The sequence below is a fragment of the Dermacentor variabilis genome, chromosome 11 (assembly GCF_050947875.1).
Source record: "Dermacentor variabilis isolate Ectoservices chromosome 11, ASM5094787v1, whole genome shotgun sequence".
Classification (NCBI taxonomy): Eukaryota; Metazoa; Arthropoda; class Arachnida; order Ixodida; family Ixodidae; genus Dermacentor; species Dermacentor variabilis.
In genome coordinates this window covers 74,151,220-74,273,115 of record NC_134578.1, presented here as the reverse complement: position 1 = coordinate 74,273,115, position 121,896 = coordinate 74,151,220, and the positions used below count along the sequence as shown (strand labels likewise).

General features: G+C 45.1%; 1 protein-coding gene and 1 long non-coding RNA gene across 2 annotated transcripts; both read right to left on the bottom strand.

Annotated features, from left to right (window-relative positions):
- Positions 1-2,916: 2,916 nt before the first annotated feature.
- LOC142564512 (uncharacterized) lies at positions 2,917-55,669 on the bottom strand. The gene is made up of 5 exons (XM_075675531.1): positions 55,572-55,669; positions 35,396-35,448; positions 28,666-28,741; positions 13,976-14,033; positions 2,917-3,049 (listed from the first exon to the last, which is right to left on the bottom strand). Exons 1-5 carry the CDS (start codon positions 55,652-55,654, stop codon positions 2,966-2,968), a joined length of 354 nt encoding a protein of 117 aa, XP_075531646.1. The 5' UTR covers positions 55,655-55,669; the 3' UTR covers positions 2,917-2,965.
- Positions 55,670-95,241: 39,572 nt separating this feature from the next.
- Positions 95,242-116,541, bottom strand: LOC142564513 (uncharacterized). Its single transcript, XR_012824580.1, has 3 exons — positions 116,384-116,541; positions 102,584-102,659; positions 95,242-95,294 (listed from the first exon to the last, which is right to left on the bottom strand). It is a non-coding gene; the product is annotated as an uncharacterized LOC142564513 (long non-coding RNA).
- Positions 116,542-121,896: the final 5,355 nt, after the last annotated feature.

Genomic DNA, 121,896 nt, shown 5'->3' with positions numbered 1-121,896 from the left:
CATCTATACCCGTAGCACACGTCACTGTAGTCACACCCATATGCTTATTGCCAGCATATGTTTTAAGCACTTATACAGCGGGCAGGTTTAGGCCGGAATACAATCACGATAGATATACTTAAGGATATTCATCTAATGATCGCTCAGTACTGTCACGTGGTACTGACGGTGAATAACACAGGGCCAAATTAGTGAATGACGAAACTAAACTTATTTGGTGAGCTTGTGCCCACCAAAGCAAGTTCCAATCAAAGCACGGCGAATGCAGCGAACATGGTTGGCGATCGTCGAAATCTGATCAATATGGCCAGTTCGTTGGCTTTTATACATGAGCGATCGAAGGTTCAAGAGTAATCGCTGATGCCTGCTTGTCTTTCAGAAAGTTCTACACAAATCGCATCGCACATGTAGTCAGATTACAAATGCTTGGGTGACAAAAGACAGCAGAAATAACCATCGATGGTGCTCAGGAAACTTCCTCATACATGCGGGTGTGTCCCACGCTGAGCGCTTACATTTGTTGGACAGTGAAGGGCGGTCACCCGAAAAAGATAAACAAGTACAATTGTCAATGCTCCCCTGTCAAAAGCACCGATGCTACAAACCTAAGAGGAGAGCGAAAAAATAAAAGGACACATATTAAACAGTAATCAAACAAACACACCGTGCAAAGTAACACAGTACTAAAGAAATGAAGGTCCACAGTTCAGCTGTGCAAATTTCCAAAGTACATTAGCGCTGGTAGAACGGCTTAAGTCGCACAACATGGAATATCTCAGATCGTGAGCGGCGCCGCTGCGATAGTGACATGCCGTTTAGCCTGACCTCATAGTCAAGTGAACCAGTGCGCCGAATGATCTTGTAGGGTCAGAAATAGTAGCGTCCTCGGTGGCTTGTCAGAGTGCAAACCCAAACATGGTACCTGGGCTCGTATTCGACGTATCGTCGGCGAACATTGTATTGCCGGCTATCGGTCCTCTGCTTAGTGTTGATGCGCAGGCGGGCAAGCTGTCGGGCTTCTTTGGCGTGCTGGAGATAGGCGGCGACGTTGAGATTCTCTTCGTGAGTGACGTGCGGCAACGTGGCATCGAAAGTCGTCGTCGCGTTCTTTCCGTAACCCAGCTTGAACGGCGTCATTTTAATTGTTTCTTGCACTTCCATGTTACAAGTGAAGGTTACGTACGGCAAGGCCACATCCCACGTCTTGTGCTCGACGTCGAAGCACATTGGTATGATGTCGCCAAGGGCGCTCCGTAAAACCTCCGCTCCGCTTCAGGCGCTCCGTAAAACAACTCGTCTGCGGTTGGTAGGCAGTTGTCCTCGCCTGGCTTCTCTGGCTGTATAACAGGATGGCTTTGGTGAGCTCTGCTGTAAAAACCGTTCCTATATCGGTGATGAGGGCTTATGGGGCACGATGTTGAAGCAGGATGTACTCGACGAAGAATTTCAACACTACGGCTGCGCTACCTGTTGCCAGAGCTTTTGTTTCAGCGAAGCGGGTGACGTAGTCCGTCGCCACGTCGATTCACTTATTTCCGGATGTTGACGTCGGAAATGGTTTCCACAAGTCAATCACGACTTGCTGAAAGGGTCGGCAAGGACGCTCTCTCACCTGTAGTAATCTCGCTGCGGTAAGTTTGCGATCGCAGAATCCCCAGCAGTCCTTTTCGTTACAAATATCTATAACACCAAATTTCTGCAAATCAACCCTTGGGACACAATATTACGGAATGACAAGTTTACTTAACAACCATTCCTCTCGTGCTTTTGTGAATTCTGCCCCTGGTTACGTATTCTACTGGCGATGATTGTACCTATAGATGTCTTCTTGGCATGCATGTTTTTATCCGCGCCATTTCACATCTACCTGTTTATAAGAAGCATACGTACACTTCATAATTGATTTCAGCTTTCAGAGTAGTCTCTCTAGGAAATCTTTATGCTAAGAATGCTCAGGTGATGAATCTATGAAAAACTTCCTATGCTAAAGAAAGGCAACATAGATTTCTTCCTCAGCTGTGGTCTGGGCAGCAGCACTTTTTGAGCGGGCAAAGCCATGTGATTGGAACATTTTCCGAGCGTTTAGGTGGTCGTTGTGACCGGGCGCGGAAGTGTGCTTACCCCTGTTTTATCTTTATGTAACAAAGTGGAATCCCTTATTTACCTAGCACTGCTGCCTACCACAATTGGTAAAATGAGAGTCAGCTGTCTGCCGCTGCTTCGTGAGCTCTCGTCTGGTTGGACAAAGGGTGGCCAGAGAGCTCGAAATATTTATAACGTGACCTTCGAATTGAGAGCCGCCATAGGTAGCCGAGCACCAGACCAAGGAAGATCTCGACTTCTCAACCTTTTATTTTTTACTAGATGTAAGACTATTTCTGCTACGTTGAGGCTACGCTTCTTGCTTAGATGTAGACCCTTGCTGAAAAGTATGCGGACCGCAGGGTTGCTAAAGAACCATAATTGCTTCGTAATTAGCATGCATAAGCGGAAAGGGATAAGTGCAATATAAAATTCGTAATGGCAAGTTTGGGTTGCAGCCTTTACCATAAAATCCCATTAGTCACAGAGCAGAAAATGAGTTTTAACCCGCAATCCCTGCTCCGTGTACTTTTGCTCACGGGTGTACACGCACATATAGTCTAAGCGTTAGTGGCACACACCCCTTTCGGGGGATTGACCATGAACTCGACAATTCAAAATAGGATGGAAAAAAGGAAATATCAGATAATTTCAAGAAAATGTGAGATTTGTAGAGAGAATAGATTCAACGGCGGCTTTTGTTCCATTGTATTATGAATTGTTACCTTTGTCATTTTCAACCACCGGATACAACTATTTAACGTTTTCTGTGGCAAATTTTGTTAGTTAACTCATTTTTGTTAGGCTCTCAACCAGTAAAACACTGCAACAATCTTTACAGCAAAGTTTATTTGGCCCCTAAACTTTACAGTTTGCATGACCATCAATAACAAGTGTACCGTCCAAAGAGGCGTTGAAAGAGTCCAGGGCACTGACAGGGCCTTGGACAAGATGCCCTTCTGCAGTCCTGAAAAACAGAATACAGATTGGTGCCGCAAGTCAATCAATCACACAATCAATAATTTATTTACCCCTTCAGAGAGCACAGGGAATGGTCAGAAAAAGCACTAGTGAGCTTGACTAAGCTTGCCAGCCTATGACAGTTCAGCAGCAAACAGTGTCGGTGTAAATAACCTGCGTACATAAATCTACGCGTAGAAACATGCATTAAGGTTGTGTACAATCATCGAAAAAAGTGAAAAGCGACGAAAAACAATACATCAAAAACAATTTTAGTATTTGAGATTCCGGATATGGTCTCCGCACAAAGAAAGCATGAAGCTCAGACCTGTACCATGATGTCATAACTGTTTCGTGTTGAAACATTTAATACGAAGAGTGGGAGTAATTTATGTAATTTATAGCTTGGGAGTCAGTTGTTATTTATGTCCGCAAACAGTCTATGAATAGAAAGTTGAAGAAACTTGGGTGTGCGTTATAAAACTGAGCTCTCTTTCACTACTCTCTCTCTCCACCTTTGTTTCATTGTTCTCTGTTGCAGAGTCGTCGTACTGGAAAAGGGTCACAAAAGCTGTGGCTCTATAAACCATTTCCAATGCCGGTCACTGAAGGGCAATCAAAGTCTCTTAGACTAATAGCGCGATTCCCTACTCACTAGTTTGCAGACCCTTTTTTTCTTTAACCTACTAGAAGTAGAGGCAAAGTAAAGTAAAGCACTATGCGAACAAGGATCTGATATATATGGTGAAAGAGAGATGTATCAAAAAGGAAGTCCAGACATGTTCATTAGCTTGCGCTTCTTACGCACTAAACACATGGCATAGAGTTTCAATTTAAAGTAAGATGGTTGTCCTTGCACCTTTTCTATCATAGTCAAAAATCGGGATTGGCCTAGAAGGTGTAATACCAAGAAGAATAACCTATCATATGGAGGGACTCTGGTTAACTATTTGAACTATGAACTATTTGGTTATGAAAGCGAAAGCGGTAGTTCCTCCTGTGTTTCCTTCGTGGCAGGTGACGCATTCACACGCTGTACAACATTACGCTGCCTTCGGGATTTCAGGCAAGCCGCAGCGAGACATCTTGTGGCCTTTCAGTGCTCGAGCAAGTGTATACAAGCCGCCATGCCTTACACATCGTCCTGGTCGTCATACCATCATCGTAGATGTGGAGCTATCGTTGTTTTCAGTGGAATCACTGTTGCACCAGAGGTACGCTTGCTCGCATTACCACATATCAAGCGGCAGGTAATCCCATTTTGCGCAAATCCTAGCGCTAATACATACAGAGAGCGATGTACATGCAGAATTCTTCGCATACAATGTATTATTTGCTTCGTTGTGTCAAAGGATACATTTCAGCGCAGTTCGGCCATTGTTTACCCATGTTGCTACCGGGTCTTTATCTTTTATTCCAAATTGTCAAACTGTTTAATGTAATCAGTGATCCATCGGAAGAGGAATTTCGTCGTATTGTTTTTGTATGCGCAGTGGAAAACTTCCTAACAAACTGCACTTCGGCACCTAGTCCTCTGCCGAAAGAAATTTGACCGAACAGCTGCGTTAGAGTACTTCCCTGAAAGGTGACGGTAAAGTTCACTGCGCAACATTAAAGTAACTTGCTTTCATGACAGGTAAAAGGGGCTTAAAACAAATTTATACAATGCAGCAATATCCACTGAAGGCTATACACAATGACATGTGTATCTGTCAACAATAGGTAATTTGCTGGCTACCCTTGCACCCATGTGTACTTCCTCTACAATGTATTCAATAAGCGCAGAGCTAAAACACATAGAGAAAGCTAGTGCGCGAACACAAAAATGACCGTGACAGTGAGATCCACCTGCATGCTCATTGTACAGCTGGATTCGCGAAAGTATAATGATACATTTTTGTATCAATTCATATAGGGATGTTACCAATTATTTTGGCATAAAATAGGTCACCTGCGCTGTGATAACTTTTCCTTATTTTGAAGGAATACTGCAAAAATAATCATTCTCGGAAATATTTCAAAGGATTCTTACGAAAAACCGAGGCGGTGTCGATGCCGTAATAAAAGTAATGAAACTAAAAACAGTAGCTTCTTTTTTTCGCTAGCAGTGCATGAAATGTGACAGGGAAGAGCCAGCATATGAACAGATTGTAGGAATAATCACTGAACCTCGACATCTGCTTGGAAACGTAAAAATAGGGTGTCTTGTCCGCAACGCCCGCTAAACATTTGAGGAGACATATTACGGCAATGCGCGACAATCCTGCTTTTACTGAAATACCTACGTTTACAACGTACCCACCGCGAATTCAGGAGAGGGTAAACCAAAGCACATAATCGCGAACACCTCTTTTGCCTCGTTCCGCCTTCACTAGCCTGAATTTTTTTCACTTGAACACTGACATGGTCGGATGCGCTGAGAAGAAATTGAGGTCGAAGCCTCGTGTATGCACTGTCGTATATTGTAACTTGTCTTCTTGTTTCATTTTCGAAAAATGTCACGCTACCGGTGTTTATGTTACCATCACGGATTTATGCTATTGGATTCGGAAGGTTTAAAAAAAATTCAACTTTTTTTCAGCGGTTGTTAGGTTGACATTTTACTCTAATAACATCCCTATTAACCCTTCTAGTAACCTTGATGTATATATTTCCCCTGGACCCCACTAGACTACTTAGAAAAGTTTGAAGAGATGGGTTACACCGCGTTATCCTAGATAATACGGTGTTCCAAAGTTCACTCGATAGTTAGAGCGCCAATTCTGGCTACCGTGAAACACACTTTAGCGGAAATTTGGCTACATTGTAGCCTCTGTTTATCGTCGCCCGCTAAACCAAAATGGCAACACTGTTTACGAGCAGTTGCTCCGCAATTGCTTGGGAGCAATTCTGGGTGGGTGTGTGATTTGGCTATTGAACTTGAACGCATCAGGACAAGGTGTAGGTATAAAAAAAAGCAACAGAACCCCTCCCCAAGGGCTTTTACAAATCTGAATAATAGGGCCATTTTGCCACTTATTAACTGCAGATCTATTTTACTGAAACACACTCCTCAAGCGTCTTTGCACATTGTTCAGAAAGTGGAATTTATTCAGACTCCTTCGTTCTTGCGTTCTGTATTTTTTGAAATTTCGTGGATAAAAACTCGGTGGTAATATAACGAAGAAAAACGAGCAAGAAATGTGATGTTTTGTTGTCTGGCACGAAATGTTGCAAAACACATCGGTGTTTAGATGTCCGCTAGCCCAAGGTTCGGAATTATTACGGTACGTTTAACAACCAATTAAGAAAAGCATTCGCTTACTTTTGGACAAAAACTTTAATTATACAAACGAAATAACCCATAGAAACGCGCAATGGTAAATAGACCTACTCGCAAATTATATGACAAAGTAATTTCTACATATCCTCGTTGTCAGACAATAATTTTAAGTTAAAAGGAACCATAATAACAGAAACAACAAACAGAGGGAGGTATGTCGACCCCGTATTTACTTTGTAATGAGCACTTTTTTAAATAAGCAAATAAGCGCAAGAAGCTCTGCACTAAGGCATGCTTCGAAGGATTCAAAGTACGTGTGATGATTGCCGTAATATGGCAAGCTATTGTTGACACACGCTATCTAAATTAATAGAAGCATTTCCCTGTTCATCCTATACCTATTCGGCAACTCGTCCTTGTATGATCTCGTCTGTTTCTTTTACTGGTTGTCTATACACGCTTTTGCTACAAAATAAGTAGTATATGAAGTAGACTAATCGGCAACTTTTCCTTGACCTTTGCAGGTTTGCAAAAGTACGCGTGCTCTCAACCTCACAGCTAGTGCTCGGAACGCAGAATATAATTATTCGGAACATTTATTTCATTATTAATTTATTATCCTCAACTTTCAAAATAAATACTACACTTACATGTGTTACATATTTGCATATATATTCTTTATGTTAATAGTATATATATATATTTTCTATTTGATTTCATATAGGAAAGGCTAGTGACATCGCAACCGAGGTCAGCTGCCACATCACAACTGCGGCAGCTTCCGCAACAGTAATATTTATAGGATAACGTGTCCGCGAAGTGCCATGTGCTTTGCATTGCTATCAAGAGAGCATTGTCAATAATTATCTTATTCGGATGCTTCTTTTAAGCATGTTCTTCAATGAACTTTGTGCTGTTCTGTAGGTTGTGGGCATTATTGCAAGGATGGCATTTTCGCTTCACTTTCCTGAGCGCTTGTAGTCTCTGCCTTAGGGGGTATGAGTCATTGCATTGTTTTGCTCGCTTACGGGAGCATGCGTCATTGATGATGACATTTTTGGACATGTTGTTATTTATGTCTCTATGTTCTATGCGTGATTTTGAAAATGTAGGAACTGGTCGCCGTACTTACGCCACGCAGAGGATGCAGCTCTGTGCGGCTAAGCGTCACTGCAAGTGCACGTCAGAGCGGTGATGCGTGAACACGCGCTCTAGCCTCGCCGTGTTACGTGTTGCTGACAGGCTTTGTTCTGCACGGACAGTTGGCAAATCCAAAATGCGCCCTCTGTAGCGCTCTATATGAAGCTCAATACGAAGAACTTCACGGCTATGCAGGAACGACTGGAAGTGACCGCGTGCTGGCGCGCGTTCCTTGTATATGCAAATCGCTATTCATCGCGAGGTGCTGCAGGCATTGCGCACGCGTGATCAGACGTTAAGTTTCGCATAGTTCTAATGCTTTCGCACGCAGCCGAAGGTGTGCACACTATAATAGGCTCACGCTACCTGATTGATGTCAGCTATTGGCGAATACCAGCCGTGTACGGGAGCCTGAATATGTGAAGTAGGGCCACCCGGAAAACATATTCTGACATTAAGAAACGGAGCGTTCCAGAAAAACGTGACTTCGCGCTCCGATTGTGTGCCACAGGGGCCGCCAATGAACGCTAATTATAGGTGAGCTGTACAAGAGTAGCGTATGCTATCCTCGGAATGCGTTTACATGCGGAGCTGTTCTGAGTCGAGACATCGCCGTCTGGTGTCATGTAGCGGGGGGGCAACGCCACCTAGAAAAATAATATAAGGCCTCCGCACGCCGGTGTGACGTCACGCAAGTCGGATGGGCCGGACAGTCGACGCCGTCGGCGTCTCAGCGCCCAGGTTCGTTCCGCTTGCAGGGTGTCTCCTTGCGCGTCGTGGATGCTATGGCTTCGGAAAATTTGTGCTGTCCTTAAAGTGACAACAACGTATAAATGCATATGCTTCGGTTCCAAAGCAAGACACGTTTAGCTGATGCAAAAAATAAGGGGGAGCCACCGGTTTACCGCAGCCAACATCACCATAGAAAGGAACATTCTTTCATACCTTCCTTAGATTACTTGACTGGCGACATTGTTTTTTGCGTGTATCGCAACATGACCTGCCTTATTGTCCTTGTGTTGTTTGGTCGGGACTAAGACAAGCAAACTGCATTCTGCTTAGTCACTTTAACCTTAGACGGAAAGAAAGAAAGAGGGAAACTGCATATTGAAGACACATAATATACTTTATTCACAAATGATAAGAACTGCATTCAGAAACAAAAATTTAAATCTTCCATATAAAATTACCATTCTCACTCTTGCATTGCGTAAAACAGTCCTCGCTAGACACACGAATATCGAGGTTCATTTTATTGTGAAAGTGTTATCATTATAGGGTCATGCAGAACTACTTGTCAAATAGAATAAGCTTCCGTCTTTGTTGTACCATTTATTGAATTTCTTTTATTTCCACCCGCCTTATTTGCAGGCCATTTTGGTCTTAATAAAATGCTGAGATAATGGTGAAAAGTAAGTCAAAAACGAGAGGCCTACTATCAGTCCTGAAGGAAAACATGCAATTAATGGATTGCGGTAGCATGGAGAGTTCCAATCATAAACAGGTAGCACAATACACTCGAACGATAACATTTGAATTGGGCAAACTGCACGGTTTAAATTTTGTTTATGTAGGCAAATAAATCCTAGCTACGCCACAGACTTCTTTTTACAAGGGTTCTGTCAACGCAAACATACGTAGATCTTCAACAAAATAGAGCTTCATGAATAACAAATAAATAATGAGAAACATATCTCGGGCCTTCAAGGTGTGCAATTTTCGATCGTTCTTGACGTTTCGTAATTTGTCATTTCCTGTGCGGCACAAGTTGTTCAGCAGTGTATTCGCTGCAGCACTTACAAATGTCCCATTACCTCCTGTGCAGGATGATCAAAATCACACACATCTGCATCCTCAAAGTAATGAAGGGTAGCGAACACAAGGCCGACAAGAGTATCTTTCTGCTTAGGAAGGCTGAAAAATCGTACGGCATATTCTGGTGTCCTGAGCTTGTCCAATATAATTTCAGTAAAGAGTACAGCATTACCTGCAACTGCTCGTGGAAACTTCGGGCCACCCCTCATCATCTTCGTGATTAATGCATTGTCAGGATCATCTAGATCGACGTCTTGCATCACAAGACTTTCGCCGCAAGATGCGCATGTCAACTTTTCTTAGTGCTGCATGGGGACAAGAGCCGACAACATAGGTGAGTGCCGGTAGCCTTGACGTTTTTTTCTCAATGTCAGAGTCGGTCACAGTGGCATGAAACTGGCCGTTTCCTGAATTTACACTTGTCTCCAACGTGCTCGCGCTCGGTAATAGTGGCAAGTCCAAATCTGGCAGGCCCAGAACCTCCTGCAAACGCAATTGGTTTTCAGATTCATATATCTGCCTTACAGATAAGTGGTAATTGGCACCAGATAACTGCTGGTACTTTCCAAAGCGATCCTCCAAGCTATCAGTTTGAAATTTGCCGAGAAGAAGATACTCGAAATGAAGTTCTTAGAGTTCTCTTGGACCTTGCAACTGATCTCGCAACCGCTGTCCTTTTCTTGGCGTCTTGACGTTAACAATGTTCCACCAAGTCAAAATGGTGTCGACATATTGAGATGTTTCATTTGCATGCTGGAACGTTGCGACCCTGAGAGCAGCAGCAGTAAGGGAGTTTAAAATTTTAAGGCCAGTTTAACGTTCTGCTGTTCCATGTCGTTATATGTGCTATGGGCTCAGTGCCTTCAAAGTGAGCCTTGGTGCTAGCTTGAAGAGCTCATGCTTTTCAGCTTCATGGAACTGGCATAATAGCTTAAAAGTTGCTGTGAGTATCTTTGGGTCAGCCTCATGACTCTTCGGTTGAGGAAAGTACATGCATTTGCCAATGTTTCTTTGATTCAGCCAGCTATTTCCTATACACTTTAGTATGTGAACTGGGTCCACCACGATAAACAGGGGTCGTGATCGGTCAGCAGGATGCTGATAAACAATGCTGACGCTTGCCGTCTTAGCGAACTAGGACACAGCTTTTCTGTTTATGGAGTTATTGTCCGAGATCACTGCGATTATTCTAAAACCAGATGCCTCTAGATGAAGAACAATATTCCCAAGGAAGTCGTGCAGCGCCTTAGCATCGATTTGTGCCATAGGAGGAATGTGTACAACATCCTTGTTTGAAGAAAGCAGGCTCTGTATCATAAATACGGGGGCAGTTTTTGCTGCACTCAATGAAATTACTGCAGCACTAGTCATAAAGCCAGCCTTGTAATAAAAAAATGATTGAAGGTGAACCTCATCAATCATTAAGGTTACAGTCTTTTCATGCTCTATATGTGTGTCACAATACGCTTTGCATAGGAAAGAAAGCTACGTTCTTGCTGCTCCGTTTCAGGGCTTACATCGTACGATGAACACAGTGTTCTGGTCGTATCAGGATGCGGCATCTTAAGCTTCATCGAACTTCTCGGGAATCTGTATGCATGAGGTGAAATTGTGAACAAAAGCCTAGCAAAAACCAATAAATCGGGGGGATATCGGCCAGCATTATTCAAAACAAGATCAACTGGGCTATTCAAGAATATAAGCACTCAAAAATGTCATTCTTGCAGCTCGCATGTGAAATGGGTTCCACTAACTTCCTCTAGCAGTGTCGAAACCAATATCAGTAGATGACGGGCCTTTTCAGAATGCTCAGTGCTGATATCCTTATGTGTCTGTTCGACCATGTGTAACAGACTTTTCAAATCACTCAAGTCGCACAGCTTTTCAGGAACTAACACATCACCACACTTTCGCACACCCATTTCACGAAAAAGTACTTCGACGCGCAGGTCTGTGGACACGATCACCAAAGTACGGACTGCAGGAGCAGATTGAAGTGACAAGTCCAAAAAGAAAACCTTGGAGCCCTTGTTCAGAACTGTCCAGAAGTCCGAACTCTGAAAGCTTGGCAAGGCGTTCAGCAAGTCCGCAAAGCTACCAACCACATTTTTGGCGTCCTCTCCTGCTTGGGTTTGCTGAGAAAGTATTATTGCTTTTAGAAAAGATGGGCTTCCAAGCGCGCTCTTTTCGCACCCGGCGCTTCTCGAACGCACGCTTGCGGACGCGATAAATAGGCAAGGCAATTCGGAAACTAGCTCGGAACAGCAGTTTTCTTCAGAAGAATGTTTTTCGTGGCAACTTCGAGCACTTTTCCTGTCTTGACGTCCGTTTAACATGTCGTCTTCAAGTAATCCGATGGCAAGAAATGTTTTTCACCGAGCTGAAATAAAAAAAAACCGTTACAGGTATGAAGCTCGATGAAAATGTGGAAATTACAAGCCCGTCGACAGGTGCAGAGACCCATCTATCGTGCACGCCTGCACAGATGCATTGCGCACTATGCCGACGAAACCTATTCGTCTGGGAACCCAGAATAACAACAGAGAGTAGAAATGCTCACCACTGTGTACTTCGTTGGCGAGAAATCCTTCCGAGGAACAGCTCTCGTCCATTCTACCCGAGTGGCTCGGTCAGATGGCAACTTGTGCACTCGGACACTTTGTCCTCCGACATAATTGGATTTGCAGTTTGGTGCGCAAAACTGCCAGGCATCGTTGCACTTCCGTGTACGACGAACCGTGCACAGTTGAAGAAAAGCAATCGCGCTTACAGTGCAGCATGCGCCACCAAAGCCACCAAGAAAAAGCTCCACACGTTGGTGCTCTAGCGTTGCAGTCACGGAGAAAATTTGTTTTCAGAACGGGCGCCGCGTCGTAAAAACGCAGCGCTCCCCCCATCCGTCGCTACCATCCGACTCTCGTGACGTATTTACAAGGAGAGGAGTTGATGTGGCGGCCTTATATTTTTTTCTAGGTAACTTCGGGGGAGGGGGCGGGGGGGGGGGGTGCAGGATCCGGAGCTCACCACCAGAGGGCACGCGGAGGCTAATAGAGGTAAGTCAGAGATGCTGAAATAATCTCATGGGTCGCGGCAATGGAAAAGAAACCTGCCATGAGTAACTACTTAAGAGGAAACAACGAAATCAGGAACGAAAAAATTTATAACTCAAAGAGGAGCTCACTACTTCTCGAAGCGAAATTGGGATGCCTTAGAACACGCACCTATAAATCGAGATATAAGATGGAAGAAGAAGCATGTGTTTGCTGCGGTAAAGCTAGGGAAACGATGGAGCATGTTTTATTCGAATGTGAAGACATCTGCTCAGCGGTTCTTTTAGGCACCATTGGCGTCCATGAAGCCCTTAGGTTCAATGAGAGCAGGGGAAAAGTAAACATGTCAGCAATAGAGATTAGGAAGGGGCGATTGGGAGATTGGTGGAATAAAAGTGGGGAAACGAGAAAAAACAGACACGTACAGAAGCAAAGTTCGCAATAGGGGGTTAGAAAATTTGGTTGTGGGAACTCATAGTGTTTTGTTTCTTTTTTTTCCTTTTAATCTAGGTAGGATATTACTCAGTATAATAGCAAGAGCTTAGTGGCACGACTCACCGCCCCGTTCTAAAGGGGACGCTCATAACATCGATCCATCTATTCCGGTGCCCCACACGGATGGTAGCAGGCCAATAAGACAGCCCGTTTGGAGGGGGAAGAGCGGATCAGTCAGAGCGCGCACGGTGGTAGGGTTGCGGAGAGGGGTATAGGAGCTGGTGTATTGCCGGCTCGCTCCCTAGCGCTCCATGGATTGCGCTCGCCGCGAGCGGCAGCGGGAGTTCGCATGACAGCTGCAGCACCAACGTCGCGCAGATCGCAAGCTTGGAGAGCGGGAAGCAAGAGCAAACCACTAGCGGAGGAAAGCCGCTACCGCCGAGGATGGAGAACAGGAAGCGCAAGCCATGCGCGGGTGGAGGCCAGCCAACTCCCCAGTTCAAGAGAAGGCAAGCGCCAGTAGAGGTAAGCTAACCCCCAACGTCGAGAATGGGAGGCAGAGCAAAGATGTCGAATGAGAGAGATTATTCGACCATGAGTGTGGCCGCATTTCAATGTGTGTGATACACTGCGGTTTGATCACAACCTAACGTAACTCACAAGCTTGCGCAATCCGAAACCGATTCTCAAATCTTGCAAAACGTCGCCAATGAGACAAAAGACTTTCACTAAAGTCACGCTATACACGAGTTCAAACTTGAGAAAATGACCACCGGCTTCGCTATTTTGACAGCTTTCACAGTGCGTGGAACTGGCTTTACTTTTTTTTCCTAGCTCAAGGGGGGAGTGCTTCAGGACTTTCAATATTTTGTTCTTCTTATGTGACCAGCCACGTGTGCATTAGCAATATCTTCGTATTCGGCTCCGTAATTTTACCATGTACGTAACATAGTTCGCATCTTTCTTACTTTTATGCAATTCTTAGTTGCCTACTGGTACAACCAACATTATTATTGCTTATTTTAAGTACGTCTAACAATTACTGCAAATTAGAGTGGTTGATACTATAAAATTCACATTAAACGAAAACGTATAGCAGAAGTACAAGAACTACAAATAATTCGGTGCACTATTGTATTGTCTGACGAAAATATTTGTACAGAAGCCTTTCGAAAGTAAGCGCACTGCCCAAGAAAATTTATGGCACTGCACATTCACTTTGTGTACTTACATGTCGCCAGCAGTCACTCCTGTACCATCGTGATCCCGAAGATGCATTCACAGCTGGGCTTTGTGGCAGGCCCGGAGAACAGAAAATGACAGAGTTAACAGCAGTCAAAGGTTTATATGAAGCAACAACAACTTGAAGTACGTGCATGAACCCAATTAAGCCGCTTATATCCCACGATACAATACTATGACAGATTTGTTTTCCCTTGCCACATACGAGGCATTTTCGAGGAAGTTTCTCCTAATATTGTGATGGAGTTCAGTGTTCATCCCTTTGCCTTACCTTTCTCCAATGTAAGAAAATGAATAGTAACATATGGCCCCCGCCGGTGGTAGCGCAGTCTCGGCGCTTAGACAAAGGAAATGTTGTCAGAGAAATAGGGCTTCAAAGAGGCGATGTGCGTGATATCGCAAGGTGGTACGGACGTTGACATGCTACCGTCCACCGGGATGATCGCACATGTGACTGGACAGAGCAGGCAGAAAACCGTAGAAAGGCTAGAGTAGCAAAACGGAAGCTAAGAAGTTAGAGCCAGGTGGCGGGATGGCGTCCAAACAAGGACGTAAGAGCCTGGAGAGAAGTGAATGGGTTTGTGGAGGCTGTCATAGCGGGGCTTTTGGGATATCTGCGAGAAAGAGAGATGTTCCCGTGTATCTGACGAGCTACTTGAGCCAGAGTGCCAACATCGCGCACGTACTCTGCAGGAAAGTAGATACCTGCTGGCAAGACAATCTCAAAAGGCAGCGTTGGGTGGCGGCGAAACAAGGGGCAGAAAGCAGAAAATGTTGTGATGTCGTGGTGGGTGGAATTGTACGCAAATGTCACAAACGACAAAGGGCTGTCCCATTCACGTTAATCTGTGGAAATTTACGTAGAGAGCATCGTTGTCAGCGTGCGACTATCAATTTAGTAAGCCTATTGGTTTGTAGACGACAGGCTACGGTCATCTTGCGACGCATGCAACAGAACGTAGGTTGTTGTCAACGACTTTCAAAAGAAATGAATGACCGGGATCAGTCAGAAACTGTCGTGGCACGCCTTGGTGGGTATTGACATCGTGAAGCAGAAAGTTGGCTACCTCAGCGGCACAGCTTGTTAGCTATGCTCGTATGATGGCACACCATGTGGTGTATTCAGTGACCATGGCAATCCTGTAGTTCCCCGTCAAAGTCGGGCATTGTCCAACCAAATCCAGACCCACGTGGTAGAACGGAACAGTTAGGATCTCGATAGGTTGAAGAAGACCGGCGGGCAACAAGGACGGGGCCTTCTGGCACTCATCATCATCATCAGCCTGGTTACGTCCACTGCAGGGCAAAGGCCTCTTCCATACTTCTCCAACTACCCCGGTCATGTACTAAATGTGGCCATGTTATCCCTGCAAGCTTCTTAATCTCATCCGCCCACCTAACACTCTGCCGTCCTCTGCTACGCTTCCCTTCCCTTGGAATCCATTCCGTAACTCTTAATGACCATCGGTTATCTTCCCTCCTCATTACGTGTCCTGCCCATGCCCCCCCCCCCCATTTCTCTTTCTTGATTTCAACTAAGCTATCATTAACCCGCGTTTGTTCACTCACCCAATCTGCTCTTTTCCTATTCCTGAACGTTACACCTACCATTCTTCTTTCCATAGCTCGTTGCGTCGTCCACAATTTAAGTAGAACCCTTTTCGTAAGCCTCCAGGTTTCTGCCCCGTACGTGAGTACTGGTGAGACACAGCTGTTATAAACTTTTCTCTTGAGGGATAATGGCAACCTGCTGTTCATGATCTGAGAATGTCTACCAAACCCACCCCAGCCCATTCTTATTCTTCTGATTATTTCAGTCTCATGATCCGGATCCGCTGTCTCTACCTGTCCTAAGTAGATGTATTCCCTTAACACTTCCACTGCCTCACTACCTATCCTAAACTGCTGTTCTCTTCCGAGACTGTCGAACATTACTTTAGTTTTCTGCAGACTAATTTTTAAACCCACCCTTCGGCTTTGCCTCTCCAGGTCAGTGAGCATGAATTGCAGTTTGTCCCCTGAGTTACTAAGCAAGGCAATATCATCAGCGAGTCGCAAGTAGATAAGAGGTTATTCTCCATAACCTCTTATCCCCAATTCTTCCCAATCCAGGTATATAAATACCTCCTGTAAACACGCTGTGAATAGCATTGGAGAGATCGTATCTCCCTGCCTGACGCCCTTACTTATTTGGATTTTGTTGCTTTCTTTATGGAGGACTACGGTGGCCGTGGAGCCGCTATAGATATCTTTCCGTATTTTTACATACGGCTCGTCTACACCATGATTCCACAATGCCTTCATGGCTGCTGAGGTTTCGATTGAATCGAACGCTTTCTCGTAATCAATGAAAACGATATATAAAGGTTGGTTATATTCCGCACATTTTTTATCACCTGATGGATAGTGTGAATATGGTCTATTGTTGTGTAGCCTTTACGGAATCCTGCCTGGTCCTTTGGTTGACGGAAGTCTAAGGTGTTCCTGATTCTATTTGTAATTACCTTAGTAAATACTCTGTAGGCAATGGACAGTAAGCTGATCAGACTATTATTTTTCAAGTCTTTGGCGTCCCCTTTCTTATGATATAGGATAATGTTAGCGTTTTTACAAGATTCCTGTACGCTCGAAGTCATGAGGCATTGCGTATACAGGGCGGCCAGTTTCTCTAGAACAATCTGCCCACCATCCTTCAACAAATCTGCTGTCACCTGATCCTCCCCAGCTGCCTTCTCCCTTTGCATAGCTCCCAAGGCTTTCTTTACTTCTTCCGGCGTTATCTGTGGGATTTCGAATTCCTCTAGACTATCCCCTCTTCCATTATTGTCGTTGCTGTAACTGGTACTGTATAAATCTCTATGGAGCTCCTCAGCCGCTTGAACTATCTCGTCCATGTTAGTAATGATATTGCCGGCTTTGTCTCTTAACGCATACATCTGATTCTTGCCAATTTTTTGTTCTTCTTCACTGTTTTTAGGCTTCTTCCGTTCCTGAGAGCATGTTCAATTCTATCCATATGATACTTATGCTTGCGGCACTAGCAGGACTCATAAGCAGGAACATCCTGACATACAGAATGGTCCAAGCGCGTGTATGGGACACTGCGACATGTCCAGCGGTTGGGGCATCGTGTAGCTATTCGACCACAGTGGAACGAAGAGATCTAGGAAGTGCAAGAAGAAAGGCTGAGCTAGTTTTGTGATGGTAGGGAATAATGTCACAGAGCTTAAGCAGGTGGAGAGATGGGTCTGAGTGGTGAGACAATAGTTGGTGGAATATGGAGGGGAAGCCTGCATCATTCAGCTGTGCCTTCTGCATATCGCTAATGTCATGGATGGCGAGGGCGCACCTGACGGCATAATGGGCTGCAGAGTGGTGAGGATCCACAGGATGACGGGAGAAGCAGTAGGCATCCAGGTGCATGCGGCCAGACTTGTAATTTACATCACAGGTATACTCCTGAAGCTTCAATGCCCAGCGAACAATTCGTCCAGTGGATCATTTACGGAAAAAACAAGCAGCATACTACATGGTGATCTGCCATGACCAAAAACATGCGGCCAAACAAGTATGGATGCAATTTGGAACCACCCAAAATAAAGCGAGACATTCCCGTTGAGTGATAGAAAACTTGAGCTCTGAAGGATAGAGGAGATGAGTGGATTAAGCGATGATCCGATCTTAACCGTCTAGCTTCTGTTCGAAGACAGCGCCCATGCCGTGTCCCCTGGTGTCGGTACGAACTATAGTGACCGTGGGCGGGTGAAAATGGGCATAAATGGGTGGGTTGATAAGTAATGGATGAGTGTGCGAATGCCGCCAGCTTGTTCAGGACCCCCCAAAAATCATATATGTTTCTTCAGGAGTGTGGTTTTAAGGACGGTCCATATCGGCTTGTTCCTGGCGAAAGCGCCGAAATTAGGAACATAGGCTTACGATGCTCCCGAAGTGTTTGGCTGAACGTGGTGCTGGAAAATTTTTACCCCCAAAATTTTGTCGGAATCAGCCTGTACGCCATGAGCACTGACAAGGTTGTTTAGCACAATTTCACGAAGGCCAAAATAGCATATTCTTACGGTGGTAAAAGAGGGCAAGGTTGTCGACGGTGAAGACGACGAAGTGGCAAGAGCCTTTGAGTATTCTCGGCTGCTGTTTATACAAATAGATCATGTAAATAGTTTTATACCTGTGACATATTGGTGGACGGGCCGGGTACGCGTCATCGCCATGTATCTCTGAAAGCGGACGTCTCACGAAAGCCTGGAACCATGCTTCCAGTGAAAGGCAACGCGTCTACAGCTGTAATGCCGACTGCGCATACCCAGTATGTTGCTCTACTTCAGCCACAAGGCCACGGAAAGTTCACCGGCCTCGATGTTGTTGACGTAGAAGAATGGTTGTAGATGTATGAGTACGTCAGCAAGGTGAGCAGGAGGGATCTGACCAAAATGCTCACCAATGCCGTGTTTTACCTCGATGGAACGCCGCGAACGTGGTATTACACGCACGAATAAGAGCTAACAAGCTGGGACTTGTTGTCAGACGTTTTTGGTAATCCGACCAGTCGACAATTAGCCGCCAAGCAACCACTCGCGACGCGTGCCCAAATTGCTACCGAGTCTTATGTCTCCTAAATTCAGGACGTCCTAGCCCTTTGTCATAAAATCTACACGTCCATGTCAGAGGTTGACAAGGTCTGACACATTATCTAAGGCATCGCGGGGGATGCATTCAATCTTCTGGTCTTTAGAAACTTATCGACTGTCGGCGCCATCGTGAAGGAATGCCGCCGTTTCGAGCAGGGGAAGAGTAGCCGCATATACAATCAGTTTACATGGCTTCCAAATACTGCAGCGACCTCTTGCTGTACCGACCCCACCACTCTAGCTCGCCACCACGAGTGTGAACGCGACCCGAATTGTACGCCACGAACTCGAGGCAGCGTATCCTGCCTCGCCTCAACAGACGTCTTGGAATAACACTGCTGAGACAAAATCGCTGATCCAGTGTGTGGTTCGCCAGAAAATCGCTAATATGGGTCTCCCAGCGCCTGCACCTTGAGCCGCCCTGACACCCGCCCTGCTCCTATGCCTCGGTCCTATCGCAGTCCACCGCAGTGTCCGTTATCCCTACACTACCACGAATCCATCGAGCTGGCGTACACCTGACGACAAGCCGATCTTTTTCTGCTGCGGCCGAATCGGTCACGTTTCCCCTCACTGCCGAAGCTGTTGGCCATCAGCTGCTCGAAAGACCTTCCGGAATTCAAGTTCGCCCCGAAGTTCTTTGCCCCGTCGGTTCGACGACTCCTCCGTCGCCCCTACCTCGACTGGCCGCTATGCTCTGTCGCCCTCGCCTCAAAGTCGCCAGTTACGTCAAACCCAGTTTCACCACTCGCCGTCGCCGACCTACACAGGAGCGTCCCAGCAGGAAAACTATGCGATGCGGCACCTCAATATGGTGCTGCAATGTCGGATTCGACGCAAAATCCTCCTTTGACGCTGTTTACGAGACATGATCATTTTGATGTCCAAGTTCATGGCACACCCGTCACAGCACTCATAGATACCGGAGCACACATATCGATTATGAGGAGCCGCCTACGCCGCCATTTCAAAAAATTATTACACCTGCCTTTATTCCGTTCGTACGAATCGCCGACGGTAGCACGGTGACCGCGGTCGGAAAGTGCAGTGCACGTGTGAGCATTTCCGGCCACCATACTGTCGTCCTTTTCACTGTGCTTGACCAATGCCCCATGACCTCATACTAGGCGTAGACCTTCCTTTCCGCCCATTCAGTGCTCATCGATTGTTCCTCAAATACTGTTCTTTTTAACCTGCCTCGGCTGAACGTTCCTCCGACACCCCATGAAATTCGCCTGAGACCGACTCATTTTGTGCGCGTTCCACCACAGGCCCTGATATACATCGAAATGTCGCCTTCTGCAACACTTTCGATGGTGATTACATCTCCACTCCAATAACTGTCATCGTTCTCACCGACAACGTTACTGTCCCGTACACAATAGTGAGGGTCACGGACAATCACACGTATCTCCTTGTGGTGAATTTGGGGCTTCCTAAACAAATTCTGCGTAAGGATATCACCCTGGCTACAATCACTCCTTTGGAAGTTAGTTGCATTGAGGCTTTTGCCGTCGAGGCTGCCTGTGAGCCTTTCCGGTCTGCCAAATGTACTGACATTAGGAAAATGATCACCCCGAATCTCACTCCTGCGGAGACTGAACAGCTCTGCAGTCTACTGCTTCTCTACAAGGACATATTCGACCTGAACAATCAACCCTTAGGCCAGACGTAACTTGTCAAACATCGTTACATACAAGCGATAATCCACCCATCCATCGGCGACCCTACCGAGTTTCAGCTTCGGAGCGTCATGTCATCAAAACGGAAGTAGACAAGATGCTAGCGAAAGACGTAATTGAGCCATGGTCAAGTCCCTGGGCGTCCCCTGTCCTGCTGGTCAAAAAGGTTGGTACATGGAGATTCTGCGTCGATTACCGCCACTTCAACCGCATAACAAAGAAAGACGTCAACCCACTACCTCGTATCAATGACGTGCTCAATTGCCTATACGGGGCACAGTATTTTTCGTCAATCGCGGTCCGGATATTGGCAAATCGCTGTCGATGATCTAGATCGTGAAAAGACCGCCGCTATAACGCCTGATGGTCTTTACAAATTCAAAGTTATGCCTTCTGGGCTATACAACGCTCCGGCTACGTTTGAGCGTATGGTGTACTCATTACTCCGAGTATTCAAGTGGTAGACTTATCTCTGCCACGTAGATGATGTTATTGTGTTCTCGCCCTTACACAGCACACATATTCAGCGCCTTTCAGCTGTACTTCTTGTTTTTCGTAAGGCCGATCTACAGCTGAACTCCAAGAAATGTAACTTTGGCCACCGTGAAATTACTGTTCTTGCACATGTCAATGCGACTGACATCCGACCGGACCCAGAGAAAATTCACGTCGTGAAAGAGTTTCTTGTTTCACGGTCCGCAAAATACTTGTGAAGTTTCGTGGGCCTTTGCTCTTACTTGAGCCACTTTGTTAAAGATTTTGCCAGCATAGCACGCCCTCTCACAGATCTCCTGAAGAAAAGTGTAACGTTTTCGAGGGGATCCTCTCAGGCCACCGCATTTTCTCGCCTTACCACCATTCTCACCACCCCACCGATTCTAGGACACTTCGCTCCTTCAGCCGCTACAAAGGGGAGCGCCGATGCCAGTGGTCACGGAATCGGTGCCGTCTTGGCACAAGTTCAACATCGCCATGATGGTGTCATCGCGTACGCTAGCCGTCTTTTTTCGCCTGCGCAGCGGAAGTACTCTTTTACCGAGCGCGAATGTTTGGCCGTTGTGTTGGCAGCGGCGAAATTTCAGCCCTATCTATACAGCACCGACACGCTTAGGGCCCATGTTCGTCCTATTTCAAGGATTCAATCAAGCTTTTTGCCTGTCTGCCAGAACGACGACCACAGGCATCCTTCTCCAACGAGGTCAGCAAGCATCGTGCCTCCCTACCATCGGGGTTCACACTATCAGCACGTTCACCCTCAGCTTTGTAGTGTTTAAAACAACCTCAAGTGCGTCTTACGGTTCCAGGGATAAGAAAGAAGAACGACCTGCCTACCTTGGCCTTGAAGCAAGCAGCTCTGGATTGTTTGCACACTTTCTACTTTGACCGAGTCCACATATATAAGGATGGCTCTTCCACCCAGACCAGCTCCACCGGGGCAGTGGTTATACCATCACGATCACTAAGCATCCGATACAAAATTTCTCACTTGACAACATCGACCTGTTCGGAGCTTGTTGCCCTCCGAGGTGCCGTTGATTATATTAACAACCAACCGGCTAATCAGTGGGCAATATTCTGTGATTCAAAGGCGGACTTGCAATGTCTTCTGTCATCTCTTCGTCGCGGGTCCTGTGAACAACTCGTATTTGAGATACGAGCAATGCACCATCACATGATTGCGAAAGGGCACGACGTCGTGTTTCAGTGGCTGCCTGGCCATTGCGGTATCTCCGGCAACGACCTCGCTGACGAAGCTGCTAAGAAAGCACACGATGGAGCAACCCTTGTTTCTATACCTTTATCGCGTACTGACGCAGCCCAACACTTAGGCAAGCTAGCGCACCGTATGACATTGGAGAAGTGGCACACACCTGATTTCACTCAACATCGATTGTATTCCCTCGATCCATCTATGCAACTGCGGCTGTTACCAGGGCTTCCGCGTAATGAGGAAACAATGCTGTGCCGCTTACGCTTGGGCGTCGCCTTCACGAATGCATATACGTTTTTAATTGGAATGGCTGATAGCACCGAGTGCGATGCCTGCGGTGTCGAAGAAACTATAGACCATCTACTGTGCTACTGCCCATCATTTGAAAATGAAAGACAAGATCTCTGCACAGATCTCAACCAGTTAGATAGAAAACCGTTCATCTTGAACAAGATCTTGGGACCATGGCCTCGCATATCGCAGCTACAAAAGGCCACAAAAGCGCTGCTGCGATATTTGAAGGATACAGGACTGAGTCAGCGTCTGTGATCCGGACTGAGTGACTGAACGACATCCCCGGTGGACTTTCTCTTCTTTCTTTAATCTTTCCGTCCCCGTTTCCCTTTCCCCAGTGTAGGGTAGCCAACCGGGCTCAGTCCTGGTTAACCTCCGTACCTTTCATTTATCATTTGCTCTCTCTCTCTCTCTCTATCTATTGAAATGAACCACCACGAACTCTGTTGGCTTTCGTCGTTAAAATATCCTACAGGGAGGCTTGGACAATGGGCTTTGCGGCTGCAAGCGTATTCCTATTCGGCGGTGCATAGGTCTGGTCGCCTACACAGGGACGCTGACTGCTTGTCCTGTTACCCTTTACATACGCCCACCAACGCCGGCATGGACGCTTCCGAAAGTGTTCTTTCCGTTTCCCAGCTTTTGGACATGGCCAACAAGCAACGCCATGACGCTACTTTGAGGATCCTCATTGACCGAGTAGAATCGGCTCCTACTGATTCATCATTATGGTGGTTCGTCCTCAACGACGGGATATTGTACCGACGCAGTTTTCATCCTTATGGTCCTCCCTTTCTCCTTGTCGTTCCTCAACACCTCCGCTCAACCGTGCTTCAGGAGCTTCACGACGCCCCAACTTCCGGACACCTTGGGTTTGCTCGCACTTACGACCGCGTGCGCCGCCGCTTCTACTGGTCCGGCCTCGCACGCTCCGTACGGCATTATTTAGCTGCTTGTAAGCCTTGTCAACATCGCAAAAAGGCAACAACGCTTGCTGCCACGTACTTACAGCTGATCGACATTCCACCTGAGCTGTTCTTTCGCGTGGGTTTGGATCTCGTTGGCCCTTTCGCCGAGTCTAGCTCCGGCAACAGGTGGATCGCTGTCGCTACTGATTACGCTATGGGCTATGTCATCACTCGGGCACTTCCCACGAGCTGCGCAACCGACGTCGCAGATTTCCTCCTACGGGATATCATTTTAGTACATGGCGCCCCTCGACAGCTCTTTACTGACCGGGACCGCACTTTCCTCTCCCATGTCATCGCCGATATCCTACGCTCATGTTCTACCAAGCACAAACTGGCCACCTCCTATCATCCCCAGTCCAGCCGCCTTACTGAGCGACTTAATCTAACCATTACTGTCATGCTATCAACATACGCCTCCCCCGACCACAAGGACTGGGATGTGGCTCTCCCTTATGTCACGTTCGCCTATAATTTATCACGCCACGATACTGCTGGATATTCCCCCTTTCACATTTCGGTCGTGAACCTGTATTACAATTGCACAATTCAGTCCACTTGATACAGGATTGGAGGACCGAGTATGCCCGCGACGCCATCGCCCACGCTAACCGTGCGCGCCAGCTTGCCCGTGCTCGTCTGTTGGCATTGTATGAATTTTATCGGCACAATTACAATCACCGCCATCGTGACAAATATTTTTCATCGGGCTATCTCGTGCTACTTTGGTCCCCTTGCCGCCGAGCGGGGCTCTCCCAGGGGCTCCTTCCGTGCTACAAAGCCCCTCACCGTGTTCTACGTCAAGTCACCAATGTCACTTACGAGATAATCCCCGTGACCTCCGTCGTGCCACCCAGTTCCACGTGACCTGACGCCGTACATGTCCCTCGGCTTAAGCCTTACTATGCGCTTACCGACGGCCCCGTTTGAAGCACCGAGATGGTGCTTTTTCTGCCAGGGGTCCTGTTATGGAGCGAAAAGTGGACAAGGTTGCCGATGGTGAAGACGACGAAGTGGCAACAGCCTCTGGGAATTCTCGGTTGCTGTTTATATACTCATCGTGTAAGTACATCGTGTAAACAGTTTTGTAGCTGTGACAATATTGATGGGTTTAGCTGTTGGCCTGCTCACCGATAAACATCAAGATCTATCGACAAGCGTGTAAGGTGACTCGGAAATGACAGAGAAAAAAGATGACGTCACCTAGACAAAAAAGCTTTTTGAACCATTTGTAGCCACGAAAGAGAGAGTCCATCATGCTTTCAAACGTTGGTAGCGACGTAATTTGGCTTTGCACCATCCAAATACCATCATCGTAAATTGAAAAAGTCTGCCCGGTGTAATGAGTACGGTCTTTTCGCTGTCCAGGAGATCTATGCAAGCCCTCCTGTCTCCTGACCGTATTTCGATGGAGATGGAGGTACATACATGGACACAGTTGAGTACGTCATGGATTCTCACAGAAGGTAGACGTCCTTTCGCGTGACATTATTCAAGGGACGGAACTCTACGTATAAGCGCTAGCTACCTTCCTTCTTATTTACTAGCTCGACTAGTGATGCCCAGGGACTGCAGGAAGGTTCAATGACGCCTTTCGCGAGCATTCTATCGACCTCGCGCTGAATTACTTGCTGTTCACAATGGGATACAGGATAAGCACATCGTCTGATGGGCTGGCGTCTCCAGTTTGGACACGGTGAGGGCTCAAAAAGTGATTGTAAATGTCAAAGATGTCACGATAGGACATCAACATGCGCCTGATATTGGCAGCCTGCGCTGGAAGGTCAGGTGTGATCGTCTTGGTAATATCACGATCGATTGTAATGCTTAATGTGGAAATACAGCGAGAAACGAAGGATCGCAGGAAACTAATGCAGGAACGGCATACCCTTGGACGGAAGAGACGATGGCCAAAGTCATGCCATTTGGGATAAGCTACGTGCACCAGCTGAAGTTATTGAATATGAAGCACCAGCTGAGGCTTTTAGAAACGCTGATGAATGGTATGGTGAATGGTGACAATTCTGGCCAATACAACGTTAACAACGGGACTCAGCACATAATTTCCGCCCGGAATATAAGGGAGTGACATTAGGGACAGATACTTTAAGGAAAGAAGGTGTCAGACTGATGTAATTGATGAAATACAAACACAGTTGACGGGTGGTCGGAGCATCGTAGTAGCAAGGTAGGTCAAGATTATTTATCTTATCTGATTCTCCACTACCTTAGATCAACTAAGTCATCGGGTTCTTGTGCTGAAGGAACTCTTGTCATGCGGATTGGATTCCGATCCGCATCCGATATATTTAAGGGGTCTTTTTTTCTTGTATAGTGGCTAAATCCACGTGACGCATGCCTACTTACGCAAGTTGACCTCAGAGACGTTTATTTAATGTCGACTTGAAGCTATCCTAAAATAACCAGCGACCCAAGTTCATATCACAGAGGTTATTTAGAGACCAGCACAGAACGATTAGCAGATTCTCAGTGTTCAAAGTGAGCGTTAGAGCTTATTCGAACAGCGGCACTTACCCTGTCCTGCATATGCAGTGACTCATGTCATCTTGAAAAAGTTCATTTAAAAGTGGCACATATCTACACATTGCCGCCTACTCGATGACTCAGGTTGGTCTCGACGGTTGGGTCCAAACCGTCTTTCCTGAGCACTTCAACCCGATGCACCATTCATTCGTCCATGGACTACCCAGTGAATCAAGCAGGCGGAGAGATACAAACATACATAGATGCATAGCTCCCTAAAAGTGCGCGAATCGCTTTAAAAAACCTAGCGCAATAAGAAAATGCCGCAAGCCCTTATCGCGCAATGAAGTCTACAGTGATGTCATGAGTACTGAAGAAAGTCAGTGACACAGCATATTGCCACTGCCAAACGACGTTATATCTAAGAAACAAGGAGGACCCTTTAGTGAAAGGCAAAGATTTGAGCCGGCGTATAGACTTCACTGACATGCTACTCTGCGTGCGGAAGGCAATTGGGGAGAGAAACACAGAAGGTGAGAGGAGCAAAAAAAGGAATAAGTTAAAAAATGTTGAGCACTGAGTTTTCTGACTGATAGGCAACGGCGTACAATCGTAGAGTCCTCCATTCTATACGTCGTCCTACATTGAGGTTACAGATTCTCCACGGTAAAGGTTTTCGAGGGTGACAGAGTAGAAATAAAGATTGTCGAGTTGACCAACGTTTTCTATGTATGTAAGAAAAAGTTCATCGCACGGGTACGTTGCGTGGGCCAGGCTATAGGGTCTAAGACACAGTCAAATGGTAAAAGTCTCTTTGTAAGTGAATGCAGGCGATGTTCATAGAACACTGCCTTGTGAAACGACTTACGGTACCACTTCGGACAAGCCCACACTGCAACAACTGTATCCCACATGAAATCACGGAGCATATTCTGTTTGAGTGTCGAGCGTAAGCCAACGAACGTGCATAATATACAATGTGGGTAGGAATCCTGGATGTTCACTCGTGCTTTCCCTCGGAACGCCTTGAGCGAGGTAGTGGCACCGCCATGATATCATCGCTTGAAGCCTGTGTAATATATATTCGGAAGACAGTGACGCGGGTGTCACTTCACCAAGGGACCTAAGTTGACGTCACATATGTTCGTTCTAGAACGACACCCAATCTGTAATCATAGCCAACAAGAGAAAGTGTCTTCCCCGAGGTCGACTTAAAACTGTAGCTGACCTGTGGTACATACCGATTGACGCAAGTTTGTGTGACGGTCGGTTCCAAACCGGCTTCCTCGCCGCAGCAGCTTAATACTTTATTCATTTGACCATAGACTTTATATCACAAAGTACTGAGCGTTTGTCAGAAAATGGAGGCCCATGCGGACCTCCTGAAAGTCCCGTAAAAGTACGCGAAGTGCCGTAAAAAGACTAAGAACAATAAAATGCACTACTAATGTCATTACCATTCTTTGGATAATACATGAACTTTTCAGGGGCTGACTGTCGATCTGTCCATGCACCTAACCGTTTTCCTACGAACCCGGGTCACGGGAAGCCGGGGTCGAATGGGAAACCCATCGGTTTCACTTGTCGAGGGCACGTTATTGAAATTAAGCACCGAACATTCTTGGGTCACTCAGCATGTGGAAATGTACCTACGTGCCACTCGTCAACAAACCTCTTTTATGCCGACATAGGTCACTGCGCACTGGATATCTCGCACTTTGTATGTAGCGCTCTTCAATAACAATATTTGACGCCGATTTCGACTACGGGGTATGTGCCACTCAATCTGTGATTGTTCGAAATGAACCTTTTTGATACCGAATGGGGCATCTATGTGTGTCTCTGTGTATCTGCGAATTGACAATGTCAAAAATGATCCTGTGCACCTTAATGCTCATCGGCACTTAATCCTTCTAACGCGTTTTCCTTATGGTGTCGCAGTTGGTGCAGTAGAAAGTACGAGATTGGTGCCGGCTTCATACGCGTTTCGACGCAGGCACTACGGCGTATCCCTACATTTCAACAACATTGGTCACACCAACACCGACCTTCGTCCTTAGAAGCGTTCTGGCGGAATTTTTTTGCAATCCGCCCTATACAAAAGATGTCTTTATGTGGCATAAGCTCGACAGCATATGGCTATGCGGGTGTCTTGGATAACTTGATTGAAGTAAATGTGACCTTGGGGCTAACTAGGGCCTCTATTTTTCTAGCGAAGCTAGCATTGGCTCATTAGTCTCGACGGCAGTCTGGACTTCGAGAACCCAGTTGTGCCCAGCGTGGCAGTCTGGGAACCCAGTTCCCAGCAGAGCAGCTGCAGGAAGGGCTGTTTAATGAGTTGACAACTGTGCCTGCTGCGCAGCGTGAGTCATTCGCAAGGATTGCAGCTGCATAGGCGCGCGCTCACGCCATGTGCGTAAGCTATCAGAGACGTTTCGCTTCCGCCTGGGACAGAAAGGGCAAAAATGGGTTTTGCACGCATTGTGCCGGCTTCGTTTCTGTTCAGTTAATTCTTGGGAAACCAATCGGGTGGCCCCGCGTTATCCTGGAGAAGCACGCAGCATTCGACGAGTGGCGGCTACCACTAGCCTTTGAAAGTGCTCGCCGTCAGCGCATCTATCAAGCCTTAAAATCCGCGCGAGCCCAGGCAATCCGTCTTCAAGGAGAAGGAAATACCGACTTACGGGAGCAATGCGGCACCGTTACTTGTGGGTTTTTTAATTGTGACGAACCTCAGGTGCACGTAGGTATTCTGAGTGGGAAATGTTTGGTCAATTTGTAGAATGTAACACTTGGAGAAGGATTATTACACAATTAAACGCTATCAAACGATACCAGCCATTGCACAAGCACGCTTGGAATGGAAACACAGGATGCATGGACAATTTGCTTACCTCATTGCAAACAGGACAGAAATGATGAGGCACGCCACCAGTTTCGTCGCTGTTGGCATCTCGTTTTTAGTAATTTCTGAGGGAAAAAGATAGATTCTTAAATAAGACTAAGCTCATGTCTTCATTTGATGGGAGTTTTTGGTAATTTACCGAATTATGTATTGTTAGGCGACTTTGAAAATTCTGACGTAGCACAAGCTCAAATTGCATTTAAGGGCTATTTCTAGGTTACACTGACACAATAACAAGTGCATACCCAAGAAGCCTGTTGGTCAGCTCGAGCCACAGGCATGTCGTCTTTAAAAATGTAAATGTTCCTTTCTTCAGTGCAATGCTGCTTATTATTACCGTTTGGTACTGAAAACGCTGTCTCACTTTTTGTGCAAACGGCTATTATTATTTAGTGAAGTTGTAGTAGTGTGAAGCCCACAATCTTGGGGGAACGTCATTAGGAGGCGCTGCGACCGACAAACCATGCTCTGATGGGCTGATATCGTGTCTGGTCGTACTTCGAAGTCATTTTTGAGTTTGCACCACACCACCGGTGCCGATTATGTGTTGGCTTGGAAAAGCAAGATACCCCTCCCTCTTTATCCAAACACCCAAATATCCATTTCACAGAGAAGCTGAGCGCCACTTGGTATTGCCAGTGCCATAGCCTCCCTAATTTGTCATCGTTATTGCCATCGTGATCTGAGTTGACGTTTAGGTTGTTGCAAACTCAATAGTCGTTAATTTTTTTCAGTTGTCTAAGACCTCTATATAGCTTTGATGGCGCAGGCATGCTTGATTTTTACGTTATGCATTACAGCTTAAATTCTAGGAGTCCTGTCAAAAGAGAATGTAAACAAATTATTTGCAGTGTCACTCAACGATAAGTTAGCATGCTTACCATAAAAAATTACAGGACATCTATGGACTTCTTAATAGTCATCATAAAAGCACTTCTTGTTGGGCTAGTTGATAGCTGTTCATTATATAATATAAAGACGCCAAATAAATGGACGCACACACGAGAAGAGAACGGGAGTTGTCATTTGGAAAGCATTATTGTCAAATTGCACTCTGCACAGTTGTCTTTCACACACGAGAAGAGAACGGGAGTTGTCATCTGGAATGCATTATTGTCCAGTTGCACTCTGCATAGTTGTCTTTCACACACAGAAGAGAACGGGAGTTGTCGTTTAGAAAGCATTATTATCCAATCGCATTCTGCATAGTTGTCTTTTACAGACGCGATTAGGCGTCGCCTTCACGCGCAAATATTTGCACATTATTGGACGGACAGACTCCCCGGACTGTTCAGTGTGTGGTGCTGTAGAGACTATAGAACATTATCCGGCCGACCTCTCTCCATTTTCCAATCATTAAAATACTTCTTCTTCACACACGAGAAGAGAACGGAAGTTGTCATTTGGAAATCATTATTGCCCAATTGCACTCTGCTTAATTGTCTTTCACACACGAGAAGAGAACGGGAGTTGTGATTCGGAAAGCAATGTTGTCCAATTGCACTCTGCATAGTTGTCTTTCACAAGCGAGAAGAGAGCGGGAGTTGTGATTCGGAAAGCAATGTTGTCCAATTGCACTCTGCATAGTTGTCTTTCACAAGCAAAAGAGAGCGGGAGTTGTGATTCGGAAAGCAATGTTGTCCAATTGCGCTCTGCATAGTTGTTGTCTTTCTGGATAGTTGTCTTTAGAGTCCTGCGCTGCGAATAATGAACTATAACGGTACGCTCTGCCCGAGCCAGCATGCAACAGTAGCCCCGTAGCTAACGGTACGTGCCGCCGACGTCCTACACGTGTAGAGTTCGAGGAAGCAGCAGCGCCCATCAAGGCCGGCAAGCAATCGCGGTACATGTTGCCTGGGCCAGCAAGCAGCTGCAGCAGCTTGCTTTGTTCGCTCGCTCGGGCACCGAGCGTGGGATTCCGATAGCGAGAGCAATGGTGATGTGGCGCCGCCGCGATGCGCTTTCCCCTCACGCAAAAACTGTCGTGCTACGGCGGCAGCACGTGTCCCATTCCGCCCGTTCTGCTCCGTCGTGGGGCGCTGGCGTCGTGGCGTTGCAGGGAATGGGAATTAGTCTAGGCGCGTTCGTAGCGTGGCGTCGCAGCCAATTGTGCCCTATGTGATGTTTCACTGCTGCAGAATACAAATGCCAGGAATTTTCACTTAAGGAGGCATTTGACACTGTTGCATATATATATGCGAATCCCAGACCGATTTTGAGATATGTGGCAAGAGAGGCTTTTGTAAAGCGGGTTCTCGTATTCTTTACATTCGCCTATTCTATTTTGCGTATCTGCAGTAACGGAAACAGGCGCGCGCGTATCTCCTCTCCAAAGGCAGTGCTTCGCAGTGTAACACATGCGGTACTGATGTCGAAGACATAGTTGGCGTTGGAAGCACGCAACTATAAGCTGGTTAGAGCACGACCTCCGTGATAATGTGCACAAGCACAAGTTGCTCTGGCCATCTCATTTTCGCAAAGAAAGTGTAAGTGGTAGGCGCTTCATGTACACCCCCATAGCAGCGCTCGCAACCACACTTATTGGGCCGTAAGGGTCGAAACACCCGGCATTGGCTCAGAACCCAGAATCCACCTTTTCCCCGGACATGGCTAAGCCACGCACGGTTAGACGCGGGAGGGTCCAACGCTAGTGTGCACGGGTGCACGGTCACAACACACCAAACGCGGGGGTAATGATAGCGACGACACCCTTGCGATTCCTGTAATATATATGGATTGGTGCATTCGGTTACATCAGATAGATTCTTGGCCGAAGTTGAATCTGTACACGAGCGTTGTTGCTTAGTTGAGTGATTTCAATTCGTATGACACTTCAAGCCAAATTCCTCTTGGACAAACACAGTTAATTACACATATATACATATATATATATACATATATATATATATATATATATATATATATATATATATATATATAGTATGTATAGATGTCTATATATAGGTGTGTGGGAGTGTGGGTCGAGTCTGTGTTGAAGAAGATCACCATATTCCATTGTGGTGAACATGGTGTCAATCATGGAAGCGGGACTTTTCAACGAGGTGCGACGAAATGCCAGCCGCATTTATCTTGCGTTTACCCCTAAATTACCGTGCAAATAATTCGCCATGTGTAAGGTAGCGAACCGGTCACGTCAATTGTAAAGCACCCCGCGTGTTCCTCTTCTATTGCATGTCATTCCTCGGTGATCTTGCACTTTCTTTTTGCCTTTGGCCTGCTTCATCTGTCCTAGCATGAATTACGAAAGGAAAGAAACCTAGATGGGATGGTTCCGGCTTTTCGGATTTGTGGTGCGTCGATTTTAATTTAACATGAAATATCTAACTCTATATGACAGTGATAAAGGCGAGGTGAGTTACGGTACCTCGTGAGTTTTGGACCAACGACGCTCTTCGAACCACACGTTCTTCCTTGGCGTTGTTGTGAACCGGAGTGAAAGGCAGGAGGTAACACGCCTTCCTGAGATGTGAAACATCTGGAATAACTGTTTGTTTGACGGTTTGACATGCGTCAAGGGCCCACAATAGGAACAGCCTAGAAGTAGGTATTAGCTTGCATTGGGGAACTCAGATTGAAAGTTTTGAAGCAGATAGAGAGAAAGAAGGAAGGAAAGCGAGGGAGGTTAACAGGAAGCATGTCCGCTTTGCTGCTCTACATGGGAGGAAGCGCTACGGGGATGAAAACTACACGAGATAGAGGGAGCCCAGCTTCCTGCAGAATTGAAGGATCTCGGCGCGTCTACAAGTAATCGTCAAGACCTGTCGACTTGAGGTACTGCAACAATGCTTTATTGGTTTTCCGTGCCATCGACGCGTGCGGTCATGCGCCAAGGATTTCCATTTCAGAAAATGGTCTACAGCTCAGCCGTTTCAATGCGGTCTTGTTTACGTTAACGTTGTTCGGCAAACATAGACATAAGATATGTTATATTGTCTCTATAGTTCCACAAGATTCGCACATGAGCGTATTCTTGATTCCAGTGTGGAAGTAGTAGGTCTTTTTAAATGCTACCCCGAGTCTTGATACGCTTCCAAATATAAGGGTGGTTTTATTGAAATTTTCTTCCCTTTGTGCCAGTGAAAGCTCACTAACTAGTATTTCAACTTTACTTATTCTTGAGACCCCCTATTAAAGTCCGGGTTGCGGCCTTTTGCAACCTACTAGATTTAAAGGACAGTTGTTAATAGCAAAATGTTTCGTTAAAAGCGTTAGCAGATGCATAACAGAAGTTCTAGACCAGTTCGCAGTATTCACTCATTGAAAATGTAGCGCGTCTATACTGGCACGTAGTAGTAATTTCAAAAACAAGGAAGTTCCAAAAATACCTCTCGTATCTCACTCATTATTAGGCGAGCATGCGTTGAAAAAGATATACTAGAAGTCCAACAATGGCTGCGCACGAAATCATGTTTCGCCAGAATTTGACATATGGATTAAGGCATCGGTTCGTCAAACATGAATACTTGCACACAGAGACGCAATTGCGGTCGCTCGAATGCGATCGAGAGTGTACAGAAGTATTTCCTTCACGCGCGCAATCTTAGTAGATAAGGCATTTTCACTATTGAATCAGCAACAACGTTCAGGATATATGAAATACGTGGAGGTGCGCCTAGAACCAAGCGTAACTTTGGAACAGTGGTTAGACGCTTAACAAAGCTCGCCAAAAAGAAATAAATCTATAGTTGCTTTAAATACTAGCTGACACATAGTACATGTGATAGAAGGGGCCCCAAGACTGAACAGAGGTGGGGAGACACCAAAACTTCAAGAGCTAACACTTCCCGATTACCGGTATTTATTAAATCAGCATTCCATGTGTCAGTGTAGCGCTGTAGTCGAGGGGCCAGTTCCATCACAGTCCCTGTGTCGGGGTTCATATCGTAAGAGACTGTGGTACATCAGCATTATTTCTCACAAGATCACGTCATTTTCTTTATGTCTTAACATCAGACATTCAAGACATATGCCAGAAAGCATTCACGCTAATACTTTAGTGCATTAGGTTCTATTGCACATGTCAGCCCTGCTCCAGTTGTTATAAAGCGCTAAAAGTTTATCAAATGCTTCCAGCCAGGCAGCTAGTCTTATCCTTGATGACACCAGGAAACCAAGCCTGATGGGACGAAGGCTCAGAAATCTAATCGGGAGCCCACACAATATTCTCAAATACCTTCCGTGATGTTCTACAGTGCTGAGGTGCTTCTTCTATGACGTAGGAAAGTTCATTCTAAAGCAGAAGTGCACGGTTTGGCACATATGTTTAATTTCATGAATTTGATTTGCACCAGAAAATCTGCCCAAGCTTTCACGAGTGATATATATGGAGCCTACTGTACCATCAATATGCCGGAGGTTTTTAAGAGCACTAAATGAAAATATGAAATCAGTATTCATCTTGATCGCATCATTTTATCATTGGTGTGTTCACATTGGCAATCTCTAGATACGGAATAAGTTTAGCAGTTGTGCTGACAATTAACGAAGCGGCGTTATTTAGCGTTTCAATAATTGAGCAGAGGTGGCTGAAGAAGATGAGTAGTTTGGAGCCCGTTCTCGATATCATCTAGCCAAGGGACGAAATTTTTTGAAAATTCTTCTGTAAGACGTGTGTGAATAAATATTTTCCAGTGAAATGGTCTCCAAAGCGGTCTCTAACGCAGAAAGAAGAACGTCTGTAAGGAACGTCTGACCGCGCCTAGCCATTTGTGATATAGTCATCTATGGTGTTGCTCCCTCCGCTTATTCGTTGTTGCCAGTGCGCTCGCGATTTTTGTTCATCCCTATTTTTGGTTCGGGGGCAAGCAGTTTTCGAAAGATTACTTGGTAGCGGAAACGTTGCACGACCAAATGAGGATGCAGATATTGCGCGTAATTGTTCTGAAGACGCCCTGCTGCGGCCGAGTCAACAAACATAAAGAACGTGAACAGCTAGGGAACCCGTGACGATGGTGATTGTGCCGGGGTTACAAAATCTGTGGCAGCGAACTCGACGTCTCAGATGCTTTTATCGCGTCGCTTTTGCTTTCAGAAAAAGTTAATGCTATAAATGCAGTGCTTTCCGTCCTTCTCTTGTAGATTTAAATATGGATTTAAGAAACGCTTTATCTGATTCGACTCGGAGAGTAGGCGCAAGGAGAAAAATGCTCGCTCACTCACACGCACAAGCGAACACAGATGCGACGCTCGTTCGCCCACGTACCCGTTTACAGAGTACACTCTCTCACGTTTACACTCACGTTTTCGCTCGACCACTTCGAATCTCAAAATAACGAAGAGGCGTATTGGCCTTTTGCTTTAATAAGGTGGGCACCAATAACTAATTGCGACCCTGATGCGTAACGTACTGGTGTAGAGCTCTGAGTCGCTAAAAATGTCCTGTGTTTGTAGGTGTCAATGCACTGGCCTTTTTGTCGTTTTCTTAAGGCGTTCATAAGCAAACTATCAAATAATGATACCTTCCATAATTTTACTATCCTTGCAGTTTCTAGCACATTTGTCACATAATTTCTTTAGTACTCTTTTGTGACCGCTGTATCATGATGAACAAGGAGATGCTCTCAAGTTGCAACTCTTTCTACTAATAAACCTGACAGTGATATTGATACTGTTTCAGATTTGATACTACTTAGTCCAAATGTCAATACAACCATGTAACAGCAATTTGCTCTGTGGTTGGTGCCAGCAAAGCAACATACCTTTTCTTCTGATGTCCCAACTTTCTGACCTTGGTAGACGATCTGATTCGTCTCTAGAACAGTAGAAGCGAACAATGAGCTTTTACTCCAAGCAAATCAATAAACTCCCGCGGCAGTCCAAAAACTGGGAAGGTTTTCTTTACCGCTGCTAATTATACTCACCGTCTGAAAATAAGCCCGCTTTTCCTCGTCCCCAATTGGCTGTACCACTCATATAGACTACGCCTGTTATAAAACACGCGTCTTGAATTCTATAGCGCCGAGTATTAATTAAATTTCAAGGTGCGCTGGAAGGTCAACGTTCTCATATCATTCTTGTCGTGACAGTCACGTGAAAAGGATTTCTGAACTGACTCCAAGTACGCAGTAGGGAAACACCTGTTTCACCAAGAGAGACAGATGGAGAGCGAGAGAGAGAGAGATGCAAATGAAAGAAAGCCAGGGAGGGTTGCTCTGATCAAGGGCTTTTCTACGTCGTCTACACCGGCTTTGCCCTCTCCTAGTAGGCCGTGACACTGGCGGAGCAGCTGGGTTCAGCAAGATTTTCAGACTGGCTTATATGCAGCACTAAGCAGCTTCACTGTTGTTATTGCATTGGCATTTATTGCAATCGCGAAACGTCTCAAAATGACCCGCAACGGTTTATTAGTGGCTGTGGCGTTGGGCGGCGGAGCATGAGCTCGCGGGATTGAATCCCGGCCCCGGCGGCCGTATTTCGATGGGGGCGAAATGTGAAAACACCCATGTACACGTATAAACACTCATGTAAGGTGCACGTTAAAGAACGTCAGCTGTTGGCCCAAATTTCCCGGGTTCCCATTAGGTGTACATCAATGAGATCGTGCTTCTGGTACGTACAAGACCATAGTTTAATAAAAAAAATTTTAGAAGTTTCATTACAAGACAGGCCTACTTCAGTGAACGTGGCTTGCGGACGTAAATAGACGACCTACAATTTCTATACCGATTGCCTGCCAATCCATAAAAAGAATTCTTCTGTCCCACTACTTTCAGCAGCAAACTTTGTAACATCACGACATAAGACATCATCATCATCATCATCAGCCTGGTTACGCCCATTGCAGGGCAAAGGCATCTCCCATATTTCTCCAACAACCCGGTCATGTACTAATTGTGGCCATGTCATCCCTGCAAACTTCTTAATCTCATCCACTCACCTAACTTTCTGCCGCCCCCTGCTACGTTTCCCTTCCCTTGAATCCAGTCCGTAACCATTAATGACCATCGGCTGTCTTCCCTCATTGCATGCCCTGCCCATGCCCATTTCTTTTTCTTGATTTCAACTAAGATGTGATTAACCCGCGTTTGTTCCCTCACCCAATCTGCTCTTTTCCTATCCCTTAACGTTACACCTATCATTCTTCATTCCATAGCTCGTTGCGTTGTGCTCAATTTAAGTAGAACCCTTTTCGTAAGCGTCCAGGTTTCTGCCCCGTAGGTGAGTACTGGTAAGACACAGCCCTTTTGCACTTTTCTCTTAAGGGATAATGACAATTTGCTGTTCATGATCTGAGAATGCCTGCCAAACGCAACGCAGCCCATTCTGATTCTCCTGATTATTTCAGTCTCATGATCCTGATCTGCCGTCACTACCTGCCCTAAGTGGATGTATTCCCTTACCACTTCCAGTTCCTCGCTACCTATTCTAAATAACTGTTCTCTTCCGAGACTGTTAAACATTACTTTAGTTTTCTGCAGATTAATTTTTAGACCCACTCTTCTGCTTTGCCTCTCCAGGTCAGTGAGCATGCATTGCAATTGGTCCCCTGAGTTAGTAAGCAAGGAAATATCATCAGCGTATCGCAAGTTACTAAGGCATTCCCCGCTAACTTTTATCCCCAATTCTTCCCAATCCAGGTCTCTGAATACCTCCTGTAAACACGCTGTGAATGGCACGGAAGAGATCGTATCTCCCTGCCTGACGCCTTTCTTTATTGGGATTTTGTTGCTTTCCTTATGGAGGAATACGGTGGCTGTGCAGCCGCTATAGATATATTTCAGTATTTTTACATACGGCTCGTCTACACCCTGATTCCGTAATGCCTCCACGACTGCTGAGGTTTCGACAAAATCAAATGCTTTCTCGTAATCAATGAAATCTATATATCAGGGTTGGTTATATTCCGCACATTTCTCTATCACATGATTGATAGTGTGAATATGGTCTATTGCTGAGTAGCCTTTAGGGAATCCTGCCTGGTCCCTTGCTTGACAGAAGTCTAAGGTGTTTCTGATTCTATTTCCGATTACTTTAGTAAATACTTTGTAGGCAACGGACAGTAAGCTGATCGGTCTATAATTTTTCAAGTGTCTGGCGTCCCCTTTCGTATGGATTAGGATAATATTAGCGTTCTTCCAATATTCCGGTACGCTCGAGGTCATTAGGCATTGCGCATACAGGGTGGCCAGCTTCTCTAGAACAATCTGCCCACTATCCTTCAACAAATCTGCTGTTACCTGATCCTCCCCAGCTGCCTTCCCCCTTTGCATAGCTCCCAAGGCGTTCTTTACTTCTTCCGGCGTTACCTGTCGGATTTCGAATTCCTCTAGGCTATTCCCCATACCATTATCGCCGTGGGTGCCACTGGTACTGTATAAATCTCTATAGAACTTCTCAGCCACTTGAACTATCTCATCCCTATTACTAATGATAATGTCGGCTTTGTCTCTTAATGCATACATCTGATTGCTGCCTATTTCTGGTTTCTTGTTCACTGCTTTTAGGCTTCCTCCGTTCCTGAGAGCATGTTCAATACTGTCCATATTATACCTATATGTACTTTTATAGTCTATATATAGTATATTATACTAGTATAGTAAACCGCCGCCGTGGTCAGTTGCTTCGCAGCTGCTGGGGACTGAGGGCCGGGGTTTGATTGTTGTGTTCATATAGGAGGTTTGTGGCCAAGTACTGCACCAGGGCGGCCAATCCTGCTCTCGTGAGGGAGTGCGTTACCGGTTCTGGTCACCGGGATCAGGCCACACTCTAGGCCTGTTTATGCATTTTTATCAGCACGTGGATTTTTTTAACCCGAGGGAAAATTGCGCGGCACCGGGGTTCGAACCACGGACCTCTTGCACGCGAGGCGGGTGTTCTACCTCTATGCCACCGCTGCACTCCCGACATAAGACACGTCCATGATATTACTAACAAAACTTACACTCAAAATTTAGAATTCTCCCTGGGTTATTCTCGCATGTTCTTGCAATTTCAAGTATAGCAGTAGAGTAAAAATATATCCGCAGCCGGCGTTTGCAGCATTTCTTCAGTTTGATAAATACTAGCTAGCTTCAGTAATGAGTTTAAGAATCAAAATGTGAATTCTGTTTGCTGCAAATTTGCAAACTCATTCATATTTTGTCTTGACGTAGTGGTACAGCCTCATAGCTCAGAGCGCGATTCTTTTTTCGGTTTCGTTTCAATGAGCATTTAACTCGAAGAAGCGTAGCATAACATTGTAAACAGCGTTATTAAAGTCTGGAACATGAACTAACCATAAAGAAAACTTTTTCAGCTACCTAAAATGACACCTTGCACATAGTTTTTGCCCTTAAGGTACATTACACGCATTTTAAAAAAATGCTGAATATGCTTACCCCTGAAACTACGAGCTAATGATTTTCTGTGCAGCTCGCAATAAAGCCACTATGTGACGAGGTTTATTTCAATGCAGAGGTGTTTAAGGCCATATAATATTTTTAGAAACGTTTTCAGCGTGACGTGCTTGTTTTTACAAGATGTTCAAAGGCTAGGAAGACATATTTCACTGCTGATAACGGTAGTTTCAGTAGAATATTTAGAAAACACTGATAAGTAAATTTTTCATTAGACGTATGAAGGCAGCTTATATGGCAGATTTGGAGGCAGTCATGTTTTATTGTACCCCATATATCTTTATTTTGGAAAAAGAATTCAAGATATTCAATAAAATTAAACAGCCTTTCCCCTTTGCGTAGATGGACGAGCGGTGAAGCTGCGGTATTATTGACATCAACCCACACACCTATTATTACTATTATTACTATTATTATTATTATGATTATTATTATTATTATTACATCCACAGACGAAGGAATATTACACACCATGAGAAGGAATTTCAATGCGCTGTCAGATATTATCCTGCATATACTGAATGGTTTTTTTGGAAGCCGACGACATTGCACAATGCTTAAAAACTGCAGTTGTTTTACCACTACACAAGTCAGGGAAGAAAGATAGTATTGAAAACTATCGGCCAATTTCTATATTGCCAATTATTGTTCAGGTCTTAGAAAAATTTCTTTTCTACACTATGTCTCCTTTTCTTAACAAATTTTCTATCCTCACCAATCGACAGTTTGGCTTTATTTCAGGGCGTGGTACTGTGGCCCTGCTTGAGGAATTTTCAGATGAACTGTTCTCGGCATTCGATCAGAATGTTTTCACATTTGACATTGAAGCGTTTGACACCCTGAATCATCAAATCTTTTTAAGTAAACTCCATTATTGAGGATTTCGTGGGCCTTTTTACATAGTTCTCGAAAATTACTTGAGCAACAGATTTCAGGTGGTCTCTAGCGATGATAAGGGCGTATTTAGTTCTAAGCTGTCGGTAAAAGCTGGACTTTCTCAGGGGTCCATTTTGTCGCCTTTGTTGTTTAATATCTTTGTTAACGACTTCCCTTTGGCAATTTCGAAATGTTCAGTATTCCAGTATGCTTGCGACACTCTATTATTATCGAAACACCTTTCTTATAAAACGTCCACTGAAACGTTGCAAAATGACATGTACAAAGCAATGCTTTGGTTCTCTAATAATGGAATTGTAAATGCCAAAAAAACACAACTTGTTTGTTTTCGCTCCCCACTTAAGACTACAGTTATTAACATGCCTCTCTACTTGCATGAGTCAGACTGTGTTCTTTGTAAATGTGCGTCTATTCCATGCGTGGATTGTGTGAAATATCACGGAATCTATTTCGATAGTTATTTATCGTGGCAACATCACTTATCACTTATTTGTTCTAAACTGAGGTCAGTAGCGTGGCTGTTGTTTAATATCAAAAGTATTGCACTCTTGTCTGCAAAAAAGATTATAGCTCATGCACTAGGTAAGAGTGTGTTCAGGTACGGCATTACAGTCTTTGGCTTTTGTTCTGATCGTTGGAGTTGCAGGGTAGACCGGATTATAAAAAGCATTCTGAAAAATGTTGCATACAATTCCCCAATAGTAACATCTGCAAATATCTTCTGCGAACTTGGTCTACCGAACTTCCATTCATTACCTGTAGAGACAGTTGTAGTTAAACATTTCTGGAATTCCGCTTTCAAACAAAAAAGGGCCGCCGCAAGGGAGCTTAGAAAACATGTCGGTTATGTAGTTCCGCGTTCATCCACAAGGTATGGCGCGGCCAGACGCTGTGCTTATGTGCTTGACATATTTAACAAATTACCAGAAGAATTTTTTAACGCCACATCAAAAAGCACGCTCAGACACTTCTTAAAGCAGCGATAGTAAAATTAAGTTCTTGTGCATTTTTTTGCATCGCAATATTTACCTCTTCAACTTTTGTTATGTGTAGATAACCAAATGTTATCTAGTTCTTCTCAATTCTTTGTCATTCGTTTTATTATTTTTTCCTTCATGTCTTATCAATTTATATATATGTTTGCCTTGTCTATCATATTCATTGGCACGGTCCTACAAGCCAACTAAGGCTTAGACCGGCCTGCTTGTGTTGTTTTGTATATTGTGTGGCAATAAACATTATTATTATTATTATTATTATTATTATTATTATTATTATTATTATTATTATTATTATTATTATTATTATTATTATTATTATTATTATTATTATTATTATTATTATTATTAAAGACCGCAGCAATAAACATTCCAGTATTCTTGCATGACCAGCACTGCATTTCATGTACATGTGCCCCTGTTCAGTATGTAGACTCTGTGAAATATCTCGGTTTCTTTATTGATAGCAGCATGTCATGGCAGCTTCATCTGGCAGATCTGTGTGGCAAACTTAGGAGTGTCGCTTGGTTGCTTTTTAATATAAAAGGTTTCACGCCATTATCGGTAAAGAAAACCATAGTGCATGCACTCGCATACAGCATCTTGCGATACGGAATCACTGTTTTCGCTTTCTGCTCATTGAGATGGCAGACGAGAATTGACAGTTTACTAAAAAATATATTGAAAAGTGTTGCCTATGGCTGCGGCCAGATGTCAGGTGACAATTCATTTTCCGCGTTAGGTTTTCCTTCACTTCAGTCCTTATTTAAGCAAACTGTTGTTCTTCGTCATTTTTGGAACGACCAATTCCTAGAAAAAATATGCAGACTTCCTCGACTCGACTTTTGAGGGACAACATTCGTTTCAATGTTCCTCGTTCATCAACTCGGTATGGCGAGGCACGGCGATGCGTCTATGCGCCCAAAATCTTTAATGATCTACCTGACAAATTTTTCTCGGTTCAGTCAAAAAAGGTTTTAAAGAAGATGTTATCGTCCATTTGAGTTTTCTTTTATGTATGGGTACGTGTTTAGTTCAAGTAATTTGGTTTTATTAACCTGTATATCTTTATGAGCTTACAAAAATGTTCATTACGTTGCCATAACTTGTTTTTAATTTTTGTTTTTTGTTCTATGTAAGCATAAAAAAAATTTTCACTATGTTGGACTACCATGTATCAAAATTTTCTCTTTTCCATCTATATAAGCGTGAAAATATGTTCACGCTACATTGTATTGACATGTATTTATTTTTCATTTATGCACAATATTTTGTCGGCACTAAGGTTACGCATGTATGTACATACACTGACCTCATCGCTGTTGCCGGCACTGCCGGGCCTAGCACACAAGCCATTTAGGCTTCGACAGGCCCGCTTACTATGTATTTTTTCTTGTGGTGCATAAATTATTATTATTATTATTATTATTATTATTATTATTATTATTATTATTATTATTATTATTATTATTATTATTATTATTATTATTATTATTATTATTATTATTATTATTATTATTATTATTATTATTATTATTATTATTATTATTATTATTATTATTATTATTATTATTATTATTATTATTATTATTATTATTATATTGAAATACAAAGACAACAAATATGCCTTCTGAGTGTGGAGGGATTTATTTTTATTCTTTTATGGAGTAGCGACGTGTGCAAGTATTGCGTGGCATGGGGGAGTGAAATTCTACAATAGTTGCAAATTTACTGTGAACTACCGAATTGTCAAAAAATAAGTAAACCTCGGGAAAATGTTAGAGTTATCTTGACGGCTTAATGTAACATGTTTTGTTTCCTGATAGTTTCGATAAAACAAGGTACAGGTGTTTTCTGTATTCATACTGCTTCGGTAGGCAGCTATGTCTTGAAATCAGACTGGAATTCACTAACGTTTACAACTTCACTGTGAACTAACAGTGACAAGTAAGCGAAATTGAATGTTATGGTAGAGCCGTTTCAGTGGTCAGTTTTTGTATATTTTGTTCCATGGTACCTACTTTAGATGAAGAGTTACGAATCATTCGAAAGAATCTGGAGACGAATGTTCGCGTCGACGGGACGCGCAAACGTACGGACATCTACCAGCGCCGAATGGTAGCTATATGCAGCTTCCCTGTAAAATTCACCGCTTAATCTCGCAATATTGAAATTGGGCATGCTGGGAGCGCAGAAAAGGCCACCTCGCTCTAATATCACATGGAAACGCTCCGTGAGGAAAAGACGACGGAGTTTGAACGTGAACATGATTGAACGTATCAGGCTGTCATGCACGTACTTATCCGGCACGTATTGCCAAGCAAACATCTGCTCCGATGCGCCCTATGACTTTTTGGACTAACAAGCCATCATTCAAAATTCAGTGCACACTTTGTCACGAGGCGTTTCCTCCCGACGTAGAAGTCAGGCGCACTCTACATCCATAATTTCTAGATTGGGAGTTCAAATTCGATGAATAACGTTTCATGTTATGTGCGATTTTCAAGAATAAAATACTGGGGTTGCACTAAATTGAGGCTTCTCGCAAATTGGGCACATTGGCAAGGGCCCACGCGGTTCTACTCAAGAATGTAATGGAGGAGGAGAAAGTGGAATAGGAGGCAGCAGTGAAAGTATGAGGCTGAAAGTGGAGGAGGAGCTGAGGTTATAGGCCCTGCGTATTCGGTGACTTGCCGGCGAATAAGCCACGTGCAGTCACCTGAGCCATCTCATCTACACTTTAGAGGGGGAGGGAGGCATTAGTTGCTTTCTGTCGCTGAGACATTAGTTGGACGCACGAGAAGAGCGCTACTCCATGGTCACAGGCTACCTTGCACTTGTATTTATGAAAGTGATGCTTGTGCATCGTCATATGGACCCAACATATATTGGACAAACGGAGTGCATATGATAATTTTTGATACGTTAATCTGGAGCCTACCATTTAGAGGACAAAGCGAATATGAAATGGACAAGAAAATAACCTGCCACTGATGTGATATTGACATGTGGTCTTGTTTAATTGTGTAGGCGCTTTCATCATCTAAGAAATGTTATCGCTCACAGAAGGACGCGACTGCATGTATTGGAAGTTTCTGGAAGGTTATCGATGGTTCTATCCGCTGTCTGTTGCAGCCGAACCTTGTTTAATCTCATTGCGTGTATGCGCGACCCGAATGGTGTAGTTTGGAAGACACGCGGGCACCAGCGATTTCTCTGGAACGTCCAGTGGCTCATGTATAAAATCTGGCGCACTTGACCCGCTCATCAGATTTTCGACGATCGCCGACTGTGTTCGCCTCTATCGCCGTGCTTTGAGTGTAGCCTGTTTTTGAGGGCACAAGTTCGCCCAATAACATGCTACTTGCGGCGTTCCCAGTTTTGCTGCTTTCTTCGCCGTCACAACTACGTGACAATATGAACCCACTTCCTATTTATTACATGCCCTTTTAAGTTCGTATTGTGGTACGGTAGTGGCTTTTTCTTCGTGGGCATTCTTGGGTACTTATCGTTAAGTGCAATATGGAACCCGGAAAACGTTTGCGAACGCCACTCATGTTTACGGCGGGCACGGGAAATCTCAAAATAATGAAAACAGCCAGAATCTCTTCTATGTGCAAAGCGGAAGAAAGTGGTAACTAGCTTGTGGCCTGTTTTATCAGCATGCGAAATTTACAAGTTTCTAGAGTATATTCTCAAGCATGAAATAGCTTACCTTGAGGATCTTCGATCCTAACGCTTTATCGATCAAGACTTCCCCAGAGATTCAAACTGTGACGCGAAACTTGAACATTTTATCTACAACCTGTCCTTTGGAATCGACATTGAAAATCAATTTGGCGAATTGACACCACACATTTAAAATCCCCCGATTGACTATCACAAGTTCATTAATATGGAACCTGAGTATGCGCTAGGTAATTGAGCTATATTTATTTGAATGCTTGATTTCTTTAAATACCATATCATGTTCCTTAAAACTTATGGGCAGTTGTCCAAGAAGGTAGAAACGGTATGCGGTGTGCCCAGGAATGAAATTTGGCTAGTGTCCTTTTGTAATGGCTATTAATATAAACACGTCAACGTCACAATGCCTACAAGTATCGCAGTATTTATAACGCAACACCATGTGTAAACATAATCTAGCCTTCGACTGCCCTTTCCAAATAGTGCAGAGATGGTGCCGATGTTATACTCAAATATATGTTGAGCGAAGAAGGACGTCAAGCTAATCAGTGGCTCACTACACCGGAAATTTTCAGCGTACTTAGCTATTAAATTCTATGCGGAATAATTTCCAGCAGTACTTGAAATCTTGAAGCAATATGCCACGCACGGAACGGAGGAAGGATGATTAGGTAATAAAAAATACGAAATATCTGTGCTACCAAGTTTTAAGTTGATCACCATGGGCAGGTACACGATGTTACTTTTATGTAAAGGCATCAAGTTCTCAAGAACGTTCGCGAAGCTTTTTCTTTTTTCTTAAGAAATAATTTCTGAGCTTCATAATGCTCCCGTTCCTCTCCTCTGTCGTGTACGTCTGCTGCGTCGCCCTTTTTTCTGATTTGTGCCCCCAAAATTGCTGCGCCTTCATACCAGCCCCCTTCCCATAAATGTTATCGCAGCGATTGCCACTGGCAGTGAGTTACACTAAAGTGTGCTAACAGGTACAACATGAAAGATGAAGAAAAAAAATGTACATTAGGAAAATTCTTGTTTGCGATTTCGCTGGAACATACTTCACGACAACCCGCCGTGGTTGCTCAGTGGCTATGGTGTTGGGCTGCTGAGCACGAGGTCGCGGGATCGAATCCCGGCCACGGCGGCCTCATTTCGATGGGGGCGAAATGCGAAAACACCCATGTGCTTAGATTTAGGTGCACGTTAAAGAACCCCAGGTGGTCAAAATTTCCGGAGTTCTCCACTACGGTGTGCCTCATAATCAGAAAGTGGTTTTGGCACGTAAAACCCCAAATATTATTATTATTATTATACTTCACGACACTTGGTCACTGACTGATGCTCTTATTGGCACTTGAGTACCGAACAACACGAGCCGTAGAAATCTCAGTAAACGTTCACTCTCGGAGATCTTTCCCATGAGGCAGTATGGACCTTTCGGTTAATGGCAGAATACATGTCTTCGGACTCTCTTCATTTCCATACATATAGATAAAGGCAAAAGCTAGCGCTTTGACAAATGCGACAGCAATTAGCAGAATACAATACTTATTTATCACTACACCATTAGCACTTTGCTATGTGAAATATACGTCGACTAGTTATTCTTGACCTTTATCTGGCTCAGTCACGTGTGTCATACGAACGTCACGCAAAATATATAGATGCTAACTTGGTTGTCGTAATTCGTATGACGCATACTTGATGTTGACTTCGTCCGTTCGATGACTGCACATGTCCTTTTAAAGAGACCGAATAAGCTTTGCGATTTGCGTGAATAACGCGAATGGTAATTCTAGTAGGTTGTACTGTTGGCACTGATAACTTGCAGAATACGGTCGATTCAGAGAAAGTTAAACAAGTCGGAGAACAGTTGTAATCTTACTAGTTGTGAATGAGAAAGCACTAATGCTCAATTGAATGCTGCTGAACGGTCCTTTAAGATATGCATTCGTGAAGCCCGGAAATGAATCTAAGTAGCACAATATCCTCTCCCTTCCTCATCTGCAGGCGTTCCCTCTCTCTCGAGCCGAAATTCCCTCCCCCAAAGCGGTTCTGAACTAGCAGATGCGCCCCTAAGGCATCACAGCACCTGTTCGCCTACGTGCTATCACCGCTTCGTAATGTATGGCGATACATTCTAGAGGTGCATTCGTATACAGTCAGGGCAAACAAAGAGAACGCCATGGAGTGAATGACTGAGTCGACAAAAAGCATGTGCGCTTGAAGACGATTTCCTTGAAGTCGGGCCTGAGAGTTTCAAATGAATGCCACGCGAGCATGCGGCACTTCAGAGAGCGAAGGACTAACGAAGCCGCATGCAACAAATGGTAGCATACAAGATTAGTGATGAGCGAAGAATCGCTCGCTTACCCAATGGAGCCGGGATCATTGCCTTGGTTTGAAACCAGCCTAGTTGATTCTTTGGAGCGAGAACTTCAACTATGCCACGTCTCCCTTGGCAGAGGGAATACGGAATGTTCGCTTGCCAACCCTTTCACTTGTGCTGCACCCGATGGCACAGCGACGCGGCATCGTGAACAAGGAACTACGCCACAAAAGCGCAAAGGAGGTGCAAAATGTGGAGCCTGGTTACGACGCTCCAGATGTTTTGCACCGCAATGGTTGCGGAAGCAAAAAAAGAAGCAAGACAAAAAGCGCGCGTGACGACGCCAGAGCCCGCGACGGGGTTCGGCCAGTGAGAGGGCCGAGCATCGAGCAGGCAAAGAGGACGCCGGTATCTTCAATGAATGGTGTTACTTTTGATCTTATTGAGAGTATTTGTGCACTCATTTCGGGCAAGTGAGCGCGTTGAGGCACTTGGCGCGTTTTCATTTGGATTTGCAAAGGCGTAGTTAGAACTGGGGGCGAAAGCTCCGGAATAGTAGCACGCGAATAAGCCAGGCTTACGAGAACCAGTGCGAGGGTGACTCGACGTCGCTGCGATGCGCTCTCCCCTGCCGCAACACGTGACCCGCTACGTCGGCAGCAGGTGTTGGCAGCAGGTTCCGTATCTGCCACTCTGCTCAGACGGGGCGCGCTCCTGCCGTTGATTCGCAGTCGACTGGAACCCCGTGGAGGCGCAATCGTGGTGCAGCGTCACAGCCAATGTGAATTTAGGTGCCGCTTCACTGAAGTATACGCTGGACGTTGGCTTTTTTGCTTTGAAGCGTTGACGTCTTTGCATGAAAAATAGAAGCAATACCTAGATGCAAATTGTATTAGCAGTCAAGCTAACAAAAACCTGAGTCATTACGGGAGAATGTACAAGTCAATATTTCAACCAGTATTCTTCGTATTAGGGATTCTCTATTCAAATATTTCATCGACTAGAGTCACCATTATCATGAGCTGGTGTTTATATCGACCGCACGACGAAGGCGATGTCTGATTACGTTTGTCTGGCGCTAGCTCATTTCAAGTTAAGCCTACAATTTTCCTAATTTCATCAACCTACCCAATATTTTACAGGCTTTGGCAGTGCTTCTCTTCCAGTGTTACCAGTCTGTAATTCTAAAGGTCCAATGGTTATCAGCCCTACGCATAACATTGCCTGCCCAGCTCCATTTTTCCCTCTTAATGTCAGCTTGAATATCGTCTATCGGCGCTAGCCCTCTGATCCACACCGCTCTCTTCCTGTGTCATAACGTTACAAAAAAACATTTTGTGTTCCATCGGTATTTGTGCGTTTCTTAATTTGTTCTCAAGATTTGTTGTTAAGAGCGAAGTGTTTGATTGTATACTTTGGTTTTAGAGAGAGCATTAGGCTCCTGCTCATTATTTCGTAACGCCTGCTGTAGGGACTCCAAGCCATTTTTGTTCTTCTGTAACTTTCCTTCTCAGGATTAGGCTTCCCAGCGAGTAATTGACCTACAATAATGTATTCCTGCACAGATTGTAACGGCTCACTACCAATGGTGAAATATTCCTCTCTCACCATGCTATTGAAATTTACCTTGGTCTTCAGCATATCACTTGTACGTGTTTGTACATTTTCCGGCGACCCAATCCTTACTAGTTCTGGAAGTAGATTAACCTGTTTTGCATGCACGTTCTCGCAAGACGGGGGAAGCGGACGAGCACAAATAGCTCCACATCGTTGAGCTCGTGAGTTAGCACCAGAAAGCAAAAATTGTTAAAGACAGCACGTAATGATAGTCGCTGCTCTTAACAATCACTGCACATATGCACGACGAAGAATTATTTGCTTCCATAATCTTACAAGCATCCTATAAGAACAGGAGCAAACCAATATTAGGCGTCGTAATCAGCCTGCGTGTAAAATTTTAAGTACCACTCCATGAACTGCTTGTGTGGGGCACACGTATGTAGTAAGTGATTCCACAAGAAAGTCCTGTCTCCTTCTTACGCCATAGTCGTCATGAAATAAGTGCACACGCAGCTATGTCACTCAAGAACCAAATTACTTCAGAATAGAAGTATACAATAAGTAATGTCATCGAGTCTGTCGGCTGATTCGCTATGGAGCACAACAAACATTACAATTACAAAAAATCTACAGGGGCTCGATTACCGCAGAAACTCGCTCTCAAAACGCCTGAGTGAAGAAACCCGGTAGATTCAGCGAGCGAATAGACTTTCGTGTTCTCTCTGGCTTCAACGAGAATTAAATTTCAAAGGCACAGCGCATCCGAAGCTACTCGCACATGGCTTCCGCACTTTCTCCATATGGCAGATGGCTTTGAAGACGAGGTCTGCGCTGGCGCGCACTTTGTCTATACCACAGATGGTTTTCAAAACACGGCGCCTTCGCCGCCGGGCCGTAAGCAGCAGCCGCCGGAGTATAACCCTTCCCGCACTACTCCACGCCCTCGTGCCTTTTGTGCGACAGAAGACGGCGCGCTTCCGCTCCGCGCTGTTCCCACGTGCGCGCTAGATCTAGCCGAGATCTTCGGCTGATTATCGCAAGCTTTCACTCGCGAATACGCGTTCAGCGCACGACGACGATGTGATCTTATTTGGACTTCGTGCGTGACGTCACAGTGATGGCAACGACGACGGCAGAAATTTGCTTGATGTGTCGATATAATTGCTATCGCAGCAAAAGGAACATCCAACCAAATTTCGACGCTAAAACAACAAGGCCTACGAACCTGGTAGTTCAAATGATTCTTCAAATAAATGTTGGCTATAGCTACCCGTTAGGTTGCTATCTCAGTATCTTTTATCAAGGGCATCATTAACCTTTTTTGTATTTCAGTCTTATTGTATTCACCGCAAAATTACGTAGATCCCATCTTCACTCACGTTGACCGATTAACGACCCTTATTTTTTCTTACGAGAAGGCCAGTCGGGCCGATCGCAATAAAAGTGCAATGTACAATGCAATGTATGACTTTCATGTATATTGGCAATTATTACACCACACCAGCAGGTTTACTTCCATTACGGCAAATTCTCACTTCTGTGGGCACCGCTGGCACCACCTTCAGCAAGAATTGCCGCGCATGAGCACAGCTCATGCTCGGCAATTCTAGTTGCATTTTCCGAATACATTATGTATGGCGGCTCTCCTTCAACTTTTGTATATCAACCGCAGTGCGCCATTTACGAAGTTAGAGTGCAATTCCGGTATTTTTTTTACTGTATTGGCGCTCATTACTATGGTACCTTTTTTGCCTACTATGTGACTCCATTCTCGCATCCTGTGTCTTTGGGACCTACATTTTGATATTACTTCTAGTTCGTTACGACGCTCCGTAGTAGTGAAACGAACGTTTCTTTTGTGGACCATGTTTCAAGGTTCCCAAATCTCAAATACCCCAATCTAGTGTGAAGCTACCTCAGAAGACCTTGTCTTCAAATCCTGTTTGAACAAAGTTGCCAAACGGTCGGCGCACTCGTAATATACCTAAACTTCGTCATTTGGTTGTTGGTATAGCTGTGGGAAAGAAAAGAAAAAAAACTAACATTTCTGTCACTGATATTGATGTTCTGTGCTAGGTGACCAAGGGCAAACTCTTTAAAAGGCCCACGGTCTTGTGTCTCACTTTCGAAGGGCTTATATGCACTATAAAACCCAAGTGGCGAAACAAAAACGGAATTGATCTGATACTCTATGCCGGCTACAAGACAGTTCAGGATTTAAAATTGGGAAGGTAAAGAGCAGTGATATTGATAATCGGTTAGCGAGGTCGAAGAGTGCTCTCAAATTGAAGAAAAATGACCAAAATTAGTCAAGAAAAGACTGATCAACATGAAAGCCGGAAACGCAAGGGAACATAAATAAAGGCTAATGTTCGCAGAGCAATATGCCGTTTTAGAACATGAATAAAAAGAGAAGAGCTAGGTAATGATTGAACGTAAAAGTATTTATTTGAGAAGCAGCAACAGGAGGGGACGCTAAGACACCAAGGCAACAAGATGGTAAACTTTTCAATGTTACAAAGCACTTAATCATAAAAATACATATCTTGATAGTGTCCAACTGAAAGGATCAGATATAATTTCCTTAATTTCTATGACGATAATCAAGAAGAAATTCTGCAGTATTCGAAAGTAAGACGTCGAAAATTTCAGGAAGCATTAAAGAAATGCTCACAACATGAAATCAGTAAGCAGACAAGTCGGCATAGGGGAGGACAAGATGCATCCCATGTTATATAAGGGCCACTTCATCATCAATTTCGATGACATTGTTACAAGCCATTCCCTTACATTGGAGAAAGCGCAAGCACAGGGATGAAAACGAAGATAGAAGATGCGCTCGTGCGGTTGTTGTTTCGACCCCTCTGGTTCTCTCCATACATATTACCTGAGCACATTTTCTTTCATTTGGCCTAGTCTTCTCCCCGTCACATTTCTAGTGGATCTGCGGGAATCAACTCGTTACAACGGAGCTCCACAGCAGCCGACATCAGCTCTTCCCACAGAGACAGAAGACACGGTTCCCGCCGCAAGAGTTGCAGTCAACGGCTGTCGTTGCCCGTTCAAGAGGCCCAGGCCCGTTTTGTCGAACTGATGATGCCGACATTGAAAAGCGATTGGTAATCTACGAACGTGCCAAAACAGCCGTTGAGATGATACGGTCATATCCTACTTTATCTCAAAGGAATAGCAAGGCTCTGGTTCGAGAATCATGAAGAGTAAATTGGAAGAGGGATACCTGTAAGGAAAGGAAGCGTGTTCTTTTTGACAAGTCCTTCGGTCAAAAGATCGCTGCGAAGGAGGACTTAGCATCACGTGCCCAAACATCGATGGAATCCTACATGTCCTATGTGCTAGCCCTACCTGTCTTACCTATCTGCCTTACGTGCTAGCTCTTTGCCTTAAAGTGGATGGTGGTATGGCCGAGTCTAGAAAGAGGAACACGTCCTATAATGGATAGCAGATGACCCGTTTAATCTACTAATTTACAGGAGTTGTGACATCGTGGATGCTATCGTTGAATAGTGCAAGCGTTTGAAATAGCCAAGAGTCAACGTATGGCCCACCAGTTCACTCGGCCTCCACACACGGCGGCAACACCGTCATGCGAAGGAATACCTGCGTCACAGCTGCCGTCAACAGCGGAACACGTACGGTCATACGGTCATACAGAATACGGAATCATACGGTTGGAACTTGAGGCTAAGGATCCTGCTTCCACATTCCTGTGAGCCCAGCGCTGCCATGTTTCCACTTGTACAAGCCAGCCTTCGCCAGGACCAGTGCTGACCTTAACTCTGTGCGCGCCCTCGTTTCCTCCCACCCACCAGACCGTTTCCCAGGTTCATATGTCCAAGACCAGAGGCTACGTTTCCGTAATGCGACTGCTGGCGACTGACCCATTTACTGTAATTGCCGTCGGATTGGTCACGTTACCCGCCATTGCAATAACCGGTGGTCTTGTTCCCACGCGCCCTATGTTCCTAACTGGCGCCCTCAGACCGACCTTAGCCGCTTCCAGCCTTATCGAGAGTGCGCTCAGGCTAACGTTCATGACGGTTCGAAGTTCACTATCTCCGCGTGGTCAACAATCCCATTCGACGTTGTCTCTTCGCACAGTACTTCGCTTCCGCAATTGTGCCGCACTCGAGTACCAATTGAGCGCCAGTCCTCCGGGAAACTAATCGATGCTCTTCCCGCAGGGGAAGCTGCATTGATGACTCGCTCGCAACATCATGTGACCGCATTACCGACTAGATGCAAATTATGTGACGTTAACGTGAACGCTACAGTTGTCTCTGCTCTCGTTGACACAGGGGCACATATATCCGTAATGCATTCGGAGCTTCGCTGTCGAGTTGAGATGGTCCTCACGCCACCCGCATTACCCCTCATTAGAATCGTAGGCGCGGAAATGCTTCCTCTCTTTGGTAGGTGCTCCGCGCGAATAACTATTGCCGGCTCCTGTACGACGGCATTACTTGCTGTACTCGAGCACTGCTCCCATAATCTCATCCTAGGCATGGACTTTCTGTCTGCCCACTCCACTCTTATTGATTCTGGAATCGGATTGCTTTATCTTGGCCTGCTTCGCTACTACGACGCTCCGACCACTCATCAACCGCACCTGTGTTCCATGCGTTACATCCGTCTGGCACCTCAATCCGTTGCGTATGTAGACCTGATGTCTCCCTTCTATTCATGACGACGAATAGACCCTGTCTTCCATTGATGACGTTCTGTTGGCCGGAAATGCCGCTGTTCCACATACCATTCTCGCTGTTTCTATTAATGGCGCTTCCCTTCCCGTCTTGAACTTCAGCTGGTTCACGCAACTTATCTTAGATGACATGACTCTTACCAAAGTCTCTTCTATAAATAAGCATACCGTTTCTGCTTTAGTTGTTGGCGATCCTTCGCTCCCCACTGTACATTACCCCTCACGACGTATTGCCGATCCTCATATTACCGAGAATATCGCGCCCGTCCTTGCGATATCAGGAACATGTTGCGTATTCTCGATGGCGATTACATCCTGACTTCCATTGACGACCTTTTATTTGCAGGAAATCTCGCCGTTCTCTATACCTTTCTCATTGTTTCTGAAAACCGCGCTTCCCTTCCCTTCTTGAACTTAAGCTAGTGCATGCAACTTAAAGCAAATAAGGTGACTGTGACCAAAGTCTTCTCTTAATGAGTATACAGTTTCCGCATTACTTGCCGGGTATCCTTCTCTCTCCGCTGCACTTACGACCTCAAGCCGTATCGCCGATCCTCATATTACCAAAAAGATCGCCTGACCTTCTTTGAGCCCATGCTGCCGATATCAGGCGCATGTTTATGTGTTATCGCGACCTCGTTGAGTTTGATGATCGCCCCTTTGGCCAGACATCTGTCGCCACCCGCTGTGTCCATACTGCAGACGTCAGCCCCATCACATGACGTCCATATTGCGTGTCCCAAAAATAACTTCAATTCAGCGCTAGCTCGCGAAACGTTATATGACATTCCTGCAGTCCCTGGCCGTAACCCGTGAAAAAGAAGGACGGTAGTTGGCGCTTCAGCGTAGACTACCGCCACTTGAACAACGTCACGTGAAAGGACATCTACTATCTGCCGAGAATCGCTGATGCTCTCGCTTGTCTCCATGGGTCTACCTACTTCTCCTCCATCGAACTGCGGTGAGGATACTGGCATATTTCTCTAAATGACCGAATTCATTACACCGGATGCACTTTTTCATTCTAAGGACATGTCATTTGGTTTGTGCAACGTCCCAGCAACATTTGAATGGATGATGGACTCTATCACTAGCGGCTGCGAATCGCCCATATGCTTTGCTATCTAAATGACGTCATGGCTTTTTCTGCGACAATTGAGAGTCATATTACGCGACTGTCGGCAGTCCTTGACATTTTCCGGCCGGCAAGCCCACAACCAAACTAATAAAAATGCAGTTGTAGCCACCACCTAACGCTGCCCTTTGAGACTCTCTTGCCACCAGATACCTACGTTCCTAAAGAGTACGCCCGCGATGCTGCTTCTCAGGCTAAACAGCTCCCCAGATTGCACGGCATCGTCTCTCTGTCTCGCAGATATCCTAACAGACCAGCTATAAGTGCCACCAAAACCCACTTGCTTCTCTCCAGGCTCTTTGGTCCTTGTTTGGATTTCGTCCCACAACGTGGGTCTTTCTTTGAAGCTTCTATTTCACTACTTTGGCCCTTATATGGTTCTCCGCCTGCTCAGTCAAGTCAAATACGACATCGCCCAGGTGGACGGTAGCTCGTCATTTTACGTACAAACCTAGTGATATCGTGCACGTCGCCTGCTTGAAGCAACACTTCTCCGACAACAACCCTTCCGCAAGCGCCGAGAAGGCGATCCCACCGGCAAGGGTGACAGGTTGCAAGCCATTAGCGAATATCGGAGATAGCGCAAGCAAGGGGATGAAGGCGAGGATCGAATAAGCATTGGTGTGGTTGCTTTTCCGCCATCTCTGTTTCTCTCTGTCTCTATTACCTAAGCACATTTTAATATTCCTTCACCTTGTCTTGTTCCCATCATATTTATGGCCATACTGCGGCCATAAATTATGGCCGCAGTAGCGAGCATCTAAACGGCGTTAGGAATACCAACATCTATAGTACAGCTGTAAAAGTGAACACTCAACTTCGTCTTCGGTAACAGTGAAAAGGTTAAACGTAGAATATTGAAGTCAGCAAGGCGAGAGGTACTGGACTCGCAACACACACCTTAATTCAAAACCAAACGATGCTTTATAGAAAATCAAGTCGCGCGCAGTCAAAGAACAGGAGACAAAAAGAAATGAACAAGCATGGTACCGTTTACGGTCGTGCGCTCACACACTCCAGAGGTCAAGACTAGGTAGAAAAAATCAGGCCTATTCGTTGAAAGCGATATCGAGAAAGTACAGTTCGTTATTTCATAGTCTGAACAAAAGGTGACTGATACGTAAATACTTTGCAATGCGTTGGCAGTATCAGTGAACAAGCATAGTCACTGAACGTTATTTCGTTGAGTCATCGTATTCACTCGTCTTTATACTAACCTCCACTCAATTTCACCGGCTCTCACTGCCGGTCCTTGCCACGTCCAGTCATCGGCCCTTATTTTGTTTCTTCTTTCAGTCATCTTCTTGACTCGCCTTCATGCTCACAGCTATGGAGGTCACAGCGCTGGTAGAAACGGAGAGGGCCGAGACAACAGTAAGGGCTCGAATGCTCAATTAAGTGTTATTTTCAGCAAACTACCGTATTTGTGGGTCCACTCACCAATAAAGCCCAATCAGGGCACATGAATACCAGCCGCTTGCGGGGACGCAAATTCATTTGTAGTCAGATGAACTCAAAGGAAACTGATACAGTTATGAGCGGTCCTCTCTATCAAACCATTTCATCAACATTCTCGCGTAATTTAGCTTCATTTCCGTACATTGTTTATTCGATTTTACGTGCAAAAAACCACTCTCAGATTATGAGGCACGTCATAGCGGAGTACTCCGGAAATTTCGACTACCTGGCTCATCCAAATATAAGTACACGGTTGTTTTCGCGTTTCGCCTCCATCGAAGTGCGGCAGCCCTGGCCGGGATTCGCTCCCAAAACCCATTTCTATATATAACAGAGCAATTTTTAAATAAAGGTGTGCACCCAGAGACTCTCTTTTTATCGATAGATTTTTCCCCAGCCCCGGGTGCCAAACCAGACGTGCATCTGTTTAACCTCCCTACCTTTCCTCTCTTCTCTGTCTCACTCTCTTTCTCTCTCTACACCCACAGTCACCGCAATGCACAGGCATATGACCATCGCAGCATTAGTTAAATTTTTGGTTATGTTCTCCTAACCTGTCGTTCAGGAACTTACCATGCTTCCCAAATAAACCTTCTCGCACAATAATGCAATGCGATACACAACATTCTTTACGTATGACACAAGAGGGGACTTTGGTTCTGTTTAGAGCCTACTGTTTTTTTTTTGCAAACGGGACTGTCCTACAGCATAAGGTGATTAATTTCTGCGGAGCGAAAAATACTGCATATATTTTAAACTTTCGTCCAAGTTTCTTTAGTGCATGTGATACGCTGTGAAATTACGGCTCAACGACCTTTTTCATACTGCCACAACGGCGCATATGCGTGCCATTCTATTTCTTTAAATTTTGACGCGTTGTCTGCTACTTAAACACGTACATCAGGATGGTAACCTGCGTTCAGACGCTCTTTTTACATGGCAATGCTTCTTCACCTTTTATTAGGGAATAATTTACAAAGTGCATCTTCGAGACACAGGTTGGCGACTGCTCTTTTGACTACATTAGAAAGAGATTAATTGTGCGGAAGCAATGTCTTATTGTCATGAGGATATTTCCATCAAATATGACTCTAACATGTACAAGTATGGAAGTTGACACTTCACTTTCTTCCTTTCTTCTGTCCCTTCTTACGAAATGTATTTTGCACCACAAATATACCTAGGAAATCTAAGGACCAACTTGGCCAGAAGTCCTTTTGGTTGGAATTATCAATCAAAGCAACTTTATTTCGCAACTTCACAAAGCGAAAAAGGTGGCCGAAGTAAAAGCTGCTACACTTCAGCTCGACTGGGCTCCAGCCACCCATAAACAATGGAGACGAAATACATTTAGCATTACTAAACCTTCATAAAAGCACTGTACAGACATACAATATATCCAAGATTACATTACAATCAAACACGTCTTTTTATTGACATGTAGGAAGTAAGAATGAAGTAGAAAGGCTAAGCGCTCATATTATACATACATAATACGATGGCTAGATGGCTTTCTATTTTTACAATAAAATGTTTTTTTTGCCTGAATAAACTTATGTCTTTCTTCGCGAGAGTTGTAATGTTAATATTTAGTGTGTCAAAATGATTTAATGTCGTTCACAATGTAGGCCGAATTCTCTGTAGGCCGTACTGTGTGCACGAAAAACGAGGGTGCCATGGAGAGCGATACCGAAAAGGAGATGTTGCCGGGGTGTGCTGAAGTTGTGCAAAATCGACAAGAGCATCTAATCTGCCCTGAACGGCTTTCTTACAGACACACAGTAGAGTCTAAGTGCACAAATCTCGAACTTTAAGGATTTTTTTTTAAAAAGAGGCACGGTGTGTTCTAAATAAGAGGGAGTTGATGCAGCGCGGACTGCCCTTGACGGCCGTTGACTGCCCAACGGACTGCCCTACGGCATTCAGCCGTAGTACGTGTACTATGACCGTACCGTCAAGACATCGAGAAGATATTTTAAGTATATTGTTTCTAGAGTGAGTAGATTTAAAGTGGCTTAGGTATTCATCTGAACACCTAAAGAATTTGGTTATCCTCACCGCAGACACAAAATGTTCTTTTACTTTGTCATAACGGGCCAAGAAAATATAACTATGGAAGCCAGACACGACGCAATGCAAACCCCTTCTCTGGAAGATAGATGTGTGGATCATATTCCAAGTACGATAAAATATAACGCAAGAAGTTCTAAGCACCTGCTTACTAAAATGCCTATCTGAGCCTAAAGCCCAATTACTACAAAGCGATCAATGCATTTTTCAACACTTGTCACCACTTGTCTGCTGTGAAGCAAAACAACTTCAAGCGCTCAAGAACAACAGTGTTGTGATCTAGCCACTTCCGTGACGATTACTACCGGAGTTTATCAATAATGCGTGCTTTGGGTTCTCATTCGTGTTAGCCCGCTGAACGGAAGGTGCATGTTTGTCTCCCACCCTTGACGCAGGTTTCATCGCCAAGCGCCGCGAACTTTATATTCGCACGTGTGTTGTGAAACAGCCTGCATGCAGTCACCATAACGCAGTGCAAACAACAGCAACACGAAAGCAACAAAACAACAAAGGAACAAAATCTAAATTAACCGAGTCCCAAAAATATTTCGGTGCCATTCCAATTTGTGAAGGATGACCTGCGAAACTATGCGTCTGGTCCGCTTAATGGCGACTTGCACCTCCGCCATGGGTGTGCCCGACATTGCACTATCTCTGGTATCTGCGCGCGCAAGCGGAGTGTTTAACGCCTACTTCACCTTTGCCGCGGGTCGATCCGGTATCGCATCATTTATTTATGTATTTATTTATTTATACTGCATCCTTAGTGAGGCTATTGCAGGAGTGGATGAACAACAGATATAGAAACATATATAAAGAAGCTTGCGTAAATTATTTTAGTAGTAGTGAACGGATGTTGTCCAGTAATGACCCAGACTTCAATCGTTTATGCAAAAAAGCTTTATTTAAAGGAATCTCTTCGGGCAAAAAAGGGTAAGATATTTAGAGCGCGGTGACTCCGCGTAGATGAGGGTTTTGTAAAAGGCAAATAGTTTTCTAGAGTGTCGAGAAGAACTGGTTAACATGTGACAAAATTTTATCTATTCAAGTCTGGGAGACTCTGCAATAGGATTGGGACCAAGTATTGGAAGAAAGGTAAAGAGCGAAATGTCCTTGTCATATCTCCTACAAACGAAACGCGCTTTCTCTTTCTGCATTGATTCTTGTTTTTTTTTGTCATTACATGGTTTGTATAGATTCCATACAACGCAGTCATTTGGGCAGACGGGGCGAATGAAGGTTTTATGTGAGAAGTTTAGTTTCTTGAGAAGCAAGACGATGCAAGTGTCTTAGTCTTTTAAGGGCCTTGGTGCAGGTGACATCAATCAGTTTCGACCATGACAAATCGTACTTTAGTGGGAGACCTAAAAATTTGAATTCAAACACTCTATATAAAGTAATATTATTAAGGCATATGCAAAAAAGGTAGGGCATGAGCGTCGTGTAAGAGACATGAAGACAGTTCTGGAAAAGTTAATGTTCATTTGCCATGCTCTGAACAATTACAGAAGCGAGGGAAAGAATTGTTCAAGACGCCTTGATCTGTTGGAGATTTATTTATACGATATGAAGCACAATCGTCTGCAAAAAGGCATCTGTTAACGGATGTGTCGAGGGGAGGTAATTATTATAAAGCAGAAATAAAAGAGGAACAGGTGCTGAGGCTTGGGGAACGCCTGATGAAAAAGGCATCAAGGTTGAGCTAGTAGAGTTGAAACGTACATATTGAGAGCACTGGGAAATAAAGTCCAATATCCAGCCAACAAGGGACGCATTGTTTATTATAGCGAACAGCTTGTGCATAGTTTTAGGGTGTAAGACAGCGTCCGGAGGCATTGCAAAGTCTTTAAAAAGAGCACCAATTTGGTCACCCATATCTAAAAAGCTGCTTATATTGTCAACTAATTCTATGAGTTGTGTGATAGTGCTGAGGCCACATATAAAACCATGTTGGAACGTACGTACACTTTTGTCAGTTTCAAACAAATCCGTAATATGTTTAAAGATAATGTGTTCGAGTAATTTAAATGAATGGGGCTGTTAAGCACATCGGCTTATATTTAGATGACAGTTAAACATTAAATTTGTCGCAACTTTCCAAGAGGTAGGAAAGGCGTCGGTTGGGACAGATTTTTTCAAGATAAATGTTATATATCTGCTGCACCAATGAGAGTATCGAACGAGAAAAACAGTCGGAATACCGTGATGACCATCAACAACGAGCTACAGATATTAGCTCGTCGTTCCTCGTACCACCTAGTGATATCAGCACGTCGCCTGTTGGAAGTGCTACTTCTCCGACAACAACCCTTCCCTTAGCGCTGAGACAGCACTGGCACTACTACGGGTCGTAAGTTGCAAGCTATTACGCAACATTGGAGAAAGCGCAAGCAAGGCGATGAACTAGGTATGAAAAGATCAGGCAAGTATTTTTTTTTTCAAAGTGATGTCGATAAAGAGCAGTTCGTTATTTCATGATCTCAAACAAAAGATGACTGTTGCGCAAATACTTTGCAATATGTTACCAGTATGAGTGAACACTCATAGTCAATGTACGTTATTTCTCTCAGTCATCGTATTCACTCAAATTCATATAAATGTCCGCTTAAGCTCTCCGGCTTTCACTCCTGGTCTTTGCCCCATCCACTCATCGGCACTCACTTTCTGCTTTCAGTCTTCTTATTCGCTCTCCTACATACTCGCAGCAATGGAGGTCATTGTGCTGGTAGCCACGGGCAGGTGCGAGACAACAATGAAAGCGCGAACGTTCAACTAAGTGTCCCCCCCCCCCATTTTAAGAAAACCGCGGCGTTTCCTGGCCCCCACACCGAAAAGGCCCAATCAGCGCGCATATGAAAACCAGCCGCTTGCAGGAACGCAAATTCATTTGTAGTCAGAGCAACTCAACGGGAACTGATGCTGTTATCAGCTGCACTCGCAATCAAAGCATTTCAACATCATCTCGGGTAATGTTTTCTTCATTTCTATACATAACAGAGCGCTTCTTCCACAAGAGTTTACAACCAGAGGCTCTCTTTTCGTACCTATACCTTTTCTCTCAGTGCAGATTAGCAAACCAGACATGCGTCTTGTTAACCACCCAGCCTTTTCTCTCTTTTAGCTGTTTCTCTTTCAACACCTGCCCTCACCGCATTGCAAAGACATATGACCATCCCGGTATCGGTTCAATTCATGGTTATGTTCTTTTAACCCGTCGTTCAGCAACCTTCCGTGTTTCCCAAGCAAACCTTCTCGCACAAGAATAGAAGGCAATACACAATTTTTTTGCGTAATACAAAAGAGGGAGACTGATTATTTGTAGAACCTACGCGTTTTTAGCCAACGGACCTGTGGTACATAAGCTAAGTAATTTCCGCTGAGCTGAAAGTACTGCATACACTTTAACTTTTCGTTCAAGTTTCTTTAGTGCGAGTGACCTCGTGCAAATTCGGCTCAACGACCTTTTTCATATTGTCAAAACTGCGCATGTGCGTGCCATTCTGTTTCTTTTAATTCTGACGCACTCTCTGCCAATGAAACAAGTACATCGTAAAGATAGCCTCCGTCCAAAAGGTCTCTTTATACGTCAATGCTTCTAGACATTTTATGCAGGCATAATTTCCGGAGGGCACTGTCAAGGCGCAGGTTAGCGACTGCTCTTTTCACTACATTAGAAAGAAAGAAATTGTTCTGAAGCAATGTGCTATTGTCAAGAAGCTATTTTTTTCGAATGTGGTTCTTGGACAAAAAATTATTGAAAACTGGTTAGAATTCTTGACCCGCAGTTTGTATATCATCACCACACTCTCAAGCCATCGAGAAGAAATGTTAACTATATCGTTTGCAGATTGAGCGGAATCAAGCAGGACTAGGTAATCATCTGAATATCTAAATATTTTGGTGATAGTCACCTCAGAAATACTAACTTCTGTCACTTTGTCATAATGGGACAAGGAAATGTCACTGAGTATGGAAGCCAGACACGCCCCAATGCAAACCTCTCTTTTGAATATAGGCGTGTCCGGCGCATTCCACGAAGGATGAATTAAAATATAACGTAAGACGTTCTAAGCACCCACTCACTGATATGGCTACCTTGGTTTAAAACTAGAATACTCCAAAGTGATCAATGGATTCTTCAACACAATTCACCAGCGGACTTTGGGGCATGGAGTAACATAACTCATTCACGTGAAAAGAACAGAGTGAAACGCCCTTGTCACCATTCGTTCTAAATAACTGCACCACCTCACTCGAGCTTTTTGCAAAGAACGGGTCATCGATCACCAACAAGCGTATAACACATGTTTGTAGCCATGTCCACTCACCGGCACTGACTTTCTTTCATCTTTCAGTCTTCGCATTTACTCACTCTCATAGGGTCACGCAGTAGTGACGGTGAAGAGCGCAGAAAAATTACGAATGACAAAACTAGCATTTTTACTGGCCGGACCTGTGCCCGAGAAATAGATTCCACTCAAAGAATAACGATAGCGGCGAACACAGTCGTTCATCGTGGAGAATCTCATCTGCCGATCAAGCGCGTCGCCTTTGATATCTGAGTCATCGAAGGCTTCAGAGTAATCGCTGGTGCCCGCGTGTCTTCCAGAAAGTTCTACACAATTCGCATCGCACATGCTATCAGATTAGAGAATATTCGGCAATAACAGGATGCAGATAGAACCATCAATAAAGTTCGAGAAACTTGCGAAACAAGCGGGCTCGGCCCGGGCTTAGCGGTCACATTTGTAAGCCGGTGAAAAGCGGTCACCTTAAACAGATAAACAAGTACAAGTATGAATGTCTCCCTTTAAAGAAGAATTGTCGCAAAACTGCAAACAGGACGGCCAAAATAAAATTATCTGGTTCCATGTGCCAAAACCACGATCTGATTGTGAGGCACGCTGTAGTGCGGGGAGTCCGCAAATTTAGACCATCTGGATTAATTTAACGTTCAGCTATATCTATGTATAATGGTGGTTTTGCATTGCGCCTCCGTCAAATTGTTTCCGCCGTGGCCGAGATTTGAACCTGCGACCTCGTGCTGAGCAGCCGTACACCACAGCCACTTAGCAACCACGGCGCGTAAACATGACAACGACAAACAAAAGGACACTCATTAAACGAAAGGTAAAAATCAACAAAGAAACAAAGTGCAAATCAACACAATCGCAAAAAAAGTTGGTGCCATTCCACTCTGTGAAGGATGACCAGCGAAACTGTACGTGTGTGTGGGCCCCTTAATGGCGACCTGCACGTCCGCGGCGAATAGGCCGCAGATTGCACTATATTTGGTATGGGCGCACGTATGGGCAGTGCTTAACGCCTGCTTCGCCGCCAGCACTGGTCGATATGGTATTGCACTATTTATTTATTTGTTTATTTATTTATACAACAGCCTCAGTGAGGCTATTGCAGGAGTGGGATGAACAGATATACAAACATTTATAAACAATGTTGCTGGAAATATTTTAGTGGTAGTTAACAGATGTTGCCCTGTAATGAATTCCAGAATTCAATTGTTTATAAAAAAAAAGTTGTATATAAAGGAATCAGCGCGGGCAAAAAAGGTTTTCATATTTAAAGCGTGCTGACTCCTCGTACACGATGGTTTGTAAAAAGTCGAGTAGTTATCTAGAGATGAGAGACGAGGAGAACTGACTATTATGGAACGGAATTTCCGGCATTCTACTTTGCGACGCTCTGCAAGATGAGTGAGACCATGTAGGGGGAGGAAGTTAAACGGCGAAATGTCCTTGTCATTTATCCTACGAACAAAACGCTCTGCCTTTTCTGCACTGATTCTAGTTTGATTGTTTTCTTTATTTTGTCGTCACAGTCTCTGCATGGCTTCCCTACGACGTAGCCACATTTGCAGATGTGGCGAATGAGGTTTTTAGATGTTCGAAGTTTTGTTTCTTGAGAAGCAAGACGCAGGGTACGATGCGAGTAACCTAATCTTTTAAGGGCCTTGTTACAGGTGTTATTGACAAGTGTACGTGTTTATCTTCTCCGGGTGACTGCTTGTCACCGCCTAACAAGTGTTATCCCGCAGCGCAGGACGCGCCTGCGTGTATCGGAAGTTTCTGGAATGTTATCGATGGTTTCATCCGCTTCCTGTCACCAAACCTTGTGTAATCTGATTTCATGTATGCGCGACACGAATAGTGTAGAACTTTGTAGAACACCACGCTGGTCCCAGCGATCAAAGGTTCTTCATCAATCAAAGCTTCTTGGGAGTCATTGAAGTCAGAAATCACAAGTTGTCGCACGTGCATTACGTGAAAAAAGCGGCTGACTGCTATCTGTCACCTGTTGCTTGGATGAAAAAATTGGGAAGTATCTATACACGCTATGTTACAGCTGTACATAGCGTTGTTCGTTGGATTCCGGTGCTACAGCCTGCCTGCAATGTCCAGCAACTTAGAAGCGATGTAGTATTTATAGAACAACTAAAATGGTAAAGCTTACCATATTTATTCTTTCCTCACACACGAACTATGCAGGGGATGCAATGGGAAGGTTAAGTAACTGGTGGACCATTAGGGTTATAGAATGGGTGCGAAGGCAAGGGATGTGCAATAAAAGACGCAGATGATTAGGTGGGACGATAAAATTTGGAAATTAGCTAGTTGGAATTCATTAGCGCAGGGCAGGGGTATTCGGAGATCGCGGGAAGAGGCGTTCGTCCACAAGTGGACACAAAATAGGCTGCTGCAGATGATGAAAATTACGATGCTGACAACAACAATCTCCTCTCTGTGCACACCACCCGGTTGCAGACTTCGTAGAAAAGAACATCAGATATCGCTAGATGAATTGCCTGAACATAAAATACTGTTTGTCAACTTCATTTCGAACAGTTTTATTACAGCTCCACACAATAAAATACAGTCCATATACCTATCTGTGACATCTCCGACATTACACCCACACATAGATTGGAACGTGATTACCTACACTTGTGGCAGTGTTCTCTTCCCTCTCTGCGTCACGGTATCCTCTACCCTGCGCCTCTCGATGGAAAGTATCATCTGCAGTCTCGGGAAACTTTAAGCAAATGTCCCATCTAAACCGAGATGCACTGAATGATTTTATTATACATGATGCCGGCACCCGCTCCACTCCTTTCATAACTAATGCAGCGTTAAAATTTGTTCCACAAAAGGCTGGCGCTCCGAAGAAAAGGCGTATGCAATGGTGGAAGGATGATTGTAGGAATGCACTTAAGAAACAAAATAAAGCCTGTGGCTTACTACGCAAGCCCTCCACTGCGGCAACATTGTCAAGTTTAAACCTGTAAAGTCACAAGAACGACGAAAGCGAGGTGTCGCGTGAAGACAAAACTGGGAAAGGTTCGTCTGTATCATCAATTCTTCACACAAGCAATAAAAGTAGGGATGAGGTCAAGAAAATTATTTAATTGGCATTCTCACTTCCTTCCTTTGGTGGACGATCAAGGCAATAATAACATTAAAGGGCTGGCTGAAGTTCTTTGACAACATTTTGAGCATATATCTAGTTCAATACAACAGTCTGCAGCTTTCCAGAAGCTCAAGAAAATTTCACTAAACTCTAAACTCTAGGTGTAGTTGAAATGAGACGTACAAAACTTTTGGCATAGCCGAGTTCAGAGCGTCCTTGAATTCCTCTGAGACATCTGCTCCGGGATCTGATAGCATTATCTACGATATCCTAAATCATCTTTAGCCTGAGACGGAGATAGCAGTTCTATATCTTTTAATGTTATCTGGGCAACAAGATACATTCCACCGGCATAAAATTACGCTATTATTGTCCCTGTTTTAAAACAGGGAAAGGTACGCTCTTCGTGGGAAGTTTCTGGTCTATAGTACTAACAAGCTGGTTTGTAAGCCTTATGAAAAGATTTTCAATTACTGCGTACTACGCTTCCTTAAGACAAAAAATTGCTAGACACATAATAATGTGGTATTAGAGAGATACGCAGTAGCATGAATGATCAAAATAGAGGCACACATATGTAAGACTTTTATTCACAAAGAGTATTTTTTCTCCGTGTTCCTGGATTTGGAAAAGAGATGTGACACTACTTGGCATTGTCCAATTTAAACTACCACTGAGAAGTCGGTGTTCGCGGCAATATTCTGAATGTGTAAGAAATGTATTTATCGCAGCATACCTTGTGTTTCATAGTTCGTAATGTCAATCCAGACAATATATCCAAGCAAAGGGAGTACCACAGGGCGCAGTGCTAGTTTCACTATTTTCATAGTAAAAGCGAATGCTCTACAGTCACTCAGTACACAAAGTGCGTTCTATTGAAGCTGTGTTGACGCTGTGCAGATAGGACTCAAGACTTGCAATCTGGCTGTCTGCAGTCGACAGGTTCAGCTTGGCCCCAAAGCGTATCAAAGTTGGCGACAAAGAATGGATTTCGGCTAAGTACACTTCAAGCCTCCTGCGTCCTTTCCTTGAGAAGGAGAGGACAATAGTATTTAGGCATCATACTAGTTCCCTACTTAAAGTATATTGTGAACATATGCGTAAGAAGAATGATTAACCTAAAATTTGTATCGCATACAATGTGGAGTAGCGATAGGAAGTGTCTCATGAATCGGTGCAAAAGTATCCTAAGCACACGCTTAGATTATGAGGCCATGGTATTGACACGTGCCCTTGTTTATCGGGTGACCATCTTTCAACGCCTAACAAATGTCATCGCACAGCGCAGGACACGCCTGCATGTACTGGTAGTTTTTCGAAAGCTATCGATGCTTCTGCCTGCTGTCTCTTGACATCAAACTTTGTGTAATCTGATTTCATGTATTCGCGATGCGAATGGTGTAGAACTTTCTGGAAGACACGCGGGCACCAGCTATTATTCTACACCCTTCGATGACTGATGTATAAAAAGCCGACGTAGTAGACCCGCTGACTAGATTTAGATGACCACCGACCATGCCCGCGGCTATTGTTGGGCTATGAGTGTAACTTGCTTTTGTGGGCACAAGTTTGCCTAATAATACGCTAGTTTTGTCATTCACAGTGTTGCTTTCTTCTCCGTCACTACTACGTGACAGTATATCAATGTGCCAGCGCAAGTGCTTTGAAGATGTTTGACGCAGTTCATCATCTGTGCATCCGCTTCGCGACCGCTGCCTCCAGGACAAGTCATGTAGAGAATCTCTACGCTGAATAAAAAAAAATTATTCCCTTCATCTTCAAAGGTCGTACCCTAGGTTTATGAATTTTCTGAGTACACATGCCAACTATGCGCATCCCACTTATTCAAACTTAAAGAATACTACAAGTGACACTCTCTTCCAAAACGTCCCACACTGAGACACCAGTTCACTCTGATGGCTAGGATCCTTTGCGGCGAAATGAGTGCCTCACTCGTATAACATCAACTACTGGCTCCAACGAAGTCATTGCCGCCGTGGCTGTGGCAGCTAACAGATTGTGACATATCTTTTGTAGAAGTTACAAAGCATGCCCCAACACATACATTTAGATGCATATCCTAGAACGTCAGGCAAAATACTCGTGCCCAGATTTCTATACGGATGCATCCAAGTGACATGTCGCTGTTAACTTATGCAGCAGTGGGCCCTCCGTTTTCGCAAGCCATTGCTCCGTACCTGGAAACAAGTATTTTCATGGCTCAGGCCTATGTACGACTTTCGGCTGTCAGATATATCTACCATATCCAGATCCGAAAATTAATTATATAACACTCACTTTTCAAGCGTCGTTTAAAGCTCTAATGTTGCTACAAAATTACGTTTTGAAATATACAATATGCTGGATTCTGTAGGATGAAACGCTAGGAACTCTTGCGTCGCTTTTCCTGCTATAGATCTTAAAACACTACTACTCGGAAACGGAGGTGCTAGTCACACTGCTTGTGGGACACAACGCTCAAGCAAGATTCATTTAAGAAATACACATTTACGAAGTTTGCCGCCCACATTCAAAACATGAGGAACACTTTCTCTCTCCTTCCAACAGGCCACACTTATGGCACACATTCTCATCTCTTAAAAGTGATGCTCCTGTCTCTGCGAAATGTGGCGGGACCCTAACAGGGCTTCACACTTGCTTGAATGTCGCTAAGCAGGAGAGCAAATACAAATAGTTTTGTTTAGCATACAGACAACGAATACCATTACATCCGGCATTGTTTCATGCAACGAGCCGCTCTTTGGCACAATATAAGTGTTAGATTTTTTTATATGATCTTGGCATGCTAAGTGTTATACACCAGAGCGATTCATAGTACGGCGCGGCATTAGAGGTCCTTGCTGTGACAGTAGTAACATAGCACACGCCTACAGGCTCTCGCGTTCGAGGGTCCTTTTCGGGCAATAGTCCCGCTCGAAAATAATCATAATGAAATGTTTAAGTTTATTTGTCAACTACTGACGTAACGTACGTCACTGGAGTCATTCCTATTGTTTTTTTCAAGGAATATCATTTAACTATCTCGTTACAACGAGAAAATTGTTGTTTTTATAGGTCTCGGGACAAAATTATATACCACTGCAAATAATGCTCCAGCACACATTGCAGCATAGCGTACTGTACATAATGAAATAATCTTTCCAAAACATACGTTGCCAAACAATAAATGTATTACATAAAACTTAGAATTCTAGTAAATTCCATTTTTGGTGCAAGTTGATACAAAAAATTAAAAAAAGATATGTCTGCAAAATCATTATTACCAACGGAAATTCATATTTTAGATTTCGAAGATAAATAATTCAGTAATAGTGTCTGCAAAAATAAATGACCAGTACACCTTTGTTCTTCGGACGCAAAACAGAAACTAAGACCAGTTCAGAGCTCGTGGCATGCGGTGAAGCAGTTGCTCCATTTTGCGAAGCATAGGTGCGCTCCGCACTTTTCCCTCAAAACATCTGTTTTTCATTCAGCTCTGCGATCCTCATAACACATTTTAAGTTCCGCCTTTTCAGCATCTTCTGGGGATGGTCCGTCAAAAAGTGCAAGGACGTACCTCAATAGTTTGTCTGGAGTCATGCACCTCTTTCCAGGACCGATCGCTCTCAGTGTAGCTGGGCAAGTGCAGAATTACGCAGGCAAGCATATCTGTTTGTATTTTCGCACATTATGTTTGTCACCTCTGTCAAGGAGAAAAGTAGAAAAACTTGTACGAAGTAGCAGAAAGTCAAAAAGTGTCTTGCGCTGCTCCGTAGTGCTGGGCCGAGATGTGCTTCGGACGGCGTTCTTGGCGAGAAACGAAGTTTTCCTGCTGCCGATAGCAGCGCATCATAACCAAGTGAAGCAGAGACCCTGAAGATAATCAGTATAAGTCTCAGGTCGTGCAAAAAGATCGGCACATAAGCACGAACAAGGAAAGAGATCGCTCACGGCTGTAATGGAAACTTCCCACAGAACAGCTGCGGATGTCACAGACTCACTCAAAACATTGTCGCCGTCAATGCTTGAATCTACTTTGCTGTCATCCTCGGAATCCAAACCTGAATCCACATCACAAAATTCAAGTTTGGGTACAACATATTTCGAGCGCAACGCTTTTCTCTCGCCGCAGCCACGAGGTACAACTCTATCAGAGCGACTTCCGATAAGTGCACATTGACTCCGGCAGCGCCCCTTGCCTGGATTTTACGAGAGACGCGAAATCAAAACTATTGGGTACTAGTTCAAAATACCAGATGGACATGTTGGATATACAGCGGACATTCAGAAATGCTTTGGCGTCATAAGAGGACTCCAAACCAAACCACACCAGTGAAGACCTGGCGTCATTTTTTTGGTTATTATCACTACTCAGCAATGTCGGATGGCAACGCCGGAGATACAGTTTAATTCTAGACTTGCTGGGAGTCATTTGAGCACAAAATTTTGATGCTAGTGCGGTTTAATTGTGAGCGGCGTGCTTTTTCTCGAGCACAGCAGAGGATGACAGCCAGGCCCCTTTTCTCTACAACCTACGCACATTATTTCGCAAAAATGCACGTGAAATATCAGAATGACATAGAGCTGGGAAATTTAAACTCATTCTTAAAGCGCAGCGCCTGTACCAACTACTGGATGGTCTTAAGTGGAAGAGAAACGGTGACAACATGCCGAAATCGGCGATCTAAAGCATCAGTCAGCGCTCATCGATTTGAGTAGGGGTGGTAACAAAAGAGTTAAGCACTTACACAACAGTCCGTTATAGGTCTGAATACAGACACGATAGATCTTCATAAGGCTATTGATCCATCGATTACTCCGTACCATTTCTTGGCGCTCTTTGTCCGTGCCTATCTGCTGTGTCACTAAAGAATATACATCATCACCATCGTCATCGTCATAATGATCATCATCATCATAATCATCATCCTAATGTATGCTACCATTACACGCATATGTGCAGTAAATTAAAGCGCTTGTTTTGATAGCGGCGTGCATCGCAAAATTCGTGCACTGGATATTTTTTCCATTTTCGTGAATGCGCCTGTTTCGGCAGATTTTCCTGCTCTGAAATGTGTTTATTAGGTGACTGTCTCAATTCTTCCTCTGCGCCTATATTTCCAGAAATCCCTTAAGGTACAGTTATTTCTAATAGAAAATTTCAGTCAATCGAATCTTGGGACATAATATGAGGGAATGCAGCAGCCCGATGAAAACTTCGCCTGAGAATGAATCTTTTTGTGTTTTGAGAATTGCGCCCCTGGTTACCAAATCTGCTGGTAATTATTTAAACCATATATTTCGCTTTCGTAGGTGTGTTTTGATTCACACCATCTGACGTCTAGCTGTTTATCAGAAGGACACGCACTCTTCTCCGCCATGGTTTTCAACTCCTTCAGAGAAGCATCACTAGGAAAAAGTTTTGCGAAAAATGCTGAAGTGATCAATCTATCAAAAACATCCAATAAGGACGAAAGGCAGCACATAGTTCATCAGCTGTCGTCCGCGTAGCATCACCCATTGAGTGCGAAAAGCCATATGATGGAAACGTTTTCCAAATGTTTAGGTGTCGTTTCCACAGAATAAAGGAGTGCGCTTTGCCCTGTCTTACAAAGTATGTAACGTAGTGACAATCCTATTGTACCTTGCACAGCCGACTCCTACACCGGGTAATTGGCAGGGAATCAGCCGTCCAGCGCTGTTCCTTGAGCTACCCTCTAATTGGGCAAATGCTGACCAGAGACCTCGAAATATTTATACGATGTCCTTCGAACTGAGAACTCCGATAGGTAGTCGACCACCAGGCCTAAAAAGATCTGCGCTTCTCAATGATTTATTTTCTTAATTGATGAAGTACCTTATTTGCGGTACGTTGAGGCTACGCTTCTTGCATAGATGTACATTTCTACATAGTCTAGGTGTCAGCGGCACATACTCCCTTTGAAAGATGATTAAGAACCAGGCCGTTCAAGATAAGATAGAAAAGCAAGTATAAAATGTAATTTTAAGAAAATGTGACGACTGTACATAGAATACATTCAACTGGCAGCTCTCCTGCCTTGGTATTTATAGTCTTAAACCACCATATACAACTCACCTTTTGAACGTCTTCCGTGGCCAATTTGGTTGGTTTACTCATTTTCCTAGCCATTTTTATGGCTGTGATCACAGGCTCTACAGAACACAAGAATTTTCGCAACATCGTTTATTTGTCCCCTTATAAGCTACGCTTGGGATCTCCATCAATAACAAGTGGAGCGTCCAAATAAGCGTTGAAACCATCCAGGGCACTCGCAATTGTCAGGACACTGGTTCCCTCCACTGCAGTCCTGAAAAACAGGTTACAGGGTGATTGCAGCAAGTCATCTCTTACGTCTTCGAAGTCAGTTATTTATCTATTTGGACAGCCTACATATAGAAAGTAGAAAAAGTTGCGTATGCGTTTTAAAAGAAAGCTCCCTTTTATTATTCTTTCTCCACCTTTCTTTTCTTTTTGTTCTACTTTACAGTGTGATTCTGGGGGAAGGGGTTCACACAAGCTGTGGCTGTATAGAATTCTTCCAAATCCGATTACTGGAGGGCAACTAAGGTGTCTTGTAGTAGTAGCGCGATGATCTACTTACGATTTTGCATCGCATTTGTTTCTTCAACACGGCGAAAGTGGACGCAAAGGAAAGTAAATCACCATGCAAAGACGCACCTAGTATTCATGGAGACAAACAGATGTTTCAAAAGTGAAATCAGCCTATGTTGATTCTCTTGCTCCTTTATTCACCACGCACACAGCACAGACTTTCAATTTCAAAGAATTTCCTTGTGTTTGCAGCTTTTATATCAGAGTCAGAAATGGGACTTCACCAAAGACCTCCAAAAGATAAACATATCATATGGAGGGTCACCACGATTTTTAAATGGCAAACGACGTATTGTTTGTGGTGTAATGTTTTTTTACGCTTTGCTCTGCGAGGGGGGACGTACATCTAAAATAAAAGCCACCCTCTGCAATCTGCAAAACCTTGCATGTATGTATGTATGTATGTATGTACGTATGCATGTATGTATCTATATATATATATATATATGTTTATATATATATATATATATATATATATATATATATATATATATATATTCAAAGGGGTTTGTTGCAGCTTGTACGAGGGATCGCAAGTAGCTCTTGATCGCGAGTCCTAGCCGTTCGCATCAGCAGCCTGAGCTCGGGTCTCGCGCCGCAGCGGTGGCAGTTCGCACAGCGCCACATGCATGTTACCCACTACAATTGACCCCACGGCGAAGAGGAGCCATCCTGGCGACCTAAGGTGATGACACGATAAGGGGGTCGTGGTACGGCTTCAGGCGACTGACGTGAACCGTCTCGCGGCCACGGCGGCGTTTGTCCGAAGATGGCGTCACCGGTTCGACCACATAATTCACCGGCGATGTACACGCGACGATCCGGTACGGACCCTGATATTTCGGAGCAAGTTTTGGGCTAAGGCCAGGGGATTGGAAGGGCAGCTGAAGCCAGACGTGAGAGTCCACGGCGAAGGACTGTGTGGGCTGCCCGTTGTCGCGTCGATCTTTGTGGATACCTTGGGTATCCGACGTAAACGAGCGAGCCAGTTGGCGGCACTCTTCAGCATGGCGAGCAACTTCGGAAAGAGGGGTGAATTCAGAGGCATCCGGATGATATGGTAGCACGGTGTCGAGGGTAGTGGATGGTTCACGTCCATAAAGAAGGAAAAATGGGGAGAAGCCTGTGGTAGCCTGAACGGCGGTGTTATACGCGTACGTCACAAAAGGGAGGACATCGTCCCAATTGGAATGATCAGACGCAACATACATGGTGAGCATGTCACCCAGAGTGCGGTTGAACCGTTCCGTGAGACCGTTAGTCTGTGGGTGATACGCCGTAGAGGTGCGGTGAACAGTGCGGCAAGCGGCGAGTAGCTCATTAATAACTTCGGATAAGAAGACACGGCCTCGGTCGCTGAGCCGTTCTCGCGGTGCGCCATGCCGTAAGATGAAATGCCGTAACATGAATGCGGCGACGTCGCGAGCAGCTGCCGAAGCAAGTGCAGCAGTTTCGGCATATCTTGTGAGGTGGTCTACTGCAACAATTATCCAACGATTTCCTTTAGCAGTGGATGGAAGAGGCCCATAGAGGTCAATGCCAATCCGATCAAAAGGACGTGCAGGACACGGCAAAGGTTGCAGAGGGCCAGTCGTATGAGGAGATGTCTTGCGTCGCTGACAGGCTACACATGACCGAATGTATTTGCACGACATAAGAATACATGCCGCGCCAGTAGTAGCGCTGACGCAGCCGTTCGTAGGTTTTCAGGACGCCGGCATGAGCTTGTTGGGGGTCGGCGTGGAAATACGTGCATATGTCGGAGCGCAAATGGCGAGGGATGACTAGCAGCCATTTGCGACCATCCGGCTGATAGTTTCGGCGGTACAAGAAGGCGTCCCGTAGCACGAAATGGGTGGCTTGGCGACGAAGGGCTCGAGGGCATGTAGCCGTCGAATAACTGTGAAGAATGTCAATGAGAGACACAATCCACGGATCTTTCCTCTGTTCAGACGGCATGTCAGTAACAGCAAGTGTAGCAACCGGGCACTCTACGGGGGAGGGTGGCGTTTCGTCGGATCTCATGGGCGATCGGGAGAGTGCATCGGCATCAGAATGTTGGCGCCCGGATCGATAGATGACGCGAATGTCAAATTCTTGGAGCCGAAGAGCCCAACGTCCAAGACGGCCTGACGGGTCCTTCAGTGACGCAAGCCAGCAGAGCGCGTGGTGGTCTGTCACAACATCGAACGGATGGCCATACAAGTAAGGGCGAAATTTGCGTAACGCCCAAACTATAGCCAGACATTCTTTTTCTGTGACAGAATAATTGGTTTCTGCCTTCGTGAGGGCCCGACTCGCATATGCAACCAGATATTCCGGAAAGCCAGGCTTGCGTTGCGCAAGGACGGCTCCAAGACCAACGCCACTGGCGTCCGTATGAACTTCGGTCGGTGCAGTCGGGTCATAGTGGCGTAGAACAGGTGGTGAGGTAAGCAGACGACGCAGTGTGGTGAAGGCTTGGTCACATGCCGGAGTCCAATCGCGAAGGTCACCTGGGCCAGCCAGGAGCTTCGTCACAGGAGCGATGATGCAGGCAAAATTGCGTACAAAGCGTCGAAAATACGAGCAAAGGCCGATAAAACTTCGGAGCTCTTTCAGTGTAGTCGGCCGCGGAAATTCTGCGACAGCACGAAGTTTGTCAGGGTCGGGAAGGACGCCGTCTTTGGAAACGACATGGCCAAGTATGGTCAGCTGGCGGGCGCCGAAGCGGCACTTTTTCAAGTTAAGTTGAAGGCCGGCGGTGGCAAGACAAGTCAGGACGTCGCGTAGACGAGAGAGGTGAGAGGTGAAATCAGGGGAGAAAACTACCACGTCGTCTAAATAACACAGGCACGTCTTCCATTTGAGGCCTCGCAGAATATTGTCCATCATTCTTTCCAATGTCGCTGGCGCATTGCAGAGGCCGAATGGCATTACCGTAAACTCATACAGGCCATCAGGCGTAATGAAAGCTGTTTTCGAGCGGTCGGATTCATCCACCGGCACTTGCCAATAGCCCGATCGCAAGTCCAAAGAAGAAAAGAATTCAGCACCATGTAGACAATCCAGGGCGTCATCTATGCGCGGTAGAGGATAGACATCCTTTCGTGTAATCTTGTTGAGGCGACGATAGTCCACACAGAAACGAATCGAGCCATCTTTTTTCTTAACGAGTACTACGGGCGATGACCAAGGGCTGCAGGATGGCTTGATAACACCACGGTCAAGCATGTCTTCAACTTGCTCGGTGATGACACGACGCTCGGTGGATGACACGCGGTGCGGACGCTGGCGTAATGGTGCGTGGTGTCCCGTATCAATGTGGTGAGAGACGGTACTTGTGCGGCCTAACGATGCTTGGTTCCAGTCAAAAGACGCGTGAAACTCATTTAAAAGAGTAATTAGCCGCTCACGTTGTGTCGGCTCGAGGTCATCGGCAATGGAGCGACAAAAAACATCCGGTGGGACTCGGTTAGATGGCACATGGGGCGTCAGTGCTGTTACGTTGGCAGTATCGACGTCGTCGGCCATGGGGAAGTGCACAATAGCGTCAGCGTCCACAGACTCGATGGTGCCAATAGTCTCGCCACAGTGCAAAGCCAAAGTGCACGAATTTGGGTTAGAAATCAGTATTTCTGCAGCACCATGGTGAACCGTGAGGAGGGCGAAAGGCAACAATATAGGCTGGCGGCGAATGAAGACGGCAGCGGGTGTAAACATGACCGTCGCTTCGGCAAGCGATGCGCATGAAAGAGGGACAAATACAGCACTGTGAGGAGGAAGGTCAGTATCTGAAGCTACACAGATCCTGCTAAGATCGTGAACTTGAAAGTCGCGAGATGGCAAATCGCACAGAACGGAGAACTGAACCTCAGCACGTGCACAGTTGATGACGGCATGATGGCGCGACAGAAAATCCCAACCCAGAATGACATCGTGGGAGCAACAAGTTAACACAAAGAAATCAATGGAATACAAAATGTCTCGAATGAGCACTCTGGCAGTGCACATAGCGACTGGCTGTACTTGTTGCGCACTGGCTGTTGATGGAACCGAAGGCTTCATGGTCACTTTCCGCAATGCACGACAAAGCTTCTCACTAATCACGGACACAGCAGCACCTGTATCGACGAGCGCAAGGGATTTGATGCCATCAACGCACACTTCAATGACGTTAGCCGGGGAAAAACGAGGACTTTGATGTTCCGACGATGACGCAGTTCGTGCCTCAGGAACTGCGGAAATCAGTTTTCCGCCTCAGTAGTACTGGCACTGGGTCTACGACGCATGGGTGAGAGTGAGCGCCGATGAGGGGAAGGCGAGCGACGAGTGCCGTAGAGCTGTGACTGCGGTGCCGGTATGTCATCAGCAGCGTAGACTTCCGGTGGTGGTCGTGAAGGCATACGGAAAGGTCGGAAGTCGGAGCTGGGTCGTCGCGGGGTGCCCACGAAGGCCGGCAAGCGCCGGCGGCAGAAGCGCACTACATGACCCGGGGTACCGCAGGCATAGCATATTGGGCGGTTGTCAGCAGTGCGCCAAGGATTTGGACCCTGCTGCTGTGCACTGAAAAAGGGATCCGCCGGCTGGCGAGGCGAAGGCGGAGGAGAGAACACCGGCGGGCGAGGCGCTGAAGGCGGAGGAGAGAACCCCTGTAGACGAGGCGCCCGTGCAACGGCTTCAGCATACGTCAGAGGCGCGGCCACGGGAGCCGGCTGACACGGAGGTGGAAGAGCTTCGGTCACTTGCTCTTGAATTATCGGTCGGAGCGCTGGAGCCAAACATTGAGAAGGCTTCTCCGTGGTCGGCAAAATCGAGAGCTGTCGTGCGACCTCCTCGCGCACAAATTCTTTTATTTGCGTCAGCAAAGTTGTGTGGTTGTCGCCAATAATTAATGCTGCTAACGAATCTTCCGTAGGCGGTGGCCGCCGAGCTAAGATGCGTTGTTTCCGTAGCTCGTCAAAACTTTGGCACAAATTGATAACTTCGGCCACGGTACGCGGATCCTTCGCTAACAACATCTGAAAGGCGTCCTCATCAATGCCTTTCATAATGTGTTTGATCTTGTCCTGTTCTGACATTGACGGATTCACGCGCTTACACAGGTCAATGACATCTTCGATGTAACTTGTGAAAGTTTCACCGTGATGTTGCGCACGTCCCCGTAAGCGTTGCTCTGCGCGAAGCTTGCGCACAGCGGGGCGCCCGAACACTTCAGCGAAACCTGTTTTGAATGTGCTCCATGTTCCGAAATCGTGTTCGTGGTTTCGGAACCAGAGGTTCGCGACGCCGGTTAAGTAAAACAACACGTTGTGCAACTTGGTGACGTCGTCCCACTTGTTATGCTGGCTCACCCGTTCGTAAGATGACAACCAATCCTCCACGTCATGATCATCGGTGCCGCTAAAGATGACAGGATCACGCTGGCGCAACACACCGGAAACGATGACCGCCGGAGGCTTTGGTGCATCTTCCTGGGTGGTTTCGTCAGGCATGGTCGTAGCAGTCGATAGCGTCCGGCTTCGGAGTTCCAGTTTCCGAGGTCTACCCCGCAGCTCCACCAAATGAAAGGGGGTTTATTGCAGCTCGTACGAGGGATCGCAAGTAGCTCTTGATCGCGAGTCCTAGCCGTTCGCATCAGCAGCCTGAGCTCGGGTCTCGCGCCGCAGCGGTGGCAGTTCGCACAGCGCCACATGCATGTTACCCACTACAATATATATATATATATATATATATATATATATATATATATATATATATATATATATATATATATATATATATATATATATATATATATCATCATCATCAGCCTAGTTACGCCCACTGCAGGGCAAAGGCCTCTCCCATACTTCGCCAACTACCCCGGTCATGTACTAATTGTGGCCATGTTGTCCCTGCAAATGTCTTAATGTCATCCGCCCACCTAACTTTCTGCCGCCCCCTGCTACGCATCCCTTCCCTTGGAATCCAGTCCGTAACCCTTAGTGACCATCGGTTATCTTCCGTCCTCATTACATGTCCGGCCCATGACCATTTCTTTTTCTTGATTTCAACTAAGATGTCGTTTACCCGCGTTTGTTGCCTCACCCAATCTGCTCTTTTCTTATCCCTTAACGTCACACCCATCATTCTTCTTTCCATAGCTCGTTGCGTCGTCCTCAATTTCAGCAGAACCCTTTTCGTAAGCCTCGAGGTTTCTGCCCCGTATGTGAGTACTGGTAACACACAGCTGTTATACACTTTCCTTTTGAGGGATAGTGGCAACCTGCTGTTCATGATTTGAGAATGCCTGCCAAACGCACCCCAGCCCATTCTTATTCTTCTGGTTATTTCAGTCTCATGATCCGCATCCGTGGTCACTACCTGCCCTAAGTAGATGTATTCCCTTACCACTTCCAGTGATTCGCTACCTATCGTAAACTGCTGTTCTCTTCCGAGACTGTTAAGCAATACTTTAGTTTTCTGCAGATTAATTTTCAGACCCACCCTTCTGCTTGGCCTCTCCAGGTCAGTGAGCATGCATTGCAATTGGTCTCCTGAGTTACTAAGCAAGGCAATATCATCAGCGAATCGCAAGTTGCTAAGGTATTCTCCATCAACTTTTATCCCCAATTCTTCCCACTCCAGGCCCCTGAATACCTCCTGTAAACATGCTGTGAATAGCATTGGAGATATCGTATCTCCCTGGCTGATGCCTTTCTTTATAGGGATTTTGTTGCTTTCTTTGTGGAGGACTACGGTGGCTGTGGAGCCGCTATAGATATCTTCCAGTATCTTTACATATGGCTCATCTACACCCTGATTCCGTAATGCCTCCATGACTGCTGAGCTTTCGACTGAATCAAACGCTTTCTCGTAATCAATGAAAGCTATATATCAGGGTTGGTTATATCCTGCACATTTCTCTATCACTTGATTGATAGTGTGAATATGGTCTATTGTTGAGTAGCCTTTACGGCATCCTGCCTGGTCCTTTGGTTGACAGAAGTTTAAGGTGTTCCTGATTCTATTTGCGATTACCTTAGTAAATACTTTGTAGGCAACGGACAGTAAGCTGTTAGGTCTATAATTTTTCAAGTCTTTGGCGTCCCCTTTCTTATGGATTAGGATTATGCTTGCGTTCTTCCAAGATTCCGGTACGCTCGAGGTTATGAGGCATTGCGTATACAGGGTGGCCAGTTTCTCCAGAACAATCTGACCACCATCCTTCAACAAATCTTCTGTTACCTGATCCTCCCCAGCTGCCTTCCCCCTTTGCATAGCTCCTAAGGCTTTCTTTACTTCTTCTGGCGTTACCTGTGGGATTTCGAATTCCTCTAGGCTATTCTCTCTTCCACTATCGTCGTGGTTGCCACTGGTACTGTATAAATCTCTATAGAACTCCTCAGCCACTTGAACTATCTCATCCATATTAGTAACGATATTGCCGGCTTTGTCTCTTAACGCACACATCTGATTCTTGCCTATTCCTAGTTTCTTCTTCACTGTTTTTAGGCTTCCTCCGTTCCTGAGAGCCTGTTCAATTCTATCCATATTATAGGTCCTGATGTCCGCTGTCTTACGCTTGTTGATTAACTTAGAAAGTTCTGCCAGTTCTATTCTAGCTGTAGGGTTAGAGGCTTTCATACATTGGCGTTTCTTGATCAGATCTTTCGTCTCCTGCGATAGCTTACTCGTTTCCTGTCTAACGGCGTTACCACCGACTTCTATTGCGCACTCCTTAATGATGCCCATGAGATAGTCGTTCATTGCTTCGACACTAAGGTCCTCTTCCTGAGTTAAAGCCGAATACCTGTTCTGTAGCTTGATCCGCAATTCCTCTAGTTTCCCTCTTACCGCTAACTCATTGATTGGCTTCTTGTGTACCAGTTTCTTCCGTTCGCTCCTCAAGTCTAGGCTAATTCGAGTTCTTACCATCCTATGGTCGCTGCAGCGTACCTTGCCGAGCACGTCTACATCTTGTATGATGCCAGGGTTCGCGCAGAGTATGAAGTCGATTTCATTTCTAGTCTCACCATTCGGGCTCCTCCACGTCCACTTTCGACTAACCCGCTTGCAGAAAAAGGTGTTCATTATCCGCATATTATTCTGTTCTGCAAACTCTACTAATAATTCTCCTCTGCTATTCCTAGAGCTTATGCCATATTCCCCCACTGACTTGTCTCCAGCCTGCTTCTTGCCTACCCTGGCATTGAAGTACCCCATCATCATCATCATCATCATCATCATCATCATCATCATCATCATCATCATCATCATCATCATCATCATCATCATCATCATCATCATCATCATCATCATCATCATCATCAGCCTGGTTACGCCCACTGCAGGGCAAAGGCCTCTCCCATGTTTCTCCAACAGCCCCGGTCATGTACTAATTGTGGCCATGCCGTCCCTGCAAACTTCTTAATCTCATCTGCCCACCTAACTTTCTGCCGCCCCCTGCTACGGCATCAGTATAGTGTATTTTGTTTTGACTTTACCCATCGCCGATTCCACGTCTTCATAAAAGCTTTCCACTTCCTGGTCATCATGACTGCATGTAGGGGCATAGACTTGTACCACCTTCAATTTGCACCTCTTATTAAGTTTCACAACAAGACCTGCCACCCTCTCGTTAATGCTATAGAATTCCTGTATGTTACCCGCTATTTCCTTATTATTCAGGAATCCGACTCCTAGTTCTCGTCTCTCCGCTAAGCCCCGGTAACACAGTACATGCCCGCTTTTTAGCACTGTATATGCCTCTTTTGTCCTCCTAACCTCACTGAGCCCTATTATATCCCATTTACTACACTCTAATTCCGCCAATAACACTGCTAGACTCGCCTCACTAGATAGCGTTCTAACGTTAAACGTTGCCAGGTTCAGATTCCAATGGCGGCCTGTCCGGAGCCAGGTATTCTTAGCACCCTCTGCAGCGTCCCAGATCTGACCGCCGCCGTGGTCAGTTGCTTCGCGGCTGCTGGGGACTGAGGGCCGGGGTTTGATTGTTGTATTCATATAGGAGGCTGTGGCCAAGTACTGCACCAGGGTGGCCAATCCTGCTCTGGTGAGAGAGTGCTTTACCGGTTCTGGTCACCGGGATCAGGCCGCACTCCAGGCCTGTTTGTGCAATTTTCTCAACACCCGGTTTTCTTTTTTTTTATTTTCCCGTGGAGAATTGCGCGGCACCGGGATTTAAATCACGGTCCTCTTGCACTGTAGACGGATACTCTACCGTCCCCGCAAGTTAAATTAAAAATTGAATTATGGGGTTTTGCTTGACAAAACCACTTTCTGATTATGCACGCCGTAGTGGAGGACTCCGAAAATTTCGACCACCTGAGATTCTTTAACGTGCACCTAATTGTAAGTACACGGGTGTTTTCGCATTTCGCCCCCATCGAAATGCGGCCGCCGTGGCCGGGGTCCGATCCCGCGACCTCGTGCTCAGCAGTCTAACACCATAACCACTGAGCAACCACGGCGGGTCCCGCAGGAGTTGTACGCCTCATTTAACCTACAGTGGTGCCCTATTTGATCAGTCAAGATGGACCAATCTGAGCTCGGTTATACTGTATGGATGGCACTCGGCTAGAGAACCTGGTATTTATGACCTGCACATGTGTGGCCACACATAATTGAGGATATATAATTTTTTAGGAGGGTTTCCGTACAGTGATAGAATGAAGGAAAATAGATAAAAAAGGGGGGGGGGAAGGAACATAACATGCGATTTGAACTCGTGATCCTTCAATGTTGCCCGGAAAGGTAGCTCAGTCGGTTGGTTCGTCAAGCCAACGGTTACTTTCAAGCGCCATAGCTCCTGCTCCGAGCCTCATACTTATGTGGAAAGGGACTGATGTTGTCCGCGGCAGTCGAGTGGTTGGAAGGCATAATTTCTTGGAAAAATGGCCGCCAGAGGAGCAGCGTGAACTCGAGCGGCTTTAGAGACTAGGAAAACTGCCTTACAATATTTAGACTTGAGGGGAAGTTTCGTTAACAAACTATAACACGGCAATGAGTACTCGAATACGACGAGAGAAATTATTGAGACGTGGAAAATTCCCTTGAAATAAATCTGGTTTGCGAGACAAATGCTTGTATGTATTGAATCTCTTAAAAGATGACGGGGGAAATATGCGCTCACCGAGAGGGCATCGTCAGCACGAGACCACCACCAGGCACCTTACTGAGATGTAGATAGCTTCGCGGCCAGAACGAAGTCTCCCCTCTCCGCCGGCCAACAGTGGAAAACGCGCTTTCCGATCGCTCAAGGTTGCGCGGACATTGTATAGCTCTAGCGTCTAGGAAAAAGCTTAAACAGGTGCGAGGGCGGCACGCATAGCGTGGGAAGCTAGCCGCCGGAATAGCTATCTCAAGTACTGCTGCTGGCGAGGGCGAAATACCTTCGTGTAATTATAATAACCCTAATAGAACTTCTCTCAAAGAAAAAAAAAGAAAAGAAAAAAAAGGAAACGGCTCAGAAGGCTATACTACGAGAGCTATGACTGATACTTTTCTATATATATGTATTCATCTCATCTATGGGATCGCATGCGCGCGCTGTTGCTTTGCCTGTGCGTGTAGTAGTTAAGAGAGCCAGTTTAAGGGCGGAGAAGAAGGAAGGAGAGGAAAGCAATGTTGCAGCGCCGTGGTTTTAAAGCGCAACCGTGGTAGGGAAACGGAAGGCGACATAAGCATGCGTGTCCATGATACGCACACGACAAACTGCCTTACAATATTTAGACTTGAGGGGAAGCTTCGTTAACAAACTATAACACGGCAATCAGCACTCGAATATAATTATAACCCTAATAATAATTGTAAATATTCATCTCATCTATAGGATCTAAAGCGCGCGCTGTTGATTTGTCATTGCGTGTAGTAGTTAAGAGAGCCAGTTTAAGGGCGGAGAAGAGGGAAGGAAAGGAAATTCTCTGACGCAAACTTGCAGCGCCGTGGTTTTAAAGCGCACATATATATATATATATATATATATATATATATATATGCGTGTGTGTGTGTGTGTTATGGTTGTATTCGGATCCATGAGTGCTACGTGCTTCTCAGTGTTATCAAAGGTGCCTTGTCCACAATTATATGGTTTGGATGCTTGTTTTTCTTCTTCATTAAAATTCTGCTATTTTGTATGTTGTACGCGTAATTCCAAAGAATGTATGTTCGCTTCATTTTGCTGAGTGCCTCTAGCCTCTGCCTTAGGGGGCTACGAGCCATTGCATTTTTTTCTTGCTTACCGGGTGATAATTGCTTTGTGCATACGGGTGTGTGACCCACTGATGGCGACAGCTTTCAGTCGACAAACGCGAAAGGATCCGGGAAACCTGGCCATATCCAGCTTCGCTGTCGAAACCTAACGCATGCAGCTTTCCAACGCGGTCGGTGTACACGGCAGATAATCTATGCCAGCTTTCACATATCTATTAAGGGATGTAGGCACTGCACAAGATAATTTATCTTTGGAATACCTTCTTCTCGGGATTATCACTTTCCATATTTCTTTACATCGTCTGTTACGAGACGCAATGTTTTGCTGTAGGTGAGAAAAGTCATGCAGAAAAAGTTTGTTTGTTTAGTTCGCGCCAGATAACTTCAGCTAACTTAAACGTGTAGACATTACGGACAAATAAATCCGCAGCATAACGAAAAAAATTGAATCGTGTTGGCGTCATGCGGCAAGTTAAAAAAGTATTCATTCCCGTTTTCATTCGTGACAGCTTTCGTTCACATTTTAACTGAAAATGTGGCGTGTACCATATTCTTATATAATATAAGAATATAGTTGTTCACATACCAAGCAGACCACTGATAAGTTTTGTAACACGTACATTTACCACTATCCCTTAAGAAAGCACACTTCGTGAGAAAGTGGCGTAAAACCATGTTACAGCTTAGCTGCTAATCATTCGGTGGCCGAGATTTTCGTGTTCTTTCCGTGAACAAAACAATCATCATCTCCAATGGTTCACACCTCCTTAAGCAAGCAAAATGTAAGGATTCATCCCTGTCGTGAGGAACTAGCTGGATGCACTCTTAAAAGTGAAGCTAATATTCATTCTTTTGAATCGTGCATGCAACCAACGGAACTGTGCAAGTACTGTGCTCATACCCCCGTAAGTAAAGAAAAATGCAATGGCCCATGCCCCCGGAAGCAAGCAATACATGCAATGGCTCTTACGCCCGTAAGGCAGACGTTACAAGCGCTCAGCAAAGTGGACCGAATAGTACATGCATTAAATAAAATCTCTCATCCAACACATAGAACAGCATAAAATTGAATAAATAACCTAAAAACAACCATGGAATGGTGTCTGGACAGCGCAGAAAAACACGGACACTAGGAGAAACGAAGACGAAGACACGCGTTAAACAAAACGTTAATGCAACCCTCCTCAAGACAGGCATCCGAATCATCAATAAAGCTTTGCATACCCCCCTCAGCAGTTGTAGTCGTCATTTTGCGACACCTTTGTAGGACAACCACTTTCGCAGCGCCGAAATAGCGAGTCAGTATGTTTAAAATTTTTTTTCGGGGCGCAAGAACTGGAGATTATCGAGTTTGAACCGATCAACATGGGCGCTAGACAGATTTGGCCTCCCACTCGCAATCTCCTTTTCAAAAGAAGAAAATCAAGCAACAACATCCATCGTTTCAATACGTTTTCAACTTTCTCTGTATACACTGCCACCATTATGACGGTAGTACGAGGTCGACAGATTCTGTTTTGAATGACAAGTGAACATTACTTATGGCGCTACCCACACGCAACCGGGCATATTAGGTCTAATGCTCTGCTCTCCAAAATAGCGGTGGGCCTTAGATGACTTGCTTTGATATCTCTCAGAAAGTGCCCTGCTCTATAGGCTGTAAAAGAGGTTCCCCTCCCCCGATAAAAGAAAAGAGAGAAAAGCCAGAATGCAGAAATTGCCTAATATATAGCTATTAGGGCCAGGTTTATTTGGTTACCTTATATTTGTTTATTTTCATTTTTTTCACTCTCCTGTGAATGCTTTTATTCCCCTTCCTCCTCCCCAATTTAACTAGGATATTAGCTGCGTATTCACGCCAGCACAATTCTCAAATGAATGAATTGCGGAGTTCCCCGGGCTAAAACCACGATTTCATTATAAGACAGGCGGTAGGGGAGGACTCTCGACGAATTTTGACCACCTGGGGATTTTGACTTGCCCCCATTGCACACGACACGGGCATTCTTTCGTTTCGCCCCATTGAAATGTGGCCGCCGCGCACGGGATTCAATATCGCATCCTCCTGCTTAGTAGCGCAACACCAAAGCCGCTAAGCCAGCGCGGTATTTATTAGCAAATATCATCAACCTCATAGTGAAGTGCTTCTCTGTCTTGGATCGCTTTCCCTTCCAGACAGAATTTCACGAGAAGGGTTATAACCTCTCCGAAGTTGATAAACACATTTGTCAAGCAAATCCGCAGACAGTTATCGTTGTACTCGGTTTCGGGCATTCATTCCTCAGGGCAATCAAACCAAATGGGTGACATTCACGTTTGGGCAGACCGTAAATACTTAGGTAACACCGGTCCTGCTCAGAGACATTACGGGCTCGCTGCTCCAATTTTGAAAATAACTTTTGATAGCCAGCCCACATTTTTGTTTCTTATTCCACTCGTGTTCACCGCACTTCTCTACATGTCGGGTGCCGAAGAGTTTTGAACAACCCGACTTTGTTATTCCTAGCCTAATGGAAAGTGCAAGAGCGTTTTTGCATTCCACTCCTGTCGGAATATGTCTGCCAGGGCGGACATCATAGACGCGGGCTGGAGCTCAGCAGCACAACGCCATAGCCAATAAACTACCAAAGCGGATGTCATTTGCGTGATCTGCAAATATTGAGTTCATTTGATCATGGGCTTCTGCTGGTTTTGCTGATATATATATAGGCACTGAAAAACCATCATGACTGACTTATAATACTTCAAACTGACTCTCTTCTGTGAGTAACTTAGGGTGAAATTTTCCAATGTTCGTTAAAGCCATCATCATCATCATCACCGCCATCATTTTTATTTTCACCACTGTATATCTATACAGTATGCCCTTTGAGATACACAAGAAAAAAAATGGCTAAAATAAAATAAATTCCGCAAGGATTTATTTCACGACTAATATCCACGTCATTGCAAATAACATAGAAGCAATGCGATGACACACCGCATTCCTACAATCAAAACGTATCATGTAGGAAGCGTAGATTGCAGCCGTGCTCCAGGTTATTGCGTCCCTCTTGACTGGGCGCACTATTTCCGCGGCAAACACCCCGTGGGGACTCTGATATGCGTGACAAGGAAAATTACTCTCTTAGAGCCCGCGCGAAGCGTAACCTAGCGTGCTAAAGCTTAGTGCTTGCTGTGTGTTAAGTGAGCAGGAATGACACTGCGCGAAGCCAGAGGTGTACCTAAAGGAAGCGGTGCGGCGAAGCCAACGTCCAGAACGAATGGAGGAGTGCAAGAAGACGACGGCAAAGAAGCCACTCGCGCGAAATTTCACTCGCCGTCGAGGAAAAAAAAATACAAACGAAGCGACCATTACAGACAGTACACGATGGTTGACGAAGGAGGAAAGGAAGAGAGAAGGGGTGACAGAGACTCTGGAATGGCGCGGTGGTGCTCGAACGCAAATGAACGCCGGAGAAGTCCGCGTACGCCGGGAGCGGGGGTGAGCCGTCGGGCCGCGGGCCCGAGTTTCCAGAGTCCTGTCGGCAGATCCTGGACTCACTAATCTCGTGATCATGTAGGAGGTCCCACCGCGTGAGAACGTTGCGTTCGCTCAAGCAGTGACCAGTACCTTCCGGCGACGACCTGTCTGCGTTGTTCAGCTGCGCGACCCTCTGCCTGAACTGTTGGTCACCCGCACCCGCTCGCGCTGCTTGTGTAGCCGGACACTCTCACCACTACAGGGTTTAAACTGTAATTGCCATTTACCTTGCTACTCGACGTCTTGTTTTATTGATGCAAACTGTGTTGATTACAAGGTGTGATGAGTGTTATTTTCCCCTCTGTTAATAGGGGTGTTGAAAATTTAAATTTATGGTTGTCCTATTATTAGTCAATCGGAGGTACGTGAAGACCACCTGTGCAAAGAAGCTATGTGGCCATGCGGACACAAATTGAGGTGATAATTATCGCTATCAGCCGCCCAATTAAATAAAATAGAATAACTAATCTTTTATTGATTGGAGTAAGTGTGTAAGTTGGTATTCAGAAGTTAGAAGCAGTCATGTTTCTACACCATCTCACTTCGAAGAAATCTCCGAGCATGTCAGTGCTCCGAGATATCCGACTTAAAATTGTAATTCTTGTTCGCATGACTACGGATGAAAGAGAGTGAGGTTCGGCGCCGAGATTCTGCCTGATGTGACGCGGCTGATGCATGTGGCGCTTAGTCGGACAACTGGGCGGAGGCATAGGCAATGATGATAACTGTTCCCTTTAACATCTCAGCTGGCGAAATAAGGATATGGCAGCGCGGTGTGCCGTGCAATTGTTGCTCTTGATTTCAATAAAGCATAAGGTAGTTTTATAGTCTAGACTGCGTTACGCACGCCTACTGCCCTCCAGTTTCTCCACTGGCGCCATTATCTCGGCATTGCAGCTGCCTCCAGTCTTAGAAGCCTCTCCGTCGCGTGTTGTGACATGATTCCGGGTTCTTCGATATTTTTTTTGCCAGCCGAGAGGGCAAGCGTGACAGTTATATTTGTGAATGCCTACGCCCCGTTGTCAGACTAAACACCGTACGCAACAGCCGCGTCACATCAGGGACGAGCTTTGTACCGATTCTAACCCTTTTGAATACGTAAACATGCGCACTGTTAAAACTTGGAGTTGCATATCTCAGAGCACCGACACACTAGAAAAATTTTTCCAGCTGATGCTATGTGAAAACACAACTTCCTCTAAATTTTCAGTACAAACACACCAACTTACTGCAGTCAACAAAAAGTTATTTATTCAATTTTAGTTAATTGGGCTGCTAACAGGGATAATGATCACCTCACTTTGTGTCGTCCTCGCTACAGAGCCCATTTGCACTGGTGCTCTTTGCGTGCCTCCCACTGTCTAATTTCCGAAAAACTGTAGAGCCTAATTTTTAACACCTTGTAGGTCACTCTCCTTTCTGCGTTTTTTGTGCGAATATGCATTCTTCCTTCACTTCGGAAATCAAATGCTCTCAACTTTCCTTTGCAAAGGAAACATTGATATAGATATTATTTCAAGTCGCCATCATTATTCGAACCTTGACAATTGGCGTCTGCGACAGGAATAAAGCGTTTGATGCTCAGTTGTTTCTCAAAAGAAGAAAAAAAATTCGCAGTTACACCGGAAGGGCGAAGCACCGATTGCAATAGCAAATTAGTACAAAGCTGTACCAAGCACGGATAGTAGCATAATCGGCCGTAAAAACTTGTAAACGTTCGCTTACTAAGAAAATTAACAATTATAGAGTGTTTAAGCATGACTCAACGAGGACGTAGAAAGGAACAGACACACGTAGGAAACGCTGTCCTTGTGGGTCTGCTTCTTTCTATGTCCTTGTTCAGGGATGCTTACACATTATATGATGGATTCAAACCAATTAGCCCATCAGCGTGTTTAATCTAAATTAATCAGCATGGCGTCATGCGCGCAAAGGTCCACACGAATAAACATCGCTCGATCCCAAGGGGAGCAGTCTGTGAAAACAAGGCAGCTAGGAATCGCGGCAGGAGCCGCGAGCCAATTGACCTCCGTGCATCAGTCGGTTCAACGCGTACGAAACCTAGATAGCACAGCGCATACGAAGTTACCGGCACTACGCGCACTGCGCAAACATCACAGATTGCTTTCAGGATGAGGTCCGAGCGGGCTCGCACTTTGGTCACATCGCATACCATTTTTATGACACATGAGCGCTGGCACCACGTCCCTGCGATGTCGTCCAAGGCGTCGACTAGGGCACCCGTCATTCGCGTGGCCAACGCCGTAGTAGACGCCGCGGTGATCTTCACTCTGTTCGGAGCGGCGGGCGAGGACGACATCAAGACACCGTAGCAGCCGCCAGAGAAGAACGCCTCTCCTCCCTCGCCTGACTGCCCTGTCTCGCGCACCACAGGAGAGGGTACGCATCCTGGCCGCGTTCCTCGCCTGCGCACGCGAGATTGAACCACGTTCGCCGGGTCAGCCTCACTAGCTTTCACTCACGCGGAACGTCACGGCGACAGCGACGCCGATGGCAGGAATGAGGTTGAAGTGTCCCTAGAATTGCTAACGCAATAAAATATAAAAATTAGCACGCGAGAGCTGGTGGCACCCGCAGTACGCCTGAGGTTGGAAGGGGCGGAACTTCAAACATTGTTCGCTAAGCGAGATACCCGAGCACGCGAAAAACGTGCTGCGGAGAGAGAGGCGAAGAACCAGCTGCAACGGGAGGGCCGTAATTTACAGTTGCGCTGTGAAGTCGCAAAAATAGGGAGTCATAGCGAAGAGGCAAACCAGCGACGCCTGGAAATGGAAGAGTAGACACTTCAACTGCACCTGAGAGTAGCGGAGATTGGCATGGCGGAGCCAACAGTCGTTGACCCTGGGCTCCAAAGAAGTTTGTCTTCAGTGGTGAATCCGCACAATGTTCTATCAGTTTTCAATCAGGGCCGAGACAACTTTGTATCCTATCTGAAGAGATTCGAGAGCGTAGGGACAGGCCAAGACTGGTCTGGGGAAAAATGGGCAACAGCTCTTCATGCCTAAACAACGAAGCTCTGAAAGTCTTTGGATGATTGTGACCTGATCAGTCTCTGGAATAAGAGAAGGTTGAGTTGACATTTCGCCAGCATTTTTGTTTCACGGCTGTAGTATATAAGGACAAATTCTGGCAGAGTAAGCCACAAGACGACGAAACTGGAAAGCAGCATGCCACAAGGCTGCTGCGTTTTTTTCTACCGGTGAATAGAAATGTCCCGGACAAAACGGGACTTTGATTTTATCCATGACCTAATTGTGGCCGAGCAATTCGTGGTCAACTCTCACAGTCTGCGAGACTCTTGTAACCATGGCAGAAGCGGCTGATATTTTTACGCAGGAAAAAAATACTGCGGAACATACTAATAGTTCTGAATAAGAGGAAAAACACAGATACGAACGTGGAAGGAGATAAGACCGGTCCAAAAGCTGAAATCGGATGCTTCGTTTTTGGTTCTACCAGACACAGGACTTCTGCTTGCTGAAATAAGCTAAAGCAACTATCTTGCCCATACTGTCGCAAAACTGGACATGGTCCCAAGGGTTGTACCAATAAAAACAGAGCATAAAGCCCAGCCACCTCTTGTCTGTTGTAATCCAAAGAGACTTGTCTGCAACAAGCTACAGATTGTTGAGCCGTGTTGAAGCAACAGGCAAACATCACTGGTACGCTGAAGACGCAGCCGCTATGTAACACGCCTAAACGCCGGTTTTCGTAGGCAAGGTAACACACGGAGATTTCGGGTCCTGAGGGACACCGGATGCAATGTTTTGGTGGTTCGCCGATCACTCTTGCCCAATAAGGCCCTCAGTGGCTCTACGGATACTTTGCGGTTGGCTGATGAAAATAGGCTTGAAATCCTTGAGCCCTTGGTGCAAATTAGGTTTCGCAACTTTCCTGGGACAGCGATTGTCAAGGGTATGAGATGGCCGCTATGCGATGTTATAGTGGGAACTGTACCTTGGTCGCGTGGAGCCAGTGACCCGGACAACTGGAAATTATCTTCTCGAGATGAATCTAATAAGAAAAAGGTTCCGTATGAGGACGAAGGTAACCGCCTAAATTATCATCTTGTTGGTATAAACGGCCCCCAAAACATACAAAGGTTGCCGTCAACTAAATTCCCTTGGCAAATGTGTCGCCAGAATTTCAGAAAAGAGGAAGAGAAAGACGGGACGCTCGACGTATGTAGAGCCAGCGTGGGCAAGGAGTTTGTTGGCTATTGAAAACGAACTTTTGCTTTTTTCACCAATAAAGGGATTCTATATTGTGCCATCTTTCTACCTCCTAGCAAAGCTTTTCAACAAGCAGTAGTCCCAAAGTCGCTGTGTTGCCAAGCGTTGTATTTGGCTCATGAGAAGCTATTGTCTGGACACCACGGTATCAAAAGGACGACGGATCATGTTCTTGAGACATTCTACTGGCCAGGTTCAAAAGAAAAGCATGTAGACACGTCACATACTGTGACGCATGCCAATGTGCGACGCCTGCGATGCCTGTCAAAGGACTTTACGTGAAGGCAAATTGGGCAATGAAAGCTATATATAATGGTTGCTTATATTCCGCACATTTCTGTATCAGCTCATTGATAGTGTGAATATGGTCTATTGTTGAGTAGCCTATACGGAATCCTGCCTGGTCCTTTGGTTGACGGAAGTCTGAGGTGGTCCTGATTCTATTTGCAATTACCTTAGTAATACTTTGTAGGCAGCGGACAGTAAGCTGATCGGTCTATAATTTTTCAAGTCGTTGGCGTCACTTTCTTATGGATTAGGATTATGTTAGCGTTTTTCCAAGATTCCGGTACGCTCGAAGTCATGAGGCATTGCGTCTACAGGGTGGCCAGTTTCTCTAGAACAATCTGGCCACCATCCTTCAACAAATCTGCGGTTACCTGATCCTCCCCAGCTGCCTTCCCCCTTTGCATAGCTCCCAAGGCTTTCTTTACTTCTTCCGGCGTTAGTTTTGGGATTTCAGATTCCTCTAGAATATTCTCTCTTCCATTATCGTCGTGGGTGCCACTGGTGCTGTATAAATCTCTATAGAACTCTTCAGCCACTTGAACGATCTCATCCATATTAGTAATGATATTGCCGGCTTTGTCTCTTAACGCATACATCTGATTCTTGCCTATTCCTAGTTTATTCTTCACTGCTTTTAGGCTTCCTCCATTCCTGAGAACATGTTGAATTCTAACCTTATTATACTTCTTATGTCAGCTGTCTTCCCCTTGTTGATTAACTTCGAAAGTTCTGCCAGTTCTATTCTAGCTGTAGGGTTAGAGGCTTTCATACATTGGCGTTTCTTGATCAGATCTTTCGTCTCCTGCGATAGCTTACTGGTATCCTTTCTAACGGAGTTACCACCAACATCTATTGCACACTCGTTAATGATCCCCACAAGATTGTCGTTCATTGCTTCAACACTAAGGTCCTCTTCCTGAGTTAGAGGCGAATACCTCTTCTTTATCTTCATCTGGAATTCCTCTATTTTCCCTCTTACCGTTACCTCATTGATCTGCTTCTTATGGAACAGTTTCTTCCGTTCCCTCCTCAGGTCTAGGCTAATTCGAGTTCTTACCATCCTATGGTCACTGCAGCGCACCTTGCTGAGCACGTCCACTTCTTGTATGATGCCAGGGTTAGCGCAGAGTATGAAGTCTATTTCATTCCTAGTCTCGCCGTTCGGGCTCTTCTACGTCCACTTTCGGGTGTCCCGCTTGCGGAAGTAGGTATTCATTATCCGCATATTATTCTGTTCCGCAAACACTACTAATAACTCTCCCCTGCTATTCATAGTGTCTATGCCATATTCCCCCACTGCCTTGTCTCCAGCCTGCTTCTTGCCTGTCTTTGCATTGAAGTCGCCCATCAGTATAGTGTACTTTGTTTTCACTCTACCCATCGCCGATTCCACGTCTTCATAGAAGCTTTCGACTTCCTGGTCATCTGGATGTTGGGGCGTAGACCTGTACAACCTTCATTTTGTACCTCTTAAGTTTCACAACAAGACCTGCCACCCTCTCGTTAATGCTATAGAATTCTTCTATGTTACCAGCTATATTCTTATTAATCAGGAATCCGACTCCTAGTTCTCGTCTCTCCTCTAAGCCCCGGTAGCACAGGAAGTAGGCCCTTTTTAGCACTGTATATGCTTCTTTTGGCCTCCTAACTTCACTGAGCTCTATTATATCCCATTTACTGCCCTCTAATTCCTCCAATAGCACTGCTAGACTCGCCTCACTAGATACCGTTCTAGCGTTAAACGCTGCCAGGTTCATACTCCAATGGCGGCCTGTCCGGATTGCGTGAGGGAACAAACGCTTGTTACTGATGTCTTAGTTGAAATCAAGAAAAAGAAATGGGCATGGGCTGGACATGTAATGAGGAGGGAAGTAACCGATGGTCATTAAGGGTTACGAACTGGATTGCAAGGGAAGGGAAGCGTAGGAGAGGGCGGCAGAAAGTTAGTTGGGCGGATGAGATTAAGAAGTTTGCAGGGACAACATGGCCACAATTAGTACATGACCGCGGTAGATGGAGAAGTATGGGAGATGCCTTTGCCCTGCAGTGGGCGTAATCAGGCTGATGATGATGCTGCTGCTGCTGCTGCTGCTGCTGATGATGATGATGATGACGATGAAATTGGGCAGAGTGCCTTTAGGACTGGTACCATTGATTGACACGCCTTTTGAAGCCTATGACGCATATGAATGACGCTTTTGAAGCCTTTCACAACTATAATAGCTTTTAATAATATAATATATATTATAATTAATAAACTATACTATAATATAAGTAACCTTTCACAACTAATTCTTTACGCACCCCTGGAGGCCAGGGCTGTGCTGGTTGCATGAGGCGAAAATAATTTTGCAGCCGAATATACGCAGTGAGACTTTCACACCTTTTACACCGTTTATAAGACACCTGCAGATCACCACACGTTTTGGCTGTTTTTGGCTACTTTTTGCTGACAAAAAAATTTTTCGGTTAGATTTTGAGATCATTTTTCAATTTTTTTGCGGGGTTCATCTGAGAAGCAAGTTTGGGAGTAAATAGAGGGACACTACCACAAGCGGGCTTGACGCGGCACACCACACCAGCCGCAGTATTTACGCCATGCAAAGGATGCAGCTACGTGTCGCTGCGTGGGACTGTAACAGCACATCAGGGCCGGAGTGCGCGCTCGCGTGCTCTATCCTAGCCGAGCCACGCGGACAGGCTTTGTTCTGAACGGCATAGTAGGCAAATCCAGTTTGCGCAATATGTAGCGCTGAATACGCAGCTCAAAACGAATAACTTGACGTTTATATCCCTGCTGCATATCGCATTTTTTTAGCGATGTACCGCTTTTTAATCTGCAAACAGTCTTACAGTTTTTCGCCGAAACGGACAACCTGAAAATCATTTGGCCAGGCAACTTTTAGCGCACGGCTAAGAGCCCTGCATTCAAGGGCTCTCTTGAAACTCTGGTGTCAGTGTTATGTTTTATTGCATCATGTTTGAACAAAAGCCCAATGCCATACCCCACATGACAACCTTGTCACCGTAATTATTTTAGCACCTATATATACTACGCCACTTACAGCTACAAGTTTTAGGCCCTTTTACAGCCATGTCTCATCTACCATAAGTAAACCATTGTGCACACCATCCGTAATACATCGTCAACATTACCACTTGTCATGGCGCTCTTTGGCCAAACCTGGCCCTTGCGCCATAAAACACCACACATCATCATCTTGACGTTTATAGAGGAGTGACTGGGACAGAGCGCGTACTGGTGCGCGTCCTTTGTAGATGCTAACCGCTTTTCAGCACGAGGCGCTGCAGGCATAGCGTACGTGTGATCAGAGATTAAGTTTCGCGTAGTTCCAATGTTGGTGCACGAGGCTCAAGGTGAGCAGACGACAATCGGCTCAAGCTGCTTGATTGATGTCACCTATTGACAAATAGCAGCCGTGTACTGGAGCCTAAATACGTGACGGATTATGAAAGCCCCGAAAACATATCCTTATATTAAGAAACGGAGCGTTTCCGAAAAAAGGTGACTTCGCGCTCCGTTTGTGGGCCACAGGGGTGCCCATGAGTGCAAAATAATGTGAGATGTTCAATCGCAGCATATGCAATCCTCGGAATGTGTTTTTTTTCTTAGCTTAAAGAAGACTGATTGAGGACCTGTTTAAATATTTTTCTTCTTTTTATGGGACAAGCCACGTGCTTATCAGCAGTAGGTTCGTATTTCGCTCCTTAAAGCTATCATGTACGTTACATAGTGTGCCCCTTCTTTCATTTCTATGCCATTATTGGTTGCCTGTTCGTAAAACCAACATTCGCGGAGCTTATTTTTCATGCGCCTAACAATTATTGCAAATGAGGACGGTTCAGAGTGCTAAAGTCTTATTCAGGGAAAACATACAAAGAAGTGCCAGAACTGCAAATAATTCGGTGTACTATTTTGCTGTCTCAAGAAAATAGTTCTTCAAAAGGTTTCCGAAAGTAAACGCGCTGCCCCAAGGAAACTTATGGCATTGCACACATACTTCGTGTACTTACATGTCTCCAGCAGTCACTCTTATACCATCGTGCTCCCGAAGATGCATCCACAGCAGTACTTTTTGGCAGGCAGAGACAACAGAAAAAGGCAGAGTTAGCAGTCACCAAAGGTTTCTGCGAAGCTACAAATTGAAGAACTTGCGTAAACCCAATCGACCCGCTTATATCCCACGATACATTCCTATGGCAGATTTCTTGTCGCTAACGACATGCGGGCTTATTTGGAGGAAGCTTCTGTTATTTTTGTGATGGAGATAAGACTAAGCAAAGCAAAATAGAAAATCCATCAAGGTAATATATGCAGAGAGAAGCCGAGAGGGCGGACCAACGACCACACCAACTCTCCTTCGATCTTCGTCTTCATCCCCTTGCTTGCGCTTTCTCGAATTTACGGAAATCGCTTGTAACAATATATTTCTTTTTTATGCATGTTTCAATCATTTCAGAAATTATTTTCTTCGGTATTTGAACATAGATGGACCAGGATCACAACCTCCCTAGACGCATGAGGTTTAGCTGCTTGCTTTCGAAGCCACCGTTATGTAATATTTAAAAAATTCATCAGTCATTTTGCTCGGCGAAAAAAGACGATGAGCGAAGCCGGGATGTTTCCTATCACTCGAGGCATATATGTACATATGCATATTATTATTGTTATAAATACTATTTTATCTGTGTCATTATTATTGTTATTCAATGCCAGAGGCAACGAATACATCTTTCAATTGTGGATGGATATCTTTTGTTTCTTTTATGAAGTAGGGACGTCTACAAATACACACGCATGTTGGACGGGGAATTCTATAATATTTACAACTTCACTGTGAACTATGTATTCGCGAAAAGCAGATGAGACTCGGCCTCAAGCTTGGGCCGTCATATCTTGTAGCTCTCATTTATCTCGTTCCGGCATAGCTTTAATAGAGCAAAAGCCTTTTCTGTAACCATACTCCATCCGCACGATGCCATGTATTGACAGCAGAGGGAAATTATGTAACGTTTACAACTTTACTTTGAACTTATTATGACAAGTAAATGAAACTCGGCATAATAATAGAGTCGTCTCAGTGGCCAATTTCAGTGTGATTTTTAACAGATAACTGGATTAGACTGAGAGCGACAAGGCATTCGCGAGAGACTGGAAAATATTTCTTTTTTTTGTGGGTGGGTGTGTGTGTCTACGCGAAGCTAAGATGCACGGACATCGACCACAGCCAAAGGCAAACTATATACAGCTGTGCTGCAAAAACTAGTATTTCTCATCTGGGTTGGTAATTTGCCGCAATGGCTCCAATAGGCATTTCCATATTTCAATTGTTACGAGCAATACCTGCTCCCATAGATAGACGGAGAAGCGTTCTTTCTAAGGAACCCGTATGGGTTTCCCTTTGCATTAAGCAAAAAATAACATTTTTGCTTAATCGCAGCTCCCTCCGCCTTGCGGGTTACCACGCAACTGCGCAGCCAGTTAAAATAGGATGCCACAGTATGTTGCAGACAAGTAATGCTGCACTTGGTTACGACGTTAAAGGTAGAGGGCAGAGAAACCCTTGCAAATCCATTCATCTATGTATGTTGTATGGAACGACATGTCATCTCTTTTGTCCCCAAGACAAATTCAAATGATTGCGCCTCTCTCCGCTGTGGCAAAAAATTTACGCTTTTCCTACTAAAAATTTGAACGTCCCTTTGTCAGTGATTTTTAAATCTAAGTGAAAACTGTTTTGGAAAGGAACAAACGATATATCATTGGGTTACCTTAACAGAGCTGTACATTCTTGGGCACCCTACATAAAAAACTTTCACTTTTTTATAAGGAGGCCCCAAATCATTGCCGCCACTCTGCTGTATAAAAATAATCTACAACAATGATTATATACAGGGGGTCTAACGTAACTTCGACAAGGTGTTTTAAAACCATGGTTAACTACAACTGCTCTAAACAAACGACGTTTAATTTACCATCATGTAGCGCTCTTCTAAGTATATTTTTTTTCATGTCGGGCCTAATTACTTGATTGCCAGAGATTAATTATTCAAAATTTTAATCTTAATTTGTGCCGAAGTGCGTTTCCTTGCGTTCTAGAGGGTGTGCAGAAACAACCACTCCATTTTATATCGGAACGTAGGTGCTGCGTTCAAATTTATTGCAGCGTCTAAAGAAAGCCCGCGAAATATTAAATAAAGCCGCTCGGCTCTGCCCACGCATTATAGTATTGCCCTATGGTTCGTCAGGAACCGACAGCGCTCCCTTTCCGTGCGCAACCGTGAAAGATGCTGACGTACTCTGAAGGCCATGCCTAGACGTTTGGCCTCTCCCTTCGACAGGGTCCTCACGCAGGTCTCTTTTCCTCGAAGCGCGATTAATACTAAACGAAATGTTTGTTTTTACTTAGAAACTAATAATTAGAAATTACAAAAAATACCATAGGAAGCGCCACATGACGACAAACCAAATGGCGTTGGTTTCATTTAGGTATGTTTATCCACTTTTTTAGTCATTTGGTTTAAGTTACGTAAAGTATCCTTTACTTATGACTGCGTGGGAGCGTCTTGGAAATGCTCGTGGGGACCCTGCCTCTCCAGAAAAGTAATAAATCGCCACTGATGAGCCTGACATTCGCACAGTTTTTGTCACATGCGCAAAATCCGACCGCCATTTCACCTTTTCCATGATGGATCCAGCAGCACCTGCGTAACAGACAAGCTTTCACGTTCCTGCAAACGCAGTCATTCAAACCTTAAAATCGTCGCAATAACGCAGGCTTCGCAGACTTCATTAGTGCCCTTGTTTCAGTCACCTTCCTGTATTTTCATTCCTACCAGTGGTTTTATCCATAATTCCTCACCTCCCTCAACGCGAATTACAAACTAGGCTCCAAAAGATATTTAGTAATTTAACTTTCCGATTATTATCGTGCATGAGCCCCTTGCATGGTGGAAGCGTGGCATATCTCGTGATATTATTTTCTGACAACTACATCGATAAAATAATGGCGAGGGAACACTCCTTAGAAGCATCGTTCACAAACAGCTGATGACGGCTGCGGACCTTGTGGGCTCAATGAAATAATTGATATTCCAAAGAAATTCCGAACAATTTTGGAACTGAAATTATTGCTACTTTCTACTTTCATATTGCAGCTGGCCTCTTTCCTTGATACATAAATTATAATTTGGAGGAAACTAATACCTATGTTTGGCTGTTTCCTTTTGTGGAAAAATAATGTCACTAACATATGCTGCCTCTCATATTAGGGCCTCGGAGATGAGCTTCCTTGAATCTTGCCACTAAACTTTACTGTCGTGAAAACCTCCACAGAGGGACTCACAGGTACTTACTGCGCAGGCTTGAGGTTGCAGACGGCACACAACTATTTCCCTCAACATGCTCCATGTTTTCCATTCCGTCAACTAATTGTAACAGATTACGTCCATCACTAAATAACTTCCTATTCTTTAAAAATGTCTGCTCTTGAGTTTGTTGATATGGTTCATGGCGAAAAACAGTGGAAGAAAAATGAGACAAGAAATACAAGAGATAATTAATGCTGACTACAACAACTGATTGGTGCACACATTTTGCGTACAGAAATATGGACGTCCCAAAGGAAAGAAGATGCTCAAAAGCACCCATACCGTGCTGTAGCAGTAGCCGTTCGATAGACTGGCGATACTGAACAGGTAAGGAAAAGAAACTTCGCGTCCGTGAAGTTGCAACACTTTCTAAACAGCGTCACTGCTATCGAGGCACGCTACCGCTGTACTGAACGCACCGGCATCCGTGCATAAAATGTGGACGGGTGTTGAATTACTTTCCAGGAGGCTCGGTCGACCCACGGAGTCATCTAGCCCCAAACTACGGCTGTAAGACGCTCACATTAGAGAACACATGTGTCGCGACACAGGCCGTTATTTTCTCTACGCACCCTCGTACCTCGTGACAGAGTCGCGACAATCTGAGGTTTCCTGTGGACAGAACGTTACTTCATACGGTCATATTGCCCTTTCCATCGAACGGATATACCGTTTCACAGTGATGTGGTCGAAAAAAGAAACGGGAGAACTTATCTCACCTAGAATATTCCCTTCAACGCGATTAGCGCAGAAAGAATGCAGCGCAAAAACGTATTGCTAAATTCATCACCTGTGTGTAGCCGTCTTCCTGGACTTACTGTTCCAAATACCTTATTCATTTTTCGACAGCTAAACCGTCCTCGTTGAATGCAGGATCTCGTCCAATTCTGTACGCTCCTTTTTTCACAATGGGCCGCTTTCAATACCAATATTTTGACATTTCAGTAGCTTGCCTCTTGTTCAATAACTATTAACTTTGTAACTAAATTAACAAGCATCCTCTCACGAGAGCACAGTACATCTTGGACAGACCTTACTCGATGGTGGCGAACACTCGCTGTGAAAGCGCTGGCTTTAGGACAAGCGCAAAGAGACGGGAGCAAAGGCTTCTGCTGCGTCTCACTTCGACTCTTCTCCGATACTTAAAATTACCTGACATCCAGGCGTAGGTGCAGGGGAGAAAGCGCACGTATGCAGACACCAGCCGCCTCTGCTTGTCTAGTCTTCTCCCCGGTCTTAGATTACCCCTTAAATATGGCGGAGCCGGTTGCGCGCTCCGCCACGTGTAATGCAAGGCTGCGGCAAGGCTGCGCTAGCGGAGCAGACGTGCTCACCTGCTCCTCATGCTCAGTGACCCAAGTATAGGACAGCTTCGTTGAAGAGCAGTCTACACGCAGTGAATTTCTGGTGCAGCCTGATAAATCATCAGGTTACTGTCCCTAAGGAACCCTTGTCAGGTGGATTAAAATCCGCTCTGCATCGGATATGTTTAAATGATCTTTTTCTTATCATTGTAGAGCGGTTAATTCCCAATGGCACATACTTAGTTACGCAAGTAAGGCTCAAATACGTTCATTGAATAGCGACTCACAGCTGCTCTCTCATACGAAGTGACCCAAGATGGCATCAGAGAGGCTCAATAAAGACCAGCATAGACCAATTGGCACATTCTCAGTGCTCCAAATCAGTGTCAAAGTTTCTTCTAAACAACAGCGCCTAATGTGTCCTCCATATGCAGTGGCTCATGTCAGCGTTAAATAGGTTTGTTGAAGATTGGCCCATATCTACATGTGGCCGAGGACTGAATTATCCAAGTTGGTCTGGCTCTTGGTTCCGAAGCGTGTTCCCTCAGGACAGCAAGCAGCCCGATGCGCTATTTTACCATGCGCGACCCAGTGACTCAGATAGACGGAGATACAAGCATACTAATATACGTATCCCGCGAAAAGAGTGTGAAATACCCTAAAATTCTTGCGCAATAAAAAATACCGGTAGCTCCTATCTTTCAGTGAAGTTGACATTAATGTTATGAGCACTGAAGCAATGTAGCGACAGAGCATATTTCCAACACAAAAAGACGCCCAATATACAGTGTGTATGCAGCCTGGATTCTCTGTCACACTTCCCCTCTTAACGCGTTGAGCGAGGTAATGCCCCCACCATGCTTTCAGCGCATGGGGCCTGTGTAACATATATTCGGACGACAGTATCCGAATATGTGTGGCGAGTGTTTTACACGGCCATGCGACCTAATTTGGTGTCACAGATTTTCGTTAAAGCGCGACGCATACTCTGTAAACATGCCCGGCCACAGTAAGTGCCGTCCGCAAGGTTCACTGAAAACGGTGCCTATTCTGTGGCACCCACCGAGTCGCGCAAGTTTGTCACACGGTCGGTTCAAAACCGAAATCCCTCGTCGAAGCAGCTCCATGCTCAGTCCTTTTGACCATAGACCATATATTACATAGCAACACATATTCTGTAAAAAATGGTGCATGGTCATGCCAATCACCCAAAAGTCCCCTAAAAGTGCGCGAAGTGCCCAAATAAAGCTAATGACAATAAAATGCACTACTGATGCAATTAGAATTCTTTGGGTACTTTATGAACTTTTCGTAGGTTGACTGTGGAACTGCCTATCGGTCTAACCTTTTTCTGCGAACCTGGATTACGGGTAGGTCAGGGTCGAATGGGAAACCAGTGGCGTTCACATTTTGTGGGCACGTTATTGAAACCAAGCATCGGGCATTCCTGGGCCAACCTGCATGTGGCACTGAATTTACGTGCTGCTCGTCAACAAACCTTTTTTATGCCGTCATGGGTAAGTGTGCATGCGTCACTGGGTATGTCGCATTGGGTATGTGCCGCTCTTCAATGAACAACTTTGAGGCCGATTTCGATCACTGGGTATGTGACACTCTGTACTTCTCCTAACTGAACCTCTTTCATAAATGATCCGTTAAACTTATTTAATGCTCGTTGGAACCTAAGCGTCCCCCGCGTTGTCCAAATGATGGCGCAGTTGGTGCAGTAGCAAGCACGAGAGAGGATCCCTCTGCATACGTGTTTCTCCGCAGGCATTACGGCATTCGGCTAAATTGCATCAACGCTTATGACACTCACGCCGACATGCGTAGCTAGAACGGTTTTGACGGAATTTTTCGCAATCCACCCTATAAGTAACGTCTTCATATCGCATATGCACAAAAGCATATTCCTATACCGGTGTCTGTGATAACTTGGTCGAAGTAAATTGAGCCTGGGTGGTAACTAGAGTATGTATTTTTCAAGTGAAGCTTGTATTGGGCTCACAATATTTGGGTGGTGGTCTTGTGACGCAATATTAGGCGCAGAGCAGCTGAGGGAAAGGGCGGTTTGGTGAGTTTACAGATGCGCCGGCGCTAGAGCGTGTGTCATTAGCAGGAATTGCAACTGCATAGGCGTGCCCTCACGTCACGCGCGCAACCAATCAGAGCCGTTTCGCATCCGCCGGGGAGAGAAAGAGCGGGAAAGGGTATTCGCGCGTCCTGCGCTGGCTTCGTTTCTGTTCAGTTCAGTCTCGCAAAACCTGAGCGACGGCCCCACGTTGTGCGTTCCACGGAAAAACAGGCAGCGTTTGACGAGCGGCGGCGAGAACTCGCCCGTGAAAGTACATGCCATCGGTGCAGCGATCCAGCCGTTAAAACCGGCCGTGCCAAGGCTATCCTACAGCGACGAGATGATGGTCCCGAGCTAAGAGAACAGGAGGCCTCAGCAATGCGGCACTTTTACATGTGTGTTACTTAACACACATGTAACGGTGCAACATGGCAGGTGCACGCCGGACGAGCATCGCTTATACCGATTTTACGGGAGGCGAATGTTTGGTCATTTTTTTAAATGATATGCTTGCGCGACCTTCTATGAAGGATTGCGCGCTATCAAACGATAACTTTTACTACAGATGCACGCTATGAATAGAAATATGGGATGCATGGACTGTAGACTTACCTTATTGCGCACAGAACAGAAATGATGAGATACGCTACCAGTTTCCTTGATGTGGGCATCTTGTTTTTAGTAATTCCTGGTGGAAAAATATATATTCTTTAATGATACTAAACTCATATCCTTATTTGATGCTTGTTTTTGTTACTATAAAAATTATGGTACTGCTAGGCGCCTTTGAATATTGTGACGTAGAAACAAGGAAGTGCGAATTTCAGGTAAAGGATATCTGAAGGCTGCACTCGTACGATCTCAAGTGCACAGGTCGTTTATGCAACTTTAACAGTTGCTTTCTTCATTGCAAGGCTGCTTAATATCACCGTTTGGTGCTGTTAACGCTTTCTTGCTTTTTGAGTAAACGGCAATCGTTATTTAGCGAAGTAGTAAAAGTTTGACGCACTTGGAAGGACACCATTAGGAGGCGCAGCGACCGACCAACCATTCTCTGATGGGCAGGTCTCGTGACCGGCCGGGTTTCGAATTCGTTTTTGAGTTTGCACCAAACCCCACGTGCCTGCTGTGTGGTGGCCCAGAAACCCATGTTACTCCCCTCATTAGCTATGCACCCAAACACACATTTTAAATTATAAGATGAGTCTCAGTTGGTATTGCCAATGTGACCGCCTCCCTTGTTTGTCGCAGCTGGTGGCGTCGATATCTGGGGTTACCTTCAAGTTATCTAAAACTCAAAAGTTGTTAGTTTTATTTCAATTGTTCAAAACCTCAATATAGCTTTAATGGTGCGGGCGTGCTTGATTTCTTGCATTACGCATATCCGCTTAAATTCTAGGAATCGTGATAATAAAGAGAAAAAACAAATTGCACCGGTACTGACCGATAAGGTTCCATTTTAAGCCTAGGAAAAAATTCGAGGACACCTAAGCACATCCTATTAGTTGTCATAGGGAAGCATTATTATGCGAAGCATATTAACGTAGGTTTGGGGCCTACGCGCGACGCCCGGCGGTGGCCACCATTGACCCTGAAGTGGGGTCACGTGACATGACGTCACGTGATGACGTCACACAGGCAGCAGATGGGGCCTCATATCGCGCCGTCGGTCGCCTCCCGGCGGTGGCCACCATTGACCTTCAAGTGACTTTCAAGTAGGTCACGCGACATGACGTCACGTGATGACGTCACACCGGCTGCAGATGGGGCCTCATATCGCGCCGTCGGTCGCCTCCCGGCGGTGGTCACCACGCTTCGGTTCGCGCCGTCGCGCGCGACGCGGCGGCGGCGCCACCATCGCTGCATCACGTGATATGTGACGTCACGCCAAGGATGAAGCGGCGCGCGCCCGCCGTCGCGTCAGTCTCTGTGCCCGCAACCGCGCCAGCGTCTTTGCGCCGGACGTGTATGCGGTCAAGATGCCTCCAAACGCTAAGGATACCCTAAGGTTAAGCCCAGTGGATGCTTCGCATCTACTGGGCTTAACCTTGATAAGCCTCCAATTTTTGTAGTATTGGATACCGCATAGTAGTCTTTCGGTCTCTGCGCAGTATGTAATGAGCTATGGCGGTGTGTTCTGCCAGAGTCAGCAAGCAACAGTAGCCTAGGTGCAAAAGCTGCGTGCCACCGACGTCCTGCGCGTCGAGAGATCGAGGAAGCAACAGCTCCCACCAAGGAGGCAGGCATTCGTGGTACATCTTGCCCGAGCCGGCAAGCAGCAGCATCCTGGGGCGCTAGCTCAGCGCCCGCGCTGGCTTTCAAGAGAGAGAGTGATGGTGACGTTGACGCACATTTAGATACTTGCAATGGTAGGTTTTCTGCTACACCAGAACATAAAAGGCTCTCTATGAACGTTAGTGTGTGTGTATGTGTCTGTGGAAATTGCGTGTGAAATTGCGCGTAAAGCAAGAAATGCTAAATTATGTTATAGTTTACTCGTCAATTAGCATAAATATCCCATTGCCCCAGAAGTAGACATTACCATACCAAAAAGAGTAGTTTTAAACATTTCTATTATGTCGAGCAGTAAAATACTAGTTGATTTTGCCCATATCAGCTTGCGTAATGAATTTTTAATTTAGCTTCTGCTTCGATAGCAATTACACGGACACTCCAAGCGAATTTTTCGCAGTCGGTGTCGTCTTTGAGTTCCGTATGTAATTAGGTATAAGTATGCTATATGCCGTGGCATGCCATCTGACATGCGATAAATGTGCATTATATTGCCGCAGCATTCGATCACTGAGGTTGCTCATACGAGGTAGCATATTCGTGATAAAATTTTTCCACATAATTTTGAGAATGACGGACCACAGAAAAGTGTCATGAAAAAACACACCGACAGCGCAAGTCTTTTATTTTACACCTTCTGAGATCTACATAATAATTGTGCAAACAATAACAGGGCTAAACTGACTCTGACGTAATTTTACTAGTGTGGTTATGCACTAGCTGTAGATTAGGCCCAATAAAGTGGTTTAAAACATTCCCAATACAATAAACTGGTGGCGAAGTCGGTAAGAAAGACGTTGGCTTTGATTTCCAAACCTAAATGAAGTTGTTGGATGGCAGGATGCAGATAGAGCAGCCCCGTCACAAAAGATCGTTTTTAGAAATCATCAAATTAAATAATGGGGTAACCCTACAATGGTATACCCATAATGGAAAGGGATACCCTGCAATGGACTACATCCATGTCATCAATCAGGTAATCGAGAAAATCAGAGTGCAATCAGCCTGCAGCTTGCATAAATTAGGAAAAGGCACCTTATTCAGTAATGACACTAGCTGTAATAGACGCATTATGTAATGAAGGATCACAGACTGCTTACGAAATATCTTGGAACACGTGTACAGAAATTCCACAGTTAACTTAAGTCTGCACAAGTCAGATGGTACCTATAAAGAAAGGGGTCATACAAGAAGATAAAATCTCCGCAATGCTATTCACTGTATGCTGGGCAGAAATATTCCAGCTATTAAACTCTGAACGCTTTCAAGTAAGGATCGACGGCGAATACCTCGGCAACCTTCGGTTTGCCGATGACATTGTACTATTCGGCAGTACTGCAGGCGCGGGACAGCAAATGATTGCGGAGAGTGGGGTTGAAGTATAAAATGCTGAAGACAAAGATAATGATGAATAACCGGTAGAAGGAACAAGAGTTCACGATCGCCAGTCATCTTCTAGAGTCTGTGAAGGGGTACGTTTACCTTGGTCTATTAATCATAGGGAACCCTGATTATGAAAAGAAAATTCAGAGATGAATAAAGATAGGTTGGATCGGATACGGCAGACATTGTCAGCTCCTGACTGGAAGCTTACCATTATCATTGAAAAGGAAGGTGTACTATCAGTGCATTTTACCAGTGCTTATGGTGCAGAGATTTGGAGACTTACAAAGAAGCTTGAGAACAAGTTAAGGACTGCGCAAAGAGCGACGGAGCGAATAATGCTAAGGATAAAGTTAAGTGAAAGAACGAGAGCGGTTTGGATCAGAGAGCAAGCTGGTATAACCGATATTCTGATGGACATGTAGAGAAAAAAAATGGACCTGGGCAGGTCATGTAATGCGCAGGTTAGATAACCGTTCTACCATTAGGGTTACAGAATGGGTGCCAAGAGAAGAGAAGCGCGGTCGGGGACGGCAGACGACTAGGTGGGACGATGAAGTTAGGAAATTCGCAGGCGCTAGTTGGAATCGTTTGGCGCAGGACCGGGGTAATTGGATATCGCTGGGAGAGGCCTTCGCCCTGCAGTGGACATAAAATGGGCTGCTGCTGCCGCTGCTGCTGCTGCTGATGATTATTATTATTGCATGAACACCATGGCACTACTAAATATGCATGCAAACGCCAATATTGCCGTATAAATTGATGAGCCACAACTACGCAAAATTCAAAAGAACAAGCAGGCATAAAAGAAAATCTCTACCATCAGCGATAAGCTACCAGTTAACAGCCAATAGATAGTTGGGTAACCCGCACATGATTTCTTTGGGATAGTAAATGAAAAAAGATACCTTAATTAGGTATTATAGATACTACTAAATTTATAGATAAGAATATAGAGATTTGCAGGAGAAAAGACAAGCACGAAAGGACCAAATCGTTGAGATGAATACATATTTGAGCCAGAGCTGAAAAATTGTCCAACTTGTATCCTCTGAAAATCCTCAGTAACACATGCACACATTCATATCTCCCGTGGCCTGTCTTCTACGTTCGCCTGCACGGGCGCGAGGCGATGACAAATTTTATGATGATAATGGTGATGACGACGTATATTAGCACCCCTTTAGTAATGAGGCAAGGACACATCGTCACCTAACCTAGCCTGCTTGATTTATTCAGGTTTTACTACATCTATGGCTATAGTCCAATATCAATCATAACTTTCGCATTTAAAACCTCTATGACTACTGGTGCATTTACCTAAAGTCGCAGTGACTCAGCCTTTATGAATATATTTCGTGCTTTTCTTCCACCAATACTGTAATCGTCTTCTACTTATGTAATCTGCTGAACAGGTAATCCTCCCATTTTCATTGAAACCCAACGCCTCTGGACAGTGAACACTCCCTAAGGGTCTCGCTAGCTCATTATATTATACATACATTATATTATATTATACAAACACAACGTGCCTCTCGTCTCCGGGCTTTACTTTTTTCCTTTAGAGGCCAAGCATGCCTCATCCTGTGGCGCATAAACGCTCTGGTATGCTTTTGTACTCGGGCTGCAAGGCAGCCCTCACATAGGACCGAATTCTCGAATGCGTGATCATACAAATCTCGCCACCGTTATTGGCTCCTGTTTTTGTAAATCTCCATCTTCTACTTCGCTGCCATCCTCTGCACTGAATTCGCCGTCTCCCCCTTTTTACCTCACTTACTTCTGTATTATGCCTATTGGCCTATATCAATTCTCAATACAATGGGTGAGCTTGTATATATATATATATATATATATATATATATATATATATACAATAGACCATATTTACACTATCAAGCAGGTGATAGAGAAATCAACGAAATATAAGCTGCCCTTACATAAAGCTTTCATTGATTCCGAGATAGCGTTTGATTCAGGCGAAACCTCAGCAGTCATGGAGGCATAACGGAATCAGTGTGTAGGTGAGCCGTATGTAAAAATACTGAAAGATATCTGTAGCGGCACCACAGCCACCGTAGTCATCCATAAAGAAAGCAACAAAATCCCAATAAAGAAAGGCGTCAGGCAGGGAGATACGATGTCTCCAATGCTATTCACAGCGTGTTTACAGGAGGTATTCAGAGACCTGGATCGGGAAGAATTGGGGATAAGAGTTAGTGGAGGATACCTTAGTAACTTGCGATTCGCTGGTGATATTGCACCGCTTAGTAACTCGGGGGACCAATTGCAATGCATGCTCACTGACCTGGAGAGGCAAAGCGGAACGATGGGTCTGAAAATCAATCTGCAGTGAACTAAAATAATCTTTAACCGTCTCGGCAGAGAACAGCAGTTTTCGATAAGTAGCGAGGCACTGAAAGTGGTAAGGGAATACATCTACTTAGGGCAGGTAGTGACCGCGGATCCGGATCATGAGGCTGAAATAATCAGAAGAATAAGAATAGGCTGGGGTGCGTCTGGCAGGCATTTTCAGAATATGAACAGCAGGTTGCCATTATCCCTAAAGAGAAAAGGGTATAACAGCTGTGTCTTACCAGTTCTCACGTACGGGACAGAAACCTGGAGGCTTACGAAAAGGGTTCTACTCAAACTGAGGACGACGCACCGAGCTATGGAAAGAAGTATGATGGGTGTAACGTTAAGGGATAAGAAAAACGCTGATTGGATGAGGGAACGAACACGAGGTAATGGCATCTTAGTTGAAATCAAGAGAAAAAAAATGGGGGCATGGGCAGGACATGTAATGAGGAGGGAAGACAACCGATGGTAATTAAGGGTTACGGACAGGATACCAAGGGAAGGGAAGCGTAGCAAGGGGCGGTAGAAAGTTAGGTGGGCGGAGGAGTTAAGTAAGTGTACAGGGACAACATGGCGGCAATTAGTACATGACCGGCGTAGTTCGAGAAGTATAGGAGAGGCCTTTGCCCTGCATATATATATGAGGAGTTTTCTTTCGGAATGAGCCAAATCCACAAACCGAAACTAGGTCAGATAAAACGGTAATGACAAGAAAACTAGGCAACTTTCTCATAGAAAAACCGTTGCAACGAAATGGGTCAAATAACGCCAGGCGAACGTGTTCGCAGATCGTATTTCGTATCGAAATTGAGCCAGATCCAGCTGTTGCGCGGATCAAAATGAGCCAAATCCATTTGCCCAATAGGAGAGCGCTTTTGGCGTGACGTCATTTAGCCATGGCAGCCTCCTTTCAGTTCCCGCCAAGGATTTAGTTCCCGCCTGATAGCTCAGAGTGTTTCGTTCGTGTTTTCGCGAGTTCTTCGCTTTTCTGATATCGTTGTTCATGGATTCGGATGGCAATGAAGAGATCGGCGAAATATCTATCCCTAGACGTCGACGACGAAGTGAAAAGAAGCCGCATCAGCACCGTAAAAGCAAGAATGCGCCGTTGCCAAAATGTAAACACGCGAAAAAGACTCTCAGGTGTGCGCTTGTGACAGAAGCATCCACTAAACGTTTCAAGGAGAAGTTTTACGAACTCTGCAGCGCGGAACAAAAGGCGTTCGTTTTGATGTACTGCACGCCATCAGCCGTAAAACGTAGGAGAGGAAAAGAAGCGGAACCTCGTCGGAGCCTTGCTATTGTCTACAAGGTACGGATAGAAAATGGCCAAGACATTCGTGTTTGTCGGGATATGTTTTGCGCAGTGCTTGATATTAGTCACAGCACAGTTACTCGCTATATAAAGCACAAGCATGAAAAAGGTGAAGTGAAAGCCGACAGTCGTGGAGGTTACCAGAAGATCAAGCGCTACGGTCGAAAGCGATCAGCTGTTGTGGGTTTCATTAAGCGACTTCAGGCAAGAAAGTCGCACTACACCCGGAAGAAGACAAAAACGTTATACCTTCCAAGTGAGCTGAAGAGCATCCGAAACCTGTGGCAGATTTATAACCAACAAGCACCCGAAGATGTGAGGGTGAAGTATGGCTTCTTTCAACACATTTTTCGAGCGAAGTCCAATCTTTCGTTCAGAACACCGAGCACAGACGTTTCCTCTGTATGCCTGAAAAATGCGTATGAGATGAAAACTTGTGGAGATGTTTCACAGAAGCAGCGTGTCACAACAGAGCAACGTATACACAAGTTGAAGTATAAGGCTTTTTATTCCCTGCTGCCTGAGAAGAGGGAAGACTTGAAAACTTTCTCATTTGATTGCCAACAAAATCAAGTGCTCCCCAAAGTTCCGGACCAAGAAGCCTACTACAGCTGCCAGCTCTATCAGTACCACCTCACCGTGGTGGAAAACCAGGCAGATGGATCAATGCCCAAAGAAGCCATCCATTCCTACACATGGAGCGAAGATGAAAGCTCCAAAGGAAGCAACCAAGTAGCCAGTGTGGTACATAATACACTTCGAAGCGCTAACTTCGAAGGAATTAGAGAGGTGCGGTTAGTAGCCGATGGCTGTGCCGGACAAAACAAGAACAGTACTGTGCTTTGCATGCTTCTTTGGTGGCTCCAGAATGAGGCTCCAGCAGGTGTCGCAGTAGTTTCCCTTGTGTTTCCTGTCACAGGACACAGTTTTTTACCCCCATACAGGGTATTTGGCAGAATTGAAAAAGATGTCAGACGACACGAAGAAATCCTGAATCCACAAAGCTACCAAAGGATTTTTTCAAATCACGGCACTGTGTTAGAGCTTGGAAAACATTGGCATGCATACGACTGGAAGGCCTACTGCACGGCGGTGATGAAGTCGACATCCAGCTTGCCGTTCAAGATAACCGAAACGAAGGTCTTCTACATTCAAAGAAATGCAGCTGGTAGGAGTCCTTAAGTTAGAGCAGAGCCTCACTATAAAGTTTCTGTGTCAAATTTCGTGTCAGTGCTAAAGAGGCGAAGGTCCCTTGCACAAGCACCCATAAAATGTGCACTGTACACACACCACGTCAACGAAATGAAAGTCAGAGATGTGACCAGCCTTCTTGTGAAGCATTTCGGAAATTCCTGGCAAGACAATGAAGAGCTTGCGTACTTCGTTAGTGTCTTCAGGCGCGCCCGAGGAAATGATCCTGCGGAAGAATTCGAAGAGAGCTGCTTATGCTGCCAAGAAGGCGCACCTGCTCTTCCTATATAGTTCTATTGTTCTGGAAGCACAGCAGTGCCCTGCTGCCAATGTTATTATAGCTTTTCTGTCAAAATTACATGATGCCATTCTGGAAAGCCAATTTTAATAAAGTTTTCATAGCAATACCGCCTAAAATCTAGCATTTCAATTCAATACGAGCCAAATCCAAAGTTCTCACCCGAATATTGGGCATATCTGCCGCATAATTATTCATTACTTGTGGTCGTAAACTTGCCCTAGCTGACATGCAAAGCATATCATATAATAGATTTGATAGCGTTGCATTTAGGTCCGGTAACAAATTTTTGCTTTTTTTCAACTTCTGTTTACGTGGGTTTGACCCATTTCGAAAAGAACTCCTCACATATATATATATATATATATATATATATATATATATATATATATATATATATATATGTGTGTGTGTGTGTGTGTGTGTGTTCTTCCCATTACCCTGGAATTTGTTGCAAAGCTTCCTGATTTCTTTCTTGATTAGAGCCCTCGCATAGCAGCACCAATTGGAGGCATCAAAACGCGCTGAACGGATTACACTCTTTTGTTTGGGCACATGCAAAATTAGACGGCCGGAAGAAAGCCTGCGAGTGCGTGAAATCTTAGATGCCATAATGAGAGCACCGGGCTGGCGTGCTTGGGGAACGATGTTTTGCGTCGTTATGGGGCACATAGCTCATTTTACAGCATAAGCGGTTATGGTCTCATTCCAATAGCCGTTTCGGATTGGCGATGTAGTCAGCAGCGGCTGTCGCCTGAAATGAGAAGAAAAAAATAGCCACTTCCACGCTGAATCGAACTCAGGCACAGTACGCAGGAGTCAGCTACATTAAAAATACTCCACGCAGCGGGTTTTTTTTTTTCTTGATTGCGTGGAATTGCGAGTAGTGTCCTTCGAAAATTGTTACATTACGTTCGGGCACACGTGAGAAACACACACACACATGCTACGCAAGCGACGGTGCTTATATGGTAGAATACTTCACGCCAGCGCTTGCAAGCTGCTGTGGAAAGACATGGAGGACTCTTAAGCTTCGCCTTTAAGAGTGGAATGCTATAGCACACAAAGATTGATAACTGCTTCGCACGCTTACCGGCGCATGTAAGCGTAATATTTACAGGGGAATGCTTGCGGAGAACGGTATGCGCGAAGGATTCTGCCAAAAGAACAAGCTATCCAAATGGCCCTGAACGGGATGCACAACTGATGTGCTCAGATAGGGGTTGAAATTTCCGAGGACAACATGAAGTACATGTCAGCAGCGAAGAAGTATGGGCTCCGTCAACTGGCACTCCGGCCTCTTCAGTTGACACTGGATAAGCAACCAATACACGCGGCTTCAACTCTCCGTGTACTCGCCCTTGAAATAGATTCCTCCGGATCTGTGGGACCGTATGTCAAGAATGCAAAGCAACAGGCCACAGAAACGATATAGTTGCTACGTCGGATTGCGAAGAAATCTGGTGGAGCGAGCACCAACATGGCTCCCCTTCTTATCCGTTCTGTATTGCAACCCCAACTCTTCTACAGAGCCCAGTCTGATAATATCACGAAGGCACAATGGTTTCGCCTTCACGCCATTAATAACGAAGTGATGCAGACCATAACAGGAATACAACACCTCTCTGCTTTGCCAAACCTACCGGCCGAATCCCAACTCAACACTATCGACGACCTCATGCACCAACGTCGATGCGTGTGCACTCAAGCCATCAAATTTCTGCTCGGCTGCTTCACTGGCCCGTTACATGGGACACGAAATATACAATCCAGCATCAACGAGACCCGATGGAGCTCCGTGGAACAGGGTGCAATTAAGTGACAATAAGCCTCGTTGTCCTCTGTACAGCTCGGTTCCTCGCCAGACGAATGGCCAAGTCTCCCGCCTTCATCGCGCCTGTCATAATCAAGACGATGCGACTCTTGTAGCATGCACTGGTGCCAGTCTTACTGGCACCATCATTCACACAGCTCTCGTATGCCCATTGATACGAGAGGCAGGCCAGCTGCGCTCGTATGTTGCCGATCGTGCACCACCGGCCTATCTTGCCCGGCCATACGAGACGGATTGGCTGCGTTGCTACCAACTGTTCAAGCTGCTCGATACTCTGAACTCAGAATTCGCCACTACCCTACTCAAGCAATCCACGACATACGTTGGGAATCTCAGACCTCTCAATTATCAGATAGCATTCACCGTCTTGCTGCCACTACGAATATGCCCATACGCGTGCAGTGGGTGCCTCGAGTAGCCCTGCCGGGTCTCCTTGAAGCAGATATGGCAACGCACCCACAGATTACAACATACCCACTTCTTCATCTTGCTGAAGACGCCTGTGGACGACTGATCAGGGAAAAAGAAAACCTCCGACGTACTACACGAGCTCTTATACCTCCATGGGGGTCAGACCTCCCTTGTCGGTTAACCCGCCGATAGGAGGTCACGCAAAGGATGCTACGTGTCGGGGTCAAGCTCACCGCTTCGGTGACCGCTCTCTGGCAACAACATTATCATTGTCCTTACGGCTCATCGCACCCATTTTGGAACACTGAAATCCAAAATGTGACAGTGACAAAACTGCTATGGATATGCCCAGGACTTCATCTAAGCCGTCTCCACCACCTCCGGCCAACAGGCCTTGGGCCTGGCCGCCCACCCGACCTTGAATGTTGGATCCATGGACCACATCATCGTTCACTTCTAGATTTTTTGCACGAGTTGAATCTGTTCGTGTATTTTTAACATCCTCGGTAGAATCCCTACGGGGCAAGAATTCTAATTAATAAAAAAAAACAGCAATTGCACTCGAACTTCTAATGATCCATATATATATATATATATATAGCTGAAACGTCTGTTCTGGGGATCAGAAATTGAAACCGACGATTAGAATCACCAATATTATTATGGTAAGCGTCCCTTGCTGTCTTCGACACATGTTCGCCAATAAATAGTTTTGTAGCATGCGTTGTTCTCCTGTGGTTGCTCACCAACATTACATCGTGACCATATTGCCGTTTGTTAGCACTGTTTCCGGTATGGGCCAATCGGGCCACCATGATTTGTACTATATCCGGTGTTCGTTTGCACTCTTTGTGGCGGCTTTTCTAGCTGGATTATCTGTGAAGTCAGCCCGCAGTTCTTGGAGAAAAATTGATGCGTCCTTGTGCCTGACCTTGCTCTGACCTTGGCTCCGTTAGGACAAAATGCTTCGCATTTAAAACGTGAGCTGGGCGGGCCATGTGACGGATAGGGCGTACACTAGTAAAACTAAAGTTAGTGGATATTCAGTTGGTAAGTTCCTTTTGGAACTTAGTTTGAATTTTACTGCCTTAATGATACTTTGGTGCTATCGGGAGGCTAGTCAAATTAATAGCTGTTTTCGTCACTAGTAAAAAATAGGTAGTCTTGGTCTGTATAACGGCTCAGCCACTGCTTTTGTGATCCATATTACTGGAATTGTGGCAGCCCAATGCAAAATTTCAATGAACTGCATTATCGTTCAACGTGTTGAACTAACAATTACATACGACATCGCACCACACTTATAAGCAGACAGTAGGCCACCGAAATCTGAGTATGAAACAGTGATTATTTACCTAAATACGTGTTCTGCTATGCACGAGGTCACGGCTTCGAATTCCGGCCACGGCGGCCGCATTTGTAAGCCCGTGTACTCAGATTTAGGTAAACTTTGAGCAACCCCGTGAGATCCGAATTTCCGGAGTACCACACTAGGGCGTACCTCATAATCAGCTCGTGGTCCTGACACGTAGATCCCAACAATTTATTTTCAATTTTACCTAAATACTTAGGCGCTTACTGGTACAACACGTGTTCCCCCAAACTAGGGTCATAAGTACTCGTGAACTGCTTTTTATAATCAATGTCGTATGAGACCTTTGTCAATTTACCGTATACGTTTCTTGTTTGTTATTGCTTAATGAAGTTTGATGAAGGCATCATTACCCGAGGACGTAGCTTGCTGCTGATGAGCTTGAGAAACGCAAAGGTCATCGCTATGCGGCGGTGGCTTCTCGCTGAGAGCAGATGCGGTTCAGAAAAGCTTTGCCACCGAAGCGGATGAGGAACTATCATGATGCCATAGAACAATGATCATCACCAATTGCACACCTAGCATCAAAAGGTTGTTAGCGCGACAACGCCGGCAATAAATGTGAATGATTGATGCGCTAGGAAATATATAATGGAAACTTCTTAAGATAGGCATTACTAGAAAGCATTAAAAAGTTTGGCAAAATAATTTAAAAAGAACGGTTGCAAAGCAATTACATTGGTATTACCGCGATGTACCACCGGAAACGTTGAATTTTTGCAAGAAAAAAAGAACGCGGCACCGTTTGATGCAGGACACACATAAGATATAATGGCAAATTGAATAAACTCTTGGGACGCGCAACCGCAGTTGTCGAGGTTCCTTCTGTATCAAATGCTGTATGTTTTTGTTTATAACGCAGCATCGCCTTCTGTGTCCAGCAAATGCTGGTGTTCGCGATAATCAAACGACCATCAACAGAAGCACCAACTTCACAACAATTAAATGGTCGCATCAAGAGCGGTAATAGGGAGTGGTGCCTTCAGGCAGAAAGATTACTTTTTTATTTCATAAGCATGTCGCTAAAGATTGGCCGCGAAAAGCAAAGCCGTTAGCCCCATGTCGACGCCTTAGCAGCGAAAAAAAAAACTAACAGGGTCTCTTATGTTATACCTAGGACGACTTGAAGGCCAAAGCCTGAGTGCCGATCCTTTAAACCCGCACTCCTGACGCACGCATAACCTCAATTCGCTTAGTCCACTTCCCTGAACCATCCCGCTTAATCCGCCACCTTCTACTTAATCCGCTTACTCATCTTCTAATGCTATTTTCTTCAACCCGCCTGAGTCGTCCACTTAATTTGCTTTATCGTCCTTCCTAATTCACTTTATCTGCCATCGTTATCATGCATCTCGCTTACTTGTTTGCCTTCTAAATTAACTCATGCCCACTATGCGGGATTGGCCAAGAATCGGGCGATTTATGCTTACGCGCGTATGTTCCATCGACAATGGTGGGAATAGTGTTCGTGCCCTTCGTAACATTGCGGCGTTTTCGCTCGAGGACTTTGAATGTCGAATGAAGGTTGAGACATAGAGGGCGTTTTCTTTATTAAGAGGGGCACAAATATGTAGTTGTGATCTTCATGCGTAAAAACAAAAAAAACTGCAGAGTCCTGAGTCGCTAAAAACGTCCTGTTTTTGTACGCTTCAATGCAGAGGATCTTTTTTTTTCGTTTTCTTAATGCGTTCGTAAGCAAACTGCGGAATCACTAACTTCAATAATTGTAATATCCTTACGGTTTCTAGTACATCTGTCAGACAATTTCTTTAGCAGGCTTTCGTGATCGCTATCTCCCCATGAACAATAAGATTATCTTAAATTGCAACTGTTGACACTGTTAGACCTGACAGTAATATTGATTCTGATTCAGTTTTCATACAACGTACACCAAATGTCTGTACAACCATGTAACTGCAATTTTCTCTGTGGTTGGGGCCAGCAAAGGAACTTACGTTTTCTTCCGATGTCGAAACTTCCTGACTTCCGTAGACGATCTGATTCGTCTCTAAAACTGTACCAGCGAACAATGTGCTTTTACGCAAAGCAAATTATTAAACTTCCTCGGAAGTCTGAAAAAAACTGGGAAGGCTTTCTTTGGCGCACTCTTTTATACGCGCCACCTGAAAATAAGCCCGCTCTTGTTCGTCGCCGATTGGCTGAACCACTCATCTAAATTACGCCAATTATGAACACGCTTCCTTAATTCTACAGCGTGGAGTAGTCATTAAACTTCAAGCTGCGCTTCAAGGTTAATGTTCTCATATTATTATTGTCGTGACATTCAAGAGAAAAGGATTTTTGAACAGACTCCAAGTACGCAGTGGGCAAACACCTGTATGCACAACCTTTTCAAAGTCTCATATATGCAGCACTAAGTAGCTGCACTGTTGTTTTTGCATTAGCATTTATTCCAATCGTGAAACCTTTCAAAGCGAACCGCCGTCGTTGCTTAGTGGCTATGGTGTTCGCGGCTAAGCACGAGGTCGGAGGACTTGGGTACTTATCTTTCAGTGCAAGATGGGAACCCGGGAAGTGTTAGCCAGTACCACTCATGGTTATGACGGCCATGCAAAAGCTTAAAATAATCAAAGACAGCCATATTCACTCCTATGCACAAGTCAGAAGAATGGAAGACTTAACTAGCTTGTGACCTGTTTTACAAGCATGCGCAATTTCCAAGTTTCTAGACTGTATTATTCTCAAGCATAAAATATCCATACCAACGATATATCATCGATACCAGCGCTTTATCCACCAAGACTTCCCCCTGAGATGAAAGAAAGTGACACGAAGCGGTAAAACTTTATCTACGACCCGTACTTTGGCATCGACATTAAAAATCAAATCAGCGCAATGGCACCAGATATTTCAAAGCTTTCGATTTATTGTCACGAGGTAAACTGTATGGAAGCCTGAGTATGTGCTAGGAAATTGAGCTATATTTTGTCTATTCCTGATTACATTAAATATCATATTATGTTCATTAAAACTCATTGCCACTTGTCCAAGAATACAGAAGTGGTACGCGATGTGCTCAGAAATGACATTTGGCTGTTGTCCTCTTTGTGAAGGCCATGTAATGATGTTTCTACAAGTATACACGCAAACATCACATTGCCTACGAATAATCGCACATTTATAACGGAACAGGCCACAGAAACATTAGCTAGCCTTCGAGTGCACTTTACAAGTAGTGGAGATATGGTGCCGGTAATAAACACAAACCAATCTCCAGCGAAGAGGGACGTCAAGCTAATTGATGGCTCAACAAATTTGAAAGAAATTCCAGTGTACTCATCTATTAAATTCTATGCACAATACTTTCCTTCAGAACTATAAATTATGAAGCAATATAAGACGCGCAAGGCAGGAAGCAAGATTAAGTAATAAATAATACGGGTCATCTGTGCGACAGTGCTTTAAGTTGTTCACGGTGGGCACGTAAATGATGTTGCTTTTATATGAAGGCGTCAAATTCTAAAGAACGGACTGGAAGAATTTGTTTCCTTCAGAAATAGTTTCTGCACTTCCTAAACCGCCACTTTCTATCTCCTGTCTTGTGCGTCTGCTGCGTCAAACTTTCTCTAATTTGTCCCCCCCCCCTCAATATTGGTGCTCCTTCATTCACGCTGCCTTCCCCTAAATGTTATCGCAGAGATTGACACTGGTATTGGGTTAAGCTAAAATATTCTCATACCAGGTACAACATGAAAGATGTAGTAAAAAATGGACATTGGCCAAATTATTGTGTGCAATTTCTTTGGAACAAACTACACGATACTTTGTCCCTGACTAATGCGGTTATTGGCACTTGGAAACTGAACATAACGAGCCATAAAAAACTAGATAAACATTCACTCTCGGGGATCTGTACCCGCTAGTTAGTGTTGACCTTTCGGATATTGGCAGACATGTTTTCTGACTCTCTTTGTTTCCACACACATAGAGGGATTAAAAAACTATCGCTTTAACAAGTACGAGGGCAATCATCGGAATACAATACTTATACATCACTCACCATTAGCACTTTCCTATAAGAAATGTGCCTCGACTGGATATTATTGACCTTTATCTGGCTTAGTCCCGTGCGTCAAAAGAATGTCACGCGGTGGACGTTGATGGTAACGTGGTCGTCGTAATTCCTATGACGCATACTTGATGTCGAGATCGTCCGATCGACTACTGCAGGGTATTACAGACAGCACATATCATTTCAAAACGAGCAAATTAGTTTTGCGATTTGCTTAAATAATGCGAATGATATTTATCGTAGCTTATACCTTTAACGTCGATGACTTGCAGAATATAGTGATTCAGATCAAGTACGCTCCGTGATGAAGGATGACCAGCGAAGCTGTGTATGTGGGCCCCTTAATCATGAACTGCACTTCCGCCGCGGGTCGTCCCGGCATTCCACAATCTTCGGGCTAGGTACACGTATGGGGAGTGCTTAATGCCTGCTTCACCTCAGCCGTAGGTAGGCCCGGCATTCCACTATTTTCGGGATCGGCCCACGTATTGGAAGTTATTAACGCCTGGTTCACCTAAACCACTGGTGCGCCCGGCATTGCAATATCTTCGGGATCAACCCACGTATGGGGAGTGCTTAACGCCGGCTTCGCCTCCGTCGCGGGTCGGGCAATTATTGCACTACCTCCCGGACCGGCCCAAGTATGGCGAGTTTCTTGCTTACGACACGAAAATGTCTCTAGGGAGTAGAGATACAGAGCTTCGCTGTAAAAATTCAGACAACAATTTTGCACTTTTTATTAGCTGTGAATGCAAAAGCACTAATGCTCAATTAAATTCTGCTGAGTGGTGCTTCGAGTTATGCATTCCTAAAGCCCCTAAACGACACAAACTAGCGCCATCTCCTCTCTCTTCTTCGTGTGCAGGCGTTCACTTTCTCTTCTCTCGAACTGTGCCTGCCCCTACGCGGTTCTTAACTAGCAGATGGTCTCCTGAGGCGTTCTCCGCGCGTCTCTCTTCACCGCTAAGTAAGCGGCAAGAGCACAAAGCGCGAAGGCATATCAGCAGTCGGCACTATTTGTCGGCATCGCAGGCCACATTTAAGGCACGGTCTGCGCATCGTTACTATTGCCCGTGTACGTTTGGTCAAAATTCATAACAGTTTGAAGCGGATGGATGAGGCGCAAAAGAGCGATAATGGCATATAATGGTCGGAACGTCATCAGAGCACCAGTTTGTCTACGTACGATCACCGCTTCATTATGTACGGCGGTACACTCTAAAGGTGCCGGTTGCATACAATCAGGCCAAACAAAGATAATGCCATGGAGAGTATTACTGAGTCTACAAAAAGCACGTGCGCTTTAAGGCGACTTGATTGCTGTCGGGCATCGGAATTGCAAATGAATGCAGCGCCAGCATGCGGCACTTCAGAGAGCAAAAAGCTATCAAAGCCGCACTAAACAAATGGCGGCATGTCAGAGCCGGGGCCATTGCGTTTCTTTGAATCCAGTGCTGCTGATTATTTCAAGTGAGACCTTTGGCTGTGCCGTGTCTTGCTTGTCAGATGGAATACGACATGTTCGCTTGACCGCCCTTTCCCTTGTGCTTCACCCTAAGGCAAAGCGACGCGGCATCGCGAACACAGAACTGCGCTACAAAAGCTACAAGGTGTCGCGAAACATGACACCTGCCTACACCACTCGAGATGTTTGGCACCGCGATGCAGCACAAGCAAAAAACAACGAAGATAAAAAAAGTGCGCGAGACCATGCGGTGCTGTTTGGCCAATGAGAGGCCCGAGCGTCGAGGGAAACGGCAGCTAAGGTGGATGCCGGCAATCTTCAAATAATGGGCTACATTTGATTTTTATTGAGGGGTTTACGGCACTCCTTGCACGCTAGCGAGTGCGTCGAGACGCTTGACGCGTTTTCATTTGGCCTTGCAATGGCGCAGTTAGAACTAGGCGCCAAAGCTCGGGAACAGTCGCACATGAATAACTCAAGCTTAAGAGAATCAGTGCCAGGGTGACTTGATGTTGCGGCGATGCGCTCTGCCCTTCTCCAACACCTGAGCCGCTACGTCGGCGACAGGTGCTCGCGTTCTCCCGCTCTTCTCAGACGAGGCGCGCTTGTGCCGTTGACTCGTAATCAACGGGAACCTCGCGTAGGCACAATGGTGGTTTAGCGTCACAGCGTATGTGAATTTAAGTGCCGTTTGGCTGAACTATGCGCTGGACGCTGGCTTTCTTGGTTTGAAACGTTGCTGCTTATGCATGAAAAAATAAACAATAACCTAATTGCGCATCGGATTTGTAGTCAAAGTAACAAAAGCCTCGTTCATAATGGGAGAATGTGCGTGTCAATATTTCAAACAGCATTCTTGGTATGAGGGATACTCCGTTCAAATAATTCATCGACTTGAGTCACCATTATCATGAGCCAATGTTTATGTCCACCTCACGAGGAAGGCGATGTCTGATAACGTTTGTCTTGCGCTAGTTCATTTCAAGTTCATCCTACAATTTTCCTAATTTCATCAAACCACCTAATTTTTTACAGTCCTAGGCAGCGCCTCCCTTCTGTGGTTACCAGTATGTAATTCTAAAGGTCCACCGGTTTTCAGCCCTACGGATTGCATGGCCTGCCGAGGTACCTTTTTTCTACTCTTAATGTCAGCTTGAATATCGGCTATCGCCGCTAGCTCTCTGGTCCACACCGCTCTCTTCCTGTGTCCTAATGTTACGCCTAACGTGATGTGTTCCATCGATAATCGTGCGTTTCTTGATTTGTTCTCAAGCTTCTTTGTTAAGAGCGAAGTGTTTGATAGTATAGGCTCCCTATCATTATTTCATAAGGCCTGCTGTAGGCACTTCAAGCCATTTCTGTTCTGTAAGTTTCCTTCTCAGGATTAGGCTTCCCGGTGAGTAATTGACCTGCAATAAGGTACTCCTGCTCAGATTTTAACGGCTCACTACAGTTGGAGAAATATTCCTGTCTCACCAAGCTACTGAAATTTATCTTCTTCTTCAGCATATCACTTGTAAGTGTTTGCAGTTTTTCCTTCGACCCCATTTTACGGTACCAATGACTCTTAAAGTTATTGGTCAGTGCAAGACGAGCACGCAAGCACCTGAATTTTCTCGAATGTCATCACTAACTTGATGTGTAGTCTATGCTGACCCCGAACATTGTGTAACCAGATTTTACACACGACGCGAAAAGTGTTGCACTTTCAGGAACAACCGTAATTACCAGGGATTGCGCTGTCACCTTTGACGGGTCATGTATCAACTGCCGACGTACATCATAGGTAGATGAAGTTTTGTTTATCGACGCATATGCGCGTGGCTATCGTTTTGCTTGAGTGCAACTTCTCTCTTTCTGCCGAGGTTCGCCCACTGATTAGTTGGTTTTGTGACTCACCGTTGTGCCTCTCTCTGATTATTCGCGCTCACCGCAACGGGACATCTGTTACGTTGTCATGACAATAATTA

Excerpts from the sequence above, each read along its gene's own strand:
- LOC142564512 (XM_075675531.1), bottom strand. The coding sequence starts at position 55,654 with ATGACTGAAAGAAGAAACAAAATAAGGGCCGATGACTGGACGTGGCAA. Across the intron at positions 35,449-55,571 it reads GCCGGTGAAATTGAGTGGAG|AGACGAATCAGATCGTCTAC; the intron begins GTTAGTATAAAG and ends CTACTGTTCTAG. Across the intron at positions 28,742-35,395 it reads TTGGGACATCAGAAGAAAAG|AAATTACTAAAAACGAGATG; the intron begins GTATGTTGCTTT and ends TTTTTCCCTCAG.